This window comes from Populus trichocarpa, chromosome 18, assembly GCF_000002775.5.
Source record: "Populus trichocarpa isolate Nisqually-1 chromosome 18, P.trichocarpa_v4.1, whole genome shotgun sequence".
Lineage (NCBI taxonomy): Eukaryota > Viridiplantae > Streptophyta > Magnoliopsida > Malpighiales > Salicaceae > Populus > Populus trichocarpa.
The window spans coordinates 3,162,906-3,306,681 of NC_037302.2; the positions used below are offsets into that span (position 1 = coordinate 3,162,906).

Below are 143,776 nucleotides of genomic sequence, written 5' to 3' on the forward strand. Positions count from 1 at the left end.
AATAATAATAATTGCTCATGAAAATTTGATTAAATTCATTTATTTTTTTTAAATAAAAATAAATTTATCACATTTATGGTTTTTTTAGCTTTCAATCACGTACTATTTTTATATTCTTTTTAACTTGCTTTAACAATCATGAAGTCTTTTTTTTTAATAAAATAATAATTCAAGTTTAAAACATGTTTTCACTAATATAAATAAGAGATATGTTAATAAGAAAATTGATTTCAAACTTGTGAAATATATGTTTTATACTTATTTGAAATTGTTTATATTTTTAACAAAAAAAAAACTATTTTCCTATAATTAAATAAAAAAATTTAAATACTACACACAATATAAGATCAGAGATATTTTAATATGTATCTTTATCTTAGTTTTCTAATTTAATCTTTAATTTAAATCAACAAGTTGGTTATTGACATATATAATTCTTGATTAATTTTAATGAACATATATATCAACTTTTTATTTTGTAAAGAAACTTTTCCTTGATTAAACAAAAAGTTTAAAACTGATTGTAATTTTAAATTTAATAGCAATGCTAATTAAAAAATTATCTGCAACTTAAACATTTTATATATATATATTCAAAAACAAATTTAGTCCCCCGTAAGTATGCAAACTAATACTTCACTAAACCGCTTGTAATCATTAAACTAATGTAGGTATCATTCATTGGGATACGCTTTCGTTTTTTATATGCTAAATATTAATCACATGAATTTTTATGATTTCCATATCTTTGCTCGTTACTTGATATTTGGATCCATATCATCATCAGTTTAATGATAATTAATTAATTAGTCCAGCGTCGTCCATTAGCTGTTCCTTCTTCTTCTTTGTTGACTTTCATTCTTTTTCCCCAATTGATCAATATCAAATAAATGATTTGATAGTTGAGGAGATGTACTTTTTTTTTTTTTTTTCATTTTTGAGTTTAAACATGGAACCAAATTATTAAATTTCTGAATATAGTAAATCGATATGAATGCATTTTGTGTGGTTTGATTTCGTGTGAAATTTGATATACCAGTGTTGATCTGTATAAAAATCACGATTTTAAATTTTAATTTCGTATAGTTTTGTATTGTTTACTTTATTAATATAGTTTTATGTTTCTTATTATAATTTATATAGCTAAAGCTTTATCTACACTGATAAGATTTTCTCTTTTTATTATATATATATTCTTGATTTCATCAAAAAAAAAAAAAAAAAAGTTAATTGATATGAGAAATACGTCATTAATATTGTCCAAGAAAGAATTCCATCTTGGTTGATTAGCTATACACACTGGGAGTAGTTGAAACAAGTTCGTGAAAGACAGGGAAAACCAAGATCTATGAATAAGAGAAGATGACAGGGAGATGAAGGATCACTTCCTTTCTTTTGGGTATATTCAAACTTTAAATTCTTCAAAGAAAAAATATTTTCACAATTCGATCCGAGAAAAGTTATCATTGTGCACTCATCATGGTATTTAAGGATCAAAGATGATTTACAGGTTTTCGCACCGACTAGAGGGCTCTTGCCATTAAACCTAGACATGAAGAAAACAAGCAACAAGTTGAACACTTTGAAAGGCTCAAGCGGACTAGATATTAAGGTAGAAAAGGACATTGTTTTTTATAATTTTATTTATGATGATGAGATAGAAATAGATTGATATTCTTTATTAATTTGTAATATTTATTTTAATGATGATTATGATACTAATTATGGAATAAACAATGACACTAATTGCAATGATCGAGGATGTTATTAATGGTGTTCTCATTGTAAGCTAAAGATTGAGCGTAAATAAAACATAAAAGAGAGGTTTAACAAAAAAAAATTATTGATTTATGTTATATTAATCCTTTTAATTATAAGTTTATTATTATCATACATGTAAATTTATTCAAGAATTATATTAATATAACACATATTAATAAAACAAGTTTAGAATTTACAATTTATTACTTTAAATAATTTTTTTATTTTTTATTTTTGTTTTAAATTAATATATTTTTGATATTTTCAAATCATTTTGATGTGCTAATGTCAAAAATAATTTTTTAAGAATAAAAAAATATTATTTTAACATATTTTAAAATAAAAAAACACTTTATAAAATAATCGCTACCACACTTCTAAACACCTTCTCAGACTTATATGTTTTTTAACCAAGCACGTGGGCCAATCCTCTAAAGCCCAACACTCTTGTTATATTACCCTTCAATTTTGTTAACAATTTTCTTTTATTTTGAATCAAACTCGTTATAAATAAAAATAATTAAAATTAAATATTATCCAAATTTTCATTGTTTTCAAATAAGATTAGTGTTTTTTTTTTTATCATAATATTAACAATTACTTTGTGAATTGTTATATATGAATCTAATATGCAAGATTTATAAAACAAATATTTGCATGGGAATATTAAATGAGAATAAAATATTTATTTTGTTATTTTTATTGTAAATATTTTACATAATATTTTTTTATTTTTTAGTTTTTTCTTTTATTATGTATAAATTATTGAGTTATGATTTTGTTTTCTATTTTTTATTAAACCTTGCTTTTTATATTGTGATAAGCTTATATTTAAAAAGTAATTATTCTCATAAACATGTTTTTATTAAAAAAAATGAAATAAATGAAGAAGGAAGGGGAGTTTTAATTGAAAAGATATATTTTTTCCGGCCCTCTTTAATTCATATATATAATTGAGATTTTTATAAATATTTTTTGAATGATTTTTAGTTTTTTATTAAAAAATATGCTACTAACATATATATTTTTATTAAAATTAAAATACATTAATAAGAAAATGAAAATTCATCTAATAAAATATATTTTCTTTGAGAATTTAAATTGTTATTTTTCTTGCAAATATCTATTTTAATTACAACAAAACTAAATAAAAGTTTATTTTGAAAAACTATCATGCCGCGTCACATAGGGAAAAAAGAAAACTAATAATAAACCTGTGCAATAACTTTTAATTTCTCAATTAAAAAAAATTAAAAAACGCATCCATAATAATATTTAAAAACTCTATCTGCTGCGTAAAGAGGTTGCCCTTAAATAGTTACATGTTTATGTGGTCCTAAGTAATAATAAATTTGAAATATTATTTTCGTGCAGGAGTTTCAGGAGCTCATTTTTTCTCTACGGTAATGTCAGCTCCAACGCCGCTAATGCCCGCTCCGCTGGAAATCCGTTGAGCTCCATCGCCACCTCTACCACTGCCTCCTCCGACAAGCAAAGGGCTAATAAGATTTTGGTTGCCGGGTTTGCCCCTCCTTTGTTTTTCAAATTTGCCACCACCCGCGTATTAATTCGGGTACTGAGCAAACCTGGTGTGATGGCGCGTCGGATACGAGTGAATGTTCGAGAAAATATAGAGCAGAAAGTTGCTCGGATTCCAAGCCTTTGGTAAGTTGCAGCTCAGCCATGTGGAGGAGTTCTTGGAGGTTGGTGGACTGCACTAGTGGTGCCAATTGTTGTAAGAAGGTGGAGCGTTGATTCAGGTCAGGTTTAGGACGTTTGGGTTGGTGGGGTGGGGAGTTTGAGAGAGGGAATCTGCCTTGGGTGAAGCTTTGAGAGGTTGAAGTGGAGGAGGAGGAGGAAGAGGATTCAGCTTGAGGGGATTTTTGGTGGGGTTGGTTAGAATGTTGCTGGGGAGGATGTGGTGGTGGTGCTTGTTGTGGTGGGAGGTAGAGGGAGAAAAGGTGGGTTAGGAGTGGTGGGACTAAGATTAGTTTATGTGCATTCATTGGCGGAGGAAACCACAGGAAAAGAGTTGAGGTGGCTTGGATTTTTAGTTTTGGGTGGTGGGTTTTATGGTAGCAAAGAGACAGAGAGCTTGGTTTCTTGGGGAGGGTGTTTTTAAGCCATTGCAGTGGTTGTTGAAGAGTTCTGAATTATGGAAGAGAGGGCGGGAGGTTATGGAACAGAGTACTTTCAACAGAGAAACAGTGCAGAGATGCCGGCGAGTGTGTCCTTGACTGGGAGGAGGTGGACGGGACAGGCTCCAAAAAGATCAAACAAATTACAGTGTCATTAGTTTCCATCTTTGAGGCGTCGATCATGCAAACTTTAGATGAAGAGGTCTCGCTGTGCACAATAAAGAGTTGCAGCAACTCTCTCCCTTGCTGTCAATCTTGTGTTTCCTACCCTGGAACTGTATTTAAACTCACCTTCTTCTTCGCAAGGATTACATCTCATCGACTAAAGGGATTTTTATGACATTTTTTTGTTTCTCTTTTCAGAAACTAACTAGTGAGAAAGGATATATCATATAGTACAGTTATAATGACCATCACCAATCAATGGATCCTCCACGGCTACTTTTCCTATGTAAGATTAGAGGTACATCGATAAAAATAACCTTTTGAATAAATAGAATAAATATAAATTTTTTTATTTATGTATATTGCCACATCTAAACATCGTGACAATGGACTATCTTAAAAATAAATCTTTAAAAAAAATAAATTACTGGTATCATGTTTTTTTTTTGATAGAGAATGATCTTGTTTGAGGGATCAAATCATCACCTAATATTATAGTTACTAAGAACCCTAATTGGTCAGCAGGGATTCTATCTTAAATTGATATTGTATGAAATTGATTATGTAAAAGGAAAAATATTATCATCCCTTAAACATCCTGCCTGAGGCAGGTTGCATTGCTGGTTTTATCTTAAATTACTAAAAGTTTATTGATTTATGCTACGATGGTTTGCTTGTAATATTCATGATTCTGACGTCACTGAATATTCGATTATGGATACTTCCAACACGTAGCTAAAAATAAAGTAAAATAAATTTAAATTACTATTGTTATTCCTGACTCTAGTGTCAGTGAATAATCCAATAAAATAAATTTATTTATTTATTTATTTGCATGTGCATATTCTTTTATTTTTTTAAGTAGCTAAAATAAAATAAAATAAATTTAAATCAGTATTTTTATTCACGACTCTTGCATAAATGAATAAACCAATAAAATAAATTTATTTTTTTTATACATGCATATATTTTTTTTGAGGGGCTGGGCCCAGCTCATCCCATGTGGGTTGGGCTAGACCCAGCCAGCCCGGCCCGGTAACTGGCCCAAGCCAGTGACCCGGCTGGGCAAAAGCCGGATGCACGCGTGAAGCATCTTCACGCGTGCATGAACAGTGCGAAGGTAATTAAATTACCTTCGCACAGTGTTCTTGCACCACTTAAATTTCAAAGAATGTAAAAGGGGGATGAAGAACGGGCGTACCTGCTTCTGGAGACGGCGAAGATGGTTGCAACGCTGCCTACTGCTTCCCTTTGTCTTCCTTCTCCGTTAACTTGTCTGCGTTTTCTTTTGCTTTCTCAGCAGCTTTTGGAACTAAGAAGATGATGAAGAGGCCAGCCTGCTGTGAATTTGTTTTGAATGATTATGGGTCTTTCTTTTTCTGTAAGGATAATGGCAGAGCCAATACTTGTCTCTGTGTTGCTCCTCTGCCTTTCTCTCCTTCTCTGTATAATCCCTGTTTTTTTTTTCTTCGTCTGTGTGTCTCCTGTTTCGTCCCCTGCCCCCTGTTTCTTTGTTTTTTTTCTTTCTTCCTTCCCCTGTGTTATTCGTCTTCCACTCGTCCTCTTGTTTTTTTTTTTTGTTTCGGTTCGTGATTTGCCCCCTGCTTCTCCCGCTCGTCCCCTTTTCTGAGGCCTTTCTCTGGCTTTTATAGAGCCAGAGAAGGTCTGGTGTTCCTGCCTCCAGAAATGGTGGGCATCGTGGAGGCGAGAGATCATGGCCGCATCGTGGGTATAGTGGCCATGATCTGCTGGATTTTCCCCTGTTGAGCCGGTCTTTGGCAGACAGATGATGAACAGTAGGATCCAAAACGGCGTCATTTGGCATGGAAAATGACAAATTGTAGTTTGGCCTCTATGTTTTGAAATGTATCAATTGGGTCCCTTAATCAATAAATTTAATTGTACCCCTTGGATTAATTTCAATTAAATCCCTGAATTTATTTAATTAATTAAATCAAATTTTAATTAAGTCCGCAAACTTATTAAATCTCCTGATTTCATTAATTAAACTAATCCAAATTTTAATTAAAATTCCACACTTATTAATTCTTCAATTTTTGACCAATTTACTATCAAATCTGATAATTTCATCTTTGAACTTCAAATTTATGTTGTTTTAACCTCATTTTCAAATATATTTTTATCCATTTATTTTTATTATTTATTCAAAAATTGAGTTATGACAGTATATTTCAATTAAAAAGTTATTTAAAAAAGTTAATTATATTTTAATATATTTTATATTAAACAAATTTTAATATAATTATATAACTAATTTAGTTATTTTTTATATAATATAATCATATCCTTTCAACTATACATGTCATTTTATTTATTTTTAGCTTTTCTATGTAGAAGTGTATAAATAGCATTTCAAAACAAGAATTCACATTTTAGTTATTCATATAACTTATGTGTTGGAATTGTTAAAACTAAAATAAAAGGTAAAAGTTCAGTTTTTTTCATTTTGGCTATCCTTTTAACTATAGTTATTAAACCCGAACCAGCCGGCGGGTCGACCTGGGACCCAGTTGTCCCGGGGGTTGGACTGGTCCGAGTTTGTCAAAAGACCAGCCGGTGCACTGACCCGGCCAAACCCGGTCGACCTGGCGGGTCAACCGTGACCAGGGTGAGACCCTGTGTTTTTTTTTTTCTCTTTCAAATGTGGAATTTGAAACCCATCAGTATATATACTCTATGTTTCCAAGAAAAAAGTTATGTTTTTTCAATATGGGATAGAAAATCTTTTTGTTTAAATACTTCAACTTAAAAGAATAACATAGTATCCTTTTAATGTGAGATTTGAAACCTATCATTAGTATATATACTTTATGTTTCCAAGAAAAAAGTTATTTTTTTCAATGTGGGATTTGAAACCCATTAGTATATATACTCTATGTTCCCAATAAAAAAGTTATGTTTTTTTAATGTGAGATGAAAAACTTTTTTGGTTTAAATACCTCAACTTAAAAGCTTAACATAATATCTTTTTAATGTGGGACAAAAAACTTTTTAAAATATTCTTTTAAACTTCATTATTTACAATATGTATAGCCTATATTTATATGGATTTTTTCTTATAAAATATTTAAACTTTAATTTTATTTTTATTTTTTCCGGGTTGATTCAGGTTAACCCGAGTTGACCCGGGTTAACTCATGAAACGCGGGACCCAACCCCTTGGCCGGGTCAACCCTCGAGCCAGGTTTAATAACTATGCTTTTAACTGATGCGTTGGAGATGCTCTAATGACAAAAAAGCACCAGCCACAAAAAAATATTTTAAAAATATTACTTTTTTAACAAAGATGTAATTGAGAATAATAATTTTAACAAAGATATAATTGAGAATAATAATTTTAACAAAAATAAAAATTTTCATTAAAATAATTAAATCATAAATTAATCTTAACTCTTAGTCCAAACTAGTATCAAATACAAATTCTAAATAATATATTAATTATAAATCTAAAAAACAAACCTTAATCACTAACCCTAAAATCAAATGCTAATGAATAACCATAAAAACAAGCCCTAACTAAATGTAATAAAATCTTTTGTTTTTTTGTCTTTTTTTATCTTTTGATTTGTTTGATTTATTTAGGGTTTATTATCATTTCAATCTTTGAAGATAAAATTCAATCAAAACCCCACACTAAATAATAAAATTAAAAAAAAAGATAAAAGAAAACCCAAAAAACCAAAAGATTTTATTATATTTAGTTAAGATTTGTTTTTAAAGTTATTGATTATTGTTTCTTCTTTAGATTAGTGATTAATGTTCAAAGTTTGTTTTTTTGATTCAGAATTATGGTTTAAAGTTGGGATATTATGTAGGGTTTGTATTTGAGATTAGTTTAGGGTTAAAGTTACTGTTAGTTTGCCGTTTCTTTTTTTTTAAAGTCATCTTTATTAAAATTATACTATTTTCTAAATATTTTTTTTAACTTAGAGATACTATGTTAATTTTCAAAAAAAAAAAAATCTATCCTCCTCCCTTACAAAAAATTTTCCAAGTCTTTTGGGCTTCAATAATAGCATCTCTAGAGGTGGGTGCGACTCAAACACGACTACAAAAATCGTTCGAGCGACTATGGCCCATCTATCTATCCCAGTTTCAGAAACCACAACTGTTACCAAAATCCAGTCAACTGAGGCTCCCCCCATTCTTAAATAACCAATTTACCAGCTTTCTCTTTCAGAGCCTTTAAATTTTTTCTGCCCATTTAGCATTTCCCTCCGACACTTGCTTGAGCTAGCATGAAGGGGAATATATCAATTTTCTTACGTTAGCAATGTCAAATTTACATGATCACCGATGCAATAATGGCAAGTACCAGATGCCATTGGAGGGAAATGCTACAAAATTAACATTACAAGTTCGGAGTGAACCTCCTAATCTGATTCCACTGAAAGTAACTCGGAAGTGTAAAATAAACAAGAAAGAAAACTGTTAGGGTACAGGGACCATCGAGAAAAGAATTCACCTCCATTTATCTCTGAGATCCTTCTTCTCGGACAGAACCCATGTCACAAAGATTGCCGCGATAAGTACGAAAATGGTTATGAGCAGCAGAGCATAGCTAAAATCCTCTGTAAGAGAATCATAGGTCCTTGAGGGTGCAAGGCGAGTGAAGAAGAGATCCACACCATATGTAAAGACAAGGGTGGCTGACTCCAGCTTGGCAGGCACTGTCACTATGCCTCGGAGCCCCTCCACTTTAAGGGCATGTGTAACATATGACTGCAAGAAATAAGAATCAGATCAGTTTGTGAACGAACTACATTAAAAACAATGAAATCATCAAATAAAAGCATGCAGTTGTAAAGTAAGAAACAGCTCCATAATGAGACGAACACGAGTTTCCTGATTCAGCTTGATTTCTGATCTTCTATCATGGGCTGAACTCATGTATCAAGTTAGCTACTGTTTTTGTGTGTGTGCGTGCCATTGGTCACCAAATCAAAATCTTCAAGGAAAAAAAAACCATTTTGGGTAGAAGATAGCAGGAGGATAACAAGACAGGATCCAACAATGGATCACTCCAAGCTCTAGATAAAAATATATCATTTTTTTTTTGTGTACAGACATGATCACTTCCAGGGAAGGTAGATCAAGCAGAAAGCTGACAGTGTTCTCTCGAGGAAATTAAAAATTAAACTGTGAGACAAAGACCGGAGGGGTAAAGGAAGAGAAGAAGATATAAGGCAACTCACTTGAGGAATGATAGGCAATGAATCTGTAAGAGGTAAAATTCCTTCTTCCTTCTCTGATTGTGTGGGGTTAACTGACCGACGAGGGTCAAAGAAACGCTTATCCATTGCCAATACCTGTACAGTATTAAATAACAGTAAATAAAAATAATTGAAACACAAATGTTGTCACAAAACAAAGAGGAAACAACAATGGAACCTCCATTTCTAAACAGATTGTAACCAACCTGATCACCAATTGTCCCAATAAGAAGATGCTTCGAAGTGATACCCTTAGCAGTTGACGTAACTGTTATCGCTTTGACAGAATGGGTGAAATAGTAAGATTGTGACTTTGTTGTGACCTCTGGTCGTGAATATGAAGACATAGGTGAAGTGAGATTGTGCTTTCCAAGAACAAGCTTCCAAACATCTTTGTTGTCCTGAATTTCAATTTGCAAAAGTAAACCTGTTTAGAATAAGAAGAAAAAACAATATTGCATAGATTGTAAAGAATGATTACTTACTGCCCGAGACTGGTCATAAATTTCAATAACTGTCATCTCATATCTGTGTGCTCTGAGATTGAAGTAGTGGTAGACAATCCAATTTTCACTAAAAACCTGCAAAAAATGAAAACAAATAAGGTAATGCGTATCATTTAAAACATGAAGAGTGGAAGGCAAAACCTACTGCATGGACAGGACCCTGCGAGCCATGATGATTCATTCGATGCAATATACGACCAGTAACAGTATCAACAACATAGACGACCAAATGTGATTCTTCTGGTGTGGCTGATCCAATATCTCCACTGGCTTTAGGTGAGACAGTGGCCACAAAAAGCAAATTTTTTGATATATATTTGTACATCACATCTTGATCAGCAACAACTTTTGCTTGTGTATGAACTGCCTGGAGACAAATGCAGAAGGCTCTCAATTAAACATATGGGATAGTGTTAGCAGACCAAGATATCCTATTGAAGTTGTGTCTGAAGTTTCAAATGGAACCTTCAGTACAACAAAATTGAATGGTAGAAATTGAGGTTCTGATAAAGAAACAAGAACAAATGGTCTCTACAGAAACTGTGATTTTTAGACCCTAAAAACGTATCAAGGTTGCCTGAAAAACACAGCTTCTAATTCAAAGCCTGAGAAAACCTTTTCGTTAACATAATCCCAACATTTTGTCCGAGGTTAAATGAAGATCCATTATAATAACTAGGTTATTTAGCCAAGAATTCCATATCCTCATAGAACAACTCTAATGCAATATTTGGAAATGATGCTTGCTTGTCTCATTTAAAAGGTTTTCTGTAATCCCAATCAACCTGAAAGTTAAAGACTAACCAGCAAAAGCTGTTAATAAATCGTAAAGTGAATAAATCTTTGAAGACAAAGAAATGGTAATCATAAAAAATTGACCAAAAACTAAACACTACCTCATTTGAATTTCTTGTTATGGTTGTAATGATCTTTTCGGATTCTGAGGGGAATACAATGGACCATACTTCTCTGGTACCAAAACAATAGTTGTTTGCAACTTCACCATCACAATTGCTCTTCAATCCATGTCCCTTAATAACACCATTATCAGCTTCTACCGAGTACCAATAAATGTTTGAAAACTCAAGTTGAAAAATGGCAACAGCCTCAGGTGCTCTTGGGTACAAATGTGCCTGTCCACTTGTATCTATTAGTAGATGCAGACGTTGTTCTGTTGAATCTGTGAACGGGAGTGGAATGACTTGTGCAACAGAATGATCAAGACCAAAGGACTTCAGCTCCTTCCCTGTGTATGTATCAACAAAGGAAAATATTCCTGGTGCATCAGAACTTGGTTTGCACCTGCCAACTACCAGAACAGATGGATTTTCATTCATAGCATGATGATGAGGAACCTGCCACTGATATACATTAATCCCAGTTGGATTTTCACATGCTTCTGATTGCCGTAGAGAGTTCAATAAGACAGACCAGACAATTCGTCCATCTCCAGTGTGCAAGGCAAAAAGTTTCCCAGATTTAGTGAGAACAATGAGCAGCTTTCGGAATCCATTATGGTCCCTGGTCATTTTACTTTTCTCAGAGCTTCTCAACCTCATGCCTTGTATGGCTGCTACATCCTCAGCACTTGCAAGCATCAATGTACCCTTAACCTTCAGCATGTGTCCCTTGGAACAACAAAATATCATGTGTCAAAATCACAGTCTGAAGAAGTCAATGAGATGAATTTTCAAACAAAATATCATGTGTCAAGATCACACAGTCTGTGAAGAAGTCTATGAGATGAATCTTCAAACAAAGGAGTGAATATGATAGCAAACAATGATTGCCTATGCAACCAGAACAAAAGCAATCTAACAATAATTCAGATCCCTCACTCTACTACTAAATAAAGAAGTTTAAAAATGATGGAGACTGAGGGAGGAGAAAAAAGTAAGGAATTTCAATTAATATAACCAGAATCTATTTCAAGCCTTGAAAGAGTGATTTTTGGCAATATTCATCTTCAGTAAGCCAGTTAAACTTGTGAGAAATAATCAGATCATACTTTAAGCCATTCGAAGAGGTTCTGCTCCACTTTGGCCACAGATACACCTTTCTTTTCTACAGGAAGTTCTGACGTTGTAACTCCTATTATTGATGCAAGGCCATCCTCCCTACTCCAGACAATCGCACCTTGTTGTAACAGCAACAATGAATGATCTTCCATCACAATCAAAGCCCTAAATCCATGAGACTTATCAGTCCTGACATAATTGTTCATGAAAACCTTATGGACAAATCCTCTTTGCTGGTTCAGCTTGATTCTCTCTTTTAGCAAATCACTATTCCAGTCATGACCTTGCTTCACATTGAGGTGAATGTCATTGTCTCCATGCTGAACCAATGCAAATGCTTGTCGGTCCTCTGAGAATGAAAGAGCATCACTAATAACTGTTGCATGATTGATTTTGTCAACCACCTCCAACTGACCTTCACTTGACACACTAATAAATGTTGTAGCTGTATTGGTTTTCACAGCAAACAAACCAGTAAGTTTTGAAGGTAATATCACTGCCATCCCTGAGAAATCCTTGACTAGATCTGATACATATGTTTTCTGAAAGCTGATTTCTCCATTCTGAAAACTTATTGTTAACAAAGTTGACCTTGCAGCATCCAGCACCACAAGTTTGGCTTTTGAAACTAAAGAAACTTCCCCTGAAAAGCCACCATCAAAGGCTGCACTGTCATGCTTTAGGAGTTCTCCATTCTTAGCATTGATTTGGTATACATCAAACAGTGAAAAACCAACAAATCCCACCACATATATTGTATTGCTGTCATGGTGCTGAATTACTTCCTGAACCTCAAAACTGCAACCAAGGGGATCACAATAGCATCAATTGCATGGTGTGGGTTAGATTGAGAAAACAACATGTGGAACTTAAAACATCAAATTGGACAGACCTTTCAGCAGGAAAATCCACCTTCCAAACAATTTCACCATGCATGCTTGAAATAGCATGGAGACTTCCTTTACCAAAAACAAGGATTGTGTTGTCCTTGTCAACTTTCGTGCTTGTCTGCAGATCAGAAACTTCATTAACAACAGATTCTTTTGAAAATCCTGAAATGCATAACATATGAGGGCAGGTTTGCAAGAATGATAGGAGATTAGGGAAGATATTGTGTTATGAATTGCGACTACAACATAGCACAAGATAACACTTCAATTGAGGAACTAAACTATGATCCATTGGATGGCATTTTCTGATTTCACAATGACCCGAGATATATGAAGATAAGAGGAATAAAAAAGATTATATTTTGCATGAAGACAGCACAGATTTCTTAATTAACTATTGAATTAGAAACCATAGCAGCACAGGAGAGAGTATAGAAGATTAAGTTAGACAATAAAATAATGTTCATTAAAAGCTTAAAAAAATATAACATGTTATCACTAACCGAAACGAACAAGAATGACTTTGAGTCGCTTGGTCCCTGAAGAAAAGATTCCCACCACATCTGCCCATCAGGAAGGTTCCATGCTCTTAGAATGCTTCCTTCTGATGAAAGGGTAATAAGATCTGAAAGATTGATATAGAAGATTAGTAAAACAACATAACTGCAATAACTGAATTTCATGCCTTGTAGCAGAAAACCAAATAGCAAAAGTATCTACATGAAATAAAAATAAAAGGAGCAACGCTCAATATATGACACAACCACAAAGTGGTTTTTCAATACATTATAAATTAGGTGGATAATACAAATCACTGTTACGTATACCCATTGTTTTTGTTTCTCTCAAGTCCTTTACTCAACATAAAAATTGAAGCAGTCTTAACAATTCTTTCCTTTAGTAAGACACACACGATGACAATGCGGAGTGCTGAAAGCAACCTCACATAGTATTTAGGGGGGGAAAAAGATGCTAAATGTTTGCTGAAAAACATAAACAAGCAAACCTACTAATAAATCGACAAAAACATGTAATGGAAATATCACTTCCACAGCAGCAAGAACAAATACCACATAACAGCAGTAAGATAATTACATTTTCCCATGGCAATATCGATTCCATCAATAGCATCATTGGTCCCAAGAACATGCCTCCAAACTGCACAAAACAAATCCCTTCAAATAACAAATAGGAAACAAAGTAAAAAAAAAACCACTTCTGCAGTGAAATTTAACATGAAAGACTGAATGGTAAAATCCATTAAAAACACTTACAAATCTCGCCGTGACGGAGATCAAGAGAAGCAATAACATTCTCTTCAGTAGAAACAAGAACACGCTTTCGACCAGTTTTTTGTGTTTGGAACACTGCGTGCTTCACTTTCCCTATGTACTTTTGATGCCTAAACACAATTCAATCAAACTGAATACTGATTCAAAAAAATAAATTCTAACAACCTAACAACAGTATTAATTAACAAGTTATAGTATGAGAAGAAGAAAATTGAAGTACAAAAAATACGCAATCAGCTCAGTTTGGACTGAGTGAATAGGGAGTTTAAACAAGTTTTACTAAATTGAAGCGATTTAATGGAAAGCCAAATGGAGCTTACCAGTCCATGAGGCCGGCTTGATCTTCATAAAGAGAAAAGGTAGGGACTGTAATTGATAGGATACATAAAAAGATAAGCAGAGACCTAATCGCCATGGCCATGGCGAAATTAAGAGAAGCGATATGTTTTTCTCTCTGCTTCTTTTTATTCTAGTGGGAAGAGCGAGAGACAGATCTGAGGAGAAGCCGAGGTTTTTCGGTTTTGTAAGGTAGTGTTAGAGTTCGTATTTCGTAATAAAAGTGTTTATATTTTTTTATTTTAAAATGTTATAAAATAATTATTTTTTTATTTTTTATTTTTTATTTTTTAAATTTTATATTAATATATTAAAATAATCTAAAAATAATAAAGAACTAATTTATAAAAAAACCAAGATTTTTTAAATAACATAGTTAATCACAAGAACAAATAATGACTAATATTTTGTTTAATATTATAGTAATAGTTGTTTTTAAAAATATTTTTTACTTAAAAATATATTAAAATAATATTTTTTTATTTTTTAAAATTTATTTTTAATATTAAAATAAAAATAATTTAAATTAAAAAATAATAAACAAAATCTTTTTGAAGTGGAAAAAACAAAACAAATGGCACTGGAAAGCATGATGAATAACGAATTAGTCTAACCATCTAGGTGGTGGCCTAGTGGTAAGAACTTGAGATCAAGAGGTTTGCTTCCTCTGTGGTCTCAGGTTCGAGCCCTGTGGTTGCTCATATGATGGCCACTGGAGGCTTACATGATCATTAACTTCAGGGCCTGTGGGATTAGTCGAGGTACGCGCAAGCTGGCCCGGACACCCACGTTAAACTAAAAAAAAATAACGAATTAGTCTATTGGATTCTAAGAGTAGTTATGGCCTTTATTGGTCCCTGTACTATTAAGAAATATTTAATCAAGTACCTCTACTCGATTGATTCCCTATTATGCCAATAATTTGTTTAATATCTCCGTTTTTTTTTCCTAGATAAAACGTTTTTTTCAATGTTTGATGAGTGATGGCATAAAAACTATAATCATGATGGTCATGGTTGAGTGACCAATGTAACCCCTCCCTTCATTCATCTTTATTTTGGATAGTTGACATCACACAACTCTATGTTGGTGTAAAAATATCAATAAAAAACAATACCATCGATTTTGTTCTAATTGAAATAAAAAATTCTTATTGGAATATTAAATTTTGATTTCAAAATATTTCTAAGGTTGGTGTAAAAATATCAATAAAAAAACAATGTCATTGATAATGTTCTAATTAGCATTTAATTTTTCTTATTGGAATCTTAAATTTTATGTTTCGGAGCATTTCTAATTTCAATTTGAATCTAAAAATAAATTAATTTTAAATTATATAATATAAATGTAAAATCAAATATCATTTCCATCATTAACATTAAAATAAAAATCAAGATTAGAAAAATAATATATGATTTGAAATACTCCATATAAATAACACATTACTAGTTTTTCTTCGCTTTATGCCAACAGAAGAACTTGCACCAAAGGTCATTAATTTTACTCTTTATAACCAGACCCATGCCTCATAACAAGCAATGACAATCATGTATGTGTCCAAGATCTTAGTTGATTCAAAGATGTGATGCAAGAAAAAAAAACAATAGGTAATGTTTCAAGAATGCATGGAAAGTAATGGTAAAGACAATAGTGGTGGTTGTTATTGTGGTAGTGGTAATGGTAGTAATAATAATAATAGTAGCGGTACTAGTAATGATAAAAAGAGAAAATAACACCACCCACGATAACAATTATGCAACCGAATTAAATGATGAGCATGTAATTTTATAATAGTTTTTAATAATGGTAGTAGTGGTGATGAGAAGAGGAAATATCACCACCCACGACAACAATTATGCAACTAAATTAGATGGTAAGTGAGCAGGTGATTTTATAATAGTTTTTAGTAGTTGTAGTAGTAATGGTGATGAGAAAATGAAATAACACCACCCACGGTAATAATTATGCAACTGAACTAGATGGTAAGTGAGCAAGTAATTTTGCAATAGTTTTTTTTTTAATGATTTTATACCTAGTTATATAGGTTTGAACAAACTTATAGATTAAAAGTACCACATCAAATAACAACAAATGTAATAGAAAGTAGGCTTATATCAAGATGATGATGTCCGAAAAAACCCAAGTAGCTTAGAAGTAAGGTTTATGTGTTGAATAATTAGTTAATCTTCTAGTTCTAACAATCTGATCTATTCTCTCTAGCTAAGGTGCATGATAGCTTGTAATTATTGCCTGGTAGGTTAAGGTGATTAATGGCTGGAACATAGAAAATATCCATTTTTAAGATTTGTGGACTCTCAAATACTTAAATAAGTATCTTTTTAGAAAGAGACGATACAACGATATTTTAGAAAGATATACCCTGAAAGTATGTATGCTAAAAATATTGAGAAAGCAAAGATTATGAACCTGGAGTTTGAAGGATTCATGGGATACGTATTGCCCATAAGTTTTATCCTTTTGTGGAGAGGAGTGGCTAGAATGTTATCTTGACCCAATAACATTTAATGAGGAAAAAATATGGTAGGCCCTTGAGAGATTTTTTTAAACCTAAGAATGTAGGAAGAGTAGGATTTAAAAAAGTAGCTAAGCCCATAGAGGCCGAATTCTTACCCTAGACTAGACCCAAGGGGTCCTTCCCTTGGCCGAGCTAAAAGGAGGTAGGTCCTCTCTTAGTTGAGCACAAGGGAGGTGGGTGCTTCCCTTGGTCATGCCTAGGGGGGCTAGGTTTGTCCCTTAGCTTGCCTAAGGGAGTCAGGCTCATCCTTTGAATGAAACCAACTTTGTTGAGTTCAACAAACTTACTAAACTAATGTTACCAAAGTGTATTGGGTCCGTCCTAGTTTAAACTCAAGAGAGGTAGGTCCTTTTCTTGGTCGTGCTCAAAGAAGTTGGGTCATTTCATTGGTCGAGCCCAAAGGAGAAGGGTCATTCCTTTGGTCGTGCCTAAAGGAAAATTGTCCCTCCATTGGCCTTGCTCAAGGGAGAAGGGTGGTTCCCTTAGCCGTGCTCAAGGGAGATGGATCATTTACTTGGTCGTGCTCAAAGGAAGATGAGTTGTTTTCTTGGCTGAGCTTAAGGAAGAAAGGTAATTCTTTTGGTCATGTCCAAAGGAGAAGGGTCATTCCCTTGGTCGTGCCTAAAGGAAAATGGTCCCTCCATTGGCCTTGCTCAAGGGAGAAGGGTGGTTCCCTTAGCTTAGCTCAAGGGAGATGGGTCATTTATTTGGTCGTGCTTAAAGGAAGATGAGTTGTTTTTTAGCTTGAGTTTAAGGAAGAAAGGTAATTCTCTTGGTTATGTTCAAGAGAGATGATGTCATTCCCTTGGTCATGCCCAATAAAAATAGCATCATTTTCTTGGTTGTGCTAAAGGGAGAAAAGTTGTTTCTTTTGTCGTGTTCAAGGTAAAATGGTCGTTCCTGTGGTTGAATCCAAGGAAGAAGGATCTTTTCCTTGACCATATCCAATGGAGGAGGATCATTCCTTTACTTAATGGAGATGACATCATTTATATATAATTCTCTTGGTTGAACAAAACAAAGAGGGGTCATTCGCTTAGTCGTGCTAAAAAATATATATTGTTATTTTCCTGTGGAGCCTAAAAAAGAAGGATCCTTTTTCTTGGCTGTGTTCAAGGGGGAGATGAGTTGTTTCTCTTGTATGAGAGTTGTTTCCTTGGCATCGCCATTACTCTCTCACACCTTTGTCTAAATCCACTGGTATTCCTATAATTTTATTCCATTTTCAAAATTCAAGTCTTTCTCTGTTCACTCTATTAATTTCTCAACCCTTGAAAACATCAAGCCCTCTAAGTGAAACTTTTCAACAAGAACCAAAACAGGGTATTTGTAAAATCTTGAAAAACAAATGTGGTCTTTAGCTTCTACGATCCAGGACCCATTTTGCGGTAATTTCATGACCCATTTCATTTAAGTGATTAATATCAAGCATTTTGAGCATCAATCTCCATCCTTTAAGGGTATGTAGTTAGTAGAAATTTGGTTTTTGTGTTTGTTTTGGTGAAGATGTTTTTTTGGGGGCTCATTGTAGATCACTGACTTGTAAAGCTGCATTTTTGGGGTTTGGTTTTTACTATTTATGACATTGTTTAAGGTTGCAAAAGAAAGTTGCATTGCTATGCTTGAAGGGGTGGTTATATGTACTTTGGTTTCCATGAACTTTTTGCAACATCGGAGACATGTTTTAAATTTTGGCAAATCCAAGATTTTTTGCTTGGCTCTGCGTGTTTAGTAAAGGTTCTATTTTGGGTTCCAGACAGTTGTTAAGATTATAAGCAAACGTATGAAAGAGAACAGCTTTATCGGCTTTCAAACCTTATATTTATCGTAATCAGTTGGAAGGACAATGAGCCTTTAAGTGGATTTGGATGCTCCTTTTCTAGTAACTGCAGTACTGATTCGAAATCGTATGGAGGTGGATCTCAAGGTTGATATTCCTCTGGATTAGTTTGGATGGCATCTATAAGGAGAACATTGTCTCCTGTGCCTAGAGCTGGAACCTTATTAAACGGGGAAGCCTGTCAAGTGGCTTCTCCTTTGTCCAAGTCCTCTTATTCCCAGAGCTACCCCTCTTCTGGTGGATTGCTACCATCAATTTTCGGTCCGTCAGATTCTCAAGCCTTTGTTTATGGTGTTTTTTCACCAAGATCTTCAAGACCTTTGGAGAGGTCAAAACCCGAGGGGCAAGTTTGGAAGAGGGCCCTTTCCCATTTCTTCGTTTGTTTTGTGATTGGGGTTTTGTTGGACTAACCCCAATTGTCTCGATGAATTTATCAGTGAATCCAATCTCAAAGCAACGAGCGTTTTCGTTTGAGGTGGTATCTGTTACTGGGAACTTTAATAAGCATCAAGATATGACAAGAAATGCAACAATAATGGCAGAAAGCGGAGGACTTGAGAATAGTACCACACTGGAGCCACAAGTGAAGGAACAGGAGTTAAGGGATGGGATTTATTATGATATCTCTATTAGCTTATCACTCTTCTGAAGATGAGGATTTGGGGTCTCAAATGTGAATTTGCACTCACTATGAAAATATTGCGCAGCCTTTGCTGGTGCTCAGTATGTTTGAAATCATGGATACAGTTTCTGGTTGTTCAGTTCTCTAATGGAGTACAGTGGTTGTTCCATTGGAATTGAATCAGAAGATATTCTTGACTTCTATGTTAGTTATGACGTAACTATCTGGTTCTCCGGATATTGTTGAGAGTTCACGCCTTTTTTCCTTGCCGCAGTTCAGAACATGGACAGTTGCCAAGTTAACAGTAAACAGAAACAAAGATTTCGTGGAGGGCTCCATTTGTAATGGAACTCAAGCTATTGGATGGCATGTGAATGAATCAAGTAGAAGATTTCAGAGATTCGATGCTGGCATGTCAGGGTTTGCCTTCAAGCTATTCAGGTCAGTACCTCTTGCTTTCCTTCTCATCTTATTCCTTCAGTACTCTACATTGCAGCTTGATGGCTGTTGCTTCTGCTCCAGTAAAAATGAATAATCTGTATATTTTCTGGCCTCCTTCTTCCACTATTACAAGTATGAAAATGAAAAAATATACTAAAAGAATGAAGCTTGTTTTTGGCAAATTTGTCACTATCAGGGGTTTATTACTTTTAGTCGGGTAATAGTGATACAGACCAAAGCATTGCCCTCCATAAAGATAATCAATAAAGGCCAGAAACATTTTCAAGCACATCTTCAGCGAAGATATATCCTTCTTTCTTCCAGCCTTGTCTTATTTCATTTTTTTTCCTGGAAAAAATGGGACGCATTCTCCATCCAACAATTAGCTACTAATACTGGGCTTTGGCTCCAATAATTAACTCCACTTGCCTGCTCTTGCAGGTTTGCACATTTATTGAGCAAGTTGTGGAACATGAAAGCCAAATGGAAGGCTTACTGGAGGACTGCTCAGGAGTCATGGCCTGGCATCTGCAGCTTCAATTTCACATTCTAGGGAGTATATCACCTCCGATTGGTTAGCAAGCCTCAGCTGGAATCCGTCTCCTGCTTACTGATAACGTACAGGGAGCATTTCTTTGATTTAACTTGTGCCGCCTGACATTTCAAGTGCTCTGCAAAAAAGGATGGAAATGGAACATATTCTGTCTAACGAGATGCACGCACCTTTTACCTTTGAAACAAAATGCATCATGTAACATTTGAGCTAGTGTATTATGCCTTCATGGTTTGTTTCTCGTTCTTTTTTCTATCTTTCTGCCACTGACATTTTCTGATAATTATTGGCGCGCCATAGGAGGGATGCATCCAGAATCAAACTGGTTAGGGAACGGATGGTTGAAAGAGTAAACCATCCTCGAGTTCAAGCATAGCCCCAACATTTTTCATATTTTCTTTAACGCTCAAGGTATCCTGCGTGCAAAACTCGAAGCAATCTTGGGAAATTTACTTGGTACCTGCCAGTGTCTGATCAACTGTACAGGCTTCTCCTTGAATTTTCTTTTCTTTATATGCAGCAACATGCCATTGATGCAACGAGCTTCTGTACTCTGCCTCGAATGTCATTTAAGAGAGCGATCACGCAAGTTATGAACACAAAAGTCAAGGGCTATTGCAATCTTTCACACTCCAAAGGATGGAAGGTGCTCCGGAAAATGTAGTTGTAAAGTAAAAACATTGAATTTGCTTGCGAGATTAAGAATTTCATAGCCGTTGTGATTAGACCAAGTGACCAGTGTAGGTAAATAGATTGTATTAAGAACCATTAAATAATATGGAGGAGACAACCTGTCATCTAAACGTCGATATGTCCGAGTGGTTAAGGAGACAGACTCGAAATCTGTTGGGCTTTGCCTGCGCAGGTTCGAATCCTGCTGTCGACGCCTCTTTTCTTTTACCTAGCTATGACGCTACTGGTCGTTTGGATCTCTTATAATTTTGCTTCTCGCAAGCTATTCAGGAATATGTTCCTTTCTTTGTCTCTAAAAAAAGGATACATTTCTCCACGATATTGGCACACCTCTTCTTTTATTAAAATTTTCATTCGTTTGGAATATCATTCTAGTTTACTTAATTTTTTTTATTAAAAATTAATTATTTTTTTATTTTTATATCGTTTTGATGTGTTGATATCAAAAATAATTTTTAAAAAATAAAAAATATTATTTTAATATATTTTTGAACGAAAAATACTTTATAAAACATCCATTATTATACTCACAAGCACCCTTTTACACTACAATAATATATATTATTTACATCTTTTTTTTTTGGTTTCGAAAGAAATATACTGTAGATTCGTAGAACAACATAAAAAGGTGCTAAAATTCACTTTACATATCTGTTTCTTGCAAAATAGAATGAGTGCTCCTCACTTCATTCCCATCTCTTCTTCCTCTAAAGAAATAAAATTTCTTCACAACTCCTAGCTATCTGATCAGACATTACTAGCTAGCTAGTGATATGGTGCCTAACTTGGACCTAATCCTCCTTGCATTCCTCTATGGCTGTTTCATTGCTTGTGTAGTAGGAGCTATCATCTTTGCAATCTTGAATGCCCTCTTACTTGCATTCTTTCTCACACTCTTCTCCATTGCCATAATCGATCTTCAAGATGTGTTCTCTTTCGTTTCTCGGTTCGTTGTGCCTCTAAAGGAAAATCTTAAGCTGGGGTTTGCTCTACTCGTCTGCATGGTCATGTATTATGCCATCGGAGCCATGTTGGCTTCAAAACCTTTATTTGAACGCATGGTTTCTGAAATCAAAGTGAAGGCTCGGCATGTTTTGAGCCATTTAGAAGTTTTAGCTACCTCTTGTTGAGACTTGAAGAATATCATGCATGAAGCTTTTCAAGTCATCTCATGTTTTGACATGTTCGGAACTGCTCAAGCAATCGGCCGGCGCAATGCGGAGAATGAGTAGCAGCTATATATCAGTTCTGTATGTATCTTGATTCCTCCATGTCAGTAGGAATTAATTCCCTTCTTTCATGCTGTGCTTAGTGAGACATTTTTCTACTTAGAAAATAACGAGATCCGAATCATCAGTGATTTTCTAGTTCAACACAATAATAATGAAATCCAGACACATGCCATGTCTTTAAGTTTATTGAATTTGGCCAGAATTAGATTGTTTTTTTCTTACTTATGTTTTGGTAATCATGTTTTAGATGCTTAGTCATTTTTTTTTTCCTTGTTGAGAATATATTTTAGATAGGTGATATATGAAAAATTAAAAAGAGTGCAGAGCTTGGACTGAGTTTGATATATTTCCAGATGTTTAGACCCTCTTCCACTACATCGGTTTGTAATTAAAATAATCATGAACTTTTATATATAGCCAATAAACTCTCCTACTACAAATATGATGAATTTTTCCATTATATGTCACTATGAAAATCAAATTCATTTAATATATGCAATTTATAATGGAAATATTGATATACGTTTAGTTAAAGATTAATCAACTATTAAGTTAGGTTTTAAAAATAATTTTATATTATTTTTTAATATATTCTCTCAAGTTGTGCATAATTTTTATTAATTAAAATAACAATAGTGAGATTCGAATTCGTAACTATTTGATTATTAAAATTATGATATCATATTAAAAAATCAATTCAACTTAAAAACTTGAATTATTAGATTAATCTCGAAAAATAATTTTATATTATTTTTTAACAAGTTAATCATAAACTTTGTGAAAATTAATGAATCATAATCAAATCATTAAAACATCAATTATGTGAACAGATCATATATATATATATATATATATATAACATTCCTTGCATCAATATTGGGTTAATGCTTGCAGATAACAATATTCCTTACGTCAACAACAATATATCTTCACCTTTCTAATACTTTTTCTATTTCCAAATCATTTTTTTATATAAATATCTTATTAGATTAAACATAAATTACAGTCCTATAGATTTAATAACAATATTTAACTTCATCACTTTCAATTTATTAAAAAAAGTACAAAAGACAAAAATTTAAACATATAAAAACAATACTCCTATTAACAAAACCTAATAAGTACTTTGAAAACACTGCACATCATGGGTGAAACATTGAGGGAAATAAAATCTTTTTACAAGTTACATGAGTTATTATCAAATTGATTTTGAATAAATAAGTTTCTTATATTTTAAAAGCATAATAAAATAACTAAAATATTCTTGAGAGTAAAAATTATAAAACTAGTGTTTATGGGTTTTTTTTTATATATATTTTCATACTAGTTTTTCGTTATAATCAAGTTGACTAAGAAGTAATTTGATTTTTTAATATTATAACATATATTTTTTTTTAAAAAAATGGTTGGCGTGCGGGCTTGCGCTCTTCAGGTGGCGCCTTCACCATCCAAAAATCCCCTTACATCATGTCATTAGAATTATTGCAACATCTTCTTCGTGGTGGGATGACGATTGACAACAACAAATAAGTTTTTCATATTCAAATTAAATTTCAGAGTTGTCCTTTTATTTACTAAGATTTTAACTTTGGTCCTTATTTTTTTTATTTTTAATTTTTGTTCTTGATCTTTTTATAAAATTTTGATTTGTTTTTAATTTCATCCTTTAATCCCAATTCGTAATATTTTATTTTTTTCAATTTGACCCTCATTCTTTTGATAGTTTTTTTCTTTAGGTCCTTTTGTTAAATTGATTTTTCTTTTCAATTTCACCATTCAATAAAAAAAATTATAGTTGTCGTCTAATTTTTTTTATTTCAACTTTGATTCTTATTTTTTAATTTCTATTTTTAGTTTTAGGATCCTTTTGTATAATTATATTTCAATTTTATCTTTTAATATTTTATTGATTAGGAATTAGATTTCATGGTTTTTTCAAACAGAGCGTTTCCAGTTTAATGACCCGGGTCACGAGTTTGAAAAGTTGATGCGGGTTGACATTATTTTTTCTTTACGTATTTTCTTTGCCAATTTCATCATACGACATTGGTTTTTTTTTTTTTTTTAAGAAAATGAGCTTTGTGATTTTTTTTCTTTTCTTTTCTATTATACTATCCCGATCTCATAACTTGGGTTGCGGGGTTGGCGAGTTAATCCATGTTGACTCAGCTCTTATAACTTGGGTTGACTCGGTCTTTATAACCCAAGTTACAAGTTTTTCATGCTAACTCGGGTTGACTTAAGGTTTTTTTGTTATTTTTAATCAATTTATTATTTTTTCATATTTAATTGGTTGAGAATTGAGTAATATCATTTTTTATTTTTTGAATTTTTTTTTAAGTTATCATGATAATTTTTTATTTAGTCCCAAGGAAAAACAAACCAGCAAAGCAAGCTTTGAATATCATATGGGTCCGTGCGTGCCCTAACAAACGGTTACCTTATCTTTTCTGTTTATCAAATTCATATTTTGCCGCGAACTCTGACCAGCCAGCATCTTCTTCTTCTGGCAAAGCAAAAGCAAAACAAATCTTTAAGACATTTTTGTGATGGAAACAATAAGCGTGCTTTACTCTCCCTATGTTATCATCTTCAAGCTAGTAAGCCTTGTCGTCAATCTCCAGTTGAAAAATCACTGAAGCTACAAAGATTCCGATCACCAAACAGTACTCAACTACTGTCGGATTCTGATAAGGAAGGTTTGACAGTTGAAACTGAAAATTTTTCCGGTTCTGTCAGTCCTGTTTACGTGCGCCTACACCTCCTAATAAAGATCTCCGAACTCCTCATAGCGGGTAAAATTAGTTTTGTGATCTTAACATTAATACTATAGATTAAATTTGGGAATTGTTTTATAATTTTGTTGATTTACATCTTGTGATATTTTCCGATGGAATGATTTGCTTGAATGTGCAGGTACCATTTTGCTGATGACAAGTTTATTTTCCAATACTGAAGTTAAGAATCTCATAACTTTGGAATAATATAAAATCATCTCTCTAGCTTCACCAAACAATTTCAACTTTTAAGTTAAATATGATTTATTTTTTTTACTAACTAAAAGATAACTAAAAGATTATGAGTTCGAATATTACTATATTTTTTTTCTAGTTAAAATATAATAACATAAGATAGTATGGATTTGTATAAAATTGGTTTAATGAATCATGTTAGAGAATGTTTGTTATTGGAATAAGAGTGTTTGTTCTTGTTTTGGTATGATAAATATGAGAATTTATAAATTATAAATACTTAGAGAATAAAAATTATGAACCCTTGACCTGAGTGATTCAGGAGGTATAAATAACCTCTGAACCTTGTCATGTTGCTTGAATTAAGGGGTTGAAGTGTTATTTTCTCCTGATAACATTAATGAAAATAAGAGATAAATATCTCTTACACAATATATATTAATATTAATGAACAAATATCCATTACACAATATTAGTGTTGATGGAAATATGTTAAGACATTGGAAGACTTTTATACACATAAGAATGTAGAGAGATGAGTATTCTTGACATTAATTTTTTTATGTTAAAAGTCATAAGAATAAACAAACAAAACTTTATGGCCAACATGAGGCCTAGAATGATCGTTAGTTAGGCTCATACCATTTAGACTTGGCACAATACTAAGCCCACAAGCAATGAGTCTAGTAGCTTGCCAAACCCATATATACTTGGGATCAATGTGTAGCTAAACTCAAGGATGTTGGGTTTAATAGATCATAAGACCCATGTCCATTTGAGCTCAATGCATAGCTAAACTTAAAGACATTGGGCAACTTGCTAAACCTATATGGCTCAGCGCGTAGCTGAACTCAAGGATGTTAGGTCTGACAACTCGCTAAACCCATGCGTACTTAAGCTCAGCACATAGCTGAACATAGGGATATTGGATTTGACAGCTCGTAAGATCCATGTCTACTCAACGCATAGATGAAACCAAGGATGTTAGACATGGCAACAAGCCAGATTTATGTCATCTGGGCCTGGCATTCTGCCAAGCATTTAGATATTGGGTATGGACGATAAGCCCCACCCTCCTATCATTTGGATTATCACCCTACCTTCGGCCTTCTAAATATGGATTTAGGCTAAAAATTTAATTTTAAAAATATGCTATCCAAGAAAAACTACTATGAATCCTTCCACAACAGATTAAGCTTTTGTGACGTTAAGTGCCTGCTCATTTGATCTAACAGAAGAAGTTGTGTGTTCAGTCTAAGTGATATTTTTTTTAATTATCGCAAAGGTAGGCATGAGCTGATGTTGGAGAATACTTTTTGTGGTTGAGAAAGACGTGCAGCCTCCTCAGGTAGATATGCATTCCATGAATGCTGTCCTGTTCCTCATAAATCTTGAGATTACTGTTGATTTGTCATGCATAATTTTTATTTAGAATTTTATGTTTTGTCATTTAACAAGGAATTAACATCTAGGTTTCTTAGCTTGACTACATAAGAGAGATTCTATTGTTCTGATGTTATAAAAATTACCAGAAAATCAATAAATACAAATGGAAATACCGAGAGAATATTTTCGTTGGTAAATTGCCGACGGATTTTACCGACGGAATTTTCGTTGGTAAACTGTGAAACTGTTCATCATGTCAATTACAGAGGGAATCACCAACGGAAAAATTCCGGCGATATTTTTCAGAGAGCTCTGGAACTGTTCACTTTCCAATTGCACTATTAATTACTATTCTTTACGGACAAAATCACCAACGGATTGAAAAGTCATCGATGTTATTTGACGGTTTCTGAAATTTTTTGATTAAATTAAAAAATTAAATTACATATTACAGACGAAATCACTGATGGAATGATTAAAAATATTAATATTTAATTATCCGTCGGTAAAACCGTTGGTAACACGCCCCAATAAAAAGCCTAGAATCCATAATTTCACAACAGACGAGGTTCCTTTCTTCTTCTTCTTCTTCCACGTATGTAAAAAAACATCAATATCCATTTCTTTCTCTTCTCTCCTCAACTCCTTCTCTTCTTCTCCATGCTCAGGTATGTATTCTTCTCCTTTCTTCTTTTTTCTTCTTAGTTTTTTTAATTAATATACTTTACGAATTTGTTTTTTTCTCTCTTTTTAGCTTCACTTGCAACCACGTTAAGGTAAGATTTTTCTTTTTTCTTCTTTTTTCATGTTTTTTTCACTATATTTGTTTTTTTATTTTATTTTTAATTGTTTTTGTTCTTAATAATTGTATGAATATTATTGTAGGATTTTTTTTCCATATGATTTTCTTCTTCTTTTTTCCAATCGTTTTGAGTATTATAGAGTGTTGATTTATATTAATTTAATTATTTTATAGTTTCGTAAAATGGATTTTTTAAAAATATTTTTAAATAATTACCGACAAAATTACATACGGTTTTTTCCGCGGAATTGAGCGGATAATTTTTTTTTGCGCACCATCAGTAATAATATTTTTTATTACCAACGGAAAAACAATTACCAATGAAAGATTCATCGACGAAGTTATTCCGTCGGTGATTTCGTTGGTAAATTAATTACCAATGGAATGATAGTACAAATACCGAAGGAAAATTCTGTCGGTTATAGTTTTTAAACCTGACCCGGTGGTCGACTCAGTATAATGATTGGGTCACGGGTCAGATGGGTTGACCCGGGTCAACCCAAAAAAAAATCTATATTATATTTATCATATTATATTCACCTAATTAACAATAAAACAAGCATATAGTTTAGTTAAAATATTGGTTAGCAACAACCCTTAAGGAATGCTAACATGGCAAGATTACAAAGTAATGTCTTTACTCAGTGTGTAAGTGATGCATATTATAATTGTCCTTATTTAATCCCCTGCTATGCAAAACACCAACATCCTCTCTGCTGTCATGCTCGATACCAAGGTCTCTGCTATTTTTTCCATCCCTTACTCTCCCCATTAATTACTCCTACTATTAACCTCAATTTTTATTGCTGCTAATCTTAATCATCGTAATTCTTCTTTCTTTCTATCCATCCACCCATCCATCTACCACTCTCTGCCTGCCTTTCTAATCTGTGTTATACGCAGTTGATGATGCATTTTTCCTTGTCAATTAGGCATCTATAATCACATCAGTTTTATTACTTGGTTTTCATTGATTAAACCCACTTGGATCTAATCATCTACTGATTATAATCATAGATGATTAGATTCTCTCAATCTGTTGTTAACAAGAACATGAACAAGGCAAGAAACAAAGCCTAGATTCAAGAAAAACACAAGCAAGGAACAAAAAAGGATTGACATATAAACTGGGCAGAAATAAGGTAAGGAACAGAAATCTATCTTACATAAACATAAAGCCAGTGAATTAAACAACTTATCTTACATCCATGAAGAGAAATGAAACCAGTGAAGAACAGAAATCTAAGAGAGAAGAAAACCGAAGCGAAACAAAAAACTATCTTATATGAAACCATTGCTTTCATAAACAAAAAACTAAAGAGAAATAAGTAACAACAACTTCATCTGACATTGATTTGCAGATATTAACTAAAGAGAGCCAAATCAAGAAAAGAACACAAACTCCTTGCAAAAACAAATTTAGAGTTTGCTGAAGGCCTCTTCTTGTTATTCTAACAAAAAGAGAGACGGAGACTTACCTAGTATGGCTTGCATGTAGCTTAAATTTCTCTGCAACTGATATGGCTATGAACTTTGAAGATGGAGATTAGGTTTTCTAATTCTGTGAATTGTGATTCTGTGTGTCTTCATGTTGCAATGCAAACGGTTTGGTTAATTGATAGTAAAAAGTTAAAGCCAAAAACGACGTCGTTATATATATATATATATATATATATATATATATATATATATATATATATATATAAAACAGTCGGGTTTACCCGGGTGGACCGGGTCCGGGTCCGGGTCGACCAGTCGGGTTGATCGGGTTTCACCGGGCCAACTCCCAAGCGGGTTTTTACCTCTACCCGAACTGGTCCCAGGCCCAGGTCGGCCAGGTCTCGGGTCGACCCGCCGGGCCGGTTCGGGTTTTAAAACTGTAACGTTGGTAAATCCAAAGATTGTGGTAGTGAAATAAACTTGTTATTTATTGATAGCTCATAACTCTTCCTTCTTTTAGCCATCCTTTCCTTTTCTTTCCCCTGGGGATGCAGACAAAGCTACAAGATCATTAAATAAAATATACAGAATATGGATCTTTTGCATTTGATTTGTGCCCATTTCTTGCTCCAGGGGTTACGAGGGATTGTGGTAGTGATGGTGGTTCAAAGTACTTTTCACTCAGAAATACATTAAAATAATTTTTTTTATTTTTTAAAAATAATTTTTGACATTAGTTCATTAAAACGATTTGAAAATATAAAAAAAATTTCATTTAAAAAAAATTCAAAATTTAAAAGAATACTATTTGCACCGCATTCCCAAACAGAATAGGGTTAATATACAAAGTTTCATTGTGGTTGCTGCATTATATAGACAACAAATGTCTGGCTCTTATTTTCAACATACAATAGATGATATTAGGTCTAACGATTTTTCCTCATTATCAATTTTTTCGTGTGAATTTGGGATTGCATTTAAGCAATTGATTTAATTTAATTCAAAATCAAAATTATTTTTAAAATAAAGCTAAATTTAACAAAAAAAATAACAAATAAAAAACTCGAAATAACCCATATCATTTTTAAAATTAATAAAAAATCATTTAGAAAAAAAAATAAAAAAGTAACAGAACTCAATCTCCAATTAAATCAAATACCGAAGGATAAAAAAAAACATGAGTTTCAAAAAAGAAAAAAAAGACAAATGAACCTAGATGAATTTTTTAAACTTGGGTTAATCTCTCAAATTTACAACTCGTTAAATTGTAGACCTAGACTCAATCAAGAAGCTCAATTCAATATTGAAAGATGAAATCAGAAAAAAATATCAATTTAAAAAAAATTGACAAAGCAAAAAAAAATAGCAATAAAAATTCAAGAAGGATGAAATCATAAAAAAAAATCGTATTTATAAATGATCTTAAATAAAATAAATAACAATAAAAAAAATGGTGATCAAATTTGATATATTAAAAAATTAATGTAGGTTGAAATTAAAAACAAATTTTAATTTTATAAAATAATTCAAATAAAAAAATATCAATTGAAATAATTGAAATAATATGAATCAAATTTGAAGAAAAACAAATTGTAAAATTTTAAAAGATCAATGAAAATCAAGAATAAAAGAGTAAATTGATGCCCAACTTGAGGGAATTACACCGCACATGTTGCCTAGGGAGAAAACCCTCTGCCGTGACATATCAAAAAATTCCAAAGAAAGCTGTTTTTGTAGTTGTTATATAATTTGTTTTTATATTTTAAAAATAATTTTTTAAAAAATTGAAAATATTTTATGTTTTTTTTATCAAATTAATATTTTTTTGATATTTTTAAATTATTTTGATGCGCTGATATCAAAAATAATTTTTAAAACAATAAAAAAAATTATTATTTTAATATATTTATAAACAAAAAATACTTTAAAATACAACCATAATCATTATCTATAATTTGCATGCTCTGCTAACACGGAGGAGTGACATACTTACTAACACGTACAGAACTAGGGGGAAGGTTAGTCTTATTTTTCGTACTTGCGATACCTCTGTCCGTTTATCAACTTGTGTTCCACTTTCCCAGTTTAGGTGGCACGATTCTAACCTCAGCAATCAATTTTCTGTGGTATCAATAATCAACTGGATATGAAACATGAGATCAAGAACCCTAAAACTTAGCTGTGCAACAATAATAGCTTTCAAATGTAGTCATGCCATTTTGATCTTGCAGTCTTGCCGGCAACTAACTAGCTCTGTGATCTGCGTTTTACAAACATGACTTGATGCGAACACTTACCGTTGATAGCTTAAGGCTGTTCCTTTTATTTTTTCTGTTCATATTATGGGCTTAAATTCTTAATCTTTCATCCTTGTTGTATGTAGGTAATTTTGGAGATTACCAGACATGGCAGAGATGGAGGTTGGAGGAAGACCATGGTTTACAACTTGGATAGGCAAGACATCTGCTTCACAGTCCCTCTGACATGCTCTTCTAGTTCCCATTGATCTGGATGGAATTTACAGTTTCGTTCCATTATTCAATCCCCCTGGTTTATAGCCTAGTTGGCTCGTGCTTTCGTTTTACAAAAGGACTCGCCTTTCACAACCTAGAAATAGAGAGAGATATGGCATGGTGTGGGTGCCAACCGCTGTTTGCATGCACCTTGAGGACCTGTCGGTCCAAATGCTCTGGATGCCTTCGTTATCTAAGAAGCAATTATATCCATGGCTTAAGCTTTTAATACAGTCCCAGGTCAGATATAGTGAAGGTAACAGCAACCTTTTTTCCACTGCCTTGTATAAGACAACGGTTTCAAATGCTCTGTTTGTCCCCAACACATCGTGTTTGTTCAAGTTGGTAACAAACTGATGTGTTCGTTTAAGATGGTAACCTACTGATCAAACATACTCTTGTCTGAGAATTTTTTTTTGTTACCTTCAGTAGTTTCCAGTTTTGTTGATTATCGATATTTTGGCATGAGTTGAACTTCTAAGCTTCTAATTACTAACAGTGAACTTAGACCTTGGTTGTGGTTCATCAAGTAATTAATCTAAAGAAGCAATTATATCTGTGTATCCAACATCTTACATGTATTGAAGAAAATCTGTCCAGTTACATTACAATACAAACAAATTATTCACACTTTTCCTGATTTCTCAGATATTATTTACAAAAATGTTTCACCAGTAGTCCTTACATGAGCAAGAACCATCTTTGAAATGGTGGAAACGATTTCTATCTCTTGCAATAATTTCTCTATTGAAGATCTTTGATATTAATTTGGTGGCAGAATGACAATTTCCACACACGCGAAGATTCTTCATTATTCTGATTGTTGTCCCTGGCTTTGTACTGATCAAACCAAAGGCAATGGCCAACTTTTCACTGTGATGACTCAAGACCCCTTCTTTCCACTCCTCATCCATGTCGTAGAGCACCTCTGACGTATCTGGTACAAAACCAGCTTTCTCCAAACGCATATCAATTTCATCCAACATCTTGTAGATTTCATTGCTCTGGGGATGGACCTTGTCACCAACAAGAAACTCATGCACCACACTATCTACTTCAATAGAGCTACAACCAGGAACTTTCTTCATCCTGTTATCATTTAGCCTAGTTCTTATTTTTGCTACATCCTCCCATCTACCAGCTCCTGCGTAGATGTTTGACAAGAGCACATAAGCGCTTGGGTTTTCAGGTTCTAGTTCAAAAAGATGCTTGGCAACAGATTCAGCCAACTCAATGCGTCTATGAATTCTACAAGCTCCAAGAAGAGAGCACCAAATGGCCCCATCTGGTTTCATTTCCATATTCTTCACCAAGGTTTCTGCTTCATCAAACAACCCGGCTCGACCAAAAAGATCTATCATGCATCCATAGTGTGGCAATTTTGGAGAAACCTTGTAATCTTGGATCATTGAACTAAAATATCTGCGTCCAAGACTTAGCAAACCAGCATGCTTACAAGCTGTTAACACGCCAACAAAAGTGATGTCATCTGGTACAAACCCCTCACTAGTCATTCTTGAGAACAGCCCAAGAGCCGTATCTGTGTGCCCGTGCATGGCAAACCCAGATATCATTGCATTCCAAGTTGCCAAGCTTTTAGTATTCATGCAATCAAAGATTCGTTTAGCTGCCGCTAAATCACCACATTTTGCATACATGTCAATGAGGCTTGTCCATAGGGCAACAGTATTTTTCATACTTTTCATGTTCTTGTCGACATAAGCATGAACCCATTTGCCAAGATCAAGCGCACCCAAGTTAGCACAAGCCGGAAGAATGCTCAAGAAAGTGACATCATTAGGATCTATATTCGACTGCATCATTCGCCTAAATAGCCCCAAGGCTTCCTTATAACAGCTCATATGAGTATAGCCACCAATCATAACATTCCATGAGACCACATTCTTATCCTGTATTTTCTCAAATAGATTGCTGGCTTCTTCCAAATCTCCACATTTAACATACATGTCAATAAGTCCGTTTACAAGCCTAATATTTGATCCAAGTCCACGATCTTCAATCCAAGACCGAACCCAATTGCCCAGTTGAAGAGAAGATCCTGATTGAGCGCAGGCCGAAAGGACACTAAGCATTGTGCTCACATTAGGTGTAACCTTTGCTCTACGCATCTCTTCAAAGAATGCCATTGCCTCTTCGACTCGACCACTCTGAGCATACCCAGAAATCATAGCATTCCACGACACAACATCTCTCACAGGAATTTCATCAAACAACTCTCGAGCTTCATCCAAAAAACCCTTCGAAGCGTACCCAGTAATCAAAGCAGTAAAAGAAACAGCATCTCTCATAGAACTTTTATCAAACACCAATCTTGCATTAACCAATTCACCATTTTGAGCATACATGTTAATCAACGAAGTATGTACGAAGGCATTATGTTCAAGTCCAAGCTTCAAAACATGTGCATGGACCTGTTTCCCTTCATGGGCACCTCTAATTTTGGTGCATGACTTGAAAATAGAAGGAAAGGTGTACTCATTCGGCTCTGTACCAGAACTAATCATATGAACATAGTATTCTAAAGCTAAAAAAGGGGATTCGCTCGATGAGAGACCCCTGATCATATGATTCCAAATCACATGATTGGGGTTTCGAATGGTTTTGAAGAGCGAGAGAGCATAAGAGAGGTCACCATGTGGAGAGACGGCGCAAAACTCGATGAGCTTGCTAAGAGCGAAGTGGGTGTTGTGGAGGCCAGTTTTGATGATTTGGGAGTGGATTTGTTTGAGAGTCTGGAGGGTTTTGCAGTTGGAAAGGAGAGTTAGAGAAGGATGGTCATGGACAAGTTTGTATGGCGGAGAAGGATCAGAGAAGGAAAGAGCTTGGAGAGTACTTACGGGTGAAGCCAATGCCACCATCTTCATTTGTAGTTTGTGAAACTGGAGTTCCTCTATTCAAAATTTTCAAACATGAAGAAGGTCAGATTTTTATCCTTGTAGATTTATTATTGTTTCACTTTCACCCTCATAGTTTAAGCTTTGACAATATTACCTCTATAGCTTCTAAAATGTCTTTATTTTGCCCTTGATAAATAACTACTTTTTTCATGAATTATTTCTTGGCTTTAAATTATATATCATAATCATGTCTAATTAATTTTTGAATTATTTATTTTTTCATATATTTCTTAATTTGGTACCGTTCACCATCTTTAATTACTCTATTACATAAAAATGGTTGCATGCACAACAACATTAACTACAAATATTCTACTAATCCATACAATAATTATGCACTATAGTACAAAGTCACATATAAATAAAGAAGAATATCACTTATTTTTAGCTAAAAAAAAGTTAAATAATCTCTCAAGAAATGATTATTCATCGGAGTATATGTTTGATATTGTAGTAATTTTTACGGTTATGAATTCAAAAAGTATGTATAAAAAAAGTTATAAATTATAATTTTTCTTAATCAATATTTTAAAAGAAAATTTTCAACGAGATTCATGAAATATATATATATATATATAGTACGAATAATCAAATATTTTTAAAGTCGTGGTTGATGCAAAACATAATTTCAATCACACAACATTCCACTTTCGAACACATTTATGTTGAATCTGTACTATCAAAAATTCTAATTTAAAAAAAATCAAAAATATGTGATTAATGTTTGGTGTTTTTAGAGGTCTAAACAAACCTCAAAACCTCTGACTCAAACAAAAACTTAAATGATTCAATTAAATTTAAAATAAAAATGTTATGTGTTGAATAATCAAATATTTTTAAAGCCGTGGTTGATGCAAAACATGATTTCAACCACACAACACCCACTCTAAAACACATCCGCGTTGAATCTGTACATGATCAAATATTATAATTTTAAAAAAATCAAAAGCATGTGATTAATATTGGGTGTTTTTAGAGGTCCAAACAAACCGCTAAACCTTTGACTCTAACAAGAACTTAAATGGTTCAATTAAATTTAAAATAATCTTGAACTGCCAGCAATAAATGGTTCAATTAGGGCAGCCATGATACATCAAAAGGATCAATATAAGAAAGTATACGAAATATAAGAACCAAAAGTGAATTTTATAGCACTGTTTAAATAAACGGTAAAGAAATGGTTAGCGTTGCCAATAACGTTCCTTTTGTCTCCCTTTTCCATTTTGCCGCCACCTCACTCTCTCACACACCTCCTCCTGTGCTGGTGTATAAATACCAGCCTCAAACCTCCCTGCTCCTCTCTCTCTCTCCACACAGCCGTCCATTCTTAATTTCTCTCACTCTCTCCAGTACTCAAATTAATCTTTCAAAAATCTTGAATTTCGAATAATGGAAGTACACATTCACAATTTCTCCCCTAATTTCTCACCACTTCGACCCCTAACAAACCCTAATTCCTCTATCAAACTCTATCACTCTCGAGATTCTACCTTTTCTATACCTCTATCGAAATCACTCAAGCTAGGGTTCCGATCATCGCCACTGCTGGCGGCGTCCACTCCCATCACTAACACCGATACTTCACTAGCCTCAAATGGAGAAAATGAGAGGAGTGTGAGTCCAGTTTATGTGCCAACGCCACCTAATCGTGGGCTCCGTACTCCTCACAGCGGGTAATTTTTTTTTATTTAAAATTCTTGATAATTATTTATTCCTAAATTGTAATTTTATTTCAATAAAATTAACAGGTACCATTATGATGGGACGACGCGGAACTTTTTTGAAGGTTGGTATTTTAAAGTGTCGATACCGGAGCGGAAACAGAATTTCTGTTTCATGTATTCAGTGGAGAATCCTGCGTTTCCTAAGAAATTGACTGCCTTGGAGTCGGCACAGCATGGATCGAGATCAATTGGAGTTGGTGCTCAGATTCTAGGGGCTTATGACAAGTATATTTGCCAATTCTCTGAAGAATCGCAAGATTTCTGGGGAAGTAAGTGTTTTTCCCCCCTCTTTGTAATGTTATGGGAACTGTTTGAATTTATAAGATTCTGTGTTTAAGAGTTAAAGTTGTTACTATTAGTTTGTTTGTTGATGCTTAGGTAGGCATGAGCTGGCATTGGGGAATACTTTTGTTGCTGAGAGAAATATGCGGCCTCCAACTAAAGAGGTTCCTCCTCAGGTTGAAATCTCTATTGTTCATCTTAAATGTTGATATTGATATTCTTTTTGTTTATCATTTTTTTAGAATGTCCAACCTTGTCAATTTTATAAGGTTTTAACATTTGGGTTTCTTAGTTTGAATGGATAAGAGAGGATTTCTTTTTTATTTAGTTACAAAGCCGTGGATTAATAGTACATAAGAATGTTGTCAGAGTTGCAAGGCTTTAAAACTGTGCAATACAGCTGCGGAGGAAAATAAGAAAAGTCCTCCTTAACAATTTAACTGAAATGTCTCATTTTGCTTCCGTAACTTCAAATGGTTTCTCATGTCTGAAAAATTTGTAGGAATTCACATTAGCTACTTTACCCTTTTTTTTTAAAGTTTTGAGGTGGTTGAATATATCAGCATTAGCCTTCCTGTTCAGTTCTGTATTAGATATTTTTTTTTGTTTATTTTACATTTCCTTGCATAAGACTGTTAAAACCTGAAAAATTAGAGTGGATTCTCAATTTCCTGTCTGCTTGGTTAGACTTAGTGCAAGTATTTCTTGGTTTGCGTGGTTTATATTCTTGCTGAGGCTAACCATGTCAAATGAATCCAAGTTACAACTTACATTTTGTAATATTTAATTTGTGTAGGAATTTGATAAAAGAGTTTTAGAAGGATTTCAAGTAAGCCCACTTTGGCACCAAGGCTTTATTCGTGATGATGGCAGGTATTCTCACTCTTGTCATCCATACCCATAGTGTAGAGATTGAGTTTCAGGATGTAACATCACACATGCATGGGGGCTTTTTTTTGTAAAATCATGCATGCATGTCACACTGCATTCAGTGCCACATTCAGGATAATGGATTAAACTTTCTAATGCTTTGTTAGTCCAACTCCTTATCTATGCTTAAAGTGGTGAGAAAATAATACGATTGGGTAAGTCGGGGCAAATCAAACATATTTCATGTTTGAAATTTTGATAATCTAATATATTTTTAATACCTTGGTTGTTTCTAATTTATTTGAGCATTGGTAGTTTGACATGACTTTTCTTCTAACTGCAGGTCAGATTATGTGGAAACTGTGAAAACTGCACGTTGGCAGTACAGTACACGGCCTGTTTATGGATGGGGTAATGTTGGGTCTACACAGAAGTCGACTGCAGGGTGGCTTGCTGCTTTTCCTGTATTTGAACCCCACTGGCAAATATGCATGGCCGGAGGACTTTCAACAGGCATTAACTATTCTTGCTTCTGGTTATAATTGTTTTGGAACTTTCAATCTGATGTTGGTTATGATACTTTTATTCTATTTTACAACAAGTTGTCTAATAAAATCAATGATCTTTGTAAACTGTTCTTGCTCATTATATATAATCAGCTCTTGTTTCTTACAGTTCTCTTTTCTCCCCCCTTCTAAGTAAATACCTTACAAGAATTTACAGAAGCCTCCGTTGTTAATTTCTAAGTCCTCATGCTGCTATGAAGGTCACAAGTTTGTGAGAGCAGAATATCCATAGGCTTTAGAAATAATTATATTCTAGGTTTTTGGCTCCTTTTGTTGTCACAGTGGCAAAGAGTATTGTGATTAGGTTCAATGCTTTCTAGGGAATAATGCTTTGGGTTTTGATTGGACACAGGATGGATAGAGTGGGATGGTGAAAGATTTGAGTTCGAAGATGCTCCTTCTTATTCTGAAAAGAACTGGGGTGGAGCCTTCCCAAGAAAATGGTTTTGGGTAAATATTTATTTCTTTCATGTGGTAAATATCTGTGTATTAATGGATTATATGTTTTTCTCACGTGGAATTTCATGCTTACATAACATTGTAAGGGTGGGTAAGTTACTTTCACTGTTGCTCTTTGCATGACTAATAATTAACTATTTACCCTCTTTTCAACATACAAAGGTGACCTTACATCAATATTATTCACCCCAATTCACGTTTTGATGTGTGGTGTGGGAATGTTGTGCTGTCATTACATGTTGGTTCAAAGTACAGAAATTGAAGAAAGCACATTAACTTTATCTCTGGCTCATTAGCCTGCTTTCTCATGGACTTGATTAGATGGCTCATTTTTTATGCGTTGTTGATTAGTGGAAATTTTTAGTGAAGAAATCTCCGCTCTGTTTAAGTTATTGAAGTTGTTGGGAATTATCGCTGGGACGATGTTTTGCTAATGCATCTTAGGTTTGCAATTGTCCACATATGCCTAACCTGGAAGAAAAGAAAATTAAAAAAATTAAAAGAAAAAGTCTGAATGCCTGTATGCCTGTATGCTAATTGTTGATGTTTTACATTTTACCATAGGTTCAATGTAATGTCTTTGAAGGTGCAAGTGGAGAAGTTGCTTTGACTGCAGCTGGTGGGTTGAGGCAAATACCTGGACCAAGTGAGACTTTTGAAAATGCTGCATTGGTAACTTTCCTATGACAATTCCAATACTTTGTTCTCCACTTTCCCTTGTTTCAGCAATTCTTTTTAGATAGATAAGTTTTTTCTGCTCTTTAGGAATATATATGGCTAAATGCATGTAAAGAATGAGATAGTGAACCAATGATATGCAATTTTCATGGAACCTCAGCTACCCTTTATGTTTTCATATGGAACTTGAATATTATTCATGAGTTTGAATATGCCTTACTATCTTTAGTTTGAGATCCTGAAATAGAAGAAAAGCCAAAAACATATTCAAGTTTACAAGTTGGACGCACTTGTTTTAAATAAACTGACACACAATACAATGTCCACCTGTGCAGGTTGGAGTACATTATGATGGGATTTTCTATGAATTTGTGCCATGGAATGGTGTTGTAAATTGGGAAATTTCTCCATGGGGTTACTGGTACATGGCTGCAGACAATGGGACACATTTGGTATCTTCTGTTTCCTGTTTCTAGTATTCACAGTCACACAGTATAAATCCACTTTTAACTCTGATGTCCCTGTAAGTTTGGTATTATTCTTCACTTAAACATGTGAAACATTAAAAAAGAAAAAGGAAGAACATGCTTGCCCACATGATTTTTCATGACCTCTTAAGTCTTTTATGGATACATATAATGATAAGTTGGAGTTATACTATCAACTAGAGGTCTAATTTATTGTCCTTACTCAGGTTGAATTGGAGGCAACAACAAAGGAATTGGGAACAGCATTGCGTGCTCCAACAGCAGAAGCTGGGCTTTCTCCAGCTTGTAAAGATACCGGTTTTAGTTTTCTGAAATTGCAAATATGGGAACGTCGATATGATGGCACTAAGGGGAAGGTGCATTTTACTTTTCACTCTCCCATATCCACATATTCATCAACTTCATGCGCAAAAACATTAACTTAAACTATTCTATTTAACCTCAGGATTTATTCTTAGCATTAAGTGGCCAAACTATTCAACAGAACATCAAAAACTTTGAACTTTTCTTGTGTGACAGTATTTATCATGCAATGTAGTTTCTTTACATAAAAACAAGTTTCGCAACCAGAGGTTGCACTTGTTCTTCCGACATGTATTTTCAGTGACATTATCCCATGAAACCAGTGAAAGGAGTCCATCTGTGGACTTCATGAGTGATTTTTTCTTAAAAATCTAGAGTTGTCGTTGGAGAAATGAAGAGTCTGCTTTTAGCATGTGAGAATTTGCTTCCTGGATGTTCTATTTTTGTTTGTCACACCTTGTATGTTATCTATGTGCTAAAATCCATATGGATTGATACAATTCCAATGACAGCGTTTTCTCATAATTTTTCAAAATCCTTGGCATCCAATTTTTTAATGTAATTTGTCAAAGGGGCAAAGCGCTGATCCCTGGCATGCAATTGTTGTGATTGGTATATGCTCTTAGATCTGCACTATTACAAGTTGGTTTTGTTCTTGTTCAAGAACCAAATAAGACCAGTTAGTTTATTTGTTCATACTATGGCTTTGGATATTCCTACACTTTCAGCATTATTATATGCAGTTAATTTTGGATGTTACAAGCGACATGGCATTAGTAGAAGTTGGAGGAGGACCATGGTTTACCACTTGGAAAGGCAAGACATCTATGCCAGAGCTTGTCAGCCGCACTATTGGAGCCCCCATTGACGTGGATGGAATTTTTAGTTTTGTTCCTCTGTTCAAGCCCCCTGGTTTATAACCACTAGGTCAGTTCTTTCATTACGAAAATGGATCAAACTTGGAAGTTTGAAGAGCCAGAGAAAGGAAGATGGCAGTTTGGTATGAAAGACGATCCATTGTGCCCCAAAACAGCAGACTAAATGTTTTCCGTGACGCGGTAAGTTGCATGATCAGTTCTTTTGTTGTAAATTTCACTCAAATAACATGTAGCTTGGGCAACTGCAGTTAAAAGGGAACTGGGTGCTTGCCTTAGTCTGACTTCATCCATTCTGAGGCATTTTGCATTAGCCACTCTTTTTTTAACCACATAGCTAGTGCAAAGCTAATATAGAATGTGTACCTACCTACATCGCTTTTCATTCAGCACCTTCTGCAACTTTGTGGTCATTTATTGCATATTTTGTGGTTTGTATCCTGAATTTTTCATTTGCAGCTATCAGAATGTAGCAGCAAAAGTAAGGGTGCCTTTACTTATGAAGTTGTTCTCGGTATTTTTCAGGGTTTTTTTTTAATAAACCGAAAATTAAAGAAGATGCATTCACTGAATTGTTTTCTTAGAAACAGGTGTTCTCTAATTCTTGAAAACACCAAATAGAGATGGAAACAACATAATTTTCTGAAATTAAACCCTTAAATTTCTCAAAAGTGTTCCTGTTATCCAGATCTGTTTACGATCTTATGTTATGTTTTATATCACTTATGATATGTTTCTCTTTATGTCATATGCATGCGAAATTCCTCGTCTTTCCATATCTGGCTCATACGGGAAAAGTTGGTCAAAAGCAAGTTTAACACAACAAAACCAATTTACAGAAGTATATTATAAGATTATTATTAGCAGGGGAACCATCATTAATTAATTCATCATTTACCTTTTAGTTTTTAAATTAACTTAAGCAGACAATTGAATTGAATTTTCTTTTCATGTATATTATTTTTCAAAAACAAATTACTGTACATGAAATGAGCTTCAGCAGCCAATAACCCCCTGTATATCCCAGTCCATATCTCTCGGATTAGGCATGGTTCATAATTTATGGATCCCATGTATTGAAGGATGTATAAAAAATCTAGCAATATATATTTGTTCAAAAAGAAAAATTACAGGAGAAAATATACTCCAGTCATTCTGAAGTAATGGTAACCCTAACCCCATTCTCAAGAGAAAGAAAAAGAAAAAGAAAGATATGGTAACCCTAAACCTCATGGTAATCAATTTTGTTTTGCTTCTACTCCAGCAGACGCTCCTCCTTGTCCTCGGCAGATCCATAAGCCCAAAAACATACAAGATCATACACAAAATTAATTATACTCAAGACAGTGATCAGCCAGTAATAATCATCTAACCGACCCTTGTTAAGATTACTTGACAACCAGCCGTCCTTCCCTCCCTTAGATGTAACCCTGTCCACAACATCCGCCAAACCACTCCCTATCAGATCAGCCACCGCGGTTCCGAAAGTGAAAAGAGCCACCGCAATGGTAGACATGCTTTTAGGGAACTGAGAGTAGTAGAATTCTATCTGTCCAATTGAATTAAAAGCTTCAGCCAATCCAAGCAGGATTATTGGTGGCAAAAGCCACACTACTGACGTTCACCACACCGTCAGGTTCGTCTTCTAGTCCTTCCTCAATAGCAGTTTTCCTTCTTATGGTTTCTACTACTGCTGACATTGCCCTTGCTGCAACTGGGACTAGCAAACCAATTCCTATCCTCACTTTAGGACTAAGCCCGCCACGTGGCCTGCCGGTGAATCTTGCTAACAATGGCAACAGAATTCGGTCATAAAAGGTTAGCCAGATTGTGAGAGTGAGAACCAGAAACACATTGAGGGATCCTGCTGGAAGTTCAAAATTCAAGATGTTCCTGTCCATGGTGTTTGCTTGGAGCGTGGCAAATGAGTTTTGGTTCAAGTTGATATGCATCATGATGCCTGTAGTCCAAATGGGGATGACTCTAAGCAGAGCTTTCAGTGACTCTACCTGATCAACTGTGCATAGCCGCCATGGATTTGAAGCTGACCCATCAAGATTTACATCCCTATCAGGATCTATTATGATACAAGTTCGGTTCAGACACCTGCACAAAGTGCTGAGAAATGTTAAGGAGAGATGATTTGGATAGTCAAGCATCGAAGCAAAACTTCGAGTCATCATTGTGTTAACACTGGTGTACCTTAAATTATCAGTAGGGACCTGGAACTCAGAGTCATCACTGTGGTAATGCTGTTCAATGCTACCGTGAGATAGATTGAGCTTTCTGTTCCTGAATGCTGCAACCACAACTTGAACAAAACCTGTAAATAAGCTCGAGGAGGCCTTCACTTTGATGTACTGGGAAGAACCCACCAGAAACGTTAAAGCAGAGAGGAACATGAGAATTGCAGGAACGGCAAACCCAACTTTCCAACCGAGGTTATCTTGAATGTAGACAATAACAGTAAATGCTATAATTGTTGATAATCCTGTTGCAGCATAATACCAATTAAAGAAACTCTGCAAGACACTCTCATTGTTGGGGTTCTCTTCGTTGTCTAATTGGTCTGCGCCGAAGGCATTAGAGCAAGGCCTAATGCAACCAGCTCCAATGGATATAAGGCCGAAAGAGAAGAATAAGATAGCCATTTGGCCCGCTGTAGCTGAGCTGCACGTTTCTGTGAATCGGTCACAAGGTGGAGGTTGTAGTTGTGGTATCATGGCAGTTAACCAAAGAAGAATCATCCCCTGCATGAACAGAGCAGATTAAGAGGTCAAGACTCAAAACCCCTATTCCCCCCCAGAAACTTGGAAGCAAGGCCAACAAAGAAGAAACTCGGTGAATATGATAGCGGGAAATGACTCACAAGAAGGCTGCAGAATGATCCCAAAGAGATCACCAGATACCGTCCCATGAATGAATCGGAGAGGAAAGCTCCGAAGTTGGACAACCCATTAGACATAGCAGACCATAAGAAGAGAATGGTCGACCCATTTGCAGCCTCCAAGCGATAGTTATTCATCAGGTAGAATATCATATTTGGCATCAGCCCATAGCTAGCCACCCTCTCAAACGCCTCATTAACTATAGATGCACAGAACAGGAAAACAAATAACCCAACATGATTCAACAGAAAACAAAGAACCGAAGGAGGAAGAAACTTAACAGTAGACTCTGAAGATTACCTATGATGAAGGGCATGGTCCTTAGGCCACCCTTTTTTCGGTCCTTGTCCTTGGGGATGAGAATCATCTTCTCCTCTGCAATTGTGTTTTCCATTTCTTTCCTCTCTCTAACAGCACAATACTACACAGGAGTCCATACATTTGAAAAGATAAAAAGAAAGAAAATTAATATAAAAAAAGCTCAAACATGAGGGATATAATAACATTGTGGATTGCTCCACATTGTTTTATTTTTTCTTTTAACACATGATTTTTTTTTTTTAACTTTTCCTTTTTTTTTGCTATGATTTTTTTTAATTTGTTTTTGTTAATTTTTTTTTTTAATATTGAAATGGTTGAGAGTTTATCTTTATTATTTTTTTTTGCCTTTTTATAAGATTAACATGATTTGCGGGTTTGTTGAGGTAACCCAGGTTGTTACAGTTTATGGATTTGGTGGGTTATTTTTAATTGAATTTGATTTTTTTATAATATTTTTTTCATATTGTTAAAAAAATAGTTTTAGAGAAAAACTTTATTATTAAACTTTATAAAGTAACAAAAATTAAAGGATGTGGGGGAAGCCACTGTTTACCTAACATCCATTGCACCATGGATTACAATGGTAATCCACAGTGTTTTTTTTTTGTTTTTGAATTTTTGTTATGATTTTTTTTTCAAATCAATTTTTATCGATTTCATCTTTTAAAATTGATATTTTTGAGAATTTAGCTTCATGGTTTATGGATTTGCCAAAGTAATCTAGGTTGCCCCGGTTTATGAGTTTGGTGGGTTGTTTTTTTTTTTTTTAATTGAACTTGAATTTTTTTATAGTCTAATTTTTTTAATCATATAGTTAAAAAAAATAGTTTTAGAGAAAAATCATGTTATTAAATTTTATAAAATAACAAAAATTAAAGAGTTTGAGAAAACCATTATTTACCCACACACATTGCATTATGAATAACAATAGTAATTCACAGTATTTTGCTTTTTTTCTTTTTCTTTTTCTTTTTTTTTTGTTATGATTTTTTTTTTGGCGATTTCATCTTTTAATATTGGAATAGTTGAGAATTTGACTTCATAATTTGTTTCTTTTTATTTTACTTTTTTATAAGGTTAACATCGTTTGCGGGTTTGTTAAGGTAACCCGAGTTGCCCTGGTTTACGAGTTTGGTGGGGTGTATTTTTTTAATTTAAATTGTTTTTTTTATTGTTTATTTTTTCTTATATAGTTTTAAAAAATAATTTTAGAAAAAAGTTATGTTATTAAACTTTATAAAATCCATGAACTTATTCACATGTTTGGCTGGTTGACTTAGTTCGCGGGTTTGACAAGTTTAATTTTTTTAAATTAGTTTTTTTTCATCCTTATATACTGGGTTAATTGGAAATTCAATTTCATAATTGGTTTCGTTTCGTATTTTATGAAATTATCGTGATCTAAAAAAAACATCTTGGTATTGGGTTGATGTTTGATTTTGCAATCATTCATTTTTGTTATCATATGGTTAAATAAAATATAGTTTTTTTTTTACATATTTGGCGTACTAGTCCGACTTATTTGATTCACAGGTTTAACGAGTTTATCCACCGATAGGATATATATATATATATATATATATATATATATATATATATATATATATATTGTTTTTTGTTTTTGATCTTTTATTTGTTTTTAATTTTTTTATTTAATCATTTAATATTGGATTGGTTGAAAAATAGATTGTATTACTGATTTTTATTTGTTTTCTAGGGATAATTGTCTCAAATAAATATCTATTTTTAGGTTGATGTTCAATTTTGTGAGCGTTGATTTTTATCATATAATTAAATAAAAAAAATTTATAAAAAAATTGTTAAACCAAATAGAGTTATCAAGGTTGCATTTGAATATATATGAAATCGATCAATTTAAGAGGAGTTATCTCTCACATGATTAAATTAAAAACTTGAGTTTGACAAAGAGTTGAGTTAGAAAATTTTAAAATTAATTCATTTAATTAAACTTAATAACACTATTAACAAATTCTATATACTTTTAGTATTTTTTTTAAAATTAATCCAACTCCTAACTCAGTCATTAATTAATCCTGCTCCGATTCGATATAATAGATATGCTCTCAGTGTCTCACTTGTCGGATTTGTTTGTTTGTTTTCTTTGAAAGGCTGATTCATGTGTGATGACTAACAAATGTTTTAAACTACCACAGTCCACTCATCCTTGTTGCTTGCATTGTTTTGATGCCATTTTTTCTCCTACTTGAAAGGGAAACCCTTTTTGCATATTCACGTATGATTGTGATTTGTACAGTATAATACAAAACCATTGGTGCTCGGGAATGATATCAATTTAATTTAATTAATTAATTAATTTAATTTTTTTTTGTGGTTTGGTCTCATTGTTTGAGTCAAAGTATTGGAATAAATGAAAATAATCAAGTATTGGAATATTCATAAAATAGACATAGCTGTTTATTCAAGACCTTTGAATTTCCTTCCAATCATTGCAATGTGGCTATCATGGACAAAGATGAAGATCCAGCTATAAACCATACATGGAATCTAACACAATTCCGTAATTTTTAACCACTAATCCTCATCTGTCAAGGCTTCCCCTCCATCAGTAGCATTGCCTTCTTGTCCCTTGCAAGGACCATATGCCTTGCTACAAGCACGATAATATATGAAGTTAGCCAAACTCAAACCAGCAAGAAGCCAATAATAGTAATCGTAATGTCCCTTGTTGATGTTGCTTGAAAGCCAACTCTCCTGATCGTTTCCCTTGAAGAAGTTGCGGACAATAGTTACTAGCAAACTCGCTATCAAGTTTGAAACTGACAGTCCCATCTCGAACAGATTGGAGGCTACACTAGACATGCTCTTGGGCAATTCAGTATAGAAGAACTCATTCTGTCCAATACCACAGAAAGCCTCAGCAAATCCGGTTATGAAAAAGTATAGCAATAACCACAATGCTGAAATGTGCAGAACGGAATTAGGGTCATCAGAAAATCCTTCTTTGATCGCAGTTTTTCGCCGAACACTCTCTATAATTGCCAATGCTGCCATGGCAGCAGAGGATGATAGGATGCCAATTCCTATTCTTTGTTTTAAGCCGAGACGAGTTGGTTTTCCCCTGATTTTTGATGCTAGAGGGATGGCTACACGATCATAGAGAGCAATCCATATTACCGAAGAAAATAACTGAAATGCAGTGAAGGAGCCAGCAGGAACTTGAAATTTTGAAGTAATGTGCCGGTCCATAGTAGATGCCTGGAGGACTATAAAAGAGTGTTGGAGTACATTTATAGACATCAAGACCCCTGTGGACCATATTGGGATTACCTTGATCAGTGATTTAAGCTCTTCTACTTCATCTACTGTACAAAGACTCCATGGATTTGAAGCTCTTCCATCTGGGATCAAGTCTTCTTTAGGATTTCTAATGACGCAAGCTTTGTTTAGAAACCTAAGACAAGGTATATGATATAAAACAAATTAATACTTTTTAGGAGTAATCATAGAATCCTATTGAGGTAAATCTTGGATATAAGACGGAAATTAATTTCAGGGCACAAAGTTTTTGAGCATATAATGATACCTTAATTTTTCAGATGGGACGAGAAGTCTTGATCCTTTCCTATGATGATACACATCATCTTTGACTTGGGATGATAATTTGATACTTCTATTTCTAAAGGATGCCACCAAAACTCGAGCAAATCCATCCAGCCAGCCTGCCTTAGCCTTTGACTTGACATAAATGGGAGAAGCTAAGAAGAATGAAAGAGTTGACAGGATCATGAGCACCACAGGAATTCCAAAACCCACCTTCCACCCCATGTTATCTTGAATGTATAAAATACAGGTCATGGCAAGGAACAACGCAACCGAGACTGTCGCATAGTACCAGCGGAAGAAGCTCTCTAATATTCCAGCACGTTTGAGGGTGTCCCTCTTGCCCAACTGCTCAGCACCAAAGGCCAAGGACGATGATCTTATGCCGCCAGCTCCAATGGCCATGAGACCTAAAGAAGAATATAAAAGCAGAAGCTGCAATGTCGATGCGGATTCGCAACTGTCATGAAATTGGACACAAGGAGGTGGTCTTGTTCCTGGAATTATAGTTGTTAACCATAGTAGAATCACGCCCTGTACAATAAAATTAGGTTGATTGCTGCTATTGTGAGGTTGGTATATAGACTTGGAGTTAGTACTCTCTTTTCGATTTAGATGAATAGTTGGTCTTCATTTCAATCTCACAATTCCATATTTCTGGAATTAAAACAATATTTTGAACTTGAATCTCGTTTTGATGCAATGAGAATTGTAAATTCACGGATTCCTTTTTTGTTTCTTAACTTTTGTTACAAAACCTTAGTTATTGGAATAAAAAAATCTCTAATCTTTTTGACCCTTACAACCAAGTAATCTCCCCCCCCCCCTCTCTCTTAATATACACCACCTTGAAGGAAAACGTCCATAAAGACAACCAGCAAACCCATCAGTGGAGATTTCTCCCAGTGAAACTTTATGAAGTAATTATTTTTTGGTGTAAGATTCAGTGGTTGTTAAACTATTGTACATAGGATCAAACCCTTCTATCAAGCAATCTCAGTGAGAATAAAAAGGGATTCAATATTTTTCTTCCTTTCTCTAACTTAACTTGATGATACGCATAAAACCATCAACCAATTAACAGATGGAAAATGGACAAAATTAATCACAATGTAAGAAGAGCAAAGTTGATATATTATATAGGATCTAGAATTACCAGAAGGCAAGCAATACATCCAAAGCCGATCATGAAATACCGTCCCACATAGGTATCCGCAAGAAAAGCACCGATGAATGGCGTAAAACTCGTGGCAGCTGAATGAAGGTAGAGTATTTGTGCACCATTGACAGCATCAATACCATACTCTCTTGTCAAATACAATATCAGGTTTGTCGAAAGCCCATAATTTGCCAGCCTCTCAAATGCCTCATTTACTATAACAAATTACATCGAAAAACAAAATCCGTGAAAAGGATAATCAGAGCATAATATACATGATGGTTTTTTTTTTAATATGTACGTACCTATGATAAATATCAAGGCTCTTAAGCCACCCTTAGTAGTACTGCTGCTCAAGAGCGGCTCTTTGATTTTCCCTTTATGATCTAAAGGATCTTCCATTTGCTCTTCTTGGACCCTCTTCTTGCCTGAGGGAGTATCACTGTTGAAACTGAATCTCGCTTAATGCCCAGGTTGTGAGAGAGGGCAGGGTTGCCTTTTGCCACTCAATCATATGCTGGATATTCTGTTGCCTGTCGGGTGGTTCCCCACGATACTGGTACAGAAGAACCAGCTATATTCTATTAAAATAAAGCAAGAAAAAGAAGATACGAGGAATCATGGATTTTTTTTTTAATAGGTAAGTCATTTCAAGGATTCTTGATCCTAAAGCCAAGGTTGGTTTTGGTTAATCTTGTAGTTTTCTGCACGTTAGCATACAGTGAATTGCAGTCCAGCCTGAACAAGAAAACAAGAGAAATGGAGAAAATTGCGGGTAGGATTTTTTGAGAAATGGAATTTGTATATTCAATACGCATGTGATCTTAGAATGGGATAGTATATATTTCAAATTGAAATGGTTTCTTTTTTTTTTCAATTCTTTTGCCTCTGTAACCCAAGAGTTTTTCATAATAGGGGAGGTGCGCCATCCATTTAAATAGAAGTTAATTTTTATTGCAGCCCAAGTTGGTTCAAGGAAGACTTTTTTTTTTTTTTGGATTCAAGGAAACCCCATCTTCCGGAAAACGTATTTTATGGGCCCAGATGAGCGAGTACAACCCTGGCTGTCCCAGGCTCTTACAAGAGGTGCACGTCCTGACTCAAACTCGAGACCTGTTGTACAGATCTCAAGCTCTTTGCCATCACGCTACGTCCCTTGGGGACAAGTTCAAGGAAGACTTTCATTTTATTTCCAATACTTCATAAATAAAGGATTTGACTGCACTTAACTTCATGAATTTTTCCTTTACATTACGTTTTTTCAGACAATAATTTATAAATTATAGCTAGAACATTGTGAAATAATAATGGAATTACTGATAAAATATTTTTCATTAATATTGTCTAATGACAACACCAATACAATATTTTTGTTAAAATTGAATAAATGATAAATAATAAGTTGGGACCAATTATTTGTTAATTTGATTTATTGTTTCATTCATATTTTGACGCAACATTAAAATTGTGTATAAATGATAATTGATTATTAAATTGTGAATTCATTTTTAATTACCAAAGATCGATGAATTTTGAATTGATGGTTACATTATTAATAAATATTGTAATCAATATATATAATGCATGATTGTTCTTGAATATAATGAGATTTACTCCAAAAATTGTATAGAAAAAATTATTATAATTTATTTTCTATTCCAAAAATACAGACGATTTAAAAATGTCACATTCATTCTCAATGCAACTTTCCATTTTATTTATGAATCCACGTGATAATGATTTTTTTTATCTTAGCCTTTCATTTAGGATTGCCAACTAAAATTGTCTATAATATGCATTGGTGAGATGGAATATCATATGATATCTATCGTATCCTGCTATGTTGATATACTTCAACACATTAGAACATCCATTTAATAACCATTAATTCTTTTTTTAAACCTATTTTACTCAAACAAATTTCTCTTCCTTACGAAATACACATATTACCCTTCTAGGCCCCCTTTCATAGTACTAATAGTTTATCAGGTTAATTTAGTAGGTTTGCTCGATTAAATGAAATTTTGGCAGAGTTTATCTTATTCAGTGCCTACCTAATTAAAATCTAGTCCATGCAATAACCTATATAAAAAATCAACATCACAATTACAATCACTCATCACTATATAACACAATCTAAGGGTAATTATTTTTGGTTTGATTCAGTTTTTTTTTTTAAAAAACCGCAACCAAACTGAAACCGGTTCAAACCGACCGATTTCAGTTCGGTTCGGTTCAATTTTTTAGGACAAAAACCGGTTTGGCTCGGTTTTGGCTCGGTTTTTTCCGGTTTTTTTTTGTTTGGGTTCAGTTCGGTTCGATTTTTTTAGTTTCAGGCTTATAAAACCAAAACCGAACCGAACCGGTCGGTTTTTTCAAAATTTTAATCGGTTTAATCGGTTTTTTTTCACGGTTTGGTTTTTTCGGTTATTTGTTTTTCGATTTTCTCGATTTAATTGGTTTTTCGGTTTTTTTGCTCACTCCAAATACAATCCATTAGCCATCTTTGATCTCTATATAGGATCAATTAAAAAACATTCTATCTCTAGCCCCTCTTATATATAAGATGGCTTAACTATTTCTGATTATTAGCCTCCTTTTATATGAATGGCTTAACCATCTCTGGTTAGTAGTTCCATTCATGTTGTCAGCTTATCAATTTTTTATCAGTAGCCCTCACTCATATATAGCTGATTTATCAATTAATAATTAGTAGCCTTCACTCATGATTTTACTTATCAATATCTTTTATATTTCTTTGATTTCCGTAACATTGATAAGTCAAATCATATGAGTGAAGGACAAGCTGGAAAAGGCACTGCTGCCTCTCCTGATTAGAAAAAAAACGTATTGGTTATAGATGGGTGTTTCTATTTAGCAGAAGCCAAATTGAATGATTGGTGATATAAATTATGGATTTACTTTTGCACCTTTGGCTAAAATTAATACTGTTAGAGTTTTATTATCACTTGTGGAAAATCTTGAATGGACATTGCAATAATAATATGATGTAAAGAATGCTTTCTTGCATGCATGGTAATTTATAAAGAGAAATGTATGGTTGTGGTTGCTTTTCAAAGTGCTTTTTACTCGGAAATACATTAAAATAATATTTTTTTATTTTTTAAAAATCATTTTCGACATTAGCATATCAAAATAATTTGAAAACATTAAAAAAATATTAATTTGAAGTAAAGAAAAAATTTAAAAAACTTTAAATTTTTTTAAAAATGTTTTTTTTTTTTAAAAAAAACCATATTGTTATTAATAATCTTGGGTTCGTGTGCAAGTCGGAAAAGGAACTTTACGGTCTCAAACAGTCGCTCAGAGGTTGATTTGGTAGGTTTTGACTTATTATTAAGAAATATGAATATTAGCATAGCAATGTCAACCATCCTCTCTATTTCTAAAGAGGTATAATGACAAATTAATGGCACTCATAATTTATGTAGATGACACGATTGCCATTAACAATAATGAAGGAATTTGATATGAAAGATTTGGAAGGGGGATGCAATATTTGAGCATCTACACACACAAATCAAGGAAAAAACTCTTCATACAATATTTTTACCCTAAAATTACTTGGTAATTGAAAATGTACAAATGGATAAGCTAAATCAGTTCTCCAATGTAAATAGTTTTGGAAAAATAATGACAATAATTTCATCTAATAATAATAATAACAATAACAAAAACAATAATAATAATTATTAATTTATAGGTTCCGAAATCTCGTAGCTGAAAGAGATTATAATATCACTAGAAATACAACTTATTGTTCATTAATTAATTGTTTCAATGTTATGAAAAAGTCAACAACCACTTGCACAAGAGTGCACCGTCGCCAATACGCCGTGAGTCCTCCTGATCACCTCAATCCCTATAGGTCCCTCGCTAGATTTGGACCACATTTTCTATATATATATATATATATATATATATATATATATATATATATATATATATATATGATGGTATCAAGGACGGAACTAGGAATTTTTCCTGGGCTATTAAATAAATATATAATTTTTTTAAGATCAATTATTAACTCATATATATGAATTTTTAAAATTAATAGTAAAGTTTTAATTCAAATACATTACCCAAAATATTAAAAAATAAATTTGAAAGTACATAAAATTAAAGTGAAAGTAAAAATAAACCCACTATTGAAGTTACATTTTTTGATTTTTTGTGAAATATAATTCATTTATAATCGAATCTGAATCGATATTATAACAACCCCCAACCGGAATAAAATAAGAATCTCATGTCAACTGGAAAACAAAGTAATTAAATTTTTTCCCTCTTTCAATTCCTCCTTCCTTCACTTGATACTTCCTTAGATTAATATTTTATAAGTTGGACTTTGTAAATTTATAAGGTTATTCTCTCACTTTTTTTATTTTTTTTCCTTGGTTCTTTTTTTTTAATGTTTTTCGCTTACTTTTCTCTCTTGCCTTTTCTTTTCTTTCTTTTTTCTATTATGCTTCTGCCCAGTCGACAACATATAAAAAGAAGGAAGAGTTGATTTTTTTTTATTTTTTAATGGCAAATAACCACTTTACCCTTAATGAGTCGTTTTGCATTTATTTGACGATTTGTTTTTTGCACTACCAAGCTCCGTTTATCCTAAAATTTTAACCAGATTTTATTCAATATATTTTAAGATCCCTCGTAAAATTTCAGCTCAATTTGATGGTCGGATTGAAAATTACGCCTAATAACATAAAACTGGTCAAATTGTGATTTTTCATCAAATTTCTGAATTTCTCCAAAAATTCTGAAATTTTAATCCAAGATAAAACATCATATTAGAAGGCTCCATGCAAATTTTCAAAATTTTTTGATAACTCAATCGAGAATTACAAATTTTTTTTATATAAAACTAGTAAAAAAATATTAATAAAATCTTAACCTGGACTATAGCACACCCAAGCCTCCGCCCCTGGATGGTACGGCTCCTGGTACCAATATAATATATTCTTTTTTGTTTACAAATAAAATACATCACATTGGAGTTCACATATCAGGAAATTGTGAAAAGTGAAAAATCAGAATACATTATCTTGAAAATTTCTAAGAACATCTTTCAAGCTCTATATGAAGTAATAACCTCATAGTTCTTCACACAGTCTTACTAACATCTTACTGTATGGTAAGTACAAACATACAAAGATCCTTAAATTTAAATAAAACTACAATCATGCATCATCAATCAATCCTTCCCTAACATCTCCATTAACATCTACACACAGTAATCAAGGAAATAACTCATCATACAATATTTTTACCGTAAAATTACTTGGTAACTAAAAATGTACAACTGAATCAGCTAAATCAGTTTTTGGAAAAAATAATGACAATAATTTCATAGATTCTTATTCTTATTCTTATTATTCTTATTATTATTCTTATTCTTATTTATAATTAATAGGTTCCAAAATCTCAATTTTGTTTTTTGTTCACATGCTACGTTAATAGTAAAGAGTGAATTATAATTCGGTCTTCACTGTTCATTAACATAATAGTGGAGCGTAGAAGGGGCGGTTCCTCCTCTTTTCTTTTCTGTTTCTGCATTGCTTCTTCTTTATGTTTTTATACCCCCGCTTCTCTATTTCTTCTTCTGTTTCTGATGGTGGTGGTGGTGTTGTTGTCGATGGTGGCTCAGGGCAGTTCTTGTGGCGGCAACAAGGAAGGTAGGCAGTGGTGTCCCCCTTTTTCCTTCATGTTCCTTCCTTCTTTCTGTTTCCTCCCTTCTCCTTTCTTGTCCTTTTCTTTCTTTGTTTTATTTCCTTTTGTTTCGTTCCTCTTTCTCTCCTCTATGTCTTTGTTTCTCTCTCTGCTTTCGTCCTCTATTCTTAAACAACCATCCCCCTGTCAGCTCTCTCCTCGGTCTCCCCCTTTTTTTACCTCCTCTGTTTCCTTCTCTCTATATCATCCCCTCTGTTTCAAACCGTTCCCTCAACCCTCTCTCTAAGTCTTTCTCTCCTCTTCGTTCTCTCTCTCTCTCTTCCTCTAAAAAAAACTCTTCCATGTCCTCTCAAAAACTGTCCTGCAAATCACCCCCCTTTTTTGTTCTCCCCACTCTGGTATTTATAAGGGGAAAAGGGGAGAGAGCCACCCTACCCTGTCCAATCACGCCGAATGGGTAGGGTGGCTGGGAAGCTGTCTGCAGGGCTTGTCTCTTTTGTTTTTTCATCTTGGGAGGTCAATGGGCATGGGTCTTATTGGTTATGGGTTTTTGGGAGAGAGAGGGAAAGAGGCATTTCAAAACGACACTGTTTCCCCCTCTCTTTTTTAACGGTGAATGAAACAGCGTCGTTTTGAACAAAACACGTCGTTTCATTCAAATGAAATTGGTGCCAAAGAATTCAATTTCCAAATTGGTCAATTTTTAATTTATTCAATCAAGTCCTTAATTGCAATTTTGATTTTAAGAATCAATTTAATTGCATCCTTGCCAAATAAGATGTCAGCTCTAAAGTTGGCCGCCTTTTTCATTTCGGTCAGTGGTCTTGAATTTATGCATTTTAACCCTTAATTGATCAATAAACTTTTATTTTCTTCAATTTAGTCCTTGATTCAGTCAATTTCAGTACCTCTATTTATGCAACTTTTCATGTTTGGTCATTGGTTTCAGATTTCTTCAATCAAGTCCCTAATTGGCCATCAAACTTCAATATTTATGCAATTAAATCTTTGATTTGACCAAATCAACTCTTAAAAATTATAATTTGACCCGTGAACTTTAATTTCTTTCAATTAAAGTTCATATTGACTTAAAAATCAATTTTTCTTGTAATCAAACCCTCCATAAATTCAATTAAACCTTCAATAAAATTTAATTGAATCCATAAACATCTAATTTTAGACTTTTTTTCCTGAAATTCTTGACTTTTTTTGGAATTTCTCGTTTGGCCAGATATTAAAACAAAAAGGAATAAAATAAAGGGGATTGAGATGGCCGGGCCTAACCCTGGCCCGAACACTTTTTTTGTTTTTTTTTTTAAGGTCAGGTCCAGCTCAGCCCGTATAGGCAGGGCTAGATCCAACGGCCCAGCCTAGTTGCTGGCCCATGCCAGTAACCGGCACTTTTCTTTTTGTCAGGCGTGCGTGCCAGCTTCAGCAACTATGTAATGAAAATGAAAAACGGGGGAAAACAAAAGCTTGCCTGCTTTGAACAAGAACCTGCAGGTGCTGGGCGAAGCTTCTCTTTTCCGCTTCCTTTCTGCTCTTTGTCCCTTCTTTTTCTTGTTCTTCCTGTTTCTGTTTTCTCACGTTTTGTCTCTCACTCGTCCCCTCTGTGTTTTTTCTGGTTTTCGTTCGTCCTCTCTCTGTTTTTGTTTCTTTTTGCTTTTTCGTTCTCTCTGTTCTTTTCTGGCTTTAGTTCCTCTGTTTCTGCTTCTTTTCTTTCGTTTTTTTTTCTCTGAAGTTATTTCCTGTCTATGCTCGTCTCCGTCTTCTATGTTTTTCTATTCGTCTTTGTTGTTTCCTCCTTTGTCTTCTGTTTTTTATCTTGTTCCCCCTGTGTTTTTCTGTTCGTCCCCTGGTTCTCTCGGTTTGCTCTCAGTCCCCCGGTCTACCTCTGTTTGCCTTAGTAATATATATGTACTAGCATGAGGGGGAGTGTTGGTGTAAGGCTAGTAATATGTTTATTTAGTTTTCTTGTAAATATAGGTATCAATGTAAATAGAGCATCTACACACACTAATCAAGGAAATAACTCATCATACAATATTTTTACCCTAAAATTACTTGGTAACTGAAATGTACAAATGAATCAGCTAATATGTATATTGATGGTATCCATATAATATATTCTTTCTTGCTTACAGATAAAATACCAGGATATTGTGAAAAATGAAGAATGAACACAGTATCTTGAAAATTTCCAAAACCATCTTTCAAGGTCTATATGAAGCAATAACCTCATAGTTCTCTCACTAACACATCTATCTTACTGTATATGGTAAGCACGAACATACAAAGATCCTGAACGTTAACTTAAACTACATCATCATCATAATCATCATCATCATCATCATCATCATCAATCAATCCTTCCCTAACATCTCCAGTAATGCCCCTTTGTCCCCCCTTACAAGGACCATAAGCCTTGCTACAAGCAAGATAATAAATGAAGTTAGCAAAACCCAAACTAGAAAGCAGCCAGTAATAGTAATCATAATGTCCTTTGTTGATGTTGCTTGAAACCCAACTCTCTTGATTTGCTTCACCAATAAACCCACGAACATTACTTACTATAAAACTGGCCACCAAGCTTGCAGCAGACAGTCCAATACTAAAAAGATTCGAGGCCACGCTAGACATGCTTTTAGGCAATTCAGTGTAGAAGAACTCATTCAGTCCAACACCATTCATAGCCTCAGAAAATCCAAGTAAGAAATAGAATGGTAATAACCACATTGCAGACATGTGCGTAACCGCGTCAGGAATATCTGAAATTCCTTCCCTGATTGCAATTTCTCGTCGCACCCTCTCTATAATTGCCAGTACTGCCATGGAAGCAGCCGAGACCAGAATCCCGATTCCTATTTTCTGTTTCAAGCCGAGACGTGTTGGTTTTCCCGTGATTTTTGATGCTAGAGGGATGATTACGCGATCGTAGAGAGCAATCCACATTGTTGCAGAGAGCAACAGAAATGCATAGAATGATCCAGCAGGAATTTCAAATTTCGAAGTGATATGGCGGTTCATAGTGGATGCCTGGAGTAATAGGAAAGAGTTTTGACAGACATTTACAGACACCAACACCCCTGTCGACCATATTGGGATTACCTTTATTAGTGCTTTCAGCTCTTCTACTTGATCTACTGTACAAAGACTCCATGGATCTGAAGCTCTTCCATCTGGCATCAAGTCTTCTTCAGGATTCTTAATAACACAAGCTTTGTTGAGAAACCTAAGGCAAGATAAGACAAAAGGAAATCCTTATAGGAACTATCATATATAAAATTACCTTATTATACAAGTGCTTCACAGGTAGGTTAATTACCTTATTCTTTCACTTGGCACGACAAGCGCGGATCCCTTCCTATGATGATACAGCTCATCCGTGTCTAGTGAAGATAATTCAATCCTTCTCTTTCTAAAGGAGGCCACGAGAACTCGAGCAAATCCGATGAGCCAGCTTGCCTTAGCCTTTGGCTTGACATAAATGGAAGAAGCCAAGAAGAACGAAAGAGTTGACAGGATCATGAGAACCACAGGAACTCCGAAACCCACCTTCCAGCCCATGGCCTCTTGAATGTAAACCACACAAGTCATGGAAATAAATACAGAAGCTGATGATATAACATAGTACCAACTGAAGAAGCTCTCTAATATTCCAGCATGTTTAAGGCTGTCGCTCTTGCTCAATTGATCAGCACCAAAGGCCAGGGAGCATGATCTTATGCCACCAGCTCCGATAGACATAAGGCCTAAGCAAAAATATAGAAACAAAAGCTGTGGTGTCGTCGCGTCGTTATTGCATATGCTACTAAATTGGGCGCAAGAAGGCACCGTTGCCCCAGGAATTATTGTTGTCAACCACAATAGAACCATTCCCTGCACATTTATTTGATTCCAGTTAATATTTTGACATGATCAAGAGTTTTGAGAAAGTTTTTTTTCCTTCTTCTAAACTTCAACGTCGTATTAATTAGAGAAGAGCAAACAACTTTAGTGTGTGTGTGAGATGAAGATTTGTCAATTTGGACAACACATGATAACAGGTCTTGTTGAAGATTTTTATAAAAGGATTTAAGAATAAAATAGATATAATTAAACATGTTGATATATATATATATATGTATATGTGTGCGTGCGTGCGTGTGTAAGGATGGATAACTATATATTTTTCCAAGCTTTATCCACGATAGCTTGTTACTTGTTTATTAATTCTTGTGAGATTGGCTTCCGAAACAAGCTATGGGTCCATCCATATGCAGATATCTCGTTACTTATAAAATATTCAGAAATATAATAATAAAATATATTGTTGTTTTCATCAGCTATATTAAAAGGAATTTATCATCCAGTAATAAAATATTACTGGTGGAGGAGGATTCAATAGGCGGCAGTGTTTGGAACGTTGGAATGAGGTTTCCATCGTGTTTAAAATTTTTATTTTTAATTTTTTTATATATATTTTAAAATTAAGTGAAAATGAAACTTATCAATTACCCGGGCTCTCTCACGTGGTGTTAAAAAACCCCTTTCAAAAAAAATATATATATCTGAAGTTATTAATAATATGTATTAACTCTTACATATTTTAATTGAAAATCCTTTAAATTTAAAATTTATAGAGGTTAATACTATAACATGTTTTAAATTTTAAATTTAATTAAAAAATTTAACACGTTTAGTATATTAAAAATTATTTCAATTTAAAAACTCATTTAAGATTAGCAATGGACTTAATTAATTGGAATCACCACTTTTGTTTGTGAGAGAATCGCCACTGAGCCATAGATCCGTTGGCCGGACACATATATGGTTGTCTTTGTGACAAACAGAAGGGAGAAAAATAGAGAGACGAGAGATGATGCAAAGTTGGAAAGAAATAATGTTACCAGAAGGCTCGCAATACATCCAAAGCCGATCATCGGGTATCGACCCACATATGTATCAGCAAGAAAAGCCCCAATAATTGGCATGAAATTCCCAGCAGCTGAGTAGAGGAAGAGTATTTGGGCACCGCTAGCTGCATCCATACCATACTCTCTAGTCAAATACAGTATCATATTTGTTGATAGCCCGAAACTTGCTAGCCTCTCCAGTGCCTCATTTGCTGTCAAAACATCAATTTAAACCACATTACTTGAACAGTAATATATATAAGCTGCCATGTAACCTGCTGCTCATAATATATGCGTCTGCGTGCATGTTGCTGAATGTGTATTAAATACCTATGATGAAAAACAAGGCTCTTATGCCACCCTTCGGGCTGCTCAAGAGTGGCTCTGTGATCATCTCCTTCGGATCTGATTGTGCACTCTGTCGATGGAGGGAAAGAGTCTTGCAGCTTCTTCAGTCCACTAATTTGTTGTGAGAGATCATTTGGTGCACGATGAATACATATATACACCCAGAGATTTGTTGCCTTAAGTAAGCTCCTTTGTTTTCCCGCTGCTGGTTTTGGCTTCATTAGCTGTTCCTCTAGGATTCATTAGCTGTCCTTCGATTGATTCTATCCATAAAAAAAGAAATATAGATTGAACGTTGATGTCACTGGATAATAATTCTTTAGTAAACGTAAGATTTTCTCAAGTTGCAATTTTTTATTTCACTGTAACCTGTTTCCCGGAAGAACAGCGTAAATTCGAGCACACAAATATTCTATTCATCTTTTAAGCTAAGTATCCAAGCACAGACAAGCTGAATTTTGTAGAAACAGAATTCTTCCTTGCAGGTTTTACTTAGCTCTTGCCCAATTGGATTTAGGACCATGTTTTTGGATTAAATTATGTATCCTTGTTAATCCAATCAACTTCATGTATGATCTTCCAACAAGGATATTGCACATGTCAGGTGGTTTTTTGGTACACTGCCACTACACCGTCTCTGACACAGTTTCACAAAAAAACTGAAAGGGAAAACCACCCCGCTTATTGTACTTCAACTTGCACATATAATAAATTGAAAGGGAAAACATTCATTGTATTGTTCATAGATTGCTATTCATACGCATTCATTGTACTCTTTGCTTATTATTATTATTATTATTTGATTTGATAAAATAAAATTGTATAGAAGTTGATAGCAATGAGCTCAATGCTATGCATCAACTTTGTTCTGCAAAATCAATCAATATCAAGCTAGGACTCTAATATTTTTTTTCAGTTTCTAGGTTTGAAATAGTAAAAATAATGATACTTTAAAATAACGTTTGAAAATTATAGGTTTGATACAATGAAACTCGTTTTTCCTCTGTGAACAAATGTGATGGTGGTTCTCAGCAATGAGCTCACTGTTTCTTTGTAGGGGACCATTAATTTGAACATTAATTTTTTCTTAAACCCTGTAATTCCACAACCTTTAGCCTACTCGGTCAGTTAACTTTCTGTTAGTGAGTTGTCATCCTTTTGTATTACTTTTTCATTGGTTTGTTTTATTTATTTTTTTAAACAAATGGTAGTACTGTTTAATTTCTTTTTTTATATAAAACTAGGACCAGATTCAACCCCTCCTATTCTATTATAACGTGTTTGATGTGGGACCCATATTTGCCATGTATTATGGATAATTGTTAGTGATATCGCAAGTGATCGCGTGGTGTAATTGTTTGGTTTAGAGTTATTAAGAAACTTAAGTGTACTGGTATTATCAAATATTTTAAGGGCAAGAGACTGGTTGTAACTAGAAAAGGTATTAGCACCCCTAGTACACCCTACATGAGGTAGCACCCTTAATATACCTTACTCGAGCTAAGCTGCATTGCATGGCCTATGTCATAACCTATTTTTGGGTTCTTCCCAATTACATTTTCTTTTCTTCTTCTTCAAAAAAAAAAATAACAACAGAACACCGAAATAGTGTCGTTTTGAACAACAATGTTCTCCTTCTTCCCTGCGCATACAGAGACAGGGAATAAGAAAATTGTAAATCGTTTTTCCCACTCTCCCCCCACCCCCGACTTGACCACTCACCCGACACAACCCATACCCCTACATACCCTGCCACCATGCCAAAGAAAAGACAGAGGCGTCATGCCCTACAAACAGGTGGCCACCTTACCTTGCAGAGGTAAGGTAGCACCGCTCCCCCCTGCACCACGAAGGGATAGAGCAGGGGGCTCCCTCTTCTCCTACTTATAAATAGAAGGGGAGGAGAACGAACCGAAGGGAAGGGGAAAAATTTAAGGAATGAGAAACAGAGGGTTTTGAGAAGATAGAAAGATTTGAAGAAAAAAAAATAGGAAACAGAGAGGAGATTTTAAAGAGAAGAAAGTTGAAAAAAATAGGGGGATTGTTTTGAAAACAGAAACTGAACGAAGGAGAAATATAGAAAACGCTAAGAAAGGAAGAAGAATCATTGTTTTCAGCTGTGGTCCGCCACCTACAGTGCCAATGCCATCGTTAGAGAGAGAAAGAACAAGACATAGGGAAGCTGAGGGTGGACGAAGGGGAGAAAAGAAAGGAAACAAAAAATGAAAGAAAGAAGAAACACAGAGGAGAGAAGAAGGATCGCCGTCTGGAACCACCGCCATTCTTCCTCTCCACCGCCACCAGCGAGCACCACCGTGAGCCACCGCAGGTCAGCTCCTTCTCCTTATTGGTTCTGCTCGGCCCCCACCCCATCTCCATTATTCTGCTAATGAACAATGGAGAGTGAATTATAATTCACTCTCCAATGTTCACGTAGCATCTGAACAGTGGAGAGCCAGTGTTCACTGTCTGGCCTTGTCCGAAATTTTTTTAAAAAAAATCATTTCAAAAATTTGTAATTTTCCCGCGTATTTTTCTACTGAATTTTGCTTAATATTGGTTTGTAGTTTTATACCGTAAAGATACAAATCCGGTATTAAAATACCTGTCTTTCTCTGAAATGATGCAAAAAGAAAATTATAAAAAACAAAAAATGACTTGCTTTCTTGCATACGACCAAGTCTCTAAAAAAAATCATATCGTATTTCCATACAAAGAAAATTTCAAAAAAAAATATGTTTTAGCGTGCATTTTCGCTTTAATAACCAGTTTATTAAAGTCATGAGAACTAGGTCAATATTTCAAAAACTCCAAAATTATCATTTTGTTTTCTTTTAATAGTAAGGATTTCGCACTTATACGTAAGGCGTACTCTCGATATTAAAAGGATAGTTTTTTTATTGACATTAGAATAGTTAGGTTTAACCCAATAAGATAAGGATCTCCTTATCGAGGGGAACTTTTCTTAAACCATAGATAGACGAACAATTAGACCTTAACGTTTATCAGACAATCAAACAATGCAGCTTACCTTAGTAGGGCGTATTTGGGGTGTTAATACCTTCCCTTTACACAATCAGTCCCCGTGCCCGATCTCCGAGACCAGTTAGGGTTCCTAGCGACCAAAATACTAGGTGGCAACTCCCATTCCATTTTTCCATTGATAAAAGACAAGAATCCCTTGTCTCCTCTTATTTGTCAGATAGATACCATACCTGAGAGTGGAAGATTCGCCACGATGTCCGCCCACATGCGACAGTCTGAATATGATTTAAAGGCTTTGATGAGTTCTTAACCGGCAGTTTGTTTATGTCTTCGGATGAAGATTTATTCGTGTGAATAAATCTGGCGTTTTGAATTTATTATGGGCTCGTGTGTCCAAACAAATTCTTATGGAAAAGGTTTATGTAGGTGCGCTGACAGGGTTCACCTATCTTCGAAGGTAGAAGAATTTTTCACAACTCGTGTGTTCTGGTGAAAATACTTCCAATTAAAATGTAATGGACCTAGTAATCTCATTCAAATGAGACACCTCTTTAAAGTAAAGACAGGCAATCCAGGCAGCATCTATAATTTTTTTTTTGTTTTTTTTTTGTTTTAAACATTAAAAAACACGTAAGAAAATACAAACACACACACATTTGTTTTATTATATTTTACTCACAAAAACTACAATTATATTTTTTACATATCACTAAAATTCAAAACAATTCAGACACACACACAATAGACATTTATAATTTACAAAATAGACCTTCTAAAATTCACAAATTAATCCGGAGAAATTGCTAGAATTTCAGGAACAGTGCTGGGAAGCTTCCAAGTTACAGGAACAGTGGCGATGTGTGGGTCTCACACACCACCACCACTTACGGCGAGTGGAACAACGTGTCGTCACCGGTGAAGACAAGAAATAGGTGGATCAAAGACTGCTTCTTCTCTGTTTTCTTTTTATGTTGGCAGTGAATTTTTTGTTGTTACCTGCAAACAAAAGAAATCTCAAACATGCACAATCTGTTTTTGGATTAAATTATGTATCCTTGTTAATCCAATCAACTTCATGTATGATCTTCCAACAAGGATATTGCACATGTCAGGTGGTTTTTTCGTTTCTAAGAGAACTGCTTTCTTCTTTTATTTAACACACTGCCACACCGTCTCGCCTGCACCACAAAAAAACTGAAAGGGAAAACCACCCGCTTATTGTACTTCAACTTGCATATATAATAAATTGAAAGGGAAAACATTCATTGTATTGTTCATAAATTGCTATTCATACTCATTCATTGTACTCTTTGCTTATTATTATTATTATTTGCTTTGCTTTTGTTTTTGTTGTTTGCGAACGATTTGATAAAATAAAATTGTATAGAAGTTGATAGCAATTAGCTCAATGCTATGCATCAACTTTGTTCTGCAAAATCAATCAATATCAAGCTAGGACTCTAATATTTTTTTTCAGTTTCTAGGTTTGAAATAGTAAAAATAATGATACTTTAAAATAACGAGAAAGAAAATATTATTGGTTTGATACAATGAAACTCGTTTCTCCTCTGTGAACAAATGTGATCATTAGCTGTTTCTCTGTAGGGGACCATTAATTTGAACATTATTTTTTTCTTAAACCCTATAATTCCAAAACCTTTTGCCTACTCGGTCAGTTACCTTTCTTTTAGTGAGTTGTCATCCTTTTTCCATTACTTTTCCATTGGTTTGATTTATTGTTTTTTTTTTAAAATGGGAGTACTGTTTAGTTTCTTTTTTATATATAAAACTAGGACCAGATTCAACCCCTAGAATAGTGTAACGTGATTGATGTGGGACCCATATGTGCCATGTATTTTGGGACCAAGTTATGATTCAATCCCTCCAATTCTAGTATAACGTGCACGCATGGCATACGTGGGACCTATATATGCCATGCATTTGGGATAATTGTTTTTTATGTTGTACGCGTATGTGCCATGTATTTTGGATAATTGCTTTTGATGTCGCACGTGTACGTGTGGTGTTGGGTGGTTAAGGGAATCGTCATCCAGCTGTTTAGTTCAGAATTGTTAAGAAACTCAGGTGATATTTAAATACCAGCCTACTTGCAAGTTCAACATTTATACCAAAATATTGACTATTAATTCTCATGAATTAATTTTTTTATAATTATTGGAATATTGGTCAAATTCTCATGGATTAAATAAATTGATTATTGAATCCAAAATGCATGCTAAAAAAATAAAACATACCATGTATTTTATTTTTTAAACAAGATATGATTTTTATATTTTTGAGAGACTTGGCCGTATGCAATTACGACATTTTTTTTTTGTCTTTTTGGTTTTAAGCATTCAAAAACATGTAAGAAACTACAAACACACACATATACATTCTTTTTACTAGATTTTACTCACAACACTACAATTACACTTTTTACATATCACCAAAATTCAAAACAATTCAAACACACACACTTACAATTTAATTTGAAATTTAGGTTAAATAAAAATTTTCTTTGTAGAGTTTGAGCAAAAATCACGATTCTTGCTTCATCATACAAGAGTTATGACCATATGTCACCCCTCGAAGGGCGAGTTCATCATATAGATTACATGCTCATACATTTGTCATGCATGCACAGGGATGAAAGTAGGTTCCCTCACCCGAGGTCTATTATACTAGATTGAGAAAAGTGGGAAAATAAAGAATGGGGTTCGATAAGGCTCTTTGTCAAAAGGAAATTGAGAGCATCAAATGTGAAGTAGCTAAATTTGATCTGCTTGAACAAGTGCTGAACTTCAAGAGTGGAAAGGGAATGTCTGCACAGCCTCTTGTGGAAGAACTGTCAGTCCATGTCCCACACAAGGAAAACATCATTGACTCTTTTTCTCAGCACTCCACCAGCAGTGGCCAAAACATTGAAGTGGCAATGCCTCTCATTTCAGTCAGGAACAACAACAACGCCTTCAGTCATCAATGAAAGATAATCTCCTTTCTGGTTCAACTGCATTATTAGTTGTTCACCACCTTCATGTCTTGCAATAGCACCTAATAGCTGCTAGCTTTTTGTGTCTGACATTCTTTGAAGTCACCGAACTCCATTTCTGTCCTGCAGGATGTTAATTTGAAAAACTTGAGTCTACCTTGAACTTCAATGTAGCAAAGCTTTCTCTACAGAGATTTGTTTGTGCATCTGCCAGTGGAGAATTCAAGAAGGAATGCAGTGGTTTTAGATCATCTATAATTTTCTCCTACCAGTGTCAGCATGAAAACATAGAAGTAGAGAGAAGAGACATGCCTAAACTGAAAAACATGAAGAAGACCGAAACTTCAACAGAGCAGAACTCCCTCTATGGGTGCTAGTTTGCTACACCGTTCAGGAGGAATCAAAGAGGAAATAGAGGAGATTCATGGTCATCATTTTCTCCCCTAGTAGAGACAATGTGTGATTCCACGCATCGACAGTGGCAGTGCTGCGCGCTACCATGATATCTAACAACCTTGAAAGGTTTCCACTAATCTTCAAACAACCACAACAAGCATAAAAGATTGGCATGAGATTGTGAGGATTGCTAAAAGAGTTGAACAAGCTATAATGATGGGAAAGATTGAAGGTTCTGTCATGGATTCCAGAACAATGATAAGAGATGAATCGGAAGATAACTCTGAAGGTGGAAAACCTTATTTATGTGGTCTAGCCATGTCGTTAATATGGTTATGGAATTTTGACATTTTGCATTTTGTTTTGGAATCACATCTCATCCTTTAATGGAACATGTCTTTTCGTTGTCTTCCTGTTGTTTTGAAATCAAGAGATGCATCTTTCAAAGGGTATTTTGACAAAATATTTTGATGAGTGGAAAGAAGAAAAAGAAAAAAAAATAAGGTTTTTAGATGAGTGGATATTAAGCAAGTTAGGAAGATAAGAAGACAAGTTTTCTTTACAAAGCTTACTATGCAAAACATTGAGGAGTTTTGCTTCGTAAGCATTGTAAAGAGGGGGCATCTGTTGTTACCTAATTTTTTACCAATATTTTTTATAAAATTTTCGAAAAAAATCCAAAAATAGCGAAAATCAACGAAAATTCAAAAAAATACGTTTTTTTAATATATTTGCATCGTTTTTAGCATTTTCAGCATCGTCTCAAAAGAATTTAAATTTTCAAAGATCTTTGGAACGCGTTCGACTTTTAACGCGTTATTTTTAAAATCACCAATTTTTTTCATTTGAGTCGATGTTGATAAGAAAAACCCAAGAAAGTAAGAAAAATCAAATTTACAAAAAAAGAAAGAAGTTGAGGGACCAAGTTTGGAAACCTAGCAATACTTTTACATATAAATAGAAGTTTCAAACACACACAGGAGGGGCAATTTTGCACAATTAAAAAAACACAAAAAAACCCTAAGAATTGGAACCCTTTCTTCTCCCTCACTAAAGCCGCCGTCCACTCCCATTCTCTACAAAAAAAGAAGCCAACCCCCCTGCTTTTGATTTTCCTTCACCACAACAGCCGACCGAACACCAACCCTCACTATCTCCTTCTCCCCTCAGCCGAGCTGCCTCCCCTCACCAGACCATCCCCATTTTGCCTTTAACCAGACCTCCCCTCAACCAGCAGACCCAACGCCTGCACCCAACACAAGTTCCCCTCCCACTCCAGCCTTCACCCAAACCTCCAGCAGCGGCAATTTCTGCCCACAGCTGATAGACCCAGCTTTATCTCCTTCAACCGACCTCTAGCAACAGCCTACACACAGCGGCGCTCGTGGAAGCAACCCCATCGCCGGCTTTCACAGATCAGCTCCCTTCCTCGGCCAGCCGTTCCTCAGTTTTTCCACCCGACAAACGAAGCCGGCCACCGCCAGACCTACAACCTGATAGCTCCCTCCCAACCACCAAATCTGCCATCGGCAGAAGAAAAAAAAACAGAGAAGGAAAGAAGGACCGGGAGCAGATCTGTAAAGGAAAGAAAAATTAAAACCGACTGCTGTTTGTGCATTTTTTATTTTGTTGTAGGTGACGGTGACCCTCACCGTCGGCGTAGGAAGATAGTGAAGAAGAAGACGTTCCCAATCCACCGGTTTTGTTGGCTTCATCGGCGGCGGCGGAGCGTGGAACAAACACGCCGCCACTGTCTTGCGGCTCCAGAAGTCTGCCTGACACTGTTCCGGTGGTGCAGAAGGTCTTCCCTGCAATTCCTGGAGTTTTAGGGGCTGTTTTGTAATTTTTAAAGTGTTTAATGTAATTTTTGTTTAGTTTTTGAATTTGTATAATTTGTAGTGTGTAAGAAAAAAAAAAAAAGAAAAAAGGAAAAAATATAGTAAAAGTGTATGTGTGTGTTTGTATTTGTTTTATGAATGGTTTTGTTTTTTGATAAAATTGCAAAGAATAAAGAAGAATTTAATATTTTGATTTGCTCACGGTAAAAGATTATGAACTTACACATAAGTTATATTTCTAATATCCGATGAAAAGATAAAATTTTTAAAACTTCTTTAACACATCAAAGCCACGAAGCAGCTTACCTCAGGTAGGGTGTGTTAGGGGTGCTAATACCTTCCCTAACCACAACTAGTCCCTTACCCGTGAATCTCTGACAAGACCAGTACACCCGGGCTTCCTAGTAGTCCTCAATTAAATACTAGGTGGCGACTCCCAACGAATCAAATCAAACGAAAAGAAAAATCGCCAAACAGACGCCACGCGGGTGACGTGCGACAACGATTCTCTTTGCACTTAGTAAGTTAACTAGGTCACATCGAGACAATTCCTATACAATTTAATTTGAAATCTAGGTTAAATAAAAGAAGGGTCAGAAGTTTTCAAGTTTTACTTATTGGGCCAGGTTTAATATAAATGCTTAAGTTTTCCTACGACCTGAACAATTTTACATATATGTGGACTTGTCTTTGAAGAGAGAGATGGAGAGCGAAAGAGTCCCACTAGATTGTTGTGATCTGAGGAGGTTTGTTGTTGGTGTATATTTTTTTGCATTTAGTAAAGACTTAATTTACTATACAATAGAAACACACATTTATAAACACTCAGGAGGGATAGACATCTTTTTCTTCTTTATTCATTTACAAACTACACACTTGACCGTTGTGATATGAGGAGGTTTGTTGTTGGTGTATAATGTTTTGCATTAAGTAAAGCGTTTTTAAATATTCTAAAAAAATTATAGGGATTTATTGTGTAAAATCACATTATTGATTCCCTCACAAAACACTTTGTATTTATTGTTCATGGTCTTTTTCTTTTTTCATCCCAAATTCGACACCAATTTGAGTTAATTTATTAGGAAAGAGTAAGATTAATTATAAGACATGGGACTAAAGTGAAGGAGGTAAAGGAAATGACTAACTTTTTCAAATTTTATGCAAAATATTTATTGTGGACCTTATACTTTCTAAATTATATATATTAAGTCCCCTCAATTTTTAAATTTTCATAAAAAAATCATTTTCAATCTAAAACTTTATTTTTCTCATTTTTAGTCCCTAGTTCAAGAGAAGAGAAAGAAAGTCTCTAAATTTTGATAATAGAGAAAGAAAATCATCGTTGACACTGATTATAACCATTAAAATGGTCGATCTTGGTGTTAACAAGTTCCATTCGGTGAGGAGAGTTTAACTTGTGTGTTTTTTCACTTTCAAATTACCTAAAAAATAGATCTGAGCTTTGAAAGATTTTTGTTTTGGGTTGATTTTCAGTTTTTGATGAATTTAACAAGTTGTCTAGGATTTTTTTTCTAAGCGTTTTGGGTCAAAATGGGTTGAAAATCAAAATTTTCTCCATTTCACATTTCATTGTGGACTCGCAGTTTAAAAATTTTGTATTTTTTTAATTTTGGTCAGACGTGTTTTGAGGTGATTGCCTCTTTTTGGGACCAAATTAAAAGACAATGGATTCAAATCTATTGACCAAGGACACGATTGAAAGAATGAGAACCAAAGAGAAAAAATAGGTGAAAATAGGTGGTCCTTTCAAACTTTAGTCAAAAAGTACACTTTGGTCCTTATATTTTTTAAATTATAAGCTTTTAGTCTACATATTTTTTATACAATTTCATTTTGGCCCAAAACTTTATTTCTACTATTTTTTAGTCCTTTGTTTGAGAGATGAGAAAGAAAGTGGTCAAATTCTTGTCGTAAAGAGAAAGTTCTAGTTTACATTGCTTTTAACCACGAAAAATATCGATTTTAATGTCAGTTGCTTACACTCAATGAAGGGAGTGTATCGTAGGTGTTCTTTTATCTTAACTTTGACTAAGATGTTAGATTTGAGCTTGAAAAGTTATTTGATTTCAGGTTGATTTTGAGTTTTTTGTTGTATTTTTGGGTTTTTAGTCCATTTATAGGATTATCAAGGTGTTTTGGGCATTTTATAGGTGTTAAGATCAAAATGGATTGAAAAATAGGTTTTTATATCAAAACACCATCGGCTCGGATTTCTCAACCACCATAATGGCAGGAATATATGGAAAAGTAGACGACGCATTATTTTCTTCAGTAGGTGACTTATTGTCTGCTTAGTTTTTTTCAAAAAAATTAGGGTTGTCTGGCCTTTAATTAACAAATAAATAAAAAATTCAGCCCAAGCATGCGAGCTTAGGCTCAAAGGCGCATGTCCTAGGCCTTTTTTTCAACTTTAATAAATTTTTATCAAAGTTTTATAATGATTTTTGATAGAATATGATTCAATTTGCATTTATTTTATAGGTAAGATTTTATTTTTATTTTTTTTATATTAGGAGAGATTCTTTATTTTTTGCCTTACTTAAATTTATTTCCCTTTAATTTTATTCAAACGCTCTCCTATGCGTATATTATTATTATTATTTAATTAAATAAAACATTTATTCCAAGAACAAAATATTATTAGATACAATAAAGTCAATACAATCAAGTTTATTATCCAAGTTTCGAGATTAAATGCCTAGAGCCATATCTATCTCTCAACTTTGCATTTTTTTTGGTTAAATATCAATTGTTTTTTACTTGATTTTAGCAAAAAATTATTTTATTTTTTAAATATATGCAGCCTTGCATAATTTTTTTTTCTTTGATTTTATTCTAAGAAACAAAGTTATTAGACATAACTGGATACATGACCCATGTTGCGAGATCAAATATCTTGAACCACATCTAGCTCTCTATTTTTTTTTAGTTTTGTCTTTAGTTATCATTGATAGCTTTTTTTGAAAAAATTTAATGGCATAGATAATTATTTGACTAAATAAAGAATTTATTCAAACTAACAAAGTTATTAAACATAACTATGTATATGACCTTTATTATGAGCTCAAATATCTTGATCTATATCTTTCTGTTGATTTTTTAAGTTTAGTCTTTATTTATCATTAATGTCTTTTTTATATTTATTGGCAATAATAATTATTGATTTATTTAATTAGATATATGTATAAGCTTTTTATTTTTGTTTGTGATTTTTTTATGCTGAAAAAACACGTTAAAAAAGTATGCATATTCATTGTTTTTGCTGAATAGTAAAATTATTTAATCTGCAGTGGAGCACAGGTCAAATAGATAGAATAATAATTGAATGATGCAACTTTAAATATATTACATGTTTATTAATATATATGGAATTCTTACATGTCAATCTCTTGATCAATAATAGTTTACCATCTAATTAAAAATTAAAACATATATCTCATATCTTGTGTGCATCATATCAACACTCATTAAAAGGTTTTAGTGTCAACCTCATCTTAGATTGCTAATCAGCCACGAACTTGTCATAAGTGGAAACAATGGTCTTCTACTATATGTTATCATTAACCTTCATGGAGTTGCCAAGTCGTCTAGGCATGTATCTCATAGCTTGTAGTAAAAAGCTCATTGTTGCATGCTTCGTGTTCTTCTAAATGGATTCCTTTCGGTTTGTCTAATCAGATTGTGAAAAGAAAAGCATTGACATTATCAACAATGTTCGTTTTATAACCCATCTTCATGTGGTGAAATGCACTTTTGGGCTTCAAAATAGATGGTCTTGTAGTTAGTCTTAGTGGTGTGCATCTTTCCAACATTCATTCAAATGCAACTATGCAATAACATTTGTTAGGAGTCATAGCCATGTTTGAGAGGGTAAACCGAGATGAAGATATGAAGATGTCCTTCACGTGCAGCATTGTGCCACAGTTAGTCTTGGTGGTGTGCATCCTTCCGACATTCGTTTAAAAGTAGCCATGTGATAACATTTTTTTGTCTATCATCAAAAGGCACTTGTCATCATACCTTTGATGGACTTCATTGATTCACCATTTGATTATATTTTTTTTTTGCCAGCTGATCTGAATACTATTTGTTTTTTTTCTCAGGGTCCAGTGTATTACCCCTAGGTGGTCAGCTTTTCAAGGATGAGCAAGAAGTGTCAATGTTAGCTCTGTCAAGAATTTTGCAAACTCTATCAATGTTGTTCTTATTTGACAATATTTATTGTGCTAGAATCAGCTCTCACATTTCAAAGATCATATATCTATTCAAGTCTAATTATTGAAATGAAATCAAAGAGATGTCTGTTTTTAAAAAGTATTTTTGAAAATCAATCTTGTTTGGTCAAAGACCCAACACACACCATTAAGTACATGTAGTCCTTTGACTATCTTGTATTTTGAAAACAGAAATTGACTTGTTGTGAGATTAAAATAACTTTTCTATGGTTTTTTTCTGCCCATTTTAATCTCTGATCTTGGGTACATTTTTTTGATAGTACGTGATGAGGTGACATTCCGTGAATTTCAAAAAATTAAAACTGGAGGCTTTATCAAGAAATGTTGTTTCTTCTGAGCACCTATTTTATCAACATATATAACAACCAGTAACTTAATTCATGAAGCTATGAGTCTTATAGAAAGGCTCTTCAAGTTTTAAGAGTACCATTTATCGATTCAAATTGCTTACCTGATTAAAAAGGGCTTTTGAAAGCATGAAATGCAAGCCATGGTTCATGTCTATGAATGAAAGGAAAATTCACATGTTCAAAAGGTGTTTGAGGATTTCAAAGACCTAGGATCAACATCAACTATTCATCAGCTCTCTTTCTATTGTTGTCTTTATAAAGAAAATGACATATAACCATGTTAACCTCAACGATCAGAATTCTCTTGACATATATCATAATACAAATCCAACTTTTAATTTGATGAATAACCAATCTAATCATTTGAAAATACTAGAGGCTTTATCATAGACACCAAAAAACATGTTTATAGCTTAGTGTTTTTTTTCTGGTGTTGACTTTTGGCATTTGCTGTGTCTGCTAAGACTCAACTCGCCTCTTGCTCACCAACTTCAGGACTCAATTCTTGAAATTTTTGTAACTATTCAATTGAATGGCCCAGGACCACACTATGATATTCACATCTCTTATCTGGATTATACCACCTAGCAAATGGTGGTTGCATGAGATTTCATGAAGTCAAGGCAATAAGTCCAAAATCTAACATATGCTGGTAGATGAACTTGATTGGCAAAGGGATGTCACTCTTGACAAAGGAACTTGATGAGTTGTTTCTACAAAGAGACCTGACTGGATCATAAAACTAAGGTTCCCACTTAAGAGTCATCTTCTGATCATTGTTCTGGAATCCACGATAAGACCTTCAATATTTCCCATCTTGCTAGCTTGTTCAATTCTTTCGGTAATAATCACAACCTTCTCTCAATCTTCCAAGGTGGTTGTGGTTGTCTGGGGACTGTTGGAAACCTTTTAATTATTTTTCCTTGTGTGGGACACAGACTACCAGTGTTTCCACAAGAGGTTGTGCAAACATTCCCTTTGTATTCTTGAAGTGCAACACTTGTTCAAGCAGATTTATGAGTCTAGCTATTTCACCTTTGATGCTTTTCAATTTTCTTTTGATAATGAGCCTCTATCTGATCCCTTTCTTTATTTTCCATCTTTTTCTCGGTCCAATGCAGTAAACCTCAGGTGGGGGAACCTATGTTTCAACCTTGGGGCAAGCATGATAAATGTATGTGCATGTTTTTATATGATGAACTCGCCTTTTAAGGGATGACACATGGTCATAACTTTTGCATGATGAAATAAGAATTTTGATTCTTGCTCGAACTCTACAACAAAAATTCCTTGAGTGACGGTCATTGTGTCACCTGTAAGTCCTGAATTCAAGATGATTCAAAAAGGGCTAGCTTTGATGCAAAACGATGTATAGGGTGCATACATCCTAAATGCAAGTTCTAATTGTTTTACGTGAGACAAGGGGTAGGTTTACTACTTGGTCTCTAAGAAGGGGTCTCTCGTTGTCCCAGTGATCATCCTCCAAAGGTCGATATCAGGCTTACAAGTAACGTGAAGATAGAGGCCTTAAATAATATCGGATTGGCATACCAACCACTATCGAGTAAATAATCAAGCAAGAACTGGATGGTTTCACGAGTCTTACACAAGCTAAAGTCATTGGGGTACCGTTACTTCCCCACTTAACTTAAAGTTCATATAGCAAATATTTAAAATGAAATGAGTGGTGCGTGAAGGCACAAATCTATATCCAATATGTGTAGGATGACATGAATAAATATGCATGATAAAGGTGTAGAAATAAAATAAAAATTCATAATAAAAAAACACAACACGACAAACGTTTTTAGCAATTAACAAACAAAAGGCAAAGCTTAGTCCTAGAGTTCCCATATGGAGTCGTCATTCTGCCGTACCCGACATCGCGACAACCTTTAAAAATTCAAAATTTGGCGAAGAAAGAACATATTTTCTAGCATGTTGTTCTTGGGGGAAAATGTCTTGTTTAAGGAGTCGACACCTAGTATTATGATCACTAGGAACCCTAATTGATCAACAGAGATTCTATGATACAAGACTGGTTATGCAAAAGAAAAGATGTTATCACTCCTTAAACGTCCTACCTAAAGTAGACTGTATTGCTAGTTTTGTCTTAAATTGCTAAGGATTTGTTATACTATGCTACCTATGGTATACTTGTAATATTCCTGACTCTGGTGTTAGTGAATATTCAACAATAGATACTTCCAACTTTGACATTCATAAATATTACGTAGCAAAAAACACATAGGGTATTCCTGACTTTTTTGGAATTTCTCGTTTGGCCAGATATTAAAACAGAAGGGAATAAAATAAAGAAGATTGAGATGGCCGGGCCTGAGGCCCAGGCCCACCCTAGCCCCAATGTTTTTTTATTTTTTTATTTTTTTGAGGCCGTGTCCAGCTCAGCCGGTACAGACTGGGCTAGATCCAGCGGCCTAGCCCGTTACTGGCCCATGCCAGTAACCGGCCCTTTTCTTTTTGTCAGGCGTGTGTGAACTGTTCACGCACGCCTGCCTCAGCAACTATGTAATGAAAATGCAAAACGGGGAAAACGAAAGCTTACCTGGTTTGCAGAGACTTTGAACAAGAACCTGCAGGTGCTGGGCGAAGCTTCTCTTTTCCGCTTCCTTTCTGCTCTTTGTCCCTTCTTTTTCTTGTTCTTCCTGTTTTCGTTTTCTCACGTTTTGTCTCTCTCTCGTCCCCTCTGTGTTTTTTCTGGTTTTCGTTCGTCCTCTCTCTGTTTTTGTTTTCTTTTTGCTTTTTCGTTCTCTCTCTTCTTTTCTGGCTTTAGTTCCTCTGTTTCTGCTTCTTTTCTTTCGTTTTTTTTTCTCTGAAGTTAGTTCCTATCTATGCTCGTCCCCGTCTTCTATGTTTTTCTATTCGTCTTTGTTGTTTCCTCCTTTGTCTTCTGTTTTTTATCTTGTTGCCCTGTGTTTTTCTGTTCGTCCCCTGGTTCTGTCGGTTTGCTCTCAGTCCCCCGGTCTACCTCTGTTTGCCTTAGTAATATATATGTAGTAGCATGAGGGGGAGTGTTGGTATCAATATGTTAATTTAGTTTTCTTGTAAATATAGGTATCAATGTAAATAGAGCATCTACACACACTAATCAAGGAAATAACTCATCATGCAATATTTTTACCGTAAAATTACTTGGTAATTGAAAATGTACAAATGAATCAGCTAATATATATATTGATGGTACCCATATAATATATTCTTTCTTGCTTACAGATAAAATACCAGGATATTGTGAAAAATGAAGAATGAACACACTAACACATCTATCTTGAAAATTTCCAAAACCATCTTTCAAGGTCTATATGAAGCAATAACCTCATAGTTCTCTCACTAACACATCTATCTTACTGTATATGGTAAGCACGAACATACAAAGATCCTGAACGTTAACTTAAACTACATCATCATCATAATCATCATCATCATCATCATCATCATCAATCAATCCTTCCCTAACATCTCCAGTAATGCCCCTTTGTCCCCCCTTACAAGGACCATAAGCCTTGCTACAAGCAAGATAATAAATGAAGTTAGCAAAACCTAAACTAGAAAGCAGCCAGTAATAGTAATCATAATGTCCTTTGTTGATGTTGCTTGAAACCCAACTCTCTTGATTTGCTTCACCAATAAACCCACGAACATTACTTACTATAAAACTGGCCACCAAGCTTGCAGCAGACAGTCCAATACTAAAAAGATTCGAGGCCACGCTAGACATGCTTTTAGGCAATTCAGTGTAGAAGAACTCATTCAGTCCAACACCATTCATAGCCTCAGAAAATCCAAGTAAGAAATAGAATGGCAATAACCACATTGCAGACATGTGCGTAACCGCGTCAGGAATATCTGAAATTCCTTCCCTGATTGCAATTTCTCGTCGCACCCTCTCTATAATTGCCAGTACTGCCATGGAAGCAGCCGAGACCAGAATCCCGATTCCTATTTTCTGTTTCAAGCCGAGACGTGTTGGTTTTCCCGTGATTTTTGATGCTAGAGGGATGATTACGCGATCGTAGAGAGCAATCCACATTGTTGCAGAGAGCAACAGAAATGCGTAGAATGATCCAGCAGGAATTTCAAATTTCGAAGTGATATGTCGGTTCATAGTGGATGCCTGGAGTAATAGGAAAGAGTTTTGACAGACATTTACAGACACCAACACCCCTGTCGACCATATTGGGATTACCTTTATTAGTGCTTTCAGCTCTTCTACTTGATCTACTGTACAAAGACTCCATGGATCTGAAGCTCTTCCATCTGGCATCAAGTCTTCTTCAGGATTCTTAATAACACAAGCTTTGTTGAGAAACCTAAGGCAAGATAAGACAAAAGGAAATCCTTATAGGAACTATCATATATAAAATTACCTTATTATACAAGTGCTTCACAGGTAGGTTAATTACCTTATTCTTTCACTTGGCACGACAAGCGCGGATCCCTTCCTATGATGATACAGCTCATCCGTGTCTAGTGAAGATAATTCAATCCTTCTCTTTCTAAAGGAGGCCACGAGAACTCGAGCAAATCCGATGAGCCAGCTTGCCTTAGCCTTTGGCTTGACATAAATGGAAGAAGCCAAGAAGAACGAAAGAGTTGACAGGATCATGAGAACCACAGGAACTCCGAAACCCACCTTCCAGCCCATGGCCTCTTGAATGTAAACCACACAAGTCATGGAAATAAATACAGAAGCTGATGATATAACATAGTACCAACTGAAGAAGCTCTCTAATATTCCAGCATGTTTAAGGCTGTCCCTCTTGCTCAATTGATCAGCACCAAAGGCCAGGGAGCATGATCTTATGCCACCAGCTCCGATAGACATAAGGCCTAAGCAAAAATATAGAAACAAAAGCTGTGGTGTCGTCGCGTCGTTATTGCATATGCTACTAAATTGGGCGCAAGAAGGCACCGTTGCCCCAGGAATTATTGTTGTCAACCACAATAGAACCATTCCCTGCACATTTATTTGATTCCAGTTAATATTTTGACATGATCAAGAGTTTTGAGAAAGTTTTTTTTCCTTCTTCTAAACTTCAACGTCGTATTAATTAGAGAAGAGCAAACAACTTTAGTGTGTGTGTGAGATGAAGATTTGTCAATTTGGACAACACATGATAACAGGTCTTGTTGAAGATTTTTATAAAAGGATTTAAGAATAAAATAGATATAATTAAACATGTTGATATATATATATATATGTATATGTGTGCGTGCGTGCGTGTGTAAGGATGGATAACTATATATTTTTCCAAGCTTTATCCACGATAGCTTGTTACTTGTTTATTAATTCTTGTGAGATTGGCTTCCGAAACAAGCTATGGGTCCATCCATATGCAGATATCTCGTTACTTATAAAATATTCAGAAATATAATAATAAAATATATTGTTGTTTTCATCAGCTATATTAAAAGGAATTTATCATCCAGTAATAAAATATTACTGGTGGAGGAGGATTCAATATGCGGCAGTGTTTGGAACGTTGGAATGAGGTTTCCATCGTGTTTAAAATTTTTATTTTTAATTTTTTTATATATATTTTAAAATTAAGTGAAAATGAAACTTATCAATTACCCGGGCTCTCTCACGTGGTGTTAAAAAACCCCTTTCAAAAAAATATATATATCTGAAGTTATTAATGAGTTCGATATAAAATAATATGTATTAACTCTTACATATTTTAATTGAAAATCCTTTAAATTTAAAATTTATAGAGGTTAATACTATAACATGTTTTAAATTTTAAATTTAATTAAAAAATTTAACACGTTTAGTATATTAAAAATTATTTCAATTTAAAAACTCATTTAAGATTAGCAATGGACTTAATTAATTGGAATCACCACTTTTGTTTGTGAGAGAATCGCCACTGAGCCATAGATCCGTTGGCCGGACACATGGTTGTCTTCGTGACAAACAGAAGGGAGAAAAATAGAGAGACGAGAGATGATGCCAAGTTGGAAAGAAATAATGTTACCAGAAGGCTCGCAATACATCCAAAGCCGATCATCGGGTATCGACCCACATATGTATCAGCAAGAAAAGCCCCAATAATTGGCATGAAATTCCCAGCAGCTGAGTAGAGGAAGAGTATTTGGGCACCGCTAGCTGCATCCATACCATACTCTCTAGTCAAATACAGTATCATATTTGTTGATAGCCCAAAACTTGCTAGCCTCTCCAGTGCCTCATTTGCTGTCAAAACATCAATTTAAACCACATTACTTGAACAGTAATATATATAAGCTGCCATGTAACCTGCTGCTCATAATATATGCGTCTGCGTGCATGTTGCTGAATGTGTATTAAATACCTATGATGAAAAACAAGGCTCTTATGCCACCCTTCGGGCTGCTCAAGAGTGGCTCTGTGATCATCTCCTTCGGATCTGATTGTGCACTCTGTCGATGGAGGGAAAGAGTCTCACAGCTTCTTCAGTCCACTAATTTGTTGTGAGAGATCATTTGGTGCACGATGAATACATATATACACCCAGAGATTTGTTGCCTTAAGTAAGCTCCTTTGTTTTCCCGCTGCTGGTTTTGGCTTCATTAGCTGTTCCTCTAGGATTCATTAGCTGTCCTTCCATTGATTCTATCCATAAAAAAAGAAATATAGATTGAACGTTGATGTCACTGGATAATAATTCTTTAGTAAACGTAAGATTTTCTCAAGTTGCAATTTTTTATTTCACTGTAACCTGTTTCCCGGAAGAACAGCGTAAATTCGAGCACACAAATATTCTATTCATCTTTTAAGCTAAGTATCCAAGCACAGACAAGCTGAATTTTGTAGAAACAGAATTCTTCCTTGCAGGTTTTACTTAGCTCTTGCCCAATTGGATTTAGGACCAAGTTTTTGGATTAAATTATGTATCCTTGTTAATCCAATCAACTTCATGTATGATCTTCCAACAAGGATATTGCACATGTCAGGTGGTTTTTTGGTACACTGCCACTACACCGTCTCTGACACAGTTTCACAAAAAAACTGAAAGGGAAAACCACCCCGCTTATTGTACTTCAACTTGCATATATAATAAATTGAAAGGGAAAACATTCATTGTATTGTTCATAAATTGCTATTCAATACGCATTCATTGTACTCTTTGCTTATTATTATTATATTATAAAATAAAATTGTAGAAGTTGATAGCAATTAGCTCAATGCTATGCATCAACTTTGTTCTGCAAAATCAATCAATATCAAGCTAGGAATAAAAAATTGTCTCCCATTGCAGACAAGCTGAATTTTGTAGAAACAGAATTCTTCCTTGCAGGTTTTACTTAGCTCTTGCCCAATTGGATTTAGGACCAAGTTTTTGGATTAAATTATGTATCCTTGTTAATCCAATCAACTTCATGTATGATCTTCCAACAAGGATATTGCACATGTCAGGTGGTTTTTTGGTACACTGCCACTACACCGTCTCTGACACACAGTTTCACAAAAAAACTGAAAGGGAAAACCACCCCGCTTATTGTACTTCAACTTGCATATATAATAAATTGAAAGGGAAAACATTCATTGTATTGTTCATAAATTGCTATTCATACGCATTCATTGTACTCTTTGCTTATTATTATTATTATTATTTGCTTTGCTTTTGACGATTTGATAAAATAAAATTGTATAGAAGTTGATAGCAATGAGCTAAATGCTATGCATCAACTTTGTTCTGGAAAATCAATCAATATCAAGCTAGGAATAAAAAATTGTCTCCCTGTTTCTAGGTTTGAAAGAGTAAAAAGAATAAGGAGGAAGAAAATTATTGGTTTGATACAATGAAACTCGTTTTTCCTCAGCAATGTGCTCATTGTTTCTTTGTAGGGGACCATATTAATTTGAACATTAATTTTATCTTAAACCCTGTAATTCCACAACCTTTAGCCTACTCGGTCAGTTAACTTTCTGTTAGTGAGTTGTCATCCTTTTGCATTACTTTTTCATTGGTTTGTTTTATTTATTTTTTTAAACAAATGGGGGTACTGTTTAATTTTTTTTATATAAAACTAGGACCAGATTCAACCCCTCCTATTCTATTATAACGTGTTTGATGTGGGACCCATATATGCCATGTATTATGGATAATTGTTAGTGATATCGCAAGTGTACGCGTGGTGTAATTGTTGGGATTAGAGTTATTAAGAAATTCAAGTGTACTGGTTTTATCAAAAATTTTAAGGACAATGGACTGGTTGTAACTAGAAAAGATATTAGCATCCCTAGTACACCTTACATGAGGTAGCACCCTTAGCATACCTTACCCAAGCTAAGCTGCATTGCATGACCTGTGTCATAACCTATTTTTGGGTTCTTCCCAATTACATTTCATTTTCTTCTTCTTCTTCTTCTTCAAAAAAAAAATAACAACAGAACACCGAAATAGTGCCGTTTTGAACAACAATGTTCTCCTTCTTCCCTGCGCATACAAAGACAGGGAATAAAAAGATTGTAAATCGTTTTTCCCACTCTCTCCCCCCCTAACTTGACCACTCACCCGACACAACCCATACCCCTACGTACCCTACCACCACGCCGAAGAAAAGACAGAGGCGTCATGCCCTGCAAACAGGTGGCCACCTTACCCTGTAGAGGTAAGGTAGCACCGCTCCCTCCTGCACCATGAAGGGATAGAGCAGGGGGCTCCCTCTTCTCCTGCTTATAAATAGAAGGGGAGGAGAACGAACCGAAGGGAAGGGGAAAAATTTAAGGAATGAGAAATAGAGGGTTTTGAGAAGATAGAAATATTTGAAAAAAAAAACCAGGAAACAGAAAGGAGATTTTAGAGAGAAGAAAGTTGAAAAACAGAGGGGGATTGTTTTGAAAACAGAAACTGAACGAAGGAGAAATACAGAAAACGCTAAGAAAGGAAGAAGAATCACTGTTTCAGCTGTGGTTCGCCACCTACACTGCCAACACCATTGTTAGAGAGAGAAAGAACAAGAGATAGGGAAGCTGGGGGTGGACGAAGGGGAGAAAAGAAAGGAAACAAAAAATAAAAGAAAGAAGAAACACAGAGAAGTAGAGGAGAGAAGAAGAAGGATCGCCGCCTACAACCACCTCCATTCTTCCTCTCCACGGCCACCAGCGAGCACCACTGTGAGCCACCGTAGGTCAGCTTCTTCTCCTTCTTGGTTCTGCTCGGCCCCCACCCCATCTCCACTATTCTTCTAATGAACAATGGAGAGTGAATTATAATTCACTCTCCAATGTTCACGTAGCATCTGAACAGCGGAGAGCCATTGTTCACTGTCCGGCTTAGTCCAAAATTTTTTTTAAAAAAAATCATTTCAAAAATTTGTAATTTTCCCGTGTATTTTTCTACTGAATTTTGCTTAATATTGGTTTGTATTTTTATACCGTAAAGATACTAATCCGGTATTAAAATACCCGTCTTTCTTTGAAATGATGTAAAAAGAAAATTATAAAAAACACAAAAAATGTCTTGCTTTCTTGCATACGACCAAGTCTCTAAAAAAATCATATCGTATTTCCATACAAAGAAAATTTCAAAAAAAATGTTTTAGCATGCATTTTCGCTTTAATAACCAGTTTATTAAAGTCATGAGAACTAGGTTAATATTTCAAAAACTCCAAAATTATCATTTTGTTTTCTTTTAATATTAAGGATTTCGCGCTTATACGTAAAGCGTACTCTCAATATTAAAAGGATAGTTTTTTTATTGACATTAGAATGATTAAGTTTAACCTAATAAGATAAGGATCTCCTTACCGAAGGGAACGTTTCTTAAACCATAGATAGACCAACAATTAGACCTTAACGTTTATCAGACAATCAAACAATGCAGCTTACCTTAGTAGGGCGTATTTGGGGTGTTAATACCTTCCCTTTACGCAATCAATTCCTGTGCCTGATCTCTAAGACCAGTTAGGGTGACCAAAATATTAGGTGGCAACTTCCATTTCATTTTTCCATTGATAAAAGACAAGAATCCCTTGTCTCCTCATATTTGTCAGATAGATACCATACCTGAGAGTGGAAGATTCGCTATGATGTGCGCCCACATGCGACAGTCTGAATATGATTTAAAGGCTTTGATGAGTTCTTAACCAACAGTTTGTTTATGTCTTCGGATGAAGATTTATTTGTGTTAATAAATCTGATGTTTTGAATTTATTATAGGCTCGTGTCTCCAAACAAATTCTTATGGAAAAGGTTTATGTAGGTGCGCTTTACCTATCTTCGAAGGTAGAAGAATTTTTCACAACTCGTGTGTTGTGGTGAAAATACTTCCAATTAAAATGTATTGGACCTAGTAATCTCATTCAAATGAGACACCTCTTTCAAGTAAAGATAGGCAATCCAGACAGCATCTATAATCTTTTTTTTTTGTTTTTTTTGTTTTAAACATTAAAAAACACGTAAGAAAATACACACACACACACACACATTTGTTTAATTATATTTTACTCACATAAACTACAATTATATTTTTTACATATCACTAAAATTCAAAACAATTCAGACACACACACAATAGACATTTATAATTTACAAAATAGGCCTTTTAAAATTCACAAATTAATCCAGAGAAATTGCTAGAATTTCAGGAACAGTGCTGGGAAGCTTCCAAGTTACAGGAACAGTGGCGGTGCGTGGGTCTCACACACCACCACCACTTACGGCGAGTGGAACAACATGTCGTCACCGGTTAAGACAAGAAATAGGTGGATCAAAGACTGCTTCTTCTCTTTTCTCTTCTGTTTCTATGTTGCTTTTTTTTTTTATATTCCCTTGCTTCTCTGTTTCTTCTTCTGTTTCTGATGGTGATGGTGCTGTTGTCGATGGTGGCTCAAGGCAGTTCCTGTGGTGGCGATGAGGAAGGTAAGCGGTGGTGCCCTTTTCTTTCCTTTCTGTTCCTTCCTTGTTTTTGTTTCATCCCTTCTCCTTTCCTCTCATTTTCTTTCTCTGTTTTATGTCCTTTTGTTTCGTTCCTCTTTCTCTCCTCTCTGTCTCTATTTCTCTCTCTGCCTTCGTCCTCTATTCTTAAACAACCACCCCCCCGCCAGGCCTCTCCTTGATCTCCCTTTATTTTTCACCTCCTTTGTTTCCTTCTCTCTATATCATCCCCTCTATTTCAAACTATTCCCTCAACCTTCTCTCCATGTCTTTCTCTCCCCTTTGTTCTCTCTCTCTCTGGTCCTCTCAAGAAAACTCTTTAATGTCCTCTCTAAAACTCTCCTGCAAATCACCCCCCCTTTTCGTTCTCCCTACTCTCGTATTTATAAGGGGAAAATGGGAGAAAGTACCTTACCATGTCCAATTGCGTCGAAAGGGTAGGGTGGCTGGGCAACCGCTATGCAACTGTCCGTAAGGCTTTGTCTCCTTTGCTTTTCCATCTTAGCAGGCCAATAGGCGTGGGTCTTGTCAGTTTTGGGTTTTGGGAGAGAGAGGGAAAGAGATGTTGCAGGGGAGAAAATCTCCTTCTTCCCCACTTGTGCATGTCTAGGGGAAGAAGGAGATGTACAGTGCCATTCAAAATAGCACCGTTTCCCCCATTATTTTTAATAGTGGATGAAACGGTGTTATTTTGAACAAAACACGTCATATCATTTAAATGAAAATGGCACCAAAAATTTCAATTTCCAAATCAATATTTAATTTTCTATTTATTCAATCAAGTCTTCAATTGCAATTTTGATTTTAAGAATCAATTCAATTGCATCCCTGCCAAATAGGATGTCAGCCTAAAGTTGACCACCTTTTTTTATTTCGGTCTTTGGTCTCGGATTTATGCAATTTGACCCTCAATTAATCAATGAACTTCCATTTTCTCAATTAAGTCTCTGATTTGACCAATTCAACTCTTAAAAATTATAATTTGACCCTTGAACTTTAATTTCTTCCAATTAAAGCCCAAATTGACTTAAAAATCAATTTTCTTGCAATCAAACCCTTCATAAATTTAATTAAACTTTCAATAAAATTTAATTGAGTCCATAAACATCTGATTTTAGATTTTTCTTCCTTAAATTGAATTCTCTTTGTCAATAGAGCTCTCATCAGTAAAAAATATACTGTAAAATTTCAATAATTGTATTTTTAAACCTCCTCAACCAATTTCTAGCCATTTTATAAGTGCTCTGCCATCCTCTTCTCACTGCTATTATTTTTTTTGGATTTATTTTTTTTATTTTGAATATATTTTTTTAGTTTTGGAAGAAAAAATAAATTTGGGGAATAACCCAAAAATGGGTTATGATTGTTACCCTTTTTTTTTGCAATGCTTATGATAGAAAGGCTCGTAGGAAACTTTAGATTGTAAGCTTTGTAAAGAAGAAAAACAAAAAGATAATGAACTCACCATATCAAGAAATGATGAATTGTTTTGAAAGTATTTGAAGTGAGCGCTAGAAAGCGTACTCAGAGGTGAAATTCAAAGATTCTTGAAATGATTGAATAATCATGGGTGACTTGCCCAGGGAAAAAAATAAAAAGATTTTTCAAGATGGACTCATCGTAATAGGTGACCTCCCTGGGTTGAAATATACAAAGATTTTTCCAAAAAATAGTCTTATTGTAACGGGTGACCAACTCACGCACACTCACCCTGGTCTAATTTCAAGGGCGACCTGCCCATACACACTAATCCTGGTTTATTTTCACAAGTGACCTGCCCTTTCGGTTAGGTTAACCTGAGATCCCATTTGGCGATCTCTTTTAACTAGAACCAAAATCGGTGTGTAGCTTGGTCAAGTTGAAATCTCATCTAGCAATTCCCTTTAACCAAAGCTAAAATTTATATGTGGTTGGGTTAACCTGAGATCCCATCTGTCGATCTTCTTTAACCAAAACTAAAAATATATGTGTGTGGTCTCATTGTAATGGGTGACCTACCCAAGTGAAAAAAATATGAAAAGTGGTCTCATTGTAATGGTTGACCTACCAAAGTGGAAGATGAAAGTGAAGATAGTCTCATTGTTATGGATGACCTACCTAGATGAAAAATAAAAAGTGAAGAGTGGAAAATGTTTTCATTGTAATGGGTGACCTATCTAGATAGAAAAAGATATGAAAAACGGTTTCATTATAATGGGTGACCTACCCAAGTGAAAGATGGTCTCATTGTAATGGATGACCTACCTAGATGGAAAAAATGTGAAAAACAATCTCAATGTAATAAGTGAAGTATCCAAGTGAAAAATGATCTCATTGTAAGGGGTGACATACTCACATGAAAGATGGTCTCATTGTAATGAATAATCTACCCAAGTGGAAGAGGGTCTCATTGTAATGAGTGAGCTACCCAAATAAAAGGAATATGAAGTGGTCTCATTGTAATGGGTGACCTACCCAGATGAAAAAGTGGTCTCATTGTAATAGGTGACCTACCCGAGTGGAAAATGAAAAAGTGGTCTCATTATAATGGGTGACCTACCCAAGTTGAAGAGGGTATCATTGTAATGAGTGACATGCCCAAATAAAAAGAATATGAAGTGGTCTCATTGTAATGGGTGACCCACCCAGATGAAAAATGGTCTCATTGTAAAAATAAAAAATGGGTGACCCACCCATATGAAAAATAAAAAAATAGTCTCATTGTAATGGGCGACCTACCTGGGTGGAAAATATGAAAGCGGTCTCATTGTAATGAGTGACCTACCCAAATGAAAAATAATTTGAAGAGTCTTGAAGGGACGACATGATAGGGCTCGAAGGGAGATAAGGGCTCAAAGGCGCACTTGAAATAACATAGGGTTACGAAACGCACTACCTGAAAGATAAGGGCTCAAATATGCACTTGAAAGTAGGTAGGGTTAGAAAACGCACTACCCAATAGATGAGGGCTTAAAGGTGCACTCAAAAGAAAGTGAGGGCTCAAAGGCGCACTCGAAAGGAGGTAGGGTTATAAAACACACTATCCAAAAGCTGAGGGCTTAAAGGCCCATTTAAAAGGAAGTGAGGGCTCAAAGGCGCACTCAAAGAGAGGTAGGGTTAGAAAATGCACTACTTGATGTGCCGTGAATGATTCGAAAATCGGCAACAACGAATCTAATCAAAATGGATGAAGGATGGGTATGGTTGTGTTGTCTTTCTTTTGGTGTTTAGGCTGAATTATAGTGATTTTAAGGTAAATAAGATGGAGGATAGACTTGAATGATACTTTGATAAGTCGATCTTGACGCCACAAAGATCAATCTAGGATTTCGACGCCACACTCTTTGTGATTGAAGAGTGATAAGTCATGTAGGATTCTTCACAAAATCAATTTGGAAGAACAACTCTTAATTCTTTGAATTAAGTTTCAAATCTTGGCCAAAAGTCTTTATTACATATTCTGATACTATATTTATGATTGGAACATCCCTCCATAGTTAGGAAAATTCAACATGACAGAAGTCAAGCTTAAAAATTAGATTTTGACAAAGTACTTAGACAAATTTAACTAGCACACATTTTCTGACCTTAATTGAAACATAAACAGACCAAATTTAAAACGGCTATAACTTCTTGCACCAAAGTCCAATGCAATCATGGTTGGACAATCTAGAAAGATCACGTTCTGAACTTGAAATCGACCTGGATTAGTCTTGTCTTCATATGCAATGGATGACTTCTAAATCAGGTTCAAATTCATCTACTATTCTGACCATAAACAACATCAATTTCTTCACTTATTTGCATTATCAATCCAAACACAAGTAGCCTAACATCAAAAGAACCATTAAGGGTTTTTCCCATGTCCAAGTTTCAATTTTTGCAGTTGTTTCACTCTCGCTCTTGTTATTGAGCCATCTGAATCTTTTTGTAGATTAGGTTCAGCTTTATAAGTTGGATTATAATCCCCATGATGCACATCATCAGTCCCGGGTTGAGAATGATTTGTCCTCAAATCAGTATCGTCAATATCATCCAAGTATGGAGTCAAGTCTTTCACATTAAAATTAGCTGATACACTGTAATCATCAGGAAGATCTACCTTATATGCTTTGTCAATCACCTTCTATATAATCCGAAATGGACCATCAACTCTTGGCATCAACTTGGACTTACGTTTGCTTGGAAATCTGCCCTTGCTAATATGAATCCAAACAAGATCTCCAGGTTCAAACCTAACCATTTTCCGCCCCTTGTTATTTTGTTTAGCATACTTTGTTGTTTTCTCCTCAATATGTAATCGAACTTGCTCATGTAGTTTCTTCATCAATTCTGCCTTTCTAATTCCATCCATAGATGTCCTCTCATCAATTGGAATATGAACAAGATCAATACGAACACAAGGATTAAAGCCATAAACAACCTCAAATGGTGAAAATTTTGTAGCCCCATGCACACTACGATTATATGCAAACTCCACAATAGGCAAACAAGTATCCCAACTCTTCAAATTCTTATGTATAACAGCTCGTAAGAAAGAAGATAAATTTCAGTTTACTACCTCAGTTTGTCCATCAGTTTGTGGATGACATGCTGTACTGAAAAGTAACTTCGTTCCAACCTTCCTCCAAAGAGTCTTACAAAAGTGGCTTAAGAACTTTGTGTCACTATTAGAGACAATGCTTTTAGGAACTCCATGCAAACGAACAATCTCTTGAAAGAACAAATCAGCAACATGTACTGCATCATCAGTTTTGTTGCAAGGAATGAAATGGGACATTTTAGAGAATCGATCAACCACAACCATTATTGAATCATTTCCACGCTGTGTTCTTGGTAAACCAAGTACAAAGTCCATGCTAACATCCATCCATGGTTGCTCTGGAATAGGCAACGGCATATACAACCTATATGCATTCTCTTTACCCTTAGCTTTTGCAAATAGCACATCTCTCAATCACCTTGTGCACATCCCATAACATGCTAGGCTAAAAAAAAAATGTTCTTTCAGCAACTCATAAGTCTTCTTCTCCCCAAAATGACCACTAAGACCACCACCATGAGCCTCTCGCACAAGCAACTCCCGTAACGAACCTGAAGGAATACACATTCTGCCCATTTTGAACAAGTTACCTTCATGCATAAAGAACCTATCACAAGCTCCCTTTGCACATTCGACAACCACATTAGCAAAGCAGGAATCATTAGCATACTGATGCTTCACTTGTTCAAAACCTATCATCCTTGCATTCAACATAAAGATCAGTGCATACCTCCTAGAAAGAGCATCAGCAACCACATTAACTTGCCCTTTCTTGTACTTTATGACATAAGGAAATGACTCCATAAACTCCACCCATTTAGCATGTCTCCGATTCAGCTTGCTTTGCCCCTTAAGATAGTTCAAGGATTCATGATCAATATGTATAACAAATTCTTTAGGTAACAAGTAGTGCTGCAATACCTCCAAAGCCCGAATCAAAGCATAAAACTCCTTGTCGTAAATAAAGTAGCTCAAACGTGCTCCATTTAACTTTTCATTGAAGAATGCAATCGACCTCTTTCCTTGCATCAAAACAACCCCAATTCCAACTCCGGAAGCATCACACTCTATTTTGAATGTTTTAGCAAAGTCTGGAAGTGCTAAAACTGGAGTAGTACACAACTTTTCCTTAATTAGCTCAAAAGCTTTCTGTGCATCTACACTCCATCTAAACTCGTTCCTTTTTTTCAAGCATTCTGTCAGAGGAGCAACAATAAAGCTGAAGTCTTTCAGAAATTGCTTATAGAAAGAAGCTAAACCATGGAAACTCCTTACATCAGCGATATAAGCAGGTTTTGGCCAGTCCTGAATTGCCTCAATTTTCTCCTCATCAACCTTAACTCCCCTGCTAGAGATAATATATCCAAGAAACATGACACTTTCTTTACAGAAGTAATACTTTGTGAGTTTCCCATGCAACTTAGAATCTTGCAATGTTTCAAACACAACTCTAAGATGCTTCACATGATCATCAAAGGTCTTGCTATACACTAGGATATCGTCTAAATATACTACAACAAATAGCCCATTATACTTCCTCAAAACATGATTCATATGCCTCATAAATGTACTAGACGCATTTGATAACCCAAACGGCATTACCATCTATTCATATAAACCCTGTTTAGTTTTAAATGTTGTTTTCCATTCATCTCCCTCTTTCATTCTAATTTGGTGATAACCACTCATCAAATCGACTTTAGAAAATAATGCAGCACCATGCAACTCATTAAGCAAATCATCAAGTCTTGGTATAGAAAATTGATACTTAACTGTTATTTTGTTGATAGCGCGGCTATCCATACACATCCTTATGGTACCATCTTTCTTCGGTACAAGCAAAGTAGGTACGAAACATGGACTAAGTGATTCTCGCACATAGCCCTTCTCTAAGAGCTCACCAACCTGCCTTTGAATCTCTTTTGCTTCCTCTATATTACTGTTGCGATGTCGTGGTCGCATAAATTAATTACCCTAGCTTAAAACACACAAGATAGTATAGAGCAAGTAAGGGGTCGATCCCACGAGGAAGATTTAGTTCAGATTTTTATGCTATATGTTATGCAATTGGGGAGTTTTGATTTGTGATGATCTAAACTATGGAAGAAATTAAACTAGCAACAAAATCAATTGAAACTGAAATATATCAAGAAAACAAACCTTGGTCGCAAGCACACATCCACCTACAGAAATCACAACCGATCCTTGAAACGAAACTCCAGTTTATATTCTGAATTTATATCTTTTCTTAACGTTGGTTAATTAACGGATCTGTCGTATAACTAACCCTAACCAACAAACAATCACAGTGTCCGCACTAATGATTTAATCCAATGGCAGCTTTAAGATCTAGATAAATTCATTAATCTTAACAACCAAGTTGTCTGCTTGTGTTGCTTTGATCAAATGTTCTCCCTAAGTTTAATAACGTAGATCCGCTACAATTATCAAGCTTAGTTGCTTCACAAGTTTATATACCACAACTCCGGTTTTGATATCAAACTTAGCAATAGATTGTTCACAATAATAACTTAGAGTCCGCTCTAGCAATTAAGATAAACAATCATAGGAAATATGCATAGGAAAACAAACATACTCATTCATAATACAAACTGAAAATAAATGGAAGAATAAATCTCACAGTTCTTGAAATCTGAAGGTGTTTGCATCCTTGCAACCAAGAAAACGAGCTTAGCCTTGCATATCTATTGAAAAACTACTCTTAAAGATGGAAGAATACATGATTTCTGGGTTGTAGAGGGGAGAGTTTGTGTTTCTTCTCTTATGGCTGCCACCCTTCTTTCTTTGATTCTACTACACTCCCTCTCCCTCTCTCTTGGCTCTCTTAATAACATAAACTTAGCTGCCTATTTATACACAAATTGTAAGTAAGAAAAATCAAAGTTCAAGTGTGAACATCAATAGGTGGTGGTAGTGTGAAGGCGGCTGGCGGCTGGTTTGTGGTTGGTGGTTTGAGGTTGGTGGCTACCTTCCTTGACCTTCTGGATTGATTTACTAGAGGAGCTAAATTGCTGAAATAAAAACTTGGATGTCGGTTTAGATGCTTCGGAATGTAATATGGACTCGTTTCTTCATGAAACCTGTTTGCTGGCAGAATTCAGTTGTCATCTTTGAAAAATCATATCTCCCTCATATGACATTTTTTTTGGATGAAATATGGAGAATTTGTAGGCATTTGAGTCATGAATCCAAAACAATTGAGTTTGCATCAATTGGATGTCTGTAGCTCCAGATATTAAATTTTGAATGGACAAAGGTCAACACTGGCAGAATGCAAGATTTGACTTTGAAGGATGTGATTTCCATGCTCTTTGTCTTTTTATTTTTCTTGACTTAGATTTCTAGAAAGGTATGGATGTTAGATTTCTAATTCCACTGGAATCACTTCGTTTCGACTTTTAGAGCTCACGCTCTGCACAAAACATCGACTGAGGGTCAAATCTGCCAATTATCTTCAATTTACTCCTTTTTGCATCTTTCATCCAAAAGTGCCTTCAAAACATAAAACAAAGAATATCAAGGCACTTTATACATAAAACATAGGCAAAACACTAGTTAAATGTGGGTGAAACTATCGAATAATATGGTTGCATCAATTACATCTACATGCTGGTCTATTAGGAAGTGAAGCTCCCAGCAGCAAATCAATTTGATGCTCAATTCCACGAATAGGCGATAACCTTTTATGTAATTCATCTGGAAACACATCTTTAAATTCTTCAAGTAATTTCTTAATCTGTCTTGGTAAGTCCAATCCTTCTACTTGTAGTAATTGCTTTGCCCAGATTATGAAAACAGCCCTTGCCGAAGCTAATGTCTATTTGATGTCTCCTTTTTGCGCTAACAACAGCCCCTTACGTGATTTCACCTCCTTTTGTTGGCTTTGTAACTGATCCTCTCTAACCTATTGAGAACTCAATGGTAACAAGTTCACCTTCTTTCCATTTAGCATAAAAAGAATAGGTGTTCTTTCATCCATTGTAGGTCACATCCTTATCAAACTGTCATGGACGACCCAACAACAAATGGAAAGAGGTACATGGACTTGCTTTGTCACCCGAATCTCCCCATTCTCATTCAGCCATCGCAAACTATACGGCCTGGGATGCGGAATGGTAGTTAAACCCAATTTCTACACCAAGGTAGTTGACACAATATTAGTGCAACTTCCATTATCAATGATCATCCCACACACCTTATCTCGAATCTGACATCGAGTATGAAAGATGTTTCCGAGTTGCTCATCACTAACATCAATTTGTGCATTCAAAACCCGTTGCACAACCAACAAATCTCCAGCCATAATTAAGTTTATCAACTTCAATTCTAGCAAGGCTTTCTTCTGTTTTTGGCTCCTGCCTTAGATCCCAACTGATGCTCTGATACCAGATGATGTGCCGTGAATGATTCGAAAATCAGCAACAATAAATCTAACGAAAATGGATGAAGGATGGGTATGGTTGTGTTGTCTTTCTTTTGGTGTTTAGGCTGGATTATAGTGATTTTAAGGTAAATAAGATGGAGGATAGACTTGAATGATACTTTGATAAGTTGATATGGACGCCATAAAGATCAATCTAGGATTTCGACGCCACACTCTTTGTGATTGAAGAGTGATAAGTCATGTAGGATTCTTCACAAAATCAATTTGGAAGAACAACTCTTAATTCTTTGAATTAAGTTTCAAATCTTGGCCAAAAGTCTTTATTACATATTCTGATACTATATTTATGATTGGAACATCCCTTCATAGTTAGGAAAATTCAACATGACAGAAGTCAAGTCCAAAAATTAGACTTTGACAAAGTAACTAGACAAATTTAACTAGCACATGTTTTCTGACCTTAATTGAAACATAAACAGACCAAATTTAAAACGGCTATAACTTCTTGCACCAAAGTCCAATGTAATCATGATTAGACAATTTAGAAAGATCATGTTCTAAACTTGAAATCCAGACTTCAAAATTGGGTTCAAATTCATCTACTATTCTGACCGTAAACAACATCAATTTCTTTACTTATTTGCATTATCAATCCAAACACAAGTAGCCCAACATTAAAAGAACCATTAAGGGCTTTTCCCATGTCCAAGTTTTAATTGTAGGTAAATAAGAACCTTTGAACCAATTCTGAACAGATTGCTAGCTTTTAACTTCGAAGCAGCTTCAATCATTCCAATTTGACACGTCAAGGCCCTTTACAGTTGTTTCTCTCTCGTTCTTTTTATTGGGCCATCTAAATCTTCTTGTAGATTAGGTTCAACTTTACGAGTTGGATTATAATCCCATGATGCACATCACTACCCAAGAGGTGATGATGAAACACTAATCTATCAATGTTAAAAGCAATGCATTATGATCGATATACATGTATACTTGAGAAATATAGGTCCTCTTTTCTTCATGGAGTCTTCCTTTTCTCAAAGTTTGAGTCTTGGTAGTAAACTTCAATGGCCTTTTCGCTTTTGCTTACCCGAGCCACATTTTGATCTTGACCTATAAGAAGGGCTTAATATCATCATACCTCTTTGTCCTCCAACCTTTATCTCAAACGTCACCAGCTAGCTCTGCCCCACATTTTATTTTTTTAGAAAGGGAATCATAGAGCCAGCCCTACCATGTGTTTTTGGATTGCCCCCTAGCTTGATTATACCCCCAAGTATTCAATTTGGATTTTCTTTGGGGATGAGGCTATGTGAAGGAAGGTTTGGTTATTGACAAGGAGTTGTTTTCATGCAGAATTTTTGGAATTTCAAAGCTATTCCAGACACAAAAATCATTTTGACATCAGTTTAAAGCAAACTCATTCTGAAGAAATTCAAGTGATTCCTATGGACAAGTTTTTATAAGTGATGAAAGAATTTTTGTTTTTCTTTTGGTGAAAATGTGCAGTGATGTTTTATTGGTAAAAAATGGTTCAAGATTCAATCTAAGGGTTTCAAAGAACCAATCTTCAAAGCATTCACTTTATTTTCATGAATAATAAAGCTTGTTTCTTATGGGAAAGCATTGCCTACTGATCCAGATTGCTTGCCTTTGATCAGAAAGGGCTTGGTTGGGCACGTAATGTAGGCTTTGGCTTTTGGTTATAAAGAAAAGGATATTTGTTGGCTCAAAAGGTGTTTAAGGGATTTCAAGACTAAAGATTGTTGTTACTCATTTTCGGACCCCACGTGCTGGAGACAGTGCATACCTCTTATGAACTGAGTGTAGGAGTTTAACTCATGTTTGCTGGAAGATTGACAAAAGCAGAGAAAGAAATATTTTTTTTTGAAACCCTGTTTGAGCTATTTTTTGCTCTCTTTACCCTTCCCCTTTGCTACCAAAATCGTCAGGTTTTCTTAGATTGATCAGGAGTCTTCATAATGCTAAATTCGTTCCTTCTTTATCTGGTCTTTAAGGTTGGATAAATCCCTCAGAATTTGCACTTAAAAAACTAGTTATGCTGCTGTCGTAATTTTTTATTCCATCTTAGGTTTTGATTCTAACTTGGTCTCGTACGATATCTGACCATCCTAGCTATATTCTATCACTCATGACATGTTGAAAAATTGACCTACACCTTTATTGGGTCCTAGGGATCACTATTCTTAGGGCAGACTCTCAGTCATCAGATCTGGATGCTCGACATTGTCAGATCAAGAACCTTTTTGACCAACTAGATTCCTGCCAGATTCTGTTATCTAAAAAGATTTTATCTCACTTTGACTCCTTCATCAAAGTTGTAGTCCTAGATGCGTAGATAAATTTGGGCTTTTAAATCGCTTGATTTCTATATCAGAAGCTCAAGATATTCTCATTTGAATATCTAATGTGAAAGCAGAGAATTCTGCTGCGAGAAGTATCCTGGCCCCCAAGTTTTGCACTAAAAACTCTATTTCTATCATAAATTTTATTGATTTGTTCTTAGGTCATACTCTCAGTCATATCGGGATTCTCGGCATTGTCAGTTTCTGAATTAGATCAGGAGACCCTTTTGATCAACCAGATTACTACCAGATTCTGTTCTCTAAAATGATTTTATCTCACTTCGACTCCTTCAAAGTTGTAGTCCTGAACGCGTAGATAAATTTGGGCTTTTGAATCGCTTGATTTCGATATCAGAAGCTCAAGATATTCTTGTTTGAATATCTAGTGTGAAAGTAGGGATTCCTGCCAAGAGAAGGATTTTTGCCCAAGTTTGCAGGGACACAATTGCAAGATGCTTAAAGTTTGAAGACCAATTGCAGGCCAATTTAAAGCTTTTTTTGGACCAAGGACCAAATGGAAAAGGTGCTAGAATAAGGAAATTGATTGAAGATAAAATTAGAAAGTAATTTTTCCGGATGAAGAAATTGAAGAACAGAGATTCGATTAGAAAAGGAAAATAGGGGAGCTGATCATGTTTTGCTCTCATTTTTACGACGCCGTACTACCTTTTGTTTTGACACAAATTGCACAGCCCCTTCATGAAGATATAATTAACATAACACTGTCCATTGTCATTTTGAGAACAACCCCTCCCCCCGTCTGATTTCTTTCCTGCACAAACCTTCCCGACTGAGCTCTTTCCTTTTTTTTTTCTCTATAAATTCCTGTTGTTTTCCTTTATCATCACGCCTGATTTTTGGAGCTGCAGACCACATTTTTATTGCCTCAGCTCAAAGGAAACAACTGGTGCCTCATGGTCCCAGCTATGGAAGGAAAGAAAGGAGTCGCACCATCCTCTAAAATACTGGAAAGAAATCACTGATGATCGAGAATCAGAATCAAAATATTTTGGTTTCCTATTTCTGCTCACCGGATATTATACCCTATAGTTAATGTAATATTTGTTTTCTAAATAAAGCCATGTATAGGCTATATAGATGCCTCGGCTGCTAACCTAAGGGGAGGAAGAAAACGAGAAAAAAAAAGAAAGACAAAAAACGCAAGAGAGGTAGGCAGTTAGGAGAGAAAAAACACAAAGAACAGAGGGAGTTTCTTCCTTCATCCTTGTGTTGCTATGAGATCAGGAAGGCAGGCAGTAGAAGAGAAAGAAGAGAAAATAAAAGATGAAAAAAAGAGAGGAGAAACAAGGTAGGAGCAGGAACTGACTTTAAGTCTTTGCTCCATTTGTTTTTGCAAATAAAATCTTCAGAACAGGGGAGAAGAAAGTGCAGGAACCAGTCGAGAGAGTGACGAAGACACAGAGGAAGGAAAAAGCAAGAAATAGACACAAATACAGAACAAAAGGAAAAAGGTTTGAAACAGACGAACAAAGACCAAGCAACCACCACGCTTTCAATGTTGTTGCAGCTTCTTCGTCTCCCTTCGTCTCCAGGTCTGTTCTCTTCACCTTTTGCATGCATTTGTTTTCTTTGTGTTTGCACTGTTCAAGTGGATTTTAATTCACTTGAACAGTAACGTGGTCTCTTTGCATGCATTTTACTTTATGTGTACTGTTCAAGTGAATTAATTCACTTGAACAGTAACCCGCCAGCTTTGATTAAACTGTAACTGCACCATTTTTGTGTCCAGCCGGGCAAGTGACTAGACCGGACCTATTTTTTTTTTCTTCAAAAAATAAAAGAAAGAGAAAAGGATTTGTGATTTTCTACCATATTTATTTTAAGGTCTGAAATTTTTTTTATGCTGTAAAAAATATCAATCTCGTATTTAGAATACCTGGTTTTTTGATGCAATGTGACAAATATACATATAGATAAAAAAAAAAATGTTTTCATGCATACGGCCAATACCCTAACATGTTTTGAACACTCTTTTTTATACAAAAAAATATTGGAAGTTTTGAAAATGTGTTTTCGTAAGGATTTCTTAAACACAACAAAAATTATTTTCTTGCATTTCTGGATTTTACAACATGTTTGTAAAACTCCAAAGGGTATTGGCCAATATTCCAAAACAAATTTAAAAATTTTATTTTGGGGGGAATTCATCTATTAGTCACCGTTAATGTTTGGATAAAGAAATCCCAAACGGATGAATATCCAAAATATTTAATGGGAATAACTTGTTATTATTCACTGTTAATATTTGGATAAAGAAACCCTAAGTGGTAAATATCCAAAATAATTTTTCAGGGATAATAAGTCTTCACACATCCTTGAAAGAAGCCTTGATTATAATCGAGGACATTTCCATTTTTTACTCCATGGTTTACGAGCCGTGACAGTATAATACACTAAGGCAAAAATAGGCTTTTAAAGCGCCCTAGATTTCTAAATTTTTGTCCTTCCTCTTTGCGATTTACGAGTCGTAAACTCTTGAAATACTAAGGAAAAAATGAGCTTTTAAAGCACATGGAATCTCCTTGGATTTCTATCTTAATAAATTTAGTTTAAATCAAACCTAGGAAAACTTATGGGATTAGAGAACACTAACACCATAGCAATTATAAAGCAGATCAAACATCAAGCAGCTTACCTTAGGTAGAGCGTACTAAGGGTGCTAATACCTCCCTTTACACAATCAGTCCCTTGCCTTAGAATCTCTGAAAGACCAATTAGGGTTCCTAGTGACCAAAATACTAGATGGCGACTCCATTATTCACAAAACAAAAAAAACCCGAAATCAATCGAGGGCTGCCGCTCCGCCACGAGGGTGCGACAGGATGGCGACTCCACTGGGGACCCTAGGACTAGGCTTGGTAATTTGTTTGTTTATGCTATGTATTATTGGTTTTTATTTTTTGTTTTTTTATATGAATGATACTTTGTTTAAAAGCTTTAGCATGCATCTTTACATTCTGTCATACATGATTTAGTCATTCATCACTTTATTATTATTATTATTATTATTATTATTATTATTATCATCATCATCTTTTTGAGGGCACACACGTTAAATTTTAAGTTAAGTGGGGGACTAGCAGCTTGCCTTATAACTTAAGTCAAGGTTTAAGTTTGTGTAAACCCCAACTCTTTGCTAAGTGTTTAGACTGATAGTGATTGGTACACGTGCCATCTCACTATCTGCTGAACCCCCATATTGCCTTTACGAGGATGATCACTGGGACAACAAGAGACCATTTTTAGAGACCAAGTAGTAAACCTACCATATGTATCATGTAAAGGAACTAGAACTTATCCTTATGGTGTATGCTCCATAATATCTTTTGCATCGAAACAAGTCTAACCCCAAGGCATCTTGAATTGCAGGACTTGTGAACGAAATGGCCACCATTGCTAAATTTTCCATCATAGAATATGGAAAAAATTCTGAACTATCACAATTGACTGAAGGAGACTGCCTTAGAAGCGATGCTAAGAAGCTATCACCAATCAAGAACCTGAATTGCATTATGAATGAGGTAAACAAGTTAACGACTCACTTTCAGAATGTGGATAAGGATGCATTTTTTAGGAAATACGGACGTTTGGTGGACATTGCAAGGGTAGAAGTTTTAAGTCCAGCTGTGCGAGCCTTAGTTCATTTTTTGGATCCAGACTACTGGTGTTTTTCTTTTGGAAACATAGACATATATCCCGTTATGGAGGAATATAGGATGTTGACTGAGTGTCCAAACAATTTGTATAGGATTTATTTTCCTTTGAGATCTGACAAGATCATCCCCGAACTGTCAAAACTGCTCAGAATCGCCAACTTAGAAAAGTTTTTGGAAAAGAATGCTACCAGTCTGAAGTGGAGGATGCTAGAAATTGAACTGGAAAAGAGGTCAGGATCAGAAAAAGAGAGATTGATTGCATTGGGCATATTTGGCCTTGTGTTATTTCCAAGCCAGACGGGTGTAGTGAGTTTGAAGGCCGCTGCTGCTTATGTAGAGTATGAGAATACATAAATCAATCCAGTTGCTGCTATTTTAGCTGAAACAATCTTGACACTTAACCATTGTAGGAGGACCGGAAAAGGAGCAATGAGATGCTGCACGTAGTTGTTGTATATCTAGATGGTTAGCCATAGCAAAACAAAAAAACCTGTCTTCAATAATTTTTGGTGGTTCACCCAAAGACCCCTGAAATTAGTAGAAGAAGAAGAATGAGGAGATCTAGACAATGAAGGTTGGGTTGATAAATTAGAAGGTTTGCCTAATAATGATTTCAAGTGGAGAGCCCCATGGGCAACAATAGTGAAAGTCCTAATGAGTTGTGGACAAAGACGTTGGGTGCCATTAGTAGGGATTACAGGTTATGTGAGTTATGCTCCTGCCCTGGTGGTAAGACAACTTGGGGGCATGCAATTTGTTCCAAGGACTATGGGAATTGCTCAATTCTTTGATTTGTTCAAAAATCCCATTGCACAAGAAGTTTTGGAGATCATCAAACAAGATTGGAAGCATCTGGTTTTGGCTGAGATAGAAGGTTTAATGGATCCAAGTGCAAGATGGAGAGACTTAGCAGCTTCCGCTATGCCTTGTGTAGGAGTCAAATCTCTCCAAATTGTAGAAGAGCCTATTAAGAGGAAAAGGGTCAATAATGAAGAGAAGTTGCGTAAAACAAATGTATTAGCATCCCAAATACGCCCTACCTAAGATAAGCTACATTGTTTAATTATCTGATAAAAAAAACTCAAGCGTTATTGTGTTTTCTAATTGTTGGTTTGTCTAAAGTTTAAGATAAGTCCTGCTCGATAAGGAGATTCTTATCTTCTCGGGGAAAAGCCTAACCATTCTAATGTCTATAAAAGAAGTATCTTTTTAATATCGGTAATATATTTTAGGTATATATTTGTAATCCTAGATACTAAAATAAAACAAAATATTTTTTAGGTATTTTTGAAATATTGGCTTATTTCTCATAGCTTTATTAAACTAGTTTTCGAATGCTAACACATTTGTTTTTGTTTTTTTTTTGTTGTATGAAAATACGATGTGATTTTTTTTATCTTTGAGAGACTTGGTTGTATGTAATTTTTTTGCAATGTTTCAATGAAAATCGAGTATTTTAATACCAGATTTGTATCTTTAAAAAATAAAAATACAAACCAATATTAAGCAAAATTGATTAGAAAAATACACAGGAAAATTAAAAAAATTTGAAAGGATTTTTTAGATTTTTTTGAATTTGTTTGGACTCCACCGAACCCGGCCAAACTATTTTTGACATGAGCCGGACCAGGTCCGGCCCATGAACAGTGGCTCTCCTGGTCCGGTCCATGAACAGTGGCTCTCCTATGTTCACATGCTACATGAATAGTAAAGAGTGAATTATAATTCATTCTCCACTATTCATTAACAGAACAGTGGAGCGTAGAAGCGGCGGTTCCTCCTCTTTTCTCTTCTGTTTGTGCCTTACTTCTTCTTTATGTTTTTATACCTCCGCTTCTTTGTTTCTTCATCTGTTTCTGACGGTGGTGTTGTTGTTGTCAATGGTGGTTCAGGGCAGTTCTTGTGGCGGCAACGAGGAAGGTAAGCGGCGGTGCCATTTTTTTTCCTTCCTGTTCCTTCCTTCTTTTTGTTTCCTCCCTTCTCCTTTCTTTTCCTTTTCTTTCTCTGTTTTATTTCCTTTTGTTTCCTTCCTCTTTCTCTCCTTTCTGTCTCTATTTCTCTCTTTGCCTTCGTCCTCTGTTCTTAAACAACCACCCCCATGTTAGCTCTCTCCTCGGTCTCCCCCTGTTTTTTTTACCTCCTATGTTTCCTTCTCTGTATATCATCCTTTTTGTTTCAAACCATTCCCTCAACCTTCTCTCTACGTCTTTCTCTCCCCTTTGTTTTCTCTCTCTCTGGTCCTCTTAAAAAAACACTTCAATGTCCTCTCAAAAACTCTCTTGCAAATCGCACCCCCCCTTTTTGTTCTCCTCACTCTAGTATTTATTAGGGGAAAAGGGGAGAGAGCCACCCTACCCTATCCAATCATGCCGAATGGGTAGGGTGGTTGGGCAGCTGCCCGCAGGGCTTGTCTCCTTTGTTTTTTCATCTTAGGAGGCCAGTGGGCGTGGGTGTTGTAAGTTTTGGGTTTTTGGGAGAGAGAGGGAAAGAGGCATTGCATGGGAGATTTTCTCCTTCTTTCCCTGCCTATGCGTGTCCGAAGGAGGAAGGAGATGTACAGTGCCATTCAAAACGACACCGTTTCCCCCTCTCTTTTTTAACGGTGGATGAAACAGCGTCGTTTTGAACAAAACATGTCGTTTCATTCAAATAAAATTGGTGCCAAAGAAGTCAATTTCCAAATCGGTCCTCAATTTTTAATTTATTGAATCAAGTCCTCAATTGCAATTTTGATTTTAAGAATCAATTCAACTGCATCCCTCCCAAAGAGGATGTCAACTTTAAAGTTGACCGCCTTTTTCATTTCGGTCATTGGTCTTGAATTTATGTATTTTGACCCTCAATTAATAAATAAACTTCCATTTTCTTCAATTTAGTCCCTAATTCAGTCAATTTCAGCATCTCTATTTACACACCTTTTCATGTTTGATCCTTGGTTTCAGATTTCTTCAATCAAGTTCCTAATTGGCCATTAAACTTCAATATTTATGCAATTAAGTCTCTGATTTGACCAAATCAACTCTTAAAAACTATAATTTGACCCCTGAACTCTAATTTCTTCCAATTAAAGCTCATATTGACTTAAAAATTAATTTTTCTTGTAATCAAACCCTCCATAAATTCAATTAAACCTTCAATAAAATTTAATTGAGTCCATAAACATCTGATTTTAGCCTTTTCTTCCTCAAATTCCTGATTTTTTTTTGGAATTTCTCGTTTGGCCAGATATTTAAATGAAAAGAAATAAAATAAAGGGGAATGATATGGTCGGGCTTGAGGCCCAGACCCTTCCTGGCCCCAACCCTTTTTTTAATTGAAGCGAGATCTATCTCAGCCCGTACAGGCTGGGCTAGATCCAGTACAGGCTGGGCTAGATCCAACAGCCCAGCCCAGTTACTAGCTCCTACCAGTAACCGGCCCTTTTCTTTTTGTCAGGCGTGCGTGCCTGCTTCAGCAACTACGTAATGAAAATGCAAAACAGGGGAAAACAAAAGCTTGCCTGCTTTGAACAAGAACCTGCAGGTGCTGGGCGAAGCTTCTCTTTTCCGCTTCCTTTCTGCTCTTTGTCCCTTCTTTTTCTTGTTCTTCCTGTTTTCATTTTCTCACGTTTTGTCTCTCTCTCGTCCCCTCTGTGTTTTTTCTGGTTTTCGTTCGTCCTCTCTCTGTTTTTGTTTTCTTTTTGCTTTTTCGTTCTCTCTATTCTTTTCTGGCTTTAGTTCCTCTGTTTCTGCTTCTTTTCTTTCGTTTTTTTTCTCTGAAGTTAGTTCCTGTCTATGCTCGTCTCCGTCTTCTATGTTTTTCTATTCGTCTTTGTTGTTTCCTCCTTTGTCTTCTGTTTTTTCTCTTGTTCCCCCTGTGCTTTTCTGTTCGTCCCCTGGTTCTCTCGGTTTGCTCTCAGTCCCCCAGTCTACCTCTATTTGCCATAGTAATATATATGTAGTAGCATGAGGGGGAGTGTTGGTGTAAGGCTAGTAATATGTTTATTTAGTTTTCTTGTAAATATAGGTATCAATGTAAATAGAGCATCTACACACACTAATCAAGGAAATAACTCATCATACAATATTTTTACCCTAAAATTACTTGGTAACTGAAAATGTACAAATGAATCAGCTAATATATATATTGATGGTACGCCTACTGGTACCCATATAATATATTCTTTCTTGCTTACAGATAAGATACCAGGATATTGTGAAAAATGAAGAATGAACACACTATCTTGAAAATTTCTAAAACCATCTTTCAAGGTCTATATGAAGCAATAACCTCACAGTTCTCTCACTAACACATCTATCTTACTGCATATGGTAAGCACGAACATACAAAGATCCTGAACGTTAACTTAAACTACATCATCATCATAATCATCATCATCATCATCATCATCATCAATCAATCCTTCCCTAACATCTCCAGTAATGCCCCTTTGTCCCCCCTTACAAGGACCATAAGCCTTGCTACAAGCAAGATAATAAATGAAGTTAGCAAAACCCAAACTAGAAAGCAGCCAGTAATAGTAATCATAATGTCCTTTGTTGATGTTGCTTGAAACCCAACTCTCTTGATTTGCTTCACGAATAAACCCACGAACATTACTTACTATAAAACTGGCCACCAAGCTTGCAGCAGAGAGTCCAATACTAAAAAGATTCGAGGCCACGCTAGACATGCTTTTAGGCAATTCAGTGTAGAAGAACTCATTCAGTCCAACACCATTCATAGCCTCAGAAAATCCAAGTAAGAAATAGAATGGCAATAACCACATTGCAGACATGTGCGTAACCGCGTCCGGAATATCTGAAATTCCTTCCCTGATTGCAATTTCTCGTCGCACCCTCTCTATAATTGCCAGGACTGCCATGGAAGCAGCCGAGACCAGAATCCCAATTCCTATTTTCTGTTTCAAGCCGAGACGTGTTGGTTTTCCCCTGACCTTTGATGCTAGAGGGATGATTACGCGATCGTAGAGAGCAATACACATTGTTGCAGAGAGCAACAGAAATGCATAGAATGATCCAGCAGGAATTTCAAATTTCGAAGTGATATGTCGGTTCATAGTGGATGCCTGGAGTAATAGGAAAGAGTTTTGACAGACATTTACAGACACCAACACCCCTGTCGACCATATTGGGATTACCTTTATTAGTGCCTTCAGCTCTTCTACTTGATCTACTGTACAAAGAGTCCATGGATCTGAAGCTCTTCCATCAGGCATCAAGTCTTCTTCAGGATTCTTAATAACACAAGCTTTGTTGAGTAACCTAAGGCAAGATAAGACAAAAGGAAATCCTTATAGGAACTATCATATATAAAATTACCTTATTATACAAGTGCTTCACAGGTAGGTTAATTACCTTATTCTTTCACTTGGCACGACAAGCGCGGATCCCTTCCTATGATGATACAGCTCATCCGTGTCTAGGGAAGATAATTCAATCCTTCTCTTTCTAAAGGAGGCCACGAGAACTCGAGCAAATCCGATGAGCCAGCTTGCCTTAGCCTTTGGCTTGACATAAATGGGAGAAGCCAAGAAGAACGAAAGAGTTGACAGGATCATGAGAACCACAGGAACTCCGAAACCCACCTTCCAGCCCATGGCCTCTTGAATGTATACCACACAAGTCATGGAAATAAATACAGAAGCTGAGGATATAACATAGTACCAACTGAAGAAGCTCTCTAATATTCCAGCATGTTTAAGGCTGTCCCTCTTGCTCAATTGATCAGCACCAAAGGCCAGGGAGCATGATCTTATGCCACCAGCTCCGATAGACATCAGGCCTAAGCAAAAATATAGAAACAAAAGCTGTGGTGTCGTCGCGTCGTTATTGCATATGCTACTAAATTTGGCGCAAGAAGGCACCGTTGCCCCAGGAATTATTGTTGTCAACCACAATAGAACCATTCCCTGCACATTTATTTGATTCCGGTTAATATTTTGACATGATCCAAAGTTTTGAGAAAGATTTTTTTCCTTCTTCTAAACTTCAACCTCGTATTAATTAGAGAAGTGCAAACAACTTTAGTTGTGATGAAGATTTGTCAATTTGGACAACACATGATAACAGGTCTTGTTGAAGATTTTTATAAAAGGATTTAAGAATAAAATAGATATAATTAAACATGTTGATATATATATGTGCGTGCGTGCGTGTGTAAGGATAGATAACTATATATATTTCCCAAGTTTTATCCACGATAGCTTGTTACTTGTTTATTAATTCTTGTGAGATTGGCTTCCGAAACAAGCAATGGGTCCATCCATATGCAGATATCTCATTACTTATAAAATATTCAGAAATATAATAATTAACACGTACGTTTAGTATATTAAAAATTATTTCAATTTAAAAACTCATTTAAGAATAATTTTATATTAAATCTAACCATAAGAAATATATGTGTATATAAAACACGATTAATTGTCCTTTTTTTCCCCTTTGAGATCAGCAATGGACTTAATTAAGTGGAATCACCACTTTTGTTTGTGAGAGAATCGCCACCACATTGTCTTTGTGACAAACAGAAGGGAGAAAAATAGAAAGACAAGAGAGATGATGCAAAGTTGGAAAGAAATAATGTTACCAGAAGGCTCGCAATACATCCAAAGCCGATCATCGGGTATCGACCCACATATGTATCAGCAAGAAAAGCCCCAATAATTGGCATGAAATTCCCAGCAGCTGAGTAGAGGAAGAGTATTTGGGCACCGCTAGCTGCATCCATACCATACTCTCTAGTCAAATACAGTATCATATTTGTTGATAGCCCAAAACTTGCTAGCCTCTCCAGTGCCTCATTTGCTGTCAAAACATTAATTAATTTAAACCACATTACTTGAACAATAATATATATAAGCCGCCATGTAACCTGCTGCTCATGATATATGCGTCTGCGTGCATGTTGCTGAAAGTGTATTAAATACCTATGATGAAAAACAAGGCTCTTATGCCACCCTTCGGGCTGCTCAAGAGTGGCTCTGTGATCATCTCCTTCGGATCTGATTGTGCACTCTGTAGATGGAGGGAAAGAGTCTCACAGCTTCTTCAGTCCACTAATTTGTTGTGAGAGATCATTTGGTGCACGATGAATACATATATACACCCAGAGATTTGTTGCCTTAAGTAAGCTGGGTTTTGTCTGGCCTATGTTTTGTTCCTTCCCATTCTTTTTCCGCTGCTGGTTTTTGGCTTCATTAGCTGTTCCTCTAGGATTCATTAGCTGTCCTTCGATTGATTCTATCCATAAAAAAAGAAATATAGATTGAACGTTGATGTCACTGGATAATAATTCTTTAGTAAACGTAAGATTTTGTCAACCTGCAATTTTTTATTTCATTTTAACCTGTTTCCCGGAAGAACAGCGTAAATTCCAGCACACAAATATTCTCTTCATCTTTTAAGCTAAGTATCCAAGCACAGACAAGCTGAATTTTGTAGAAACAGAATTCTTCCTTGCAGGTTTTACTTAGCTCTTGCCCAATTGGATTTAGGACCAAGTTTTTGGATTAAATTATGTATCCTTGTTAATCCAATCAACTTCATGTATGATCTTCCAACAAGGATATTGCACATGTCAGGTGGTTTTTTGGTACACTGCCACTACACCGTCTCTGACACACAGTTTCACAAAAAAACTGAAAGGGAAAACCACCCCGCTTATTGTACTTCAACTTGCATATATAATAAATTGAAAGGGAAAACATTCATTGTATTGTTCATAAATTGCTATTCATACGCATTCATTGTACTCTGCTTATTATTATTATTATTTGCTTTGCTTTTGTTTTTGTTGTTTGCGAACGATTTGATAAAATAAAATTGTATAGAAGTTGATAGCAATTAGCTCAATGCTATGCATCAACTTTGTTCTGCAAAATCAATCAATATCAAGCTAGGACTCTAATATTTTTTTTCAGTTTCTAGGTTTGAAATAGTAAAAATAATGATACTTTAAAATAACGAGAAAGAAAATTATTGGTTTGATACAATGAAACTCGTTTCTCCTCTGTGAACAAATGTGATCATTAGCTGTTTCTTTGTAGGGGACCATTAATTTGAACATTATTTTTTTCTTAAACCCTATAATTCCAAAACTTTTAGCCTACTCGGTCAGTTAACTTTCTTTTAGTGAGTTGTCATTCATTTTTCATTACTTTTCCATTGTTTCTTTTAGAAAAATTATAGGTTTGATTTATTGTTTTTTTTTTTTAAAATGGGAGTACTGTTTAATTTTTTTTGTATATAAAACTAGGACCAGATTCAACCCCTCCTATTCTATTATAACGTGTTTGATGTGGGACCCATATGTGCCATGTATTTTGGTAATTGTTAGTGATATCCCTCGTGTATGTTGGGCGGTCAATGAGAGCCATTTTCCAGTTGTTGGATTCAGAATTATTAAGAAATTCAGGTATATTAATCTTATTAAAAATTCTAAATATAAAAAACTAGTTGTAATTAGAAAAGATAAAGATTAATATTTAAGGGTTTTGATGGGTTCCTAACTAGTAGTATGTTTATGGCTTATGATGAAAATTTATTTGTATGAATAAATCTAGCGTTTTAATTTTATTGCGGGCTCGTGTGCCCAAATAAATTCTTATGGGAAAAGTACATAAAGGTGCACTGATAAGGTTCACCTATCTTGAAAGGCGGAAGGATTTTTCATAACTGGTGTGTTGTGATAGAAATACTCCTAATTAAAATTAGTGAATATTCAGAATAATTCTAAAAATTTTATAATGTATTTTGAATAATTGTTAGTGATATCGCACATGTACTCATGGTATTGGATGGTGAAGAGAGTTACCATATCGTTGTTTGGTTTAAACTGGTTAAGAAATTCAGGTGTATTGATTTTATCAAAGATTTTAAAAGTAAGGCGCTTGTTGTAACTAAGAAAGGTATTAGTACCCTTAGCATACCCTACCCGAAATAAGCTGCATTGCATGGTCTGAATATGGTTTAAGGGTTTTGTTGAGTTCCTAACCGGCAGTTTGTTTATGTCTTCGGATGAAGATTTATTCATGTGAATAAATCTAGCGTTTTGAATTTATTATGGGCTCATGTGCCCAAATAAATTCTTATGGAAAAAGTTCATTTAGGTGCGCTGATAGAGTTCACCTATCTTGGAAGGCAGAAGAATTTTTCACAACTCGTGTGTTGTAGTGAAAATACTTCCAATTAAAATGTAATGGACCTAGGAATCTCATTCAAATGAGCCACCTTTTTAAAGTAGAGATGGGCAATCCAGGTAGCATCCATAATCCTTTTTTTTATTATTATTTTTGGTTTTAAACATTCAAAAACATGTTAGAAAATACAAACACAAACACACACATTTGTTTTATTATATTTTACTCACACAAACTACAATTACATTTTTTACATATCACCAAAATTCAAAACAATTCAAGCACACACACAACAGACATTTATAATTTACAAAATAGGCCTTCTAAAATTCACAAATTAATCTAGAGAAATTGCTAGAAATTCAGGAATAGTGCTGGGAAGCTTCCAAGTTGCAGGAATAGTGGCGGTGCGGGGGTCTCACACACCACCACCACTTACGACGAGTGGAATAATGTGTTGTCACTAGTGAAGACAAGAAATAGGTGGATATTGCTTCTTCCTTTTCTTTTTATGTTGGCAGTGATTTTTCTTTGTTTTTCACTCCCCTTTTGTGCCGCCTCCTCTCTTCTTTTTAGTGTCTCGTAACCTCTCTCTATGTCTCTTCATCACCCTAGCTGATCTCTCTTTTTCTCTTTTATATTTTGGCCTTTTTACCCCCAGATGGAAAGAAGAAAGTTTCCTTCTATGTTTTGTATTCCTTCCTATCCGGATATTGCGGGCCAGATATGAAGTAGAAAACATGTGAATTCAAAGATCTCTATTTCTGGAGAAATTCTAGAAAATTGAATCTTCTTTCCAACGACAGTGCTCTTGTAGTTTTTGGACCTCTAAGACTCGAGACATGGGCCCCGTGACAGCCTTTGAAGTGCAGGAAGTTCGGGTTTGATTCAATCTCTATTATTCGACTTGCTCTTTGGGCTTCAAAACAGCAAAATTGAGTTCTATGTCCTTCATATGTTTTGTAGATCTTCTTCTCATATATTTGAAAATGGTGACGAACGCCTAGAACTGAGTTGTATAACTTCCTTTGCAGCCCAAAATCAATCAATGTTCGGTTTTACTGTCGAATTCTACCTATTCAGTAATCTAGTATCTGAAAACACAATAATTTCCCATGATGTCAATAATTCAAAAAGAGATCCAAAATTCTAATTAACTTGTGCAACACCACCAAAATATTTCAAAATCAAGCATGAATAGTGGAAAATATACATGCTAAAAATTCCCTTATCAGTAATTGTTTTGTAATGTTTTGGTGAAAACCGGATATTTTAATATCGAATTTGTATCTTTACATTATAAAATACAAACCAATATTAAGAAAAATTGTTTAGAAAAATACGCGGGAAAATTACAAATTTTTGAAAGGAGTTTTTAGATTTTTTGGATTTTTTTTTTACCGGACCCGACCCGACCTAATTATTTTGACCTGGGCCGGACCAAATAGTGGCTCTCAACTGTTCACATGCTACATGAACAGTGGAGAGTGAATTATAATTCACTCTCCACTGTTCATTAGCATAAAAGTGGAGCGTGGAAGGGGTGAAGCAACAGAAAAAGGGGAAGAAGAAGAAGAAGAAGAGGGACTGACCTCACGGTAAGGTGCTCTCATTCATGGTGGCGGTGTTGTGGCTGTAGGCAGCGGTTCCTCCTCTTTTCTTTTCTATTTCTGTGTTACTTCTTCTTTTTGTTTCTATTCCCTCGTTTCTCTGTTTCTTCTTCTGTTTTTTTATGGTGGTGGTGCTATTATCGATGGTGGCTCAATGCAGTTCTTATGGCAGCGAAGAGGAAGTTAGGCGGTGATGCCTTTTTTTTTTCCTTCTTTCTATTTCCTCCCTTCTCCTTCTCCTTTCCTTTCCTTTTCTTTCTTCATGACACGACCAAAGAGTTGATGTCTTCTCCCAAGTGTAGAAGTGTCGAAGTAATAAATAACCCGGCAAGATCGGGGTCGAATCACAAGGAGGTTAACTGTATAAACTACAAATAAAGAAATAGATAATAACATAAAAGGAGTTGAAGAGAGCTTTGAGATGTGATATTGATATAATGATTAAACAAGGATAAAAAAATTGTCAAGGTTAGAGGATCCATAAATGGTATTTCAAATAAGTATAGTATAAACTCTTTTTATTACTCAACTGGAAACCACACAGAAAGGAGGTTCCAATTGGATTATAAATTGTTAACATGATTACATTAGTTATCTTATTCGAATAATGCTAATACTTGTAAATGTTGTTAGGTATTCATGATTATAACTTATGTTAATAACAAATCAAATTCTTTTCATAGCACAGGTGTCGGTTATACCATACGGTTGGGCTATGAAAGTGTCAAGTATTTGTTGTACCAAGGGTTATACAACATAAATCTAGATTAACCATTTAACAAGCAAAGTATTAAAAGTGAACAAGATAACAAATACAAAACATGTTAGTATCAAACATTAAAGTCCATGTTGAGTTTATACTATACTTATTCTTACACCATTAGTGTAACCTTTTCACCTTGACATAATAAACTTAGCTAAACATAATGAAAGAGAGAAACATAAATAAACAAGATAAGAACATAAATAAGATATAATTTAACTAAGTAAAGGAAAGGAAAGGAAATGAAAAGCATAACAAGAGATAAATATAAACAAAACTTAAGCATTACAAAAATATAAAGAGAGAGAGCAAGAACATGATCTTGATCTGAAAACCAAGATGCCTAAATGCATGGCAAATGCCTCCTTTTATAGGCCAAAATTTAGAACTATTGATTTGATGACTAATTGTTGAGTGGGTGGCCACATCTTAACTTGGTGACAATCCTTATCTTCTTATCTGAACAAAACATCATTGCTAACATTAGAATTTGAACAGATAGTCTTCATGAAAGTTCTAGGAAATTGTCTCAGCTTTTCAAAAAAGAAAAGAATTGATGCATTTGGACTTCTAAAACTCGAGATATGGGTTGAACACTGAATAGTGTCTGGGCTGCAGGACAGATTCCGATTTCTCCGTTGTTACTACAATTTGAACCTAAAGTCATTTGAATCTTAGACTCTTCATGAATGTTTTAGGCCTTGTCTTAGCTTTCCATACATATAAACTAGACCTAAATCCAAGTTCTACAGCTCCAGTTATGATCTAATAACCGAATGGTGTTCCAATTTGGACTAAACTAGCATCTCTTTTCTAAGCTTAGTCATCTCTTTGTCTTCTCAATTTCAATAGTTAAACTCATTAATCAATCTTTTCATTTATGTGATAGGTCTGTATTTAAGATGAACATTTATTATAAATTAAAGGTATCTTATATTATCAGACATGTTATTATAAAACATGCTCTAGTTAAGGAGTTATTGATACTTCAAGTGCAAAATGATGATATAGAACCTTGATAAAAATACATTTTTAAGTATTAATCGCACCCCCCCAACCAGCTTATTACTAGTCCCTAGTAATCAAAGCGTTAAAACAGAAAAACAATTTGCAAGTTCCACAAAGCAAGACATTCATCATTCAACTTCCATTAATCTATCTAAATAAACAAACTCTCATTAAGTTTATATATTTGCTTCATACTTCTTAAATAAGATATTAATAAACTTTCCTTTTGTGCTCAATAAATCAACACATAGTTATGGGGCTTTACTTGGAAGAAAACAAAATTTTATTCTAATGTTTAAGGTTAACTTCCTTGGGTTGGGATTATTATCTTCTTTTTTTTTCTTTTTTTTAACATATATACATATACTTAAAAGACAATGCATCTTTAACCAATGTAAGGAGCTTTAGGCTAATGACTCCTAGACCAGTTGGTCTTCGGGCATTAGGTGTTGAGACACCCCTACAAGCTTAGTAACTCGGGTTTCAGATACTGATACGTAGATAATGCAATGTTTGATTCCCTTAAGCTTTTCTCCTTAACCCATGTAACAAGCTTTGGGTCAATAGCTCCCAAGTCAGTTGACTTTAGGGTATTAGGTGTTAAAACACCCCTTCAGGCTTAATTGCTTAGGTTAGGAAGGCTAGAAAACCAAACTTATCTACGCTTTTATTATCATCAATATTATCAATTTTTTTTTTTGCAAATTATATACTATCCCTTTCCCTTAGTTGTTACCTTTAACAAAAAAAACATAAATAATCTAATAATCTAATGTGCAACCCACAATCATATGTTAAAGTGTGTGTTTGAAAATGAAGGTTTAAGAATACTTGTTAAATGAGTATATGAGCAGAATCAAGTGATAACAATACGAGAGTTTGTAAACCTGAATATTTTAAGAGAAGCATGTGATAGACCTTGTTATGAATATTGCAAATAACCATTGGAAAATGTTTACTAAGATGCGTCTCAAGAGTTAATAAAATTCTCCCTTACTCTGTCATCCTAGTAATAATAGTTTTGTTAAATGGTTTTATTAAAAACAAAAGCAGTTAGTTGGTTAGTTAGTTTTTTTTTGTCAACCACTACCCTCTCCCCTCAACCAAAACGAGACATTGTCCTCAATGTCATAAGATAGAAAGATAGAGTATAGAAGACATCACCTGAAATAGCAAACACTAACAAACCTGAAACATACTTAAACAAATATAAGAAATAACAAAACAAAATAATATGCTATTAATAAAACCAAAAGACACAAGGTTTCACAAACGAAGGCTCAAATCCAATCTAAGCTTTTTACGGCTTTCCTTAGTTGACCAATTTATACGACTCATGAAGGATCAATTACAGGGATGAAAGATTGTAGTTGGTCAATCAATTGTTCAGTAGTAGTAACAGAGATTATGATTTGTCATGCCGAAGATGTTAGAAATTATTGTTCCACAGTCAAGAAAAGACAACAAATTATCATAAAAACCATTAACATTTAATAAACCTATAGGTTTATGGTGAATATGCAGTTGGCCCCAAGAGGAAATATGAAAGATCTCTTCCAATGTGCCCAGACCACCTGGTAAGGCAATGAAGGCTTCAGCATGGTTAAACATTGTATTCATTCGATCAGACATTGTGGAAACCTATAGTTCCTCTCCAATTGTTTTTCTAATGATGTCTCCTTTTACTAAAGCTTTGGGTACGACCCCCAAAACTTGACTACCTCCTAAAGATGCAGTTATTGACACACCCCCCCATTAACCCAAGACTGCCTCCCCCATATACTAAATGAATCTTTTTCTCAGCTAGTACCTGACTAAGATGATTTGCTGATTCTTTCCCATGACTGAATCCACCGAAAACACAAATATTTCTTATATGATGACTTGAGGGACCTGCAATTTCTACACCCTTAGTTTTACGTCCAAGAATGACTTAAACGCCCTATATGGGTCGGGGATAGGCTTCCCATTCAGTTTTCTTAAAAATTGGCAAACAGGGTCTTTTATAGTCAGATTCCTAAGACTATGCCGAGCAAGTTCTTTATGAAAATGGGGTCATAAGTTATGAAATGCACAATGCATATTGCCACTAGGATATGTCCCAAAAGTCAATAGAATATTATCTAAAGATTCCTTATGTTTTGAAATAAATCCTAAGTTTTGATAATTTTCACAAGCTTTACAGAACACATGTGTGTCTTTGAACATGGTGGGCTAATAGAATCCATATTGTAAGATTTTTGCATTCATTTTTTTTGACGAGAATTGACTCCCACATACCTCAGAATGACAAACTTTAATGACACTAGTTACCTCATTTTCCGAAATGGATCTTCGAAATATTTGATCAGGACAATATTTGAATAAGTAAGGGTCATCCCAATAAAAGTTCTTCACTTCGTTCAAAAACTTTCATTTGTCTTCGGTACTCTAGTGAGCTGACAAATCTCATGTTGCAAGGAAATTGATATGATTAGCAAACCAAGGCATTGGACTAAGAGAAAGTAAGGATTCGTTAGGAAAGTAATCATCGATTGGTGTGATGTCGAATGTCGAATCTATTGTCAATCTTGACAAAAGATCCGTACCAATATTTTCAGTGCCTTTCTTGTCCTCGATTTCTTCTTGAGAATAAATCATTTGCAAATCTGCATATTCGTCAAACTCTGTTTTACTCACGGTGGATTCAAATTGATCATAAACTTATTTTTCAATAACATTTACTTCCTGTGAATCATTATCATCTCCAGGTTGCTTGTAAATATTGAAAATATTCATCTCCAATGTCATGTTTCCAAATGATAACTTCATCAGTCCATTCCTACAATTAATCAATGCATTAGAAGTTGCAAGAAACAGACGTCCTAAAATAACAGGAAATGAATTACATGCTTCAACAGGTTGTGTATCTAAGACAATAAAATCCACAGGGTAAATGAATTTATCAACTTGTACTAACACATCTTCAACTATTCCTCTAGGCATTTTTACAAATCTATCAGCAAGTAAAAGAGTTACAAAAGTTGGTTTTAACTCACCTAGATTGAGACTTTAAAAAAATAAATATGGAAGTAAATTCACACTAGCTCCAAGATCAAGTAAAGCTTTTTCAATTTTATGTTCTCCAATAAAGCATGAAATTGTAGGACAACCAGGGTCTTTATATTTCAAAGCATTATTGTTTTGAAGAATGGCACTTACTTGTTTGGCTAAAAAGGCTTTCTTTTTCACATTCAGTTTTCTCTTCACAGTGCACAAGTCTTTTAAAAATTTATCATAAGAAGGTACCTGTTTAATAGCATCCAGCAAAGGTATATTGATCCTTACCTGTTTGAAAGTTTCAAAGATTTCAGAGTTGTGATTGACTTTTCTTTGTTTGGTCATGGCATGAGGAAATGGAAGTGATGGCTGGGAATCAGTCTTTTCTTTGCAATATTCAGATTCAACCCCTTCCTTACCCTCAGAGATTGACTCATCATCTTTCTCACAAGGTTCAAAAGTGGGTTTTTCAATAACCTTACCACTACGAAGAGTGATGACTGATTTGACTTGATCCATGTGTTGGCTTCCAGAACTACTTGCATTTGCATGTATTGCCCCTTGGGATTTTGTTGTGGTAGAGATGGAAACTTACCTTTCTCTTGAAAACTGAGAGCAGATGTGAACTTTGCAAGAGTATCTTTAAAATCTATCATGTTTTGAGCAAGTTGAGTGTTGATTGTCTCTTGCTTTTCAATGAATGCATGCAATGTTTCCTCAAGATTTCTTCTTGGAGGTGAAGCATAAGAAGGTGCATATCCATGAGAATTTTTGAAATTATGTTGTGCTTGAAACAATGACTGTGAAGTTTGTGCATCACTCTTCCAACTGAAATTTGGGTGATTTCTCCAACCAGGGTTATACATTTGTGAGTATGGGTTATGATTAGGCCTTTGGAAACTGTTTAAAGTATGGGCTTGTTCATGGAGGCATTCCCTAAAAGAAGGCAAAGTTGGACAATCATTTGTTGAGTGTTCATTGGTTTCACAGATTTGACATATAATTTCTTGAACATATTTTAATTGACCACTCCTTTTCAATTTTAGTGCCTCGACTTTTCTAGCTAAAGATGCAAATTTGGCTTGGAGGTCATGATCTTCCCTAAGGTTGTACATTCCTCCACTAGATGTATGAGGTTGAGTTTTACTTGGTGCCTCATAAGTGTTTGTAATGTCCCAATTTTAAGCATTTTCAACTAGCAAGTCTAGGTACTCCATTGCTTCATTATGGTCTTTATCTTTAAAAGTTCCATTGCATATCAATTCCACCATTTGTCTATCTTTAGGTGTTAACCCTTCATAAAAATATGAAACCAATCTTCATGTTTCAAAACCATAATGAGGGCAAGTATTAAGCAAGTCTCGATACCTATCCTAACATTAGTAAAATGTTTCTCTTTGTTTTTGAGTGAAAGTGGTGATTTGTCTTAAGATAGGCCTGCATTTAAGATGAACATTTATCATAAATTAAAGGTATCTTATATTATCAGACATGGTATTATAAAACATGATCTAGTTAAGGAGTTATTAATACTTCAAGTGCAAAATGATTATATAAAATCTTGAAAAAAATGCACTTTTAAGTACTAATCACTCTGTTTTATATCTTTTTGTTTCGTTCTTCTTTCTCTCCTTTTTTTCTCTGTTTCTCTCTCTTCCTTCGTCCTCTACTCTTAAACAACCATCCCCCTATCAATTCTCTCCTCGGTCTCCCCCTGTTTTTACCTTCTTTGTTTCCTTCTCTCTATATCGTCCCCTCTGTTTCAAACCGTTCCTTTAACCTTCTCTCTATGTCTTTCTCTCCCCTTCGTTCTCTCTCTCTTTGGTCCTCTTAAAAAAACTCTTCAATGTCCTCTCAAAAGTCTCTTGCAAATCGTCCCCCTTTTTCATTCTCCCCACTCTGGTATTTATAAGGGGAAAAAGGGAGAAAGCCACCCAACCCTGTCCAGTCACGCTAAATAGGTAGGTGGCTAGGTGGCCACTATACAGTCGTCCGCAGGACTTGTCTCCTATGCTTTTCCATCTTAGCAGGCCAATAAGCATGGTGGGTCTTGTCAGTTTTGGGTTTTTGGGAAAGAGAGGGAAAAAGGCGTTACAGGGGAGAAAATCTTCTTCTTCCCCTGCCTGTGCGTGTCTAGGGGAAAGAGATGTACAATGTCGTTCAAAACAACACTGTTTCCCCTATTTTTCTAAAAGTGGACGAAACGGTGTCATTTTGAACAAAACGCGTTGTATCATTTAAATGAAAATGGCGTCAAAGAAGTCAATTTCCAAATCAGTCCTCAATTTTTTATTTATTCAATCAAGTCCTCAATTGAGATTTTGATTTTAAGAATCAACTCAATTGCATCCCTGCCAAATAGGATGTCAGCCCTAAAGTTGGCCACCTTTTTTATTTCGGTCTTTGGTCTTGGATTTATGCAATTTGACCCTCAATTGATCAATAAACTTTTATTTTCTTCAATTTAGTCCCTGATTGAGTCAATTTCAGTTCCTCTATTTACACGTCTTTTCCAACTTGGTCCTTGGTTTCAGATTTCTTCAATTAAGTCCCTAATTGGCCATCAAACTTCAATATTTACGCAATTAAGCCCCTGATTTTGACCAAATTAACTCTTAAAAATTATAATTTGACCCCAAAACTTTAATTTCTTCCAATTAAAGCCTAAATTGACTTCAAAATCAATTTTTCTTGCAATCAAACCCTCCATAAATTCAATTAAACTTCAATAAAATTTAAATGAGTCCATAAACATCTGATTTTGAACTTTTCTTCCTCAAATTGAATTTTCTTTATCAACAGGGCTCTCATTAGTCAATAAAATACTGCCAAATTTCAATCTTTGTATTTTTGAACCTCCTCAACCAATTTTTGACCATTTTCTAAGCGTTCTGGCATCATCTTTTCACTGTTATATTTTTTGATAATATTTTTTTATTTTTTTGTATATTTTTTAATAGAGAAAAAAATGTGAATTGGGGAATAACCCAAAAATAGGTTATGACAATTAAAATAACATTTCTATGATTTTTTGTGTCCATTTTAATCTCTGATCTTAGGTACATTTATTTATGGTACGTGATAAGGTGACCTTCTATGAATTTCAAAAAATCAGGATGCTCTAGTCAAAACTTAAGGCTTTATTAAGAAAGGTTGTTTCTTTTGAGCTCCTATTTTATCAGCATGCATAACCACCAGTGACTTAATTCATAAAGCTATAACCCTTATAGAAAAGCTCTTCAAGTTTTTAGAGCACCATTTATCGATTTAAATTACTTACCTGATTAAAAAAGGTTTTTAAAAGCATGTAATGCATGTTATGGATCATGTTTATGAAATAAAGGAAATTTATAGGCTCAAAAGGTGTTTGAGGGTTTCAAAGACCTAGGATCAACATCAAATATTCATCAGCTCTTTTTCTATTGTTGTCTTTGTAAAGGAAATGACATATAACCATGTTAACCTCAACGATCAAAATTCTCTTAACATAGATCATAATACAAATCCAACTTGTGATTTGATGAATAACCAATCTAATCATTTGAAGATCCTAGAGGCTTTATCATAGACACCAAAAAAACATTTTTGTAGCTTAATATTTTTTTATGGTGTTGACTTTTAGCATTTGTTGTGTCGCTAACTGTGACATGATGAATTCTACCACCCATTTCACTGCTTTGTCTAGATGATAATGAAAGACATTATCAAGCACATATGATTGATCATCAATATTTTATGCCCCTCAGTCTATGTCTCTATTTTTTCTTTTAGCCCTTTCTTAATCGTTGAACTTTTGTTTTTAACATTCCCTTTACCATTGATTCTATCCTTGTCTCCATCTTTTCTAACAAAATATCTCATTTGCCCCCAGTGTGGAGTGTGATCCATGTCTGAGTTTCTTTTTGAAAAATAATTCTACAAGGCTTAAAATGGGATTGCAAGGGATATATATTTCAAGAAATGTGGAAAAGAGTGAACAAAAATGGTATTTTCTCATTTCAAGCAAGGTCGGTTATAACTGATAAATTGTGACATCATCTAGTGTAATGATTTGGACTTGTTTGCAAGTCCATAACAAGTAAATCAACTACATGTCATTATACATACTGCTAAAACTTAGCTAAAAGATGTATGATTTCAAAATTTGCTTGGTCACCCTGTATATTTTATCATGTCAACAAGTCATTTTTGCAATCAAAACACTTTTAATCTTTAAGGATTGATTGGGCTTGATTTTGTCCAAATAAAATGTTAAACATCTCCTAACTTCAAAACAATAAAGAAACAAAAAAGAGACATGTTTCATTAAATGATAAGGTGTGATCCCAAAGCAAAATGCAAAATGGCAAAACTTTATAACAAAATGATTGACAATTCAGTGCCTTTCTTGGATAAGCTTTTCTAGCAATATCTGTGTTTTGCCAAATATTTTTGATCACTTGTCATGCTGAGACGTCCTAGTGAAAATATGGAAAATGACATCATCTTTCACAAACTCAATTCGCCTCTTGCTCCCCAACTTCAAGAGTGGTATCTTGAAATTTTTGTAACTATTCAATTGAATGGCCCAGGACCCCACCATGATATTCACACCTCTTGTCTAGATTATACTACCTAGAAAACAGTGGTTGCATGAGATTTCATGAAGTCGGGGCAATAAGTCCGAAATCTAACAGATTCTGGTAGATGAACTTGAGTGGCAAAGAGATGTCAATCTTAACAAAGGCACTTGAGCAATTAATGCTATAACGAGACCTGGATGAATTATATAACTAAGGTTTCCCACTTAAGAGCCATATTTCTATCATTGTTCTAGAATCCCCGGTAGGACCTTTAATATTTCTCATCTTGCTAGTTTGTTCAATTCTTTCGGCAATAATCACAACCTCCTATCAATCTTTTAAGGTGGTTATGGTTGTTTGAGGACTGTTGTAAACTTTCCAAGGTTGTTAGGTAATCCTGGCAATGCATGAAACCATGCAGCATCGCCACTACCGACGTGTGGAATCACGTGTTGTCTCTACTAGAGGAGAACTTGATGAATCTGAAACTCCTTTATCTCCTCTTCGATTCCTCACTAATGGTGCAACAAACAGACACCTATAGAGGGAGTTCTGCTATGTTGCAGTTTCAATCTTCTTCTAGTTTTTCAGTTCAAGTTTGTCTCTTCTCCTTACGTCTGTGTTTTAATATTGACACTAGTGGGAGAAAATTATAGATGATATGAAACTACTACATTCCTTCTTGGATTCCCCAGTAGTAGAGCCACCAACAGATCTGTGTACAGGGAGCTCTACTCTGTTGAAGTTCAATGTCTACTCTAGTTTTTTCAAACCCATATGCTGCGTTGCTGGACTGGAATGGAGTTCAAGATGGGAATGGCTGGAAAGAAGGCCTCGACTTATGGCGTGGAAGGTTCACAGCTGTTGGAAGCTACTGGAAAGAGATGTAGACGTTGTGAACAACTATTGGATAGCTGAACAAGAAAGGAGGTTGTCTTTCATTGATGACTGAAGACATTGTTGTTGTTGTTCATGACTGAAATGAAGGAGAGAAGGTGCAGTTTCGATGTCGTGACCCTCGCTAGTGGAGTGTTGAAGAGAAGAGTTAATTATTTTTCCTTGTGTGGGACGCAGACTGACAGTGTTTCCATAAAAGGCTGTGCAAACAATCCCTTTCCATTCTTGAAGCTTAACACTTGTTCAAGTAGATTTATGACTCTAGCTACTTCACCTTTGATGCTTTCAATTTTCTTTTGATAATGAGCCTCTATTTGACCCCTTTCTTCATTTTCCATCTTTTCTCAGTCTAGTGCAGTAAACCTCAGGTGGTGGAACCTATGTTTCAACCTTGGGGCATGCATGATAAATGCATGAGCATATTCTTATATGATGAACTTGTCATTCAAGGGGTGATACATGGTCATAACTCTTATATGATGAGACAAGAATTTTGATTATTGCTCAAACTCTGCAACAAAAATTCCCTGAGAGATGGCCATTGTATCACCCATAAGTCCTGAATTCAAGATGCTTCAAGAAGGGCTTGCTTTGATACCAAACAATGTGTAGGGAGTATACATCCTAAAGGCAGGTTCTAATTGTTTTACGTGAGACAAGGGGTAGGTTTACTACTTGATCTTTAATAAGGGGTAGGTTTACTAATTGGTCTCTAATAAGGGGTCTCTCGTTGTCCAGTGATCATCCTTGAAAGGTCGAGATGAGGCTTACAAGTAGTGTGAAGATAAAGGCCCTGGATAATATCATATTGGCATACCAACTACTATCGAGTAAATAATCAAGTAAGAACTGGATGGTTTCACGAGTCTTAGATAAGGTAAAGTCATTGGAATACCGTTATTTCCCCATTTAACTTAAAGTTGATACAACAAATATTTAAAATGAAATGAGTGATGTCTGAAGATAAAAATCCATATCCAATATGTGCATGATGTCATAAATAAATATACATGCTAAAGCTGTAGAAATAAAATAAAAATTCATAACCAAATAAACACAACTCGGCAAACATTGTTAGCAATTAACATACAAAAGACAAAGTTTAGTCCTAGAATTCTTCTACGGAGTCGTTATTCTGTCGTATCCGACATCGCGATGACCTTTAAAAATTTAAAATTTGGCGAAGAAAAAACATATTTTCTAGCACTACAACACACAGATGCAGAAGAAAAATCTTATTTATTAAAGAACTAACATGGCTATTAAATAGCCTTTCATCAAGACAGAAGGGAAATAACAACCCACGATTTTACAGTCCTACAATCGTGGTATATAACTGAAACGAAACAGAGAATCATTTGTCCCTTAAGACGAGGGATTATTATGCATGACTTCAAAACACTCACATCATAAAAACAATGAAACCCAAACAATATTAATCTAGAGGATCTTAACATCTTTAACACTCTCTCTGTTTTTGTTTTCTTTTTCATTTCTCGTTCTCTCTGTTCTTTTCTGGCTTTAGTTCCTCTGTTTCTGCTTCTTTTCTTTCATTTTTTTCCTCTCAAGTTCGTTCCTGTCTATGCTCGTCTCCGTCTTCTATGTTTTTCTATTCGTCTTTGTTGTTTCCTCCTTTGTCTTCTGTGTTTTTTTGTCCCCCCTATGTTTTTCTGTTCGTCCACTGGTTCTCTCTGTTTGCTCTCAGTCCCCCGGTCTACCTCTGTTTGCCTTAGTAATATATATGTAGTAGCATGAGGAGGAGTGTTGGTGTAAGGCTAGTAATATGTTTATTTAGTTTTCCTGTAAATATAGGTATCAATGTAAATAGAGCATCTACACACACTAATCAAGGAAATAACTCATCGTACAATATTTTTACCCTAAAATTACTTGGTAACTGAAAATGTACAAATGAATCAGCTAATATGTATATTGATGGTATCCATATAATATATTCTTTCTTGCTTACAGATAAAATACCAGGATATTGTGAAAAATGAAAAATGAACACACTATCTTGAAAATTTCTAAAACCATCTTTCAAGGTCTATATGAAGCAATAACCTCACAGTTCTCTCACTAACACATCTATCTTACTGTATATGGTAAGCACGAACATACAAAGATCCTGAACGTTAACTTAAACTACATCATCATCATAATCATCATCATCATCATCATCATCATCAATCAATCCTTCCCTAGCATCTCCAGTAATGCCCCTTTGTCCCCCCTTACAAGGACCATAAGCCTTGCTACAAGCAAGATAATAAATGAAGTTAGCAAAACCCAAACTATAAAGCAGCCAGTAATAGTAATCATAATGTCCTTTGTTGATGTTGCTTGAAACCCAACTCTCTTGATTTGCTTCACTAATAAACCCACGAACATTACTTACTATAAAACTGGCCACCAAGCTTGCAGCAGACAGTCCAATACTAAAAAGATTCGAGGCCACGCTAGACATGCTTTTAGGCAATTCAGTGTAGAAGAACTCATTCAGTCCAACACCATTCATAGCCTCAGAAAATCCAAGTAAGAAATAAAATGGCAATAACCACATTGCAGACATGTGCGTAACCGCGTCAGGAATATCTGAAATTCCTTCCCTGATTGCAGTTTCTCGTCGCACCCTCTCTATAATTGCCAGTACTGCCATGGAAGCAGCCGAGACCAGAATCCCAATTCCTATTTTCTGTTTCAAGCCGAGACGTGTTGGTTTTCCCCTGACCTTTGATGCTAGAGGGATGATTACGCGATCGTAGAGAGCAATCCACATTGTTGCAGAGAGCAACAGAAATGCATAGAATGATCCAGCAGGAATTTCAAATTTCGAAGTGATATGTCGGTTCATAGTGGATGCCTGGAGTAATAGGAAAGAGTTTTGACAGACATTTACAGACACCAACACCCCTGTCGACCATATTGGGATTACCTTTATTAGTGCTTTTAGCTCTTCTACTTGATCTACTGTACAAAGAGTCCATGGATCTGAAGCTCTTCCATCTGGCATCAAGTCTTCTTCAGGATTCTTAATAACACAAGCTTTGTTTAGAAACCTAAGACAAGATAAGACAAAAGGAAATCCTTATAGGAACTATCATATATGAAATTATTTACTCTTTGTAAGACAAGGTAGGTTAATTACCTTATTCTTTCACTTGGCACGACAAGCGCGGATCCCTTCCTATGATGATACAGCTCATCCGTGTCTAGCCATGATAATTCAATCCTTCTCTTTCTATAGGAGGCCACGAGAACTCGAGCAAATCCGATGAGCCAGCTTGCCTTAACCTTTGGCTTGACATAAATGGGAGAAGCCAAGAAGAACGAAAGAGTTGACAGGATCATGAGAACCACAGGAACTCCGAAACCCACCTTCCAGCCCATGGTGTCTTGAATGTAAACTATACAAGTCATGGAAATAAATACAGAAGCTGAGGATGTAACATAGTACCAACTGAAGAAGCTCTCTAATATTCCAGCATGTTTAAGGCTGTCCCTCTTGCTCAATTGATCAGCACCAAAGGCCAGGGAGCATGATCTTATGCCTCCAGCACCGATAGACATAAGGCCTAAGCATAAATATAGAAACAAAAGCTGTGGTGTCGTCGCGTCGTTAGTGCAATTGCTACTAAATTGGGCGCAAGAAGGCACCCTTGCTCCAGGAATTATTGTTGTCAACCACAATAGAACCATTCCCTGCACATTTATTTGATTCCGGTTAATATTTTGACATGATCCAAAGTTTTGAGATAGTTTTTTTTCCTTCTTCTAAACTTCAACCTCGTATTAATTAGAGAAGTGCAAACAACTTTAGTGTGTGTGTGTGTGTGATGAAGATTTGTCAATTTGGACAACACACATGACAACAGGTCTTGTTGAAGATTTTTATAAAAGGATTTAAGAATAAAATAGATATAATTAAACATGTTGATATATATATATATATGTGCGTGCGTGTGTGTGTAAGGATGGATAACTATATATTTTCCCAAGTTTTATCCACGATATATAGCTTGTTACTTGTTTATTAATTCTTGTGAGATTGGCTTCCGAAACAAGCTATGGGTCCATCCATATGCAGATATCTCATTACTTATAAAATATTCAGAAATATAAAAATAAAATATATTGTTGTTTTCATCAGCTATATTAAAAGGAATTAATCATCCAGTAATAATATATATATATATATATATATATATATATATATATATATATATATATATATATATATATATATATATGCGCGCTCGTGTGTAAGAATAATTTTATATTAAATCTAAAACATATTATTATATGTACGTTTTCCCAGTAAATCTCTACTACAAGGTGGGAGTCAATTGGTACCTACTAACCTAACAAAATCATGATTAAAAAAATATATGTGTTTATAAAACTTAATAAAAAAAGATTAATTGTCCTTTTTTTCCCCTTTGAGATTAGCAATGGACTTAATTAAGTGGAATCACTACTTTTGTTTGTGAGAGAATCGCCACTGAGCCATAGATCCGTTGGCCGGACACATGATTGTCTTTGTGACAAACAGAAGGGAGAAAAATAGAAAGACAAGAGAGATGATGCAAAGTTGGAAAGAAATAATGTTACCAGAAGGCTCGCAATACATCCAAAGCCGATCATCGGGTATCGACCCACATATGTATCAGCAAGAAAAGCCCCAATAATTGGCATGAAATTCCCAGCAGCTGAGTAGAGGAAGAGTATTTGGGCACCGCTAGCTGCATCCATACCATACTCTCTAGTCAAATACAGTATCATATTTGTTGATAGCCCAAAACTTGCTAGCCTCTCCAGTGCCTCATTTGCTGTCAAAACATTAATTAATTTAAACCACATTACTTGAACAGTAATATATATAAGCCGCCATGTAACCTGCTGCTCATGATATATGCGTCTGCGTGCATGTTGCTGAAAGTGTATTAAATACCTATGATGAAAAACAAGGCTCTTATGCCACCCTTCGGGCTGCTCAAGAGTGGCTCTGTGATCATCTCCTTCGGATCTGATTGTGCACTCTGTCGATGGAGGGAAAGAGTCTCACAGCTTCTTCAGTCCACTAATTTGTTGTGAGAGATCATTTGGTGCACGATGAATACATATATACACCCAGAGATTTGTTGCCTTAAGTAAGCTAGGTTTTGTCTGGCCTATGTTTTGTTCCTTCCCATTCTTTTCCCGCTGCTTGTTTTTGGCTTCATTAGCTGTTCCTCTAGGATTCATTAGCTGTCCTTCGATTGATTCTATCCATAAAAAAAGAAATATAGATTGAACGTTGATGTCACTGGATAATAATTCTTTAGTAAACGTAAGATTTTGTCAACCTGCAATTTTTTATTTCACTGTAACCTGTTTCCCGGAAGAACAGCGTAAATTCGAGCACACAAATATTCTATTCATCTTTTAAGCTAAGTATCCAAGCACAGACAAGCTGAATTTTGTAGAAACAGAATTCTTCCTTGCAGGTTTTACTTAGCTCTTGCCCAATTGGATTTAGGACCAAGTTTTTGGATTAAATTATGTATCCTTGTTAATCCAATCAACTTCATGTATGATCTTCCAACAAGGATATTGCACATGTCAGGTGGTTTTTTGGTACACTGCCACTACACCGTCTCTGACACACAGTTTCACAAAAAAACTGAAAGGGAAAACCACCCCGCTTATTGTACTTCAAGTTGCATATATAATAAATTGAAAGGGAAAACATGCATTGTATTGTTCATAAATTGCTATTGATCATACGCATTCATTGTACTCTTTGCTTATTATTATTATTATTATTTGCTTTGCTTTTGACGATTTGATAAAATAAAATTGTATAGAAGTTGATAGCAATGAGCTCAATGCTATGCATCAACTTTGTTCTGGAAAATCAATCAATATCAAGCTAGGAATAAAAAATTGTCTCCCATTGCAAAGCCAAAATAAGCTTCAATACTGGCAACATTTACGAAAGCCAACCGTACATTTTTAAACGCAATATATTTGTTTACAGCCCAAAATATGCTGGACTCTAATTTTTTTTTTTTTTTCAGTTTCTAGGTTTGAAAGAGTAAAAATAATGATACTTTAAAATAACGAGAAAGAAAATTATTGGTTTGATACAATGAAACTCGTTTTTCCTCTGTGAACAAATGTGATGGTGGTTCTCAGCAATGAGGTCGCTGTTTCTTTGTTGGTGGTTATTAATTTGAACATTATTTTTTTCTTAAACCCTCTAATTGTCATCCATTTTCCATTACTTTTCCATTGGTTTGATTTATTGTTTTTTTTTTATAAATGGAACCAAGTTATGATTCAATCCCTCCAATTCTAGTATTTGGGATAATTATTTTTGATGCGTGGCATACGCGGGACCCATATGTGCCATGTATTTTGGATGATTGTTTTTGGTGTAGTATGTATGCGTGTGGTGTTGGGTGGTTCCGGCTATTTGGTTTAGAATTATTAAGAAACTTAGGTTGCTGGTCGAATCAAATATTTTAAGGGTAAGGAATTTATTGTGGATAAAAAAAGTATTTGTATCTCTAGCGCATCCTATATCTAATATAAACTGCATTGTATGGTTTAAATATGATTTAAGGATTTTGAAGGGTTCCTAACCGGTAGTCTGTTTATAGCTTAGGATGTAGATTTATTCGTGTGAATAAATCTGACGTTTTGAATTTATTATGGGCTTTTGTGTCCAAATAAATTATTATGAAAAAAAATTATGTAGGTGCATTGACAGTGTTCACCTATCTTGGAAGGCATAAAGATTTTTCACAACTCGTGTGTTGTAGTGAAAATACTTCCAATTAAAATTGATGAATATTCAGAATAATTCTGAAAATTTTCGAGTCAATTTCTGATATTTAAATACCAGCCTACTTGCAAGTCCAACATTTATACCAAAATATTGACCATTAATTCTGAAAAGTTTTTGTTGTTTTTTGCTATTTTTGGTTTTTTTAAAAATTCAAAAATAGGGTAAACAATTAAATAACAACAGTTGAGAATAATTGGGAGGCTTGACCTATTGGTTAGTCAACCTTGTCTATATATATATGTAGGGCAATATACAATAGTAGTGATGAGGTTACAACACAAAAGTATGACTACAATATTTCCTATATAGTATGCCCTCTCAAGCTGAGGGTGGAAGATTAACTTGAAACTTGAACTGAAAAGCAGTAAACGAAGCAGTAGGAAGCGGCTTAGTAAAAACATCTGCAAGTTGATCGTGAGAGGGGATAAAATGAATCTGAATCTCTTTCTTCGTAACCCTGTCTCATACAAAATGATAGTCAACCTCAACATGTTTAGTGCGAGCATGAAAGATTGGATTTGCAGATAAGTAAGTAGCGTCTAGATTATCACACCAAATAGTAGGAGTAGAATTATAAAGAATCTGTAGATCTCTCAATAGATACTGAAGCTAGATAACCTCAGCAGTGCCATCAGCCAAGGCTTTATACTCAGCCTTGGTGAAGGAGCGAGCAACTGTGCGTTCCTTGCTAGATTTCCATGTAACTAGTGTATGACCAAAGAAGACAAGATAATCACCCATAGACTTGTGATCATTAGTATTACCTACCGAATCCGCATCTGTAAAGCCATAAAGAGTAAAGGAGGAACTGCAAGTGATATATAAGCCATAGGTAGTCGTACCTCGTAGATAACGTAGAATGCGTTTAACGGCATCCCATTGAGAATCGGTAAGAGCAAGCATAAACTAACAGACTCTGTTAACAGCAAAGCAGATATCTGGTCTCGTAAAGGTGAGGAATTGAAGAGCACCTATAATTTGATGAAATCGTGTAGGGTTAAAAAAACAAGGGATCTGGCAGTATGGTGACTTTAGAAGTAAAGATAGGAGTATCAACCGGTTTGCAAGAGGTCATACCCGCTCGAGTGAGGATGTCAAGAATATACTTATGCTGGCATAACATTAGACTCATAGTAGTGGGCTGAACCTCAATGCCTAAAAAATAGTGAACGGTGCCTAAGTCACAAAGCTTGAACTCTGAATGCAGTAACTATATTAGGCGGTGAAGCATAGCAGAGTTGTTACCTGTAAGTAGAATGTCATAACATAAACCAAAAGATAAAAGATATCAGCACCAATAAACAAGATAAATAAGGAGGTGTCAACCTTGGAAGCATGAAAGCCAATAGAAATCAGAAAATCACTCAGACGAGTGTATCATGCCCATGGAGCCTGTTTTAAACCATATAAAGACTTATGTAACCGACACACATAAGAGGGAAGAGCAGAGTTAACAAAACCTGGAGGTTGTCTCATGTAGACCTCTTCGGCAAGAACACCATTGAGGAAGGCATTATGAATATCAAGTTGATGAATCTTCCAATTACACGAGACCGCAATGGAGAACACTAATCTCATTATCGCATGCTTAATAATTGGACTGAAGGTTTCAGAATAATTAATGCCTTCCTGTTGAGCAAAGCCTCTAGCCACCAAACATGCCTTATACCGCTCAACACTACCATCAACACGGTGTTTTATCCTACACACCCACCGGCGTGTTATTAGAGTGTAAGGCCTAAATTTCATCATGCATAGCACCATGTCACGCCTCATACCTGTCAGCATCAGAGAATGTAAGGGGCTCACAAGTAAGAGAAGACAATACCCAACAGTTAGGTGCAACAAACGTTGTTAGAAGAGCAGTCTTCGGCAGCCGAGGATGAAGAACCATTGGATGCTGACGAGTAACAGACCGAGGGGCAGAAGGATCTGAACTGGGAAGCTACTGAAGAAGATAAGATGAGAGATCAACAAAAAGTTGCAGACCTGCAGAAGAATCAAATGAAGGATCAAAGCTCACAACAACAGATGCAGGAGAACTTGCTGCAGAATCAGAGGTGACTGCAGTGACAGACCTGGAAATATGCAATCTTGAAGGAGGTGAACTTGTTCCTGCATAATGATCATTAGAGAAACATGCAGTTAGTGACATAAGAGTAGGGCTAAGTGGCAGTGGTATGGTGGCAGATAAGGGTGTGGAACGGTGGGGCTGTTTGGGTTGAGTTGTAGGTGTGGCAGAGCTGCTGGGTGAGGCATTTGGTAGGTCAGCCGGGAGAAAGTTGTGGGAGGTGATCAAGGTGGGCAAGTGTGTGGGTTGTAAGGGAGTGGCTGGGGGTTGAGCTAGCTATTTAAAATCTGCAAAAAGAAACATATTTTCATGAAAACAAACATGACGGGAGACATATACGTTGAGAGGCGAAATCAAGACAACGATAACCAAGACGCGAGGAACTATAACCTAAGAATACACAAGGAGATGAATGAAAAATCCAACTTATGAACATGATGCGAACACAAAAACAGAAAACAAGGACACATAAAAGTACATAGAAAATCATAATTAGAATTACGATTAAATAGACATTTAAAGGGAGACTGATTTTGGAGGATAAGAGTAGGCATGTGATTGATGAGATATACGAAAGATTCAAATGCATAATTCCAAAATTGTAATGGAGCACTACATTGGCCTAAGAGTGTACCAGTTTTGACAATATGATGATGGCGACGCTCAACACTGTCATTTTGCTCATGTGTATGAGGACATATTAACCTGTGATGAATACCAATAGTTTGAAAGAATTTGTTTAACTTATGATTTGAACAGATTTAATTTTACGAGAAAACTGACACTCAACAAGCACTTGAAAATGTTGGAATATAGAAAACACATCGGATTTTGCAACAAGCAAAAAATACCATATGTATTTCGTATGCGTATCAATAAAAATAACAAAGTAACGAAAACCATTAGAAAACATAGAAGCAGGGCCCCAAACATCACTAAATATTAAATCAAGGGGAACAGTAGTTTTGTGACTCGTAGGTCGCAATAACAGACGCAAAGTCTTGCCAAAAGGATAAGCTTGACATTGAATAAGTGAGCATCTAGAAGTACATATTATTTTATTTTTGAAAACTAACATTGAAAATACAGGAAGTAGGATGACCTAATCGACGATGCCACAGATCAGCACTGGCAGAGATGCAAGGAGACCAATAAGCTTGAGGAATGGTGGTGGTAGAAGACTTAGAAAAAACATAGAGACCGTCATTGCTCTGACCAAAAAGGAGCACTGCTTTACTGGTGAAATCCTTTACATAAAACACAAAGGCGTGAAATTCAAAATAAACATTATTATCACGATAAAATTTATGAACAGATAGCAATGGTTTGGTAATGTGAGGAACATGAACGTTAGATAATGTAAAGGTGTGTTTAGGGGAACGTAACATGGTATGTCCAATATGGGATATGGATAGACCCTTATCATAGCCAACATGCAAGTGATCATTACCAAGATAGGGTGCAGAATCGGTCAGATTCGCAAGATCAAGCGTAACGTGTTGGTTCGCACCAGTGTCCAAGAACCAAATAGAGGCAAAAACCGGACCAAGAGTAAGATGGGCAGAGGGTTGGTGACCACTGCTGTGAAACTAATCACATTATGGGGCTGTATGGCCGAAGAATAAGCATAGCTGACACTTAACATTCTACTCAAAAGACCGGTGATGAGGCCACTGCCCTCCAGCAACAGGTCATCTGGGCTACTGCCAATGACTTTGCTTCTAATCCGTAGGAGTAGAGGAATGAGAGCCATGAAAATGAGACTTGTCATAGCTGTTGTACCTGTTACTGTTGGAGCGTCAACTGTCGTGGGAACAACCTCTGTTACGACCAAAATTAGAGTTGTGCTGCTATTGGGCAAGATAAGCAGAGGGCAGCAGAGATGGTGTGGGCAACAGAGGTGGATTTGTAGCCAAGAAGGGAAGAGAAGACTTAACTCATGAGTAAAAAGATGGTTGTGACGGTCCGCGTATGAAAACGATTTTTTCTTGGTCACGAGACTAATTACCAAGTCTTTAAACTCATCACGAAGACCACGAAATATATAGAGGTTGAAGTCTTCAAGAGAAAGGGGTCGGCCAGCAACAACCAATTCATCAAATAATGACTTGGCGTGTTGTATGTATGTAGTAATCGAAGCATCTTCTTGCCGAAGATCTTGAAAAGACCCATAGAGTTGCATAATAAGAGAATTCGATAAAGAAGTGAGTGTTTTCTTAAGAGTGCGTCAAATAAAAAAAGAAGTCTAACAATCTACCACAAGATGCGGGACGTTCATGGAGAGAGAGAGAGGAGAGTAACGCACTTAAAATAAGTTGATCCTATTGCTTCCAATGGATAAAAAAGGGGTTTATTGCCGAAGAAGAACCATCAGAACAGTCAGAAACATGAGAGGGAGGACACCACAATAAGTCATTGACAAAGTGGAAAATACCTTGACCAATAAGATATGGCTTCATCTGCATTCGCCAATAGAGATAGTTGGTGGTCGTAAGCTTTAATAAGACCACTTGATAAGTGTTACACAACACAACGATAGAAGGAGTTGTTGTCCCCAAGATGTGAAAAGGGACGACAAAAACATGGGAGCAAGAACCATGGTTCTACTCTGCTGGTTAAGGCTACTATTGGTGGGAGAAGGAACCAGCGGTAGCAACTTCTAAGTGGCTGGCTGGCTGGGCTGTACCACCAGTTTAGTGGGGGATAAGGTGGCAATAGCAGCAGAGTCCATTTAGAAGAGGTAGAGAGGAGGCCGGCTGCAGGGGGAGAGGGAGAGAGGAGTTCTGACAGCAGAAGGCTCTGATACCAAGTTGAGAATAATTGGGAGGCTTGACCTATTGGTTAGCCAACCTTGTCTATATATATGTGTGTGTAGGTTAATATACAATAGTAATGGTGAAGTTACAACAAAAGAGTATGACTATAATATTTTATATATAGTATGCCTACAATATTTCCTATATAGATACATTAATAGCAACAAGTGATATGATTATAAACCCTATAAATATATCTTGTGATGTCCCTTGACTTGACACTAAAATACTCAATACAAGGAATAAGTGCTAGGTCTAATAACCTCAAAAGAACTAAACCAAGTAGCATGATTCATGTACTTGCTATAGGAAAACTTGGCTTATGATAATGCAAGATTTGACTACTTTTGTTTACTACTTGCCAAACTCCTTAAAAGATTCTATAAACTACGATTCATAACTTCAATTATCCAAGGATGTAAAGCATTACTAAAATTCAACCAAGTCCCTAACTTCTCTCATCACTCCTCTTTTAGAAATGGCTCTATAAATTTGTTGACATCTAATTAAAAAGTATATAGTTCATTCATTCGAACCCGAGGGAAATTTCATTTAATCCTCCTTCAATAAACTGAAATGAGAAAGAACAAAGAGTTTAAATGAAAAAATCACAAAACAATAATTCCAAAAATAATAAATTGATATGTCATTAATCAATTCAAGGGTCCACATACCCATTCCTATAATTCTATTGGTCATCAATATAAAATAAATATTCTTTCATGTCAAACAAATAAATTTGATATCCCGTAAAGCTAAGGAAAATCAATGAGATTACGAGTATATTAATTAGAAAAAGCTCTCTAATCAAGTTTTTACCAGCAAGCGAATGTAATATTGAAAGCAATTTTCATTCATTCGGCAGTAGTCTAAGAATAAAATCTGTGTATTTATTATAAGCAACGTGCAAAAGCTTGACAATTTAACTTAATTTATTCTTCCATATTAAATAAAGATGAGAGTTGCAGCAATCAAATTAATTCTTTTGCTTCTTACTCTAGTCCCTGACAATAATTATGGATTGAAAGAAACTAGAAAGCACACATGTCATCTCAAAACAATTCAATAAGCTTAAATAACAATCAATAGCATAATTCTAAACAAGAAAAAATAAATACTTGAATTTGAAAGAATTACAATGGTAACGTTACTTCTCACAACTTGCTAATGGAGATGGTGTCTGTCCCTCTTGAATCAAATTCAAGAGTTTAGTACATAGTTGGTGGAAAATTGACAAAAGTAGAGAAGAAAGGAATGTTTTTTCGACCATGTTTCAGCTTTGTTCTGCTCTATTTATTCTCCTCTCTGGCTGCCGAATTTCTTCAAAATTCTTCTCTAATTAGAAGTCTTCATGATACTTAATTCTTTTCTCTTTTTTTTGGTCCTTAAGGTTGGATAAATCTCTTAGAATTTGTGTGGAAAATTGACTCTGCTATTGTCATAACTCTGTTGCAATTCCAACTTTGCTGCAACTTAGACTTTGTTTCTGACTTGGTTTCTTACAACATCTAACCATTCTAGCTATATTCTTTCATTCATGGCATGTCAGAGGCTTGATTTGGACCCTTCTTGGGTCCTAAGACCCACCATTTTTATGTCAGACTCTCAGCCGAAGTGGGATGCCTAACATTGTTAGTTTCGTCATTAGATCAAGAGACTCATCTCGTCCTTCAGATTGAGTCCAAATTTTGGCCTTCAAAAAAAATTATCAGACTTAGAGTCCTTTATAAAGTGAATTTGGGCTTTTGAATCACTGAATTTCAATAACTGAAGCCCAAAATATTGTCGTTTGAATATCTAGTGTGAAGTAGAGAATCCTACTACGAGTAAGATTCTAGCCCAAGTTTGCAGGTCTGATTAGAGGTCCAAAAGAGATCGGATTTTTGCCCATAATACCTTACTGGAAAGCTTGACATGTGTACTTCAACTTAGATTAAGCCCACATTCTCATTTTGTAAATATAACTTGGTGAAAAACCAGTCACAAGAAGCTAGATCCAAAATATAAAATGCAGAATTTCTTATCTTTAACAATTAATTCACAAAGTCTCTTAGGCATGCCAAACTCATAAAAATAACTTCCAATAAACTCAAATAAGGTCAAAATACATTAAAAAACATAGTATAAAAGGAGTAAAAACTTATGTATATTTTGAACATATCAAATTCCCCCACACTTAGCTTTTGTATGTCCTCGGGCAAAATTTCAATTTTACTTTTCCAATGTAAAAATGTAATGCCATCAACGAACAACAATTAAACTCTCAAAACATCATAACATATCATGAATGAAATTCCAATCACTTTAAAATTGTTTATCAAGCATTTTTACTTCATAATAAAACAACCAAATAGTAGACCTCACAAGAATAATTGCTCAATTCTCATGTGTTTGAAAAATTAGTGTTTCACTCCAATTCATTCCAATGAAAATAATCTACCATAAGCTTGCAAATCATCTCACTCTCCACCATTTAGATTACATGCATTTCACAAATCATAAGGTATTTCCAAGGGTTGTAATGTGGCTTGGTTCAAGGTAGAAAATCTTTGGTAAAGTAGTTTAAAAGCCATCGAAACCAATGAAACAAAATACCCTAAAACAAGTCATAGAATATTAAACACTCCCTCTAGCCATTTTGAAGTTGGAAAAATTGAAGCTACATTATCCTTCTTTATTTTAGAATTGATTGTCCAACAGAATAAGATTTTGGTTCAAACCAAATGATGATTTTTTACCTTTTTAAAACAACTTCAAACGTTCACAAGACCATTTTTTTTTTCATTCTTCTACATATGGTATAGCCCCTTTTGAATTTAAAAGACCCCCACATTTATTTCATATATTCCAATACTTATATAATGATGTATGATGCTCCATTAGTTCTACAGTTTGGGTGAGACACTATGTGGTTTATAGTTTGTAATGTGGGTTTATAATCAAAGAAAAAGTCCATCAACTCAAACGGGGTTTAAGGGAAAAATTTATCCAAAGGTGGGTTGCTAGGCTATATTAGGTACATAATAAAGAATGTCTTAATCATGTTCATGTATGCATGTAAAAGTATGGTCTTGATTAGAATCAAAGCAAGTTTTAAGGGAACAAAACCAATGGAAGAAAATCACATGAAAGGAAATAGAGACCGATATGAATGTGCCGGTCATAAGGCTCAAAGTCTCATAGGCTTGTGTCTACTAAATCCAGTTACTTAATTCCTAAAGAGAATAGCTTGACTAAACAATCTTAAGAAACTAGATCATCATTCAATCATGTTATGATTTTTTTCAAACTCGACTAAAAAATTGTTAAAGACATTAACATTCCAATCATTGAAAAGAACCTCAAAAAAAAAAGTTTTGGTCCAAAAAGGCTAAAATTTTAAAGCACATTAATTTCCCCATACTTAATATGAACATCATCCTTAATTTTTGCAATTAAACATTTTAAATAGAGAAGGGAAAATTGTCGTTCTTTTTACGCAATGTTGTCTATCTTTAACGTTGGGTATGTTCTTCTATGTGCTCCATATTTTTACTTGAGGGAATAGAGTTTGGCTGAGAAATATCAAATAAATAATACTAAATTTAAATAGAAAACAATCACATGAACAAAACAAAAAAAATCTTTATTGTTTGTGGTGTAACACCACGTATGGGTTACCTCTCAAAAGCACCTTTCTTTATTGTTTTTGGCTAGACAACTCTCACTAGTTTTTCTTCACAGACTTCAGTTTGATCATTTACAATAATCATTGGCAGGGTTTCATCCTCTCCTAAGTACACACACTTTAAATGCTTGGGTAAAGACTTCAATTCCAGCTTCGGGTCTGTTCAACATAACGTAAAACCCTTTCATAAGAATTTGATAGTTGTAAAGGAGATTTAACCAACATGTTTGGCATTTTAAGTAGTGAATGCAAAGACACAATTAATTCTTTCATGTCCTCATTCTTCTCCAGCCTTGCATCCCTACCTGTCTTGTTATGCTGTAATATGAAGTTCAACTCATCTTTCAAGAAATTATGTTCAAAATCATCTTGAACAATGGGGTCAATTACATCAACATGAAAAACAGATTCCGAGTCTTTTGGATAATTCATAGCATAAAAAATGTTAAATGTTACTATTTCTCCATCAAACTTGTCACACCCTGACATTGCGGCGACCGATTAAAAATTATCTCTCGATTGGAAAAAGAAACAGACATCTGGCATCTTGTTCTTTTAGGGGAAAAAAGTCTTGTTTAAGGAGTCGCTACCTAGTATTATGGTCACTAGGAACCTTAACTGGTCAACAGAGATTCTATGGTCCGGGACTGGTTACCTAAAAGGAAAGGTATTATCACCCTTTAAACATCCTGCCTGAGACAGGCTGCATTTCTGGTTTTGTCTTAAATTGCTAAAGGTTTGTTTTTGTTCTGTTTTTATGTTCATCCTATAATATTCTCGACTCTGGCCTCAGTGAATATTCACCTATGAATATTTCCAACTCCGGCGTTGATAAATATTGTGGAACCCAAAAAAGTGCAGTAATATTCCTGACTCTGATGCCAGTGAATAAATCCGCAAAAATTGAATTTTTTTAAGAAAAGAAAACCTCTTTTTTTATTATTTATTTTTCCCGGTTTGGTCATTAACCAAAACCAGTGACCCGGCTGACCCGGCTGAGTAGCAGGCGTGCGTTCTGTACAGAAACAAAACAAGTGAATTATAATTCACTTGCTACAGTAGCAAGTGAACTATAATTCACAGCTACTGTAGCGTGAATTATAATACAGGAGGAGGGAAGCAAAGAACTTACCTGATGCTGGCCATGGAGACGCTGGTGAAGGAATAATGCTTTTGCAGAGACTTTGCACGAATCGGCAGGCGCTGGGCGAAGCTCCTGTCTTCAAGCTTCCTTCATGCTCCTTGCTCTTTCTTTTTCTGTTGTTCTGTTTCTGTTCCCCTTGCTGTGTTCTGTTTTCTCTGTTCTCTTGACTCTCTCTCTCTGTATGTCCTCCAGCTCGTTCCCCCTTGTGTTTGTTTCGGCTTGTGCTCTGCCTCTCCATTTTTTTCTGGTTCTGCTGCGCTCTTGTTGCTGAGAAACTACGCCGATGGACTGCCGTTAAATGTTGCAACTAGGTTACGTATGATGCTGTGAAGAAAAACAGTAGCCACTGTTATTGCCGGACTGAGCTGCTGCAGAAAGAGGAAATGGTGGCTAAGGAGCACCCGCTGTCACTGCTTCAATGAAGAAGAGAAAAACTCCAGGTGCTGGGTTTGAACTGAAAGACTTCAACGGTTGAAGACAAAGCTATTGTTCATGCTTTGGAAACCTGATGTTGTTGGAGGAGCGCATGCTGGACGACTCATGCATGCTCACGGTGCATGGAGAGGGCGTTGCTGCTGCTATCACCGGGGAGAAGAGAGGGTATTGTAGCACCGGCCGAATTGTAGGGGAGCTGGTGTCGCGTGGTGGACGAGAGAAAGGAGACTGTGATGGAACTAAAACCCAACCAGGGGAGGGATTCTGGTTTCTTCTTTGTTTATGAAACGAGAACAAATGGTGAAGATGGCGGTTTTGGTCTCAAGACAAAGAGGAAAAGAAAAGCCACGGAGGGCTTGCTCTGTCTTCTTGGTGACAGGAGAAGAAGAGGAGGAAAGTTGGGGGAGGGGGCAGCGGCGGCTAATCTAGGATTCAGCAGCGCCCCCTCTTTTTTTTGTAAATGTCTTTTTTAATTTTTTTTATAGGTTTCTGGTAACGGCTTTCCCCTAGGGTTTTTCCCCTCTGTTTTTTCAATACCCTAAGATATGTATTTATAGTGCCAGAGTCCCTTCACGTGTGAAAAACCAAATTTCAATCAAACTCATTCTCTTCTTTGAAGTTTGAATTTGATTAAGAATCAAATTTGAAAGCAGATAACTATCATTATCTTGAAGACAAGGATTATCTTGAAGATAGGGGTTATCTTGAAGACAAAAATAGAATGACAAAAGCACATTGTAATCCTTAATTTTCACGCAAGTTGACTAATCACACTTTTCATCGAAATAAATCTCTGATCTTTTAGTTTTTACATTTTAAACCCTCTAAAAATTAAATTAAAAGCCAATAGGCTAAAATTGGGTTACAACAAAACTCAAAAGATAAAGAATTACGATAATAATGTTACTTCTCACAACTTGTTAATGGAGATGGTGTGTATCCTCTTGAACCAAATTCAGTAGTTTAGTTCATAGTTGGTGGAAAATTTACAAAAGCAGAGAAGAAAGAATTGTTTTTTCAACCATGTTTCAGCTGTGTTCTGCTCTATTTATCCTCCCTCTTGTTTGCCAAATTTCTTCAGGATTATTCTCTAATTAGAAGTCTTCATGATACTTAGTTTGCTCCTTCTTTATCTGGTCCTTAAGGTTGGATAAGTCTCTCAGAATTTGTGTAGAAAACTGACTCTACTGTTTTCATAACTCTGCTGTAATTCCAACTCTATTGCAACTTAGACTTTGTTTCTGACTTGGTTTCTTGCAATATCTGATCATTCCAACTATATTCTTTAATTCATGGCATGTTAGAGGCTTGATCTAAACATTTTTTAGGTCCTAAAATATCAGGTCAATCGGAGTTCGGGAATGCATCTCAATACGGGTCAACTGAGGATGTACGAATTTTGTTATTTACTTCTTTTTTACTTGTGGACTTCCTATTTGGCTAGGATTCTTTTCCTAAAAAGATGTGGCAGCTTATTTTGAAAATCTACTAATTCTACAAAGATCTTTAATGGGCTGCAATATAGTTTCCAAGTGTGGCAAGGATTCATAATTATTTCAAAATCCTTTTCTTGCAAGGATTCCTTATTCATCCTAGCAATAAAAAGAAAAGAAGACTTCAGAATAAATTCTACCTTCATATCAGATTTCCTAGTCTATTTGGGACTTCTAAAGGACAACAAATCTGATCCTATCATATTTAGGATATTAAATTCATATTTATTATTGTTATTATTATTTTCTTCTTAATTTAGGGTTTATTTATATTATTTGGGTTTAATTGTAAGTGGACATCATATAAGTCCACATAAGGGGTCCATTAGGGTTTATTTTAGTTTAGAGTCACTATAAATAAGGGCATAATCAGACATGTAAAGTTAGACAATTCAGATTAATAAAACTTCTTGTTTGCCACACTTTGTGTATGTGTGTTGGTGAGATAATCTCCCTTCCATGGTTCTGTAAAGAACTAAAAAACGACTTATCAAAGAACAACTATCTTCGTGGCGTCATCCTTATACTTCTCGTTCGCGAATCAATATTCGTTGGGTGGGGGTTTTCCGTTTTCAATAGTACTGGTGCCTAGGTACAAGTTATCTTTGTGTCGCACTCCTATCAAACCTGATTTACTTGGCTTTCCCGGAATTGGTGTCTTTGCGTATGGGTTACGTGACTACGTGATCACGAAGTTCGCATCACATTTTATTATTATTTTTTATGTTAGGAGAGATTCTTTATTTTTTGCCTCACTTAAATTTATTTTCCTTTAATTTTATTCAATTGCTCTCATATGCATATTTTATTATTATTATTATTATTATTATTATTATTATTATTATTATTATTATTATTATTTAATTAAATAAAATATTTATTCCAATAACAAAATATTATTAAAAAGTCAAAACAATCAAGTTTATTGCCCAAGTTTTGAGATTAGATGTTCAGAGCCACATCTATCTCTCAACTTTTCAATTTAATTTTTGGTTAAATATCACTAATTTTTTACTTGATTTTAACATAAAATTATATTATTTTTTAATATGTGCAACCTTGCATAATATATTTTTCTTTGATTTTATTCTAAGAAACAAAGATATTAGACAAAACTGGATACATGATCCATGTGGTGAGATCAAATATCTTGAACTACATCTAGCTCTCTATTTTTTTTTTAATTTATTCTTTAGTTATCGTTGATGATTTTTTAAAAAAATTTTAATGGCACAGATAATTATTTGATTAAACAAAGAATTTATTCAAACAAACAAAGTTGTTAAACACAACTAGGAACATCATCCTTGTTATGAGACCAAATATCTTAATCTATATTTTTCTCTTGACTTTTCCAATTTTGTTTTTACTTATCATTAATATTTTTTATTTATTTATTGGCAAGAATGATTCTTGATTTATTATATATATATATATATATATAAAAAAACTTTTTTATTTTCGGTTTTGAATTTTTTTTTATGGTAAAAACATATTAGAAAAGCATGCACATTCATTGTTTTTGCTAAAAAATAAAATTATTTGACCCGCACAAATCAACTAAATAGAATAATTAGAATAATGCAACTTTAAATATATTACATGTTTAATATATATGGAATTCTTACATGTCAATCAAGACTCTTATTGAATAATAGTTTACCATCTAATTAAAAATTAAAACATACATTGTGTTCCTTTTGCCACATATAAAAAAAATAAAATCAAAACATTACTATCAAGTTGGAAAAAAAAAATATGAGAAAATTGTCACATAAGACATATTTATTTCTGTGCATTTTGTAAAACTTTTACAAGAAATTAACGAGGGAACAACCTTCAATATTCAAAACAAATATTAAAATTAAAATATTTTTAATTTAATCCAACAATAAAATAAAAAATTATACATTCTTTCCAACCACAAGATACAAAATAATTATCAATAACAAGACAATGTCAAAAATCTAGTGTTCTTTGGTAATTTAACCATAGAAAACAATAATTAAGTTTGTTTAATTATCATTTCGCATCACATGTGATCACTAGTGAATTAATCCTTTTGTTTTTGGTTAAAAATGAATTACACTTTCTATCTACACATGGCCGCTCGTTATCATTTTTTAAGGTACACTGATATTCTTTTTACTTTTTAATAAAAGAAATCAATTTAAATTGTTTATGTTTATTTTGTTCAACTGGGAGTACTTCATCTAAATTCTCTTATTTTAAAAGTTTTGGTGTCTTTCGTATTTATTTAATGTTTTTTTTTACTATATATACTTTAAAATAATTTGTATTCTTTCAATTTAAAATAGAAAATTTTGAATTTCATAAAATATATAATTAAGAGCTTTTTAAATCAATTTTCTATCTAGTTTTAATTTATTTTAATCATATTAACATTCTACCTTTAAAAATATTTTACTTATTGTGTGTGAAAAGTATAATACAAATTTGTGGGGACTCAACAATAAGACCATTCGCTTCGAAGGATGCAAAATATTACTATGAAAACTAAATAATTTTTATTATTAATTTGTTTTTTTTAAGGAGGGACAAGTATGTCATATTTTTATTAATTCCATTTAAAAAAGCAAACAAAGAAAATTTTATTAAAAAATCAAAAAATAATAAAAATAGAAAAAATATAATTTTTTTTGTTATTTTTTTGTTTACATACAGTTGGAAATCATTTTACTTATGACAGCAAATAACTCTTACTTTTAAAAAATAAAAAATAAAAGACCCGATTTGGTAACATGGTATTAACTAATTATTTTTTGTAGAGAAAATAAGAAATAAATTAACTTAAAATATAATCAATTTTCTATTTTTTTACTTTTTAAAATAAAATAATTTTTTTCTTCTTATGTTAAAAAAAATTCTAGCAATAATAATTAAAAATTAGCAACTTTTTAATGAATTTTATTTTTTTTAATTCTTTACAATTTTCTTTTTTTTTTCTTTTCTTCTTTTTAGAATAGGAAACAATACAAACTAACACATGTCCCTCCCTCAATAGCCTGATTTAAAAATAATAATAATAAATTAGTGGATATTTTTCTTCTCTTCCTTTTTATCTCTCTCTTCATCTTAAGTTTTGTTACAATCCTTTCAAAATTTAAATATATTCTATTAATTTTTATTGGTCTTCATTATTATGATTTCTATTTATTTTGTTTTTAATGTTTTTTTATATTGATTTTTTTTATAGTTATGTCTCTTGAGATTTTATTTCATTTAATTTTTTTTATCCAATTTGATCTTTATTTTTTTTATTGTAATTTTTTTTTATTTTTTATCCTTTTCTTAATTTGTTTTCAATATCATTACTCAACATTTTATTTCATTTAATTTTTATACTAGATCTGGTTCTCATTATTTTGATTTTTATTTGTTTTGTTTTTGAAATTTGGATGATTAGAAATCTTGCATCATGATTTTTTTGTGTTTGTCTTCTATAAAGTAATCTCGATCTCATAAATCAGGTTTCAGGTTTTGAAGAGTAGCTCAATTTGACTTAGGTTGTTTTTTTAAAAAAAAAAATCTAATTAATATTTTTTTTTCAATTTCATCATTTGACATTAGGATATTGGACTTTGAGTTTTGTGGTTCTTTTCGATTTTCTTTCTGTTAGGTTATCATAATCTCATATCTTAGATCGCAGGCTAATTAAGTTAACCTGGGTTGATTCAAAAAAATTTAATTAATTTTTTTCAGTTTTGTCTTTCATAATTTAGTTTCCTTGAGAGTTGACCTCCATTATTTTATTTAATTTCTTATGAACGAGTTTATACATGTATCATGATCGAGTAATGAATTTGGCACACTGACTCAAGTTAGGGTTTTATATCCTTTATTAAAAAAAAAAAATTTCAGCATATCCTTCAATTTTTGATTTGCTAGTAATAGAGTTTTATTTTTTTATGAGATTATCTCATTCTCATTCAATATTTTTTTTGTTATCACATAAGATCATTGAGACATCTTAAAAATATTTAGAGGGTATCTTTTTTATAATAATGACAAATATCATTTTTCTTGATTGGTCATTTATTTTTTTTAAAGTCTTTGACTTTTTTTATTCATTTTATTAAATTAATTGAGTTTGTTGAACTCATTCAAACCAATTATCTAGATTCTAATTTTTTTTTATTTCTTTAAAAATATTAATACCGTTTGAATATCTTACTTTTAACATTATAAAAACTTTAACCCTACCTACAACATGTCACAAGTTACCTATTTAGTTTGAACTATAAAAGTGGCTTTTTTTTTTTAATACAAAAACCGATACCACAGGGATCTCAAGGCTAGTTAAATTTAAGCTTGAACACATCCTTCATTTTTATGCTATAAATTAGAGACTCAAACATGAAATCTCCTGTAAGCAATGGACATTGTGACGTAGCGCATGGTGAGCTCTTGAGTTTGTTAATTTTAAAAAACCCTCAAAACAACAAGAACAAAAAGCTGTAGAGTTACTCAAGTCTAAATTTTTTAAAATAAAAATCCTACCAAGTACATATATAAATACAATTGAAGAATCTCATGAGCTGCGGCTAATAACTTTCATCTGCAAGAATGTTCCTTTGTTCTTCCATGGAAGGACCATAAGATTTGCTACAAACAAGATAATATAAGAAGTTAACCAAGCTCAAACTTGCAAGAAGCCAATAATAATAATCATAATGCCCCTTGTTGATATTGCTTGAAACCCAACTCTCCTGACCTTCTACTTTCGTTAAATCACGAACAGCACGAACTATAAAACTGGATACCAAGCTTGCAACAGACATTCCTATCCCATTAAGAGTGGAGGCTACACTGGACATGCTTTTAGGCAATTCGGTGTAAAAGAATTCGTTCTGTCCGATAGGAGTGAAAGCCTCAGCTACTCCAGACAGGGCAAGAAATGGCAAAAACAAAAATGTAGAAATGTGCAATCCAGCATCAGGCCTGTCTGAGAATCCTTCCTTGATTGCAGTTTCCCTCCTAACACTCTCAGCAATTGCTAATGCAGCCATGGAAGTAGTGGATAATAGGATTCCAATTCCCATTCTTTTTTTCAAGCCGAGACGAACTGGTTGTCCCTTGATTTTCGAAACCAAGGGAATAATTATGCGATCATAGAGAGCAACCCACAATACTATAACAAGAACTGCAAATGAAAGGAAGGTGGCAGCAGGAATTTCAAATTTCGAAGTGATGTGTCGGTCCATGGTGGATACCTGGAGCACTATAAAAGATCCTTGGCTTACATTCACGAACATCAACATTCCTGATGACCATATTGGGATTACCTTTATCAGTGTTTTCAGATCTTCTACTTGATCTACTGTACAAAGACTCCATGGATCCAAAGCATTTCCATCTGGAGTCACGTCTACTTGAGGATTTCCAACAATGCAAGCTTTGTTGAAAAACCTAAGACAGGGAAAAGGAAAAATAAAATGGCTTTAGAAATTATTGTAAGATATAGTTAAATGAATACAGAGCAAGACTACTCAAGCATCCCCAAGCCAATGAACTTAATTGGAGTAAAAAACAATACACAAAACAAAAGCTTCCACGTTTAAGGTTCAAAAGGCGCTCCACCTTGTTTATTTCACATGCATAAATATAGCAAATGTTTTGAGGTATATTATTCTATTCACGTAAGACTTGAAGGAATTCAGGACTCAAATTTTCAGATTTGTATATTGATGATACCTCAATCTTTTACTTGGCACTGGAAGAATTGATCCCGTTGTATGATAGCGCACCTCAACTGTGGCTTGGGTAGATAATTCGACACTTCTATTTCTGAAGGAAGCAACAACAACTTGGGCCAACCCAGTAATCCAGCTTGCCTTAGGCTTCGACTTCACATAAAAGGGAGAAGCCAAGGAGAATGAAAGAGCTGACAGAATCATGAGCACCACAGGAACTCCAAAACCCACCATCCACCCCATGTTCTCCTGGATGTATACAACACAGGTCATAGCAACAAATACCGATGCCGTGACTGTAACATAATACCATCTGAAGAAGCTCTCCCTTATTCTAGCACGTTGAAGATTGTGTGTGATGCTCAATTGATCAGCACCAAAAGCCAAGGAAGACGATCTAATGCCACCAGCTCCTATGGCCATGAAGCCAAAAGCTGTATATAAATGCACAAGCTGTAACGTGCTTCTGGAATTGCAACTGTGACTGAAG

General features: G+C 34.8%; 10 protein-coding genes, 1 non-coding gene and 2 pseudogenes across 15 annotated transcripts in view; 3 read left to right on the forward strand and 10 right to left on the reverse strand.

The window, feature by feature from the left end:
- Positions 1–2,980: 2,980 nt before the first annotated feature.
- LOC7458968 (uncharacterized) lies at positions 2,981–4,064 on the reverse strand (annotated as a pseudogene).
- A 4,255-nt stretch (positions 4,065–8,319) lies between these two features.
- LOC7462934 (uncharacterized) lies at positions 8,320–14,527 on the reverse strand. The gene is made up of 12 exons (XM_002324200.4): positions 14,325–14,527; positions 13,987–14,114; positions 13,808–13,870; positions 13,216–13,337; positions 12,715–12,830; positions 11,813–12,620; positions 10,701–11,432; positions 9,950–10,171; positions 9,784–9,879; positions 9,505–9,699; positions 9,281–9,394; positions 8,320–8,807 (listed from the first exon to the last, which is right to left on the reverse strand). The coding sequence occupies exons 1-12, from the start codon at positions 14,423–14,425 to the stop codon at positions 8,547–8,549; spliced, it is 2,958 nt and encodes a 985-aa protein (XP_002324236.4). The 5' UTR covers positions 14,426–14,527; the 3' UTR covers positions 8,320–8,546.
- A 3,432-nt stretch (positions 14,528–17,959) lies between these two features.
- LOC7458967 (probable beta-1,4-xylosyltransferase IRX9L) lies at positions 17,960–19,775 on the forward strand (annotated as a pseudogene).
- A 1,361-nt stretch (positions 19,776–21,136) lies between these two features.
- On the forward strand, positions 21,137–21,218 carry TRNAS-CGA (transfer RNA serine (anticodon CGA)). Its single transcript has one exon. It is a non-coding gene; the product is annotated as a tRNA-Ser (tRNA).
- Positions 21,219–31,900: 10,682 nt separating this feature from the next.
- On the reverse strand, positions 31,901–34,306 carry LOC7462933 (pentatricopeptide repeat-containing protein At1g08070, chloroplastic). Its single transcript, XM_002324199.4, has one exon. The coding sequence runs from the start codon at positions 34,253–34,255 to the stop codon at positions 32,039–32,041; it is 2,217 nt and encodes a 738-aa protein (XP_002324235.4). The 5' UTR covers positions 34,256–34,306; the 3' UTR covers positions 31,901–32,038.
- Positions 34,307–35,501: 1,195 nt separating this feature from the next.
- Positions 35,502–41,033, forward strand: LOC18107478 (tocopherol cyclase, chloroplastic). The gene is made up of 10 exons (XM_006371646.3): positions 35,502–35,961; positions 36,037–36,281; positions 36,391–36,470; positions 37,091–37,167; positions 37,508–37,677; positions 38,083–38,180; positions 38,754–38,861; positions 39,203–39,319; positions 39,562–39,711; positions 40,402–41,033. Exons 1-10 carry the CDS (start codon positions 35,678–35,680, stop codon positions 40,576–40,578), a joined length of 1,506 nt encoding a protein of 501 aa, XP_006371708.3. The 5' UTR covers positions 35,502–35,677; the 3' UTR covers positions 40,579–41,033.
- Positions 41,034–41,617: 584 nt separating this feature from the next.
- Positions 41,618–43,896, reverse strand: LOC18107477 (protein NRT1/ PTR FAMILY 1.2). Of its 3 annotated transcripts, none has more exons than XM_024590458.2 (4): positions 43,722–43,895; positions 43,403–43,620; positions 42,736–43,283; positions 41,618–42,651 (listed from the first exon to the last, which is right to left on the reverse strand). In XM_024590458.2, the coding sequence occupies exons 1-4, from the start codon at positions 43,813–43,815 to the stop codon at positions 42,105–42,107; spliced, it is 1,407 nt and encodes a 468-aa protein (XP_024446226.2). In that variant the 5' UTR covers positions 43,816–43,895; the 3' UTR covers positions 41,618–42,104. The 3 variants fall into 3 exon arrangements, with proteins under 3 accessions (XP_024446226.2, XP_024446227.2, XP_024446225.2); XM_024590459.2 differs by having other exon boundaries at positions 41,618–42,639; positions 43,722–43,894; XM_024590457.2 differs by having other exon boundaries at positions 41,618–43,283; positions 43,722–43,896.
- Positions 43,897–46,128: 2,232 nt separating this feature from the next.
- LOC7458964 (protein NRT1/ PTR FAMILY 1.2) lies at positions 46,129–49,281 on the reverse strand. The gene is made up of 4 exons (XM_002324198.4): positions 48,789–49,281; positions 48,481–48,698; positions 47,308–47,858; positions 46,129–47,175 (listed from the first exon to the last, which is right to left on the reverse strand). Exons 1-4 carry the CDS (start codon positions 48,883–48,885, stop codon positions 46,296–46,298), a joined length of 1,746 nt encoding a protein of 581 aa, XP_002324234.3. The 5' UTR covers positions 48,886–49,281; the 3' UTR covers positions 46,129–46,295.
- A 7,089-nt stretch (positions 49,282–56,370) lies between these two features.
- LOC7458963 (protein NRT1/ PTR FAMILY 1.2) lies at positions 56,371–59,584 on the reverse strand. The gene is made up of 4 exons (XM_002324197.4): positions 59,406–59,584; positions 59,070–59,287; positions 57,506–58,059; positions 56,371–57,412 (listed from the first exon to the last, which is right to left on the reverse strand). Exons 1-4 carry the CDS (start codon positions 59,467–59,469, stop codon positions 56,494–56,496), a joined length of 1,755 nt encoding a protein of 584 aa, XP_002324233.4. The 5' UTR covers positions 59,470–59,584; the 3' UTR covers positions 56,371–56,493.
- Positions 59,585–75,529: 15,945 nt separating this feature from the next.
- LOC112324983 (protein NRT1/ PTR FAMILY 1.2) lies at positions 75,530–78,767 on the reverse strand. Its single transcript, XM_024590009.2, has 4 exons — positions 78,576–78,767; positions 78,240–78,457; positions 76,665–77,218; positions 75,530–76,571 (listed from the first exon to the last, which is right to left on the reverse strand). Exons 1-4 carry the CDS (start codon positions 78,637–78,639, stop codon positions 75,653–75,655), a joined length of 1,755 nt encoding a protein of 584 aa, XP_024445777.1. The 5' UTR covers positions 78,640–78,767; the 3' UTR covers positions 75,530–75,652.
- A 23,426-nt stretch (positions 78,768–102,193) lies between these two features.
- Positions 102,194–124,265, reverse strand: LOC18107475 (protein NRT1/ PTR FAMILY 1.2). 3 transcript variants are annotated; one of them, XM_052448982.1, is made up of 4 exons: positions 124,066–124,265; positions 104,685–104,902; positions 103,454–104,007; positions 102,194–103,360 (listed from the first exon to the last, which is right to left on the reverse strand). In XM_052448982.1, the coding sequence occupies exons 1-4, from the start codon at positions 124,127–124,129 to the stop codon at positions 102,442–102,444; spliced, it is 1,755 nt and encodes a 584-aa protein (XP_052304942.1). In that variant the 5' UTR covers positions 124,130–124,265; the 3' UTR covers positions 102,194–102,441. The 3 variants fall into 3 exon arrangements, with proteins under 3 accessions (XP_052304942.1, XP_024445546.1, XP_024445545.1); XM_024589778.2 differs by lacking the exon at positions 124,066–124,265 and adding an exon at positions 105,025–105,195; XM_024589777.2 differs by lacking the exons at positions 102,194–103,360; positions 103,454–104,007; positions 104,685–104,902 and adding exons at positions 121,132–122,173; positions 122,263–122,816; positions 123,726–123,943 and having other exon boundaries at positions 124,066–124,261.
- Positions 124,266–134,499: 10,234 nt separating this feature from the next.
- LOC127904730 (uncharacterized) lies at positions 134,500–136,553 on the reverse strand. The gene is made up of 2 exons (XM_052449197.1): positions 135,633–136,553; positions 134,500–134,659 (listed from the first exon to the last, which is right to left on the reverse strand). Exons 1-2 carry the CDS (start codon positions 135,880–135,882, stop codon positions 134,526–134,528), a joined length of 384 nt encoding a protein of 127 aa, XP_052305157.1. The 5' UTR covers positions 135,883–136,553; the 3' UTR covers positions 134,500–134,525.
- A 5,503-nt stretch (positions 136,554–142,056) lies between these two features.
- The window catches only part of LOC112324991 (protein NRT1/ PTR FAMILY 1.2), a 2,838-nt gene continuing 1,118 nt past the window's right edge, over positions 142,057–143,776 (reverse strand). Inside the window, exons 3-4 of the mRNA XM_024590068.2 lie at positions 143,288–143,776; positions 142,057–143,002 (exon numbers count right to left, since the gene is read on the reverse strand). The exon at positions 143,288–143,776 is cut by the window's right edge and continues 59 nt beyond it. Coding sequence (XP_024445836.2) covers positions 142,138–143,002; positions 143,288–143,776 — 1,354 coding nt within the window. The 3' untranslated portion in view covers positions 142,057–142,137. The remainder of the gene's footprint in view (positions 143,003–143,287) is intronic.

What these genes read in the sequence shown, in the direction of transcription:
- LOC7462934 (XM_002324200.4), bottom strand. Translation starts at nt 14,425, where the DNA reads ATGGCCATGGCGATTAGGTCTCTGCTTATCTTTTTATGTATCCTATCA. An exon ending in CGATATTGCCATGGGAAAAT is followed by an intron (nt 13,338 to 13,807) that starts GTAATTATCTTA and finishes TCAATCTTTCAG; the next exon opens with ATCTTATTACCCTTTCATCA. An exon ending in CGCAGGGTCCTGTCCATGCA is followed by an intron (nt 9,880 to 9,949) that starts GTAGGTTTTGCC and finishes CATTTTTTGCAG; the next exon opens with GTTTTTAGTGAAAATTGGAT.
- LOC7462933 (XM_002324199.4), bottom strand. Translation starts at nt 34,255, where the DNA reads ATGAAGATGGTGGCATTGGCTTCACCCGTAAGTACTCTCCAAGCTCTT.
- LOC18107478 (XM_006371646.3), top strand. Translation starts at nt 35,678, where the DNA reads ATGGAAGTACACATTCACAATTTCTCCCCTAATTTCTCACCACTTCGA. An exon ending in CTTTTGAAAATGCTGCATTG is followed by an intron (nt 38,862 to 39,202) that starts GTAACTTTCCTA and finishes CCACCTGTGCAG; the next exon opens with GTTGGAGTACATTATGATGG. An exon ending in ATGATGGCACTAAGGGGAAG is followed by an intron (nt 39,712 to 40,401) that starts GTGCATTTTACT and finishes TATTATATGCAG; the next exon opens with TTAATTTTGGATGTTACAAG.
- LOC18107477 (XM_024590457.2), bottom strand. Translation starts at nt 43,815, where the DNA reads ATGGAAAACACAATTGCAGAGGAGAAGATGATTCTCATCCCCAAGGAC. An exon ending in GACCATGCCCTTCATCATAG is followed by an intron (nt 43,621 to 43,721) that starts GTAATCTTCAGA and finishes GTGCATCTATAG; the next exon opens with TTAATGAGGCGTTTGAGAGG. An exon ending in GATCATTCTGCAGCCTTCTT is followed by an intron (nt 43,284 to 43,402) that starts GTGAGTCATTTC and finishes CTGTTCATGCAG; the next exon opens with GGGATGATTCTTCTTTGGTT.
- LOC7458964 (XM_002324198.4), bottom strand. Translation starts at nt 48,885, where the DNA reads ATGGAAGATCCTTTAGATCATAAAGGGAAAATCAAAGAGCCGCTCTTG. An exon ending in AGCCTTGATATTTATCATAG is followed by an intron (nt 48,699 to 48,788) that starts GTACGTACATAT and finishes AATTTGTTATAG; the next exon opens with TAAATGAGGCATTTGAGAGG. An exon ending in GTCCCATCTGAAAAATTAAG is followed by an intron (nt 47,176 to 47,307) that starts GTATCATTATAT and finishes ACCTTGTCTTAG; the next exon opens with GTTTCTAAACAAAGCTTGCG.
- LOC7458963 (XM_002324197.4), bottom strand. Translation starts at nt 59,469, where the DNA reads ATGATCACAGAGCCACTCTTGAGCAGCCCGAAGGGTGGCATAAGAGCC. An exon ending in AGCCTTGTTTTTCATCATAG is followed by an intron (nt 59,288 to 59,405) that starts GTATTTAATACA and finishes ATGTTTTGACAG; the next exon opens with CAAATGAGGCACTGGAGAGG. An exon ending in GATGTATTGCGAGCCTTCTG is followed by an intron (nt 58,060 to 59,069) that starts GTAACATTATTT and finishes ATAAATGTGCAG; the next exon opens with GGAATGGTTCTATTGTGGTT.
- LOC112324983 (XM_024590009.2), bottom strand. Translation starts at nt 78,639, where the DNA reads ATGATCACAGAGCCACTCTTGAGCAGCCCGAAGGGTGGCATAAGAGCC. An exon ending in AGCCTTGTTTTTCATCATAG is followed by an intron (nt 78,458 to 78,575) that starts GTATTTAATACA and finishes ATGTTTTGACAG; the next exon opens with CAAATGAGGCACTGGAGAGG. An exon ending in GTGCCAAGTGAAAGAATAAG is followed by an intron (nt 76,572 to 76,664) that starts GTAATTAACCTA and finishes ATCTTGCCTTAG; the next exon opens with GTTTCTCAACAAAGCTTGTG.
- LOC18107475 (XM_052448982.1), bottom strand. Translation starts at nt 124,129, where the DNA reads ATGATCACAGAGCCACTCTTGAGCAGCCCGAAGGGTGGCATAAGAGCC. An exon ending in GATGTATTGCGAGCCTTCTG is followed by an intron (nt 104,008 to 104,684) that starts GTAACATTATTT and finishes ATAAATGTGCAG; the next exon opens with GGAATGGTTCTATTGTGGTT. An exon ending in GTGCCAAGTGAAAGAATAAG is followed by an intron (nt 103,361 to 103,453) that starts GTAATTAACCTA and finishes ATCTTGCCTTAG; the next exon opens with GTTACTCAACAAAGCTTGTG.
- LOC127904730 (XM_052449197.1), bottom strand. Translation starts at nt 135,882, where the DNA reads ATGGAGAGGCAGAGCACAAGCCGAAACAAACACAAGGGGGAACGAGCT. An exon ending in GTCTCCATGGCCAGCATCAG is followed by an intron (nt 134,660 to 135,632) that starts GTAAGTTCTTTG and finishes TATGTTGAACAG; the next exon opens with ACCCGAAGCTGGAATTGAAG.